The following is a 144,179-nucleotide window of genomic DNA, read 5'->3' as shown; positions in this document are numbered from 1 at the left end:
AATCAGCAATTGGAAAAATGCTGAACAAAACAATTGGACACGGAGATCGAAATACCATGCAATTGACGTATTCACTGGAATACGTGAGGCTTTTGTTCTTGCATGATGGAAACAAATATAAATTAACAATGATTGCACAAAGATTTGTGATATCATCACACCGATTTTTTTTTTCCTGGAAACATAAAAGTGGGTTAACTTGCACAAACAAAATGAAATCAAATTTAAAATTTCTTTTCCCTTAATTTTATGAAATTATTCATGGCTCCTTGCGCTGGGCATGGTGGCGCATTTTGCTGAACTTCCAGAAGAAAATCAGTTCGCAAGCATCCGCCTAGGCAAATGTTTATCCTTCAAATGGATTTTTATTTTCCCATATCCTCATCGTCCTGAGATGGCACTTTGAATCCGATGGAGCTTTTACTCGTCAATCCATTTATTCCGTCGATCAAACGTTTATCGGTTTTCAGCAAACGATTTACAGGGATGTTGCTAGGTGCATCTGATGCGGGAATGAATATGATTAAATGTGAAACAATCAAGAATGTATTATTCCGTTTTAATTTTGTTTGAATTTCTTTCCTGTTCTATTTCAAATCCATTCCAGATAGCTCCATTAACCCGTATCGGCCTGAGTCAGCGCAAATGAACTAAAAATCTCGCCGTTTAGCGAATACTCAACGGATTTGAGTATTTTTATCTTTCTCGTACACCAAGTGTACTGGAAAGGCTCCAAAAATGACTTTTTGATTGAAGGTCCGAAGAGTCGAGTCACACACCAATCGACTCAGCTCGACGAATTGAGGTGATGTATGTGTGTGTACAAAATAAACTCACATCACTTTTAGGCAGTAAACCTCAACCGATTGCAACGACCGATGGTTTATTCCACGCGAAATCTGGTCCCATTGTTTCCTATTGAAAATGGTTCGGATCGGTCAAGCCGTTCCGGAGTTATTGCCATTTAGGTGTTCCGGACTGGTACCCCTGGAAAGGTCCAGGTATGAAAATGCTACAAACCCATGCACGCGACACATCAATCCTGATGAACGGTAAGCAGAAAAATAGTCCCAGACCATATCTGAACCGGCGGTATTCCGGAACCGGTTCCGGGTGTCCCGCCGGAAGTGGCCAAATATAAAAGTGAACCAAACCTATGCATGCGACGCATCCAACCGCGGCATTTTCGAAAATCTGATGAACGATAAGCAGGAAAATATTATCAGACAATATCTGAACCGGTTGTGATCCGGAACCGGTTCCGGCTGTTCCACCGAGGGTGACCAAATATAAATGTGAACCAAACTCGTGTTTGCGACACATCAAATCACGCCTGTTTAATAACCTTAGCAAGAAAATAGGCTCAAACCATACTTGGGAAACCCAGTAGTGTTTCGGAATCAGTTCCGGGTGTCCCACTGGAAATGGTCAAATAAAAGGGAACCAAACGCATGTATGTGGCACAACAAATAGCGGCCTCTTCGATAACATATAGAACGGACAGCATCAAAATGGTATCAGACCACATCTAAGACTACCGGTAGTGTTCCGAATCCAGGTCTGGGTGTTTCGCTGGAAGTGGTCAAATATAAAAGTTAACCAAACCCATGCAGACCACATTAGGGACAATCGGCACAGTTCCGAAACTGGTTCTGGGTGTCCCGCCGGTAGTAGTATAATTAAAAATTGAACCAAACCCATGCATGCGGTATCGTGAAACGCCGCCAATTCGACACTGATTGCTGTCGAATTACCGGTGTAAACTTTTAATTCGACAAACTGGCCACCCTACACAATCTTGTTCATTGCAATTTGGAAATTCTTTTTTAATGTTTGTTTTGATTGTCGGATTTGTTATTGAATACAAATCCTACCGATATTGTGATGGTACGAATAATTAAGTAGTTGATTGTTGGATTCCGGAGTTCCAGGCGGAACAGGTGTTGGATAGTACCAAATTTTAACTTCTGGAGTGGAACTAGTAGCTGCATGAGGAGCTGCCGCATGTGTGAGTATCAGCACATTATCGAATCATTCACATTTACAGTGTGAATCGCTGTGACATTTGAACATTTTTTAATTCGACAAATGTTGAATGAGCGGGCTACGAATTAAAAAGAATGTCGAATAAGCGGGGTAAGATGGTACATGAAATAGCAGCTTTTTTCGATAACCTGTTCGTAAGAAAATATTCTCGAACCACATTTGAGACAACCGGTAGTGTCCTGGAAATGATTCCGGGTGTCCCGCCTGAAGTTATCAAATATATATAGCAACAATACATAAAACCACGGTTTTTTTTAAACCTGAAAAACGGTTAGCAAGAAAAAAGGCTCAGACCATATTAGAGACTACCGGTAGGGTTGCAGAACCAGCGTTTTGTGTTTCGCCGGCACTTAGAATGTGAACAAAATCGATGCAAGCGATAAATATGTGTTAGAGATTAAAATCTTGAATAAATTGAAGCCGCATACAAACAGACCTCTCACTCTACTTATTACCTATTATTTATGTTTTCAACGGTTGATTCAAATATTGATCAGTTCGCGAACTGGATGCTTAGGCGCTCGCACTGTTCTTGCTCCTGTTTGACGTTTACTCACTAGCTTCATCCAGCCAGTGGTTTGCGGAATGCAGCCTGGTTAGCATTGGGCGACTATGTTTCGTGACGACGAATTGCTTTTCTAAATGGAGTATTCTTAGAATTCAGGAACATTTCGGCTTACGTCGACGGAAAGATCATGAGAACATATTTCACGAAAAAGGCACTATCATCACTAGGTGGATTAATTTAGCTTTTTTTCATTCATTCTCCTTGATAAACACGAGGCGAGGAAGTGTAAGATGGAAATAGGAGTAAGTCCTGTCTCTCGTGTTTGTTCAGGAGAGTGAGATGGTAAAAAAAAAATATTGCATCCGTACGTGATTCCAAGTCTGGAAAACCTATCGTTTGGAAAACCATCATACCAAACTCGATATAATTTCTGCTGAAAATGTACTCAGGAATCTCTCAGAATTTCCCTAGAAAATTCTTTTAAACACTCCTACAGGTGTATAACTTTAAATTCTGCTAGTAATTATTTTTGTAATTCGTCAGGACTTTTTAACACAAATTGCAAAAATGTTAACAGCTTCAGGAGGGTGTCATTCGCCGCACGATGCTGGTGATCAGTGTATCGGTCTCGTTTTACCCCACTTTCTCTTTTTTCCACTTTGATGGGAAAACCCTGGAGTGCAAAATAAATTATTTGTTTAATTCTTGTTTGTGTAAAAACTTTAAAATTATCGAATGGAGCTGGTTTGACTCACCGCACGGTCTTAAAAATGTATATATCTTCAAATAACTCTGATATCTCCTATTCCTAGAAACTTTCACATGCATCTCCGCCCGGAGAGGAACGCAATTAAGAAGAGCAGGACCAACCTTATGTCAAATTGCCGATACTTTGGAAGTGTTTACACAAATACAAGTCTAATAAGTCATTTATTTTGCAAGCCAGTCGGGAATAGATGAGGATTTTCTCAAAAATATTAGAGAGAGAGGATAAAACGAGCTCAATACACTGATTTCCAGCATCGTGGGGCGAATGACACTCTTCTTATCTGAAACTATAAGATTTTGCAGTTTGTGTCGAAAAATCATTTGAATCCATGCAACGTTCCGATGACCCTGGAGGGATCGGTTCTGCTTAGGCCTCACACTGAGCGGAAACATAACAATTCATACTGTAAATAAGATCATCTCTTTTGATTGCCGGCATTCAAAAGATTAAATTACAACCAAATAAACAACAAATGACATGGGTCTATCGCCAGCATTTCAGGCGAATCCTTGACCTAATACCTCTCCCAACCCCCCCTCCGTAGTATTTATGGGAGTGTCGCTGAGTCGGAGGCCTCTTAAATAAGTACTACATCAACATCTCCTCCCCACATCCCAAGTTACGGTAAAGATGGGCGTGGCCGGGAATAGCGACATTCATGCTTTTGGTATTTTTGTTTTAGACTGGAGCGTGGTTAATTCCCCAGCCTAGTTCCGAAAAGCAGTCTGGGCATGATTATCAAAAGGAACATGAATGTCGTTAGTATCCAATCTACGAAGTATACCGTAACTACGCTAACGCTAACGCTAACGCTAACGCTAACGCTAACGCTAAAAATCATTTGAATCCATCCGCTGCGAGTAGATATTGAATTTATTCGCGTTTTATTCATTTTTTCACTTTGCCCTGTTTAAGTATGTTATAAAGTTACAAAGTGTGCCACAGAACAGTCACGAGAGTGCAGGTTTTTGGTTGTACATGAGCTACATTTATGTGATTCTAACTCAATGCTAGAAAAACTTGACATTGACTCGTGTACATGCAACCAAAATCCTGTACTGCCCTGACTGTTTGTAACAAGGGAAGGATTGATTTGTTCATTTTAATTTTGATGGACATCTTTTCTAGGGAGTTATAGTTGTTAAGTTGTGGTTAAGCTCATTTTTTACCACGGTCAACACATTTTGATGCATTTAATCTGTTAAGCGAATAGGAAATTTTAATTAAGCCATTCAAAATACTTTGACTTACCAAATGCTAAATGAAATTGCCAAAATTAGATAGTTAGGAACTGAATCCAGCATTGTATTTTCAGTGCCAAGCTATTGTTCAAATGAAGGATACATTAAACTAGTTAGAAAAAACGTTTCTACAGGGTACGTAGCGAAATTTCGCGGAATGCGTTTTGCAATTTTTTCAGTACAGTTTCGGGATGCCATAAGCTTGTTACCTATAAATAAAAAAGTAACTCGCTAGATATAAAGAAAACAGAACAGAAATTTAAACTTTAGCAATGACATTCTACTACGATGCATCAATCATTTAAAAGAAAAGTCTTATTACTTAAATTTGCTGTTATGTACTGTTACGGTTTGGCTTCGCAGTCTTAAGGGGAATGGAAAACACTAGTTTTTGATTATTCCCGACGTAATGGTGGAAGATCGCAAAGATAGAACCCGAATTCCAAACCGCTGGATAAAAAACAGTTTGTCCACATCACGATGGTCCATACTCGATCGGACCAAAACTAAACCGAAACGAACGTATGACTTTTCGAGTTTAGCAAAACTATTTTTGACCAGAAAACCTTAAAGATTGAACCTTTGAAAAAGGTCCCAAACGGACCGAAATGTCGGGAATAATCAAAAACTAGTGTTTTCCATTCCCCTTAAGACTGCGAAGCCAAACCGTAACAGTACATAACCTCAGTCGTATCCAAAAAGAATTTGCTGTTATGCACTCCCATAAGCTACAGCAAACTCTCTCTCTCTCTCTCTCTCTCTTCTTGGCGTAACGTCCTCACTGGGACAAAGCCTGCTTCTCAGCTTAGTGTTCTATGAGCACTTCCACAGTTATTAACTGAGAGCTTCCTCTGCCAATGACCATTTTGCATGTGTATATCGTGTGGCAGGCACGAAGATACTCTATGCCCAAGGAAGTCAAGGAAATTTCCTTTACGAAAAGATCCTGGACCGACCGGGAATCGAACCCGTCACCCTCAGCATGGACATGCTGAATACCCGTGCGTTTACCGCCTCGGCTATATGGGCCCCAGCAAACATTATAGCTGAATATATAAGGTATAAGGTGATGCTCAACTAGCCCGAAGTTCATATGGAAAACCTGGTGCAAATATGTATGTGCTGGAACGGCACAGTTTCAGTTTTCTGCCGCTAGGTGGCGCTGTAAGCTTTCAAAAACACCTTTTTCAGTACAGTTGTACACAACAGCTTTTAATTCCATATTCCATGACAATTCAATAGTTTCGCCAATCCCTTAAATTTTTGTTTTCTAATTGGCGATCATCAGCCTAGTATAACTGATTTCTGATTGAAACTAAATCCCAGTCCAGTTACATTTCGGTTCAACTCCCAGTATTACTTGAGTTACAATTATTATATTTGACTGACCAGATTACACTTCACGTTTCTCCCTCATTTTTGTTTTCATCCTCCGATGCATAGGAAAGCGCCAACAAGCAGAATTCAGTGTCGGGGAATCCCCAATCAATAATAACCATATGCAAGCCATAAATCTCACGGTCAGTCAATTAATCAATCAACCAATCAAAAGATGCAACGAGAAACAAATAAAATCGAAAAAAGCTCGTTGCCACCTGTTACGCCGTCGCACCCATTTGAGCATTTCATTGGGCTTTTCCTGCCAACAATGAGCATTTAATTTTGCGTGCACTGGATAATGGCCTTTGTTGTATTGCTGGCCTCACGCGTCGACGATGGTGGTTGATATCCATTGCCCAAAATTGGTGCCCAAGTGCCCAAGAATCCCAAATTGCTTAACAATTCGAGGGACAGAGCCTTGGTCAATCAAGTGTTGAGGTTGTCACAATTGGACCAGAAAATTAAATTTTATAAAAAGAATAGGTTAGTAAACTCCGCAAAACGGAGAACCATTCAGTTCAGTATTGGCTTGGCCCTCCTCATTGAAAGTTTTAACAAATATTATGCGAGTTTTCTATTAAACGGGAGAATATTTATCTTTATTCATTATTCGCACTTTGGAATGCGTCTACTTGTTCAATAAATATAAAACAAGCAACTCATGAATGTACACAAGCGTCACTAAGAAAACAATGTTACTGATGGCTGTGGTATATTGTTTTCTGTCTGTTCTGAATCTACTCTTGTTTTCATCATATTCTTTATGATGCATAAATCAAAAAAATTGCAATAAGTGAAGGAGGAAGCAGTTATAGATTCGCATCCATCGGTCATCACTTCACCCAATAGCTCTATTCTATGCGTAGTTAGCAATCCGATCATCGTTATGCTATGCATAGCGCCACCGCTTAGAAGCAATCAAGCGAAGTGGAAAGGAAAACCAAAACAAACGTACTTATGGAAATAAAAGTGCAATGAACTGACCGAATGGGTGGCGCAAGCGCTGCTCTGCGTGCCCAGCAACCGTCCAGTGTGCTGCTGTGCAGAGAATCTGTGGGGAATTTGATCGATTTTGTATTGATTGCTCGGTGGCGGTACGATGGCGGAATATGACGAGCAATGTTTGCAATGGGCTGCGCAGTGGCTGCAAGATGATCAAAAGGTTGTGTATGATCAAGGCATGAGAAACGTTTTTACAATTGATTTGAAAATTGGATTGAATTTATTGTATCTTAGGGCAGGATTGGGGTATCTCCATCCACTACTGCAAAATTGAATCTCGTCCCAGAAATTCATCGAAATCCATTCTTAAACCTCCTTTGGCATTAGGGTAATTTTTGACAATGCGTCAGCGAGCTGTTGACAATGTGATACAAAATGAAGGTTAAATTAAGGTGGCATGTAGGATAAGTGTGCCGATCGTTGTGGTAATAAGTAAATTAATTCAAAAACATATGATCGTATAATCTAATGAAGAGCTTCAAAACGTTAGTCAGTAGTTTTCTATTCAAATTTGCTTGGAAAAATATGAAAACTCGACAATGATTTATCATAAGGGCTTAACTGACTTGATCGATTTCTCTTCGTCGACTCTCTTTTGCTAATAACTTGATCAAAACATACAAAATCATTATTCTTTTTGTTTCTATAGCAACATGTAGTCGTCTTCTTCGCATTTCAACCAAAAAATCTTTGGAAAACTCAATACACACTCTGTGATAACACAAAGAGAGAATCGATGAAGAGAACTCAAAAATGTCAGTTAGGCCCAGATGAAAAATAGTGTCGAACTATCAATTCTCTCTGTTTTCGATCATTAATCGCTTTCCACAACATTAAGCACACTGTTCCTATTATGGAGGTAAAATTTAAGTTCGGTTCCTAATGTTGCGGTATCCCATTGAAATCATACGGGATACCGCAACAATAGGAACACAGCAGCCGAAATATTTAGGAAAATTTGTTTTAAAATAGGTTTTTGAGCAAATCTTATGCACACAAAAAGTGCAATCTCATAATTTAAGCATAATACATCTATTGAAAATGCCTTTTGGTAACATTTCAGTCGAAAAAGTGCTCAATTGCCATTACCGCAACATTAAGTACTACCACAACGAATGGAACAATTACCCTAACAATATTTGGAAAAGTTTGGGTTGTTTTTGTTTGGGCTGGTAGGTAAGTAAGGCCGGAACAAATCTCATTTTCTTCTTTTGTCACTTTACTCGTTGACTCGTCAAGGGGGAGGATGATAAATAATAAGTGCATTTGATGCAAAATTACCCAAACAATTAGGCAAAATCGTCAAACTCATCGGATTTGTTAAGAAATTTTCTCGACGACTCTAATTTCACTTTAAAAAGTTTAAATTTCTTGAATAATTTATTTGTGGCCCCCCTCAAAATGTCGGATTCCGACCAAAATTTTCCGAGGGGGCGGTGACATTAGAGAAAATCGAAATTTGTGTCAGCCTAATAAGGAATAATTTTAAATTAATTTTATATACACCGTGTCCAATAAGTTCTCATACACAATTCAAATTAAGATAATATACATTTATTTCACATCTGTGAATCATATTTTCTTAATAAATACATGTAATGAAGGGCCACATAGTACTGATTAAATAAAGCATACGGTTTAGAATAAAGTTATTTTGTATTTGTTTTCATAAGCCTAGGAATACACTTCCGTTTTCTGAAATCCGTTTGCTCCAGCGCGCAAGAAAAATGTTCGAAACGTTTTTTGCTCTACGGTAGCTAAACAGACTCCATAAGGTTTGATTTTGAGTTTTATCCCAGGTATAGTACCAAATGGATAAAATAAGCTAAAACAATAAAATTTTCGTGATCATATGGTAAGAAATTTGCAAGTAAGCTCAAGTTGGGCTGATTTCCTTGAAAATGACCGTTATATTAAAGATACGTACGTAAATTTTGGACAGAATTTACCACGATCCCAGCATGATTGAGAAGTTAGAATGATGTGAATCAACATGATAAGAATGCAGTCATGCTTCTTTAAAGCGACAAATTTTATTCAAATAGGTAACTGAACATTTTTGTTTAATTCACGTTTAACTTTGTACAAAATAAAACGGCTTCGTATTTCACCAATACAGATCTACGTCCGAGTGCCAGGGAAGGACTCTAAGCTCAACTGTGCACTATGGTCCTCCGGAAAGTAGGGGGTTGGTGTCAGGCCCTACGAGCCAGCCGTAAAAAAACATTGTAACGGAAAATCAGCAACAGAATAATACGAACCGAGACCAACGGCAACGACCCCAGCGAACAAAAAGGACTTGCGATTGGAAACTCGGTACGTGGAACTGCCGATCTCTCAACTTCATTGGGAGCACCCGCATACTCGCCGATCTACTGAAGGACCGCGGGTTCGGCATCGTAGCGCTGCAGGAGGTGTGTTGGACAGGATCCATGGTGCGATCGTTTAGAGGTAATCATACCATCTACCAGAGCTGCGGCAACATACGCGAGCTGGGAACAGCTTTCGTCGTGATGGGTGATATGCAGAGGCGCGTGATCGGTTGGTGGCCGATCGACGAAAGAATGTGCAGGTTGAGGATCAAGGGCCGATTCTTGAACTTCAGCATAATAAACGTGCACAGCCCACACTCCGGAAGTACTGATGATGACAAGGACGCATTTTACGCGCAGCTCGAACGCGAGTACGATCGCTGCCCAAGCCACGACGTCAAGATCATCATAGGAGATTTGAACGCTCATGTAGGCCAGGAGGAGGAATTCAGACCGACGATTGGTAAGTTCAGCGCCCACCAGCAGACGAACGAAAACGGCCTACGACTCATTGATTTCGCCGCCTCCAAAACTGAGAGCGGTAATGCTGCAGCAAGGGACTCAACAGAACGTGGAACGTTACAAACAGAAGCGGAAACAGCAGACCTGCCTCTTTCGGGAGAAAAAGCGCCGCCTGGAAGAAGCGGAGTGTGAAGAAATGGAACTGCTGTGCCGTTCCCAAGAAACACGGAAGTTCTATCAGAAGCTCAACGCATCCCGCAACGGCTTCGTGCCGCGAGCCGAAATATGCAGGGATAAAGACGGAGGCCTCTTGACGGACGGACGTGAGGTGATCGAAAGGTGGAAGCAGAACTTCGATCAGCACCTGAACAGCGTGGAGAACGTAGGCACGGGAGCCCACGGCAACGGAAGAAACGACGACGCCAGTGCAGCGGAGGACGGAAATGAACCAACTTCCACGCTGAGGGAAGTTAAGGATGCCATTCACCAGCTCTAAACCAACAAAGCAGCTGGTAGGATGGTATCGCAGCTAAACTCATCAAGATGGGCCCAGAAAAGTTGGCCACCTGTTTGCATCGGCTGATAGTCAGGATCTGGGAAACCGAACAGCTACCGGAGGAGTGGAAGGAAGGGGTAATCTGCCCCATTCACATGAAAGGCGACCATTTGGAATGTGAGAACTTCAGGGCGTTCACTATTTTGAATGCTGCCTACAAAGTGCTATCCCAGATCATCTTCCGTCGTCTGTCACCTAAAACAAATGAGTTCGTGGGAAGTTATCAAGCCGGCTTCATCGACGGCTGGTCGACAACGGACCAGATCTTTACCGTACGGCAAATCCTCCAGAAATGCCGTGAATACCAGGTCCCAACGCATCACCTATTCATCGACTTCAAAGCGGCATACGACAGTATCGACCGTGCAGAGCTATGGAGAATCATGGACGAAAACGGCTTTCCTGGGAAGCTGACTAGACTGATTAAAGCAACGATGGACGGTGTGTAAAACTGCGTAAGGGTTTTGGGTGAACTATCCAGCTCATTCGAATCTCGCCGGGGACTGCGACAAGGTGACGGACTCTCATGTCTACTCTTCAACATCGCTCTGGAAGGTGTGATGCGACGAGCCGGGCTCAACAGCCGGGGAACAATTTTCACAAAATCCGGTCAATTTGTGTGCTTTGCGGACGACATGGACATTATAGCTAGAACATTTGGAACGGTGGCAGAACTGTACACCCGCCTGAAACGCGAAGCAGCAAAAGTCGGACTGGTGGTGAATGCCTCAAAAACAAAATACATGCTGGTAGGCGGAACCGAAAACGACTGGATCCGTCTGGGTAGGAATGTTACGATAGACGGGGATACTTTCGAGGTGGTGGAGGAATTCGTCTACCTCGGATCCTTACTGACGGCTGACAACAACGTGAGCCGTGAAATTCGGAGGCGCATCATCAGCGGAAGTCGGGCCTACTACGGGCTCCAGAAGAAACTGTGGTCGAAAAAGATTCACCCACGCACCAAATGCAACATGTACGGGCACGAGACATGGACCATGCTCGAGGAGGACCTACAAGCACTCGGAGCTTTCGAGCGACGCGTGCTAAGAACGATCTTCGGCGGTGTGCATGAGAACGGTGTGTGGCGGAGAAGCATGAACCACGAGCTCGCTGCACTTTACGGCGAACCCAGCATCCAGAAGGTGGCCAAAGCCGGAAGGATACGGTGGGCAGGGCGTGTTGCAAAAATTCCGGACAACAACCCTGCAAAGCTGGTGTTTGCAACTGATCCGGTAGGCACAAGAAGGCGTGGAGCGCAGAGAGCACGATGGGCGGACCAGGTGGAGCGTTACTTGGCGAGCATCGGGCGCGATCGAGGATGGAGAGCGTCAGCCACGAACCGAGTATTGTGGCGTACTATTGTTGATTACGTCTTGTCTTAATCGTGTTGAACAAATAAATGTATGTAATGTATGTATATATGGGGCATAAGTTAACCTGTTGATAGTAATAAACAAATACAGTCGGGTCTCCTATTAGACGCTGCCACCCATTTTACGCCCACCGCGTTTTCCAGGCTGTCTTCTAACCAATAAAGTTCATTTTTTGTATGTGATGAATCTTCAGTAAGTACATACATCACTAAAAAAATCAGCTGGATTGGATTCAAGATAGCTGAGAAATTGCGGTGGGCGAGAAGTGGGTGGCAGCGTCTAATAGGAGACTCGATTGTAAACAAATGTAAAAAAAAATCATAGTAGAATTTCTCACAAGGAATCCTGGAAACTGCACTTACAAACGATATGGTAGTGTCATGTTTCGTAAGATGGCGTTCTAACGTGAGCACAAACCCAAGAGTTTCCTAAAGGAATCTCGATATTGACTCCTGAAGCATGTTGGGAAACAACTTCAAAAAGTATCGGTGTAGAAATTCCTGGTCATCTCAGAAGAAAATTATGGAGGAATACCAGAACGAACTATGGGAGGAACTCGCGAGAAAACTCTTTAAAGAATCTAGAAGGAGGTCTTGGAAAAATCTCAGAAGGCATCAATGGAGAAATCATGGTAGATGTTTCATATTAACATATCTTGTAAGAGAAATCTTCAAAAGGTTTCCTTTAGAAATTTAAGAAAAATCTAGAATCCTAAAAGTAGGAATCTCAGAAGGAGCTCCTGAATGAATCTCAGAAGGAACACGTCGATTAGCCACTGAACGATCTTCTAAAAGACACTACACCGTCTTCAGCCAGAGGCTGCACAGACTGAACATTACACTAACACGAGACAACGGACAACACACATAACACCCAGTGGCCCAATGGAGAATTTTCCGTTTGACGAAAAGTTTTCCCCGACTGGAGTGGAAATCGAACCCGCACTCCGAGGTTTACGAAACGCCTAGACGACTGACGCCGCTAACCGCACGGCCACGAAGCCCACGGCACGAATCTAAGGTAGAATTCCTGGAGAAATTTAAGAAGCAACTCTCAGTTAGACTTAGAAAACCAAATTCCAGGACACATCGGTGAATAAACTTCTAAAGGAAAATTAGAAAGTGTTCCTGGAAGAATCTCAGAGAAAGGAAGCTACAAAATAAGAAATCTACGAAGCAACTCCTTGATAAATCGAAGAATGAACTCGTGGAGGAACCCTCAAGGAAGCCGTTGGTAAATCTGGGGAACCTCAAGAGGCACTGAGAATCTGAAAAGGAGGAATCCCTGAAGCAATCCCACCAGAGAGTTCTAAAATTATCATAGAAGGAACGGCTTTAGGACAGAAGGTCGAAGGACAAATGGTCGAAGGACAAAAGGTCGAAGGACAAAAGGTCGAATGGACAAAAGGTCGAATGGACAAAAGGTCGAATGGGACAGAAGGTCGAATGGACATAAGGTCGAATGGACAAAAGGTCGAATAGAACAAAAGGTATAATTGACAGTAGACAATGTGGAAGACATGATATAGTGGTCAGTATTTGACAGAAAAACGACAATTAGCTTATATGCAGCTATTTACTACCGCATTGCAATTCGAAATAGATGGCGGGACAGCTCTTAATACCTGTGCTAATACTCGCTAATAAATATTAGATTCCTAATCCTCATCCAAAATTGGAACGAAATTTTTGTAGTGTGTCATGACCTAGGTCATGACTTTTTCCATCTGCAAAATCCAATTGACAGTCATAAATGTAGGCTTTTGGGGTAGGTAGTTGAATCACCAGTGAAACAAGTGTTAGTTACTTTTCGACTTATTGTTTCGCATTTCTATAGTACAGAAACTCTATAAAGGATCTGTACGGGCTCAGAGAAGTGCCATACAGTGAGTGTACTGAAGCTCGGAGCCCTTATCTTGCTACTATAGACAAGCCTTCTACAATAGGTGCATTTCACAACCTACACCTGATCCAGAAGCTCAAAGAATGACTTCTGTACTAGTGCCAGATTTCTGTAAAACAATATGAATGTGTATAGCTTCACCTGGTTACAATGATTTCTTGAAAACCATTGAGTGGGTCGGAAACTAAATCTTGATCCACACGTGAAAAGTGCTGTGCAAGCACTCCAAATATTAGCACCTCCCGTCCCTCCCACGCGCACCCCCATTCACTCATGCAAAATTGTTCTAGTAACATTTAGTAGAAGACTAGAGGGTAGTCAACTCAATCTGTGGGTAGGAAAAGATTACAATAATAACTGGTCGGGGTTCTGCTAAACCGAACCAAAGACCATTTTTTGAAAAATTGAGTTTTCTTAACCATTAAGTGAAGAAAATGATGATCTTTCTTCCATGTAAAAATCCAGTAATTCTGACAGCTTTTCGTGGAGTAAATGCAAAATTTCTGTTTGGCGGAACATACAAAACATCATATTGCATCCAACCAGAGTGAACTGTAAACCATTCGATAGAATCAGCGAAATATTTTAGTTTTGGTCCAGGTGATGAACATTTCAAGTTTTCCTCATCGCCGTCAGATATCTAACTTCTAACCGACTCATAGAAACAATCTGTGAGAGAAATGAACACGTTATTAGAAATACGGGTGTGGGAGGAACCAATGATGCTTCGATGGCGCTGGTTGCCATTTTTCCAAATCACATTCAGCCAGACCGAACCAAGTCCACAGCATTTTAGAATCAATTTATTCTCAACAATACAAAATCCAACTGGTTTTTAATACCAGCGTTATGTCGATACACCTCAAACTGGTAATTTAACACAGGAGCCGTCATTGAACAACAAGCCTAATTATATTAATAAAGCTTGAAAAAAATCAAACACTTGGTTCGCTTTGGCTGATCGAAAAATGGCGTTTTCACGAAAACCATCCTTGAGAAGAATGTTTAGAACTTGATTCAGACTTAACGACTGACCTTCAGCAAGGTAATATGACCTAGAGGTAACGCGCTTGGTTATCACTCAGATGATCCAAGTTCGAATCTCTTTCATATTTTTGAAAACTTTTTTGTACTTAGTGCACTTTGGCAGAACATTTTCATGGTTTTCTTCGACCGACATAAATTTGAAGTACACAAATTGCTTCACATTCACATCTCAGGACCTCAGGGTATGCAAGGACATCGTTTGACATAATCACTATTGCTCTGTGCCTCCACATGCACCGCTTATGAAGAAAAAGCATGGGTGGGAAAAGCTGAGCTGGGAGGGCTTCCGCCGTTCATATCTCAAGCTATTTTGAGACCTTCGTGCTACCATACTATACGCGTCCCTTTTGATTCATGTAAAGGATTGTGAGTGATATCGATTTCAACTTGATAGACGATGAAAAATCGAGATTTTTTTTTCACTGTCCAACTGGTTTTACCTGAAACAAAAAAACACATTCAGCCAAACTGAACTATAAACCATTTTCTAATGTTTTTGATCAGCCAGAGTGAACTGAGTGCGAAGTACCAAGAAGTAATATGTAATTATATCAATGATTCCAAATAATTTATATGTATTCTTAATTTCTGATGATTAATGAAGACTTGTAAGTTACATGTGAGCGGAAAAGTTTCAAATAATCTCCGCTATTGTTTATTTGTGAGTGGTTGAACTTTAAGCTTAATTATCTCGGAATTATCTTTTTGGCGCTTAGTTCGGTTTAGCAGAACCCCGGCCAACTGTAAACATGCCCAGAAAGGACGGAAGTGGCCGAAGGCTAAAACCACCGCAACGTTCTCTCGACATGGCGGTCTAGAAATGTCCAGTTCAGCATAGTCATCCACACAATAGTTTGCTATTAATTCACAATTTATTGCATCACATTACGATATTTCTGCCATCTATTTGCGATTAGGATGCTTGACAGTTTTCTGTTGTACTCATTGTACAGCACATGTCAGAGTTTTGTTTTTATCATGGCATGCTTGTTGAAAATTTTCTCAAAGGCGGTATATTTCGGGATTAGTATTTCCTAATACCGCTAATACTACTAATTTTTATCGAAGCTGTCCCGCCCCTAGCCTAGGGTACTCCAGAAAGAAAATCTTGGAGGAATACTAAGAAGTACTCCTGGAGAAATCACAGAAGAAATTTCTGGAAAAAGCCAAAAGAATCACCTTATGCCACAAAAGTTCAGCCTATTGGACGCAGTGGCTTAATTTCCCCAACAGGGAAGGAAAAAAAAAGAATCACCTGGATAAATCGTACGAAGAATTCCTGCAGAAATCCCCGAAAAGAAATTCCTCGAGGAATTTTCGATCAAATTCCTAGCAGAATATGTCGGAAGAAAATTTTGAAGGGAAACTGTGCAGGAATTTCGTTTGAGAAGGTTTGTTTTGGTTGCATAAATGATTTTAGGACTCTAGAAAACTCTAAAGGGTTTGTTTTTGAAAATTTTGGGGGAGCTTTCAGCATGGATTGAAGTAAACCTCGCAGTGAAGTTTGTAAATCCCGTGAATTTTTTTTTCTAATTCTTCTTAAAATAATTATTAGACCTGTTCAGTTTGAATTTTTTTTTCTCCAACTCTCCGTGACACATCAAATTCTTAATCCATATGCAAAACAAGTTTTCAGTCCAAAAATAAGGCAAATTAATGAAGATATAAAGGTGTATCGAATCCACTTTGTGGTATGGTTAGAGCAGCTCTCTACAACTTTGCCGAATACAATACGGTGTTTGTATTGTGTATTTCAAAGTTCTTTAACAAGTTTCGTTCAAATATCTCGAAACAAACACAACACTTTTTCGATTTTACGTATGTAAGTAATGTAATTTTACATTATTTTACGTGACTTACATACATAATTTTTGTGTAGGGATTTGTTTTCATTGACTAATTATCAAGAGTTTGATACTAAATTTCACACAGAGTTGCCAGCACAAATTTCAACAAAGTTACACAAGTATCAAAGTTGCAGAATGTAGAGTATTGTTCTAACTATGTTTAACGATATTTCCGACACATTCGTTTTCGGGGGAATTTTGTGGGTTTCGGAGTAAATTTCTGTAGAAATGCTTTTAAAAACCATGTAAATTTACATGACTTTTATATAAAAAGTTGTAAAAATATTGTTTATTTTTCGTGATCTTTTTGAAGAAAACTTTTGAATAACTTTCAATGAGAAACATCAGAGAATACAAATATGGCTGCCACAATGACCGATTTGTTCCCCTACTTAAGTTTTCAAGATGCATCAATCTTGAAAATCCGTAAACAAATGCTCTCAAATTGGAAAAGCGGCCTCTTTTTGCAAGTGAGCGAAGCAAAGCAAAGATAACCGTACACATCGTAGTTGCTACTCCGTGATTGACCAGAACAATTGAAGTTCACATAGATCCAATAAATGGTGCTTGGGACTAGCTACACACTCTCAATGGGCACAATTCGAGAGTTCAATATTTTAAAGTCAATAACGGCACCGGCCACGTCCTTACGGTCATCGGGAAAAAGGAAAGGCTAAGGAATGTTAGTTCGACAACCTTTATTACTAGAAACCGTCGAATCCACAGTTGTCTCGGGAAGGAGTATTTGTTAGTAGGGTAGAGTAAGGTATGGATCTTGGAGCCACCTTTGGTAGGTGATATGATCCACTAGTTATATGAAAATACACGACACGGTCTTCATTCCGATTATGATTGATTTGGTCGCGATAGTAATGGTAATGCACATACGTCAACGATCGTTCTATATTAAACGCGTCACCGCATTGATCGTTTACCCTACAGTGAAAACCGACTTTCCCACGAGAGTTATCGAGCGCTTCTGATTTCGCATTCAATACTCGCGTCCCCATCTCCCTACCGAGAAAACCGACCGACTCACGGAAATAGTCGCGCGTTTCCCACAGTATTGAACGTAGAGTATACGGAGAATAATCTTTCAAGCTTAGATAGCTATTTGTGAATTATGTACATATTTTACTAAGAGTAGTCCCATGTGTTACCTGTGATCATCAGCCGTTGGGGTAAATAAGCCAATTTTTTTAAATTTGCTCAATGAAAGTTGTGAACTACAATCACTTTCTTCTAACATGTTATCGCTTCAATATTAGGCCTGCACCAGAGGAACAAGATTAAGTTGCAGATATTACAGCCTCCAGAAGTCCTCATGAAAACGCATTGGCGAAATTACCTTAACTTCTTCTAGTATGTTAAGAAAAAAAAAACTCGGAATGATCTCACCCAGTTCCATGTCGTCAGATGACCGTTACCATTCCTTAACTCCTTCAATTTCCTGCAATACTGTTTGCCACCAAGTGTGAATCCATTTTTATTACTTCGAAAAATGCCACCCAATCGCGATCCCCATCGCAATTGCCCCAAACAAGCGTTATTTTTCACTTTTTCCTTCGAATAATGTCTTTTTGTAAGTGAGCAAAGCCAGGATAAACAAGAGCGGCTTGGTTCGATGCTTTGTTCGTCAGATTTGTGCCTCTAAAGTTTGTATACAAAATTGCAAAGGGATTTCTTGATGCTTCACCTTAAATACGCAATTTAAACACCGTAGCATCTTCGGCAAAGTTGTAGATTATTGTTCTAACTATATTTTAAAAGTAATGGAATACATTTTCACAAAAATATTCGAATAAGAACAAAATTGATTTGACACACTTCTAAACCTTTGTCAATTTGACTTATTTTTGACTTAAGACTTGTTTTTGCATGTGAATTCAGAAATTAATGTGACACGGATGGGTAAAAATATTGAAAAGGTCTAATAAGCAGAACTTTCATGAGCAGAGATTCCAGATAAGGCTGCAACAACAGGGCTTCATGATTGCGGTATTTTGCTCTTTTTTATTCTGTACTTGAGTATTTTCACTCGTGGTAGCGTATAGGGAAGGTACTCATTCTCACAAGCCAGCGCTTGAGACGAATGGCCTGTCAGCATAAATAGAGTAGTATGTGGATGCTTGGGGATGAAACATAGTTGGGTCGCTCACGAATTGAGCTCCCGGACTCTGTCGGTTCTCACATCGAGGAGCAGAAAACGACCACCTCAATCTAGGCCGCAATAATTCATTTTCGGCTGAAAACAGACACTGAAACTGATTACTTAGCAGTCCTGATGCCAGATATTCTGTATTATTACAGATATTTGTAGGTCAATACAGATAGGGCATTAGTATGGGACACGCTTGTATGGAAAAAATAAATCCTCGCTCCAGTCGACTTTTTAGATCCCATTTAGGTCCCATATGAACTGTGTAAAATTTCAACGCAATGGGTGAAACTATAATTTAGCACAAGGGGTTCAAAGTTTTCATACGATTTACTATTGTAAAAGTTACACTTTCAATCAAAAAATCCCAGAGGTCGCCTTTTGCCTCCTTAATTCAAATCGATCAACGTTTCTTGTATAAAAATCATTTGTGAAACTTTCCTTCGAAGACCGCAAAACGATTGGATGCTTGTGGAAAAAGTTATTGATTTATTATCGATTAGTGATCCAACGGACAGCTTTTTGTTTTGTTTTATCAGCAGCACTGCTGCTGCCGTTGTTGCATGGGGTGGCGGGAGGCATCACCACCCCCAGAAACAGCAGCAGCCAACACTGAAAGGCGGCTTGCAGTAATGACAAGCATAAAAATGTTTTTAAATTTACCATGGCAAAACATGATCATCGACCCACCAACGCTTCTTGTGTGCGTTTTGTTTCTCCTCACATCAACCGGTTCGATAGCTGAGTGTAGCATGCGAGCCTGGTGATGTCAAGGTTCTTGGTTCGAAACCGGTTGCCAACAGAAACTTTTTTCAATTGAAAATCTAGTCCATGGTAAAATTGAAAACACAATTCTGTTGAATTGAAACGAAACTCAGTCTGCACAAATTTAGTGGCGTTGTGTATTTAAATTGACCTGACCCTCAGAATAGTAATTTTCACCGCAAGCCGCCGTTCAGTGAAGGCAGCAGCTACAGTGCTGCTAATAAAACAAAACAAAAAGCCGTTCGTTGGATCACTAATCGATAATAAATCAATAACTTTTTCCACAAGCATCCAATCGTTTTGCGGTCTTCGAAGGAAAGTTTCACAAATGATTTTTCTACAAGAAATGTTGATCGATTTGAATTAAGGAGACGAAGGGCGACCTCTGGGATTTTTTGATTGAAAGTGTAAATCCTATGAAAACTTTGAACCGCTTGCGCTAAATTATAGTTTCACCGATTGCGCTGAAATTTTACACAGTTCATATGAAACCTAAATGGAATCAAAAAAGTCGACTGGAGCGAGGATTTGATGTTTGTCCCATACTAATAGGGCATAGAGTATAGAAAAAAAATACAAATTTTATGATAGAGGTTTTTTTTCTCCACAGAAGTTTTTTTCTTAGTAAAATCGCTTAAGTTAAAAAAAAATAAAAATTGCGAGGAGTACCAACGCATTCATTTATCCATGTTTTTCACATTTGGGCTCATTTTTCAACCAATTGGAATCTTTTGGAATAATTTTCTTCCAAATTTATGAAACACTAAAGGCCCTTAAAATGTAATAAACAAGCAAAAGTGCAATTTTAATTATATGTTTTTTAACATTTAAACTTAATTTTAGAATACCACTTCTCGAACTCACAGTATGTTTTAAATGTAATTTTGTTTTCTAAAATAATGGAACAAATTGCTTCTTTTCGAAATCTTTTTGATATTTTTATTTGCCAATAACAGCCAAAAATATCAAATTTTCAGTTTTAAGGTGCAAGGAAACTTTTATTATTTTTTTGCAACTCGGAACTATAAACTCTTATTTTACACTTGCCGTGTTGGCTCCGAAACGGTCTACTTTTTTGTACTATATCAAACAGTTGCATTATGGTTCATAATGCAACTCATTTCGGTTGCATTATGAACCATAATGCAATTGTTTGATCAACAATCTGATTTTCCACCTTGGTTGTCACCGTTTCCACGGTAAGACTGTGCAAAACTGTGACGGTTATAGCACAGCTTGCTTGATCCAAACTTCGGGTCTAGTATGTTGGAGCACGTGGTCGTTCCCACTGAACTACCGCGAGACATGATGGTACTGGCGGAAATGATCATATTCTAGTGACTAATTTTGGTCGTTGCAAAAAATGTTGTATGCAACTCGTTGCAAAACTCGATTTTTACAGCACTCTTCGTATTTATCCAACTCGGCAAGCCTCGTTGGATAAATGTACGACTCGTGCTGTAAAAATCATCATTTTGCAACTCGTTGCATAAATAACTATTACGGACCTCAAACTTAAAGTTAAATTTCTGATTTCCACTTTGTATCTTTATTCACATATGAAGTCACTCAGTAGCGAACGGTGTTGTTGAAATCTATATATATAAAAATGGATTTCCGTCTGTCTGTCTGTCTGTCTGTCTGTCTGTCGGTCTGTCTGTCTGTCTGTCTGTCTGTCTGTCTGTCTGACCGCTATGCATTCGGAAACTACTGAACCGATCGGTGTGAAATTTTGTATGTAAGTGCGTTTGGGGCCGGGGAAGGTTCTTAGCTTGGTCCGAGACCCCTCCCCCCTCTGGAAAGGGGGGCTCCCATACAAATGAAACAGAAATGAACTGAGAGAAAAGCTCAAAAATCAAAAGTAACAAAACCAATCTAGCGTGCGGTGCTCCAGTGACCTCAATAATTGTCAAATTTGAATTACAAGTTGAATGTTTGCCTTTGAAAACAACGGTGGGGCAAACACGGTGGTGGCTGATCAGGTGGGCCGGGGGCTTCTGACCAACCGGCGGGCAAAAACATCTTCGTCCCGAAGAAGTAAGCCCGGTATGTCCGGACGCGGCAGTGTGGGTGGTGAAAAACGCCGGGAAGACAACGGCGAGGCGACAACGGTGGTGGCTGGCAAGCTTGGCGTCGATAGCCACCGAGGAAAGGCCGTGGTTTATAACTCCCGTGGTTTGCCGACTTCTTCCCGAGGAAACAGGACTGGGAGCTGGGCAACTGGCTTGAGAGGGCTGCCACCAACCGAATTCCACCAGGAAATACACCAGGAGTTCATGCAGATATTAAATAAGGAATTTCTTCAGAATTTACCTCAGAAGTTCTGGATTTCATCCAGGCATTTCCTCTAAAATTGCCACCAAGAATATTTTCAGGAATTACCCCGAGAATTGATCCAGGAATTGATCCAGAAAATCATCCAGGGATACCTTTTTGAAATTATTTTAAGAATTTCTTCAGTAATTACTCTAGAAGTTTTTCCAGGGATTCCTCCGGGAACATGCTCGGAAGGACTGGGGGCTGGGAAACTGGCTTGAGAGGACTGCCACCAACCGGCAGGTTTCTGAGAATACTACGACCCGGAAAAACCGGATGATTTTTTTTCTGGAGGGGGGCCAGGGGACCTGACTTGAAATTACTTTTAAGCAGCATAGTCGCCCGATAAGTGAATATGCAAATCTGGATTGCATTTTTGAAGAATCAAAATGACTGGATTCTCCCAGAGATTCCTTCAAGAATGCATCTAGGGATTACACCAAACATTTCTTTGGGGATTTGTCCTACAGAGGGCACTTAGATATCTTTAGATTCAAAAAATTCTTAAAAATTATGTTAAAAAAACCTTTAGGAGTCCCATTCAATAATTGTTCCTCCAATAATTCGTCTAGAAATTATTGCAGACATGGATTTCTTCAGATTTTTTTCTCCAGCGATTTCTACAGAAATTTTTCCAGGAATTCCTTCTATGATTTTTTCAGGAACAAATTTCGGAAGTATTTTAAAAATGAATTCAAGCACTTTTCTTGGGATTCTTTCAGAAATTCCTTCAGGAGTTGTACCAGGATTCCTCTGTGAATTCCTTCAGGGATTCGTCTAAAAACTACTACAGGGTTTCGTCCAGGAATGCCTCTATAAAGTCCGCTAGAGATTCCTCTAGAAATTACTTCAGATATTCCTCTAGATATACCTCAAGCAATTCCTCTAGAGATTCCACCAGGGTTTCATCCAGGAACTCCTCCAGGAAATCTTTCAGGGATTTGTCCAAGAATTCCTCCAGGGATTGTACCTGAAAGTTCTCCAGTGATTCTTCAAGAAAATTTTACAAAAATTCCTCTAGGGATTGCTCTAGAGATCCCTCCAGGAGTTCCTTAGAAGATAGCTCAAGGAATTTCTCTAGAGATTTCCCCAGAAATTCTCTCAGGTATGTCTACTGGAATTCATTCAGAAGCTCCCCAGAACATTCCTTCGGGAGTTTCTCTAGGAATTGCTCTAGGAATTCTTCCACGAATTATTTAAGGAATTTCTCCAGGAATTCTTTTGGAATTACCTCCAGGGATTTTTGTAGGGATTCCTCCAGGGACTCCTCCAGGAATACCTTTAAGAATTCCACCACGAATTCCTGCAAAATTTACCTCAGGAATTCTGAATTTCATCCAGGCATTTCCTCCAGGATTGCCACCAAGAACACCTCTAAGAATTACCCCAAGAATTGTTCCACAAAATCCTCCAGGGATTCCTTTTTGAAATTATTTCAAGAATTTCCTCTTGAAATTCTTTCAAGAATTTCCTATGAAGTTTTCTCAAGTATTTTTTCTAGATATTCCTCCAGGAATTCGCACAAGCATGTCTCCAGGCATTCCTTCAGGAGCTTCTCTAGGGAATCCTCTAAGGATCGCTCTAGGAATTCCTCAAGGAATTCTTTTGGGAATACCTTCGGGCATTCCTCCAGGAGTTCCTCCAGGAATTTTCATAGCGATTCCTCCAGGGATTCATCCAGGTATTTCTTCAGAATTTGATTCTTGGACTCCTCCAGGAATTTCTTTAAGAACTCCACCAGGAATTATCCCAGGATCTCCTGCAAAAATTTCCTCAGGAATTCTTGCAGAAATTAATCCAGTAATTCGTTCAGGAATTGCAACGGCAATTTATACAGGAATTTCTCTAGGAAATCGTCCTCAAGAAAATTATACACGCATTATTCCATGAATACATGGATTCCACCAAGGGTTCATCCAGTAATTCCACCAGGATTTACCAGTAATTTACCAGCAATTCCTCGAGGAATTTAACAGGAATACTAACACGCATGTTCTGATAGAAGTTTGAACTTATTCTTAGTCAAAATGTGGAGGTTGGTGAAGACCAGAAATGTTTCTATGGTGGCACGTAAAGGTAAAGGCTGTCTTACAGATAAAACATGACTCATAACTAAAAAAATAATCAAGCAAATAGAACAAATTTTATATGTGGGCGATTTTGAAGATAAGGAACGTTTCAAAAGTTGAGGGTCTGCGACCCCTCCTTTATCTGGGAGCAGCACCTCACCACCCTAATGAAACAAAATTGTCTGCATTATATGTGCAAAACGAACTAAATTTGGCATGTGGACATTTTTGAAGGCATGAAATGTCTGTGATATTGTAAGTCCTTCCAGAGGGTGGAGGAGGTTCTCATACAAATGAAATATAATTTTTTGCATAACTAGGAAAAAGTGTACGGCCGACGGTTATTAGGCCGAAGTTCATAGAGTCGAATGAAAAATAGCTCGAATGGACATCAGGCCGAATGTTCATTGAATCCACAGGTATAATTATCACCATGCCATCTTTGTCACACAGGTTGGACTTCCTGCTGCTTATAATGCTCACTCCATCACAGGTTTTTCCTTCTTTTAGTAATAGGCTGTTCTTTCAAGTCCCGCTTTCTTTACGGACCAACTGCTAAAATTTACTGCATATTCAAATGTTTCCTTCTTTTTATCGAAGGTTTTTCTTTCGAGTGGCACTGTTGAGTAAGTTTATGACAGTTGAATTGTTACGGTCATATACGATTTGTACCTTTAAGTCACATTGATAAAGAATTGATTAGCAATCAAACCACCAAACGGCATTCTTATTCTGAGATTTTTTCCTTTTTTTAAAATAGGGTATCGCGCCACTTGGGCGGTGGCTTCTATATTCGTCTGTTTGCAACTATAACTCAGTCAATTTTGAACCAATTGACTTGAAATGTTGTACACGGGTAGATACTATACCTATCTCACTGCATTCCAAAAATTGTGTCAATTGGTTCAAATTTGACTGAGTTATAGTGGCAAACAGACGAATATAGAAGCCACCGCCCAAGTGGCGCGATTCCCTAGACAATCCTTTTGAACTGTTATAAAAGAATGGGCCTTCACATAAAAAATCAGCTACAACGGATGGGGAAAAATGTAGCAAATGGAAGATAACGTGCCTCTTGGGCCGGCATTCCAATGTATATAGAAATTAATTCACATACCTTTTGATACCATACAACTAATTCATGGATGAAATGATCAACACGATTTTTGAATAATTCAATTTGTCCTCATGGTGTCTATGTTCATATGTAGAGAAAGTAAGGAAATTAACAAAAAACTGAGACGTAGTGCATGAGCAACAATTAAAATGGGCAATACAAGGTTTGCCGGGTCAGCTAGTCTATATATATAAAAATGGATTTCCGTCTGTCTGTCTGTCTGTCTGTCTGTCTGTCTGTCTGTCTGTCTGTCTGACCGCTATGCATTCGGAAACTACTGAACCGATCGGAGTGAAATTTTGTATGAGAGTGCTTTAAGGACCGGGGAAGGTTCTTAGCTTGGTGCGGGACCTCTCCGGTCTCTGGAACGGGGTGCTCCCATACAGATGACTTTGCGGGGGACGTCCCTATGGAGCTGCATGTCAAAAAACACAGTAGGCAGGCAGTACGACGTTTGCCGGGACAACTATGTACAATCAAAATTTCAAAAGTGTGTACTGCTGCTGCAGACTACCGCCTCATTCCTTTGGCCCACACAGCTGCTCCGGCACTACCGTGTGGCCGGAATTTCGCCGCCGGGGCAACTCGGGAATGGAATGGCGCGTTTGTCGGGTTAGTGCTCAACCGACGGGGACCAGCGGGCGTTGCTGCATGGATTCGGGCATCAGGCGTCTTGCTTCTTTGACGTAATTGGCACGGCCCAGGACGATACCGGAACGACCGTGCGAGAAGGGCCCTCCTTTACGGTTAAGGCCAATGGCCTGAGGCAATCGTCTTGAAGTGGAAGATAGTGGGTATTTTGGTATTAGACTCGGGTGCCATCTTGACTCCCGAGCCGCCGTGTGTGACCGTTTTATAACGGATACGAGGTCCTAAAGTGGATAACAATTTTCCGTCATTTTCCGTCAGGGCCAATGGATTTGAGGTTGTTGCAGATTTGCAGATTTACCTAAACGGAGGTAGTCCGGAGAGGAGGGGGTTAACACAAACTCTATGGGCATCAGGCTCACATGGACGCCTGGTTACATTTGGCTTCTTTACGTTTAGGGCCTTCGGGACGAGCTATTAGTCCTCCTATAAGAACTCATGGTCATTTACGGTTAGCCACAGGAACTGTTCCCGGTTCCGCATACAAAGCCGTCTGCTTTACGGTATTGGACCACATCTTAAAAACAGTCCCTTTATAAGGCCGACAAAACTAAACGAGGTGTCAACGCATACCTGCTATTATGGAAATGATCATATGCATGATTTAATGTACAGAACTATTTTTGTTTAAAAGAAACAAAAAAAAAATAGGTGGCAATATTATTACAAATGCCCGTATGGGGTACTTTTCTTCTTAAGGCTCAAGCATCCGTCATCATTTTTCGGAAAATAAAAAGCAGTTTTCTCGCCGCAAATCAAATCTAGGATCATGAAAATATATTCACTGCATTATATTCCTCATGTGGAGTACAGTGAATATATTTTCATAGCAAAAACTTTTGTTTTGAACGAAAAAACTGCTTTCAAATGTTTGATGATGACGATGATTTCAATGACGAAAAGTTCAACGTTAAGACTGCCTGATTTCGAAGTGGAAAAGGCTAAACTCATACACTTCATAATTCAGCTCAAGTAAACCTGTAATTTGATTATTTCTTAAAATATTTACAAAATCATCTGTAAGATTTTGCGCTTATTTTTTTTTAAAGAAGTCAAATTTTACCAATTTCCAGTCTACAAACAGCTCCCAGATTGTGATTGAAGCTTAGCAGGGTACGAAAAACGGATCACGCCGAAAAACAAACGCTTTGTCCTAAGCGGTGCATGTTGGTAACAAAGGCGCTCCGCAACAAACGCATGTCAGGCGATGAGAGCAATAAAACAAACATCGCTTGCCGTGCGTGTGCTGATATTCCGGCTTTTCTGCTGAAATTTTCGACACACATTATCGAATTCATGAGCATTTGGACGAAATAAGACTGTTGCAAACCTCAGAGTTGAGTTTCAGTTGTAAAACAATGCGAAAATCACGATGTGAATATAACGAGACAAATATTCCTACCGTTTTTGTTGTGAACAAACTCGGGAGCGATTTTGTCATTATCTGCTAACAAAAAAACAAAGCGTTGTTGCCGTGCCTTCTTTGTTGCCTATTTTTCGCTTGCGGTGGCATATTCTGCGTACACTGAAGCTTAGTTCAGTACTGAAAACATACCCAGCGTTATAAGTAATCCCACGTATGAGTGAACCAAAGAAGAAAAACGATATAAGTTGTTATCGAGCAGAAAAAAAGTTTGGGTGACAATATAAATACCACTGCCTTATGGGATAAAACATGCACATCACACGGACGTCGTTAGCAATGGCTGCTGATTTAAGGCGGTGGCCGCTAAAATTCTAATTTTCTCCTTTTCCTGTCATTTGCTATTTCGTTGCCGCTCATTTCTACAGCCATGTTACATAATTGGTTGCGACAAAACAGTTACAGCGGTACTTTACCATTTCACTTCTATATTTTCCTAATGTTTATACACAAAAAAGTGAATGGTCCGATACTCAACATAAAATACAAAACAAAAACCAACAATTTGTAACCCAACGGCTACAAAGCATAGTGGAAAAGCAAAGGGAACTACATTTGGCATATGGAGGTTTTTGAACCCTTCCCTTCTATCTATGAAAAGGGAAAAGACCATTAGGCCGAACGTCATGCAGTCGAATGAACAATATCCAGAAGGGAGATTAGGCAGAATGGTCATTGACCAAAATGCCACCAGGCAGAATGATCATCATTATCGCATTGTAACACAGGTTGTACTTCTTGATACTTATGCTGCTCACTCTATCTGTGATTTTTCCTTCTTTTAAAAATAGATATTTTTTTCGAAATTACACTGTAATGAAGGAGTGGGCATTCTAGAAAAAAAAATCGACATAATTTATTCAGACAATTATGTGTTTTTCAGTTAAAAAGCAAATAATAATAGAAGTTTGAACTTCTTCTTAGTAAAAAATGTAAAGGTATGTAAAGACCAGAAAAGTTTATATGATGGTAGGTAAAGGTAAAGGCTATCATACTGATAAAGCATGACTCATAACTTAGAAATTGATCAAGCAAATAAAACAAAATTTGGCATGTAGAGGGTGTTGAAGACAAGGAACGTTTCAAAAGTTGAGAGTCTAATACTCCTCTTTAATCTGGGCGAAACACCCCGCCACTCTAATTAAACAGAATACAGAGAATGTTTGCATAATATGTGCAAAACGAACTAAATTTGGCATGTAGACATTTTTGAAGGCATGAAATGTCTATGATATTGTGAGTCCTTCCAGAGGGTGGAGGGGGTTCTCATACAAATGAATTTGAAATTTTTGCATAACTAGGAAAAAGTGTACGACCGCCGGTTATTAGGCCGAATGAAAAATAGCCCGAATGTTCATTGAATCCTCAGGCAGAATGATTACCATGCCCTCTTCGTCACATAGGTTATACTTCCTGCTGCTAATAATGCTCACTCCATCAAAGATGTTTCCTTCTTTTTGCAATAGGCTGTTCTTTCAAGTCACACTGTTACATTCTCTTAATGGACAAACAACTAAAATTTACAACATACCTAAGTATTTCCTTCTTTTTATAGAAGGTTTTACTTTCGAGTGGCACTGTTGTGTAGTTTATGGCAGTTGAACTGTTAACTCTAACCCTTTAAGTTACATAGATAAATAGTTGGTTAGCAACCGAACCACCAAACAGCATTCTTCATCTGAGATTTTCCCTTTTTTTTTTAAATAGGTTGTTCTTTTGCAGTAGCATTTATGGTATTTTTGCATATTTCAACAATTGGGTTCTATGCAATTGGGTTCTATGCAAAATAAATCATTGTACTTCTGCTGATATTGGACTTAAAAATTAACTAAACCACTTTAAAATGATGAAAATATCAAAAATCATGCAAATAATATGGTCTGATGTAAAACAGAGTCAACCATAATTAAGGTCAATTCATCTATTATTCGCAAATATCCATATATGTGATATCATAATCCAATAATTTACTCCTAAAAGAAAATATTTAGTGAAAAAAATATGTTTTGTTTTTAATAAAAATTTTAGAAGTAACTTTAAAACAAACAGAGCTTGGGGGTAAAATGAACAGTTGGTTGAAACTTTATATAATTTTTATAAGATTTTGTTCAAACTCGATATACTGAAATCTCTAACGCATTGCGTTAGATAACTAGAGTAAAAAGTTAAGAAATAAGAAAACATATTGTACTTCAACAGAATAAAATTGTTATTAGAAAAACCGCCTGTTTTAGTACATTTTTTCAAAAAAATATTTCAATACACTGTAATCTTCATATAAGAAGTTTTAAAATCGTTGCACATACAATTTACATCAAATTTACTGACAAGCAGTTATAAATATCTAATTTACACGATTTAATGAACTTTTAAATATGTGTTCATTTTACCCACATCGATTGTTCATTTTACCCTCACTGTTTTTCGCAACTCGGTTTTCTTGCATTTTTTACAATCGAAAAAAATTAAAGAAAACTGTATAGTTTTGAGCATTTTTTAGGGTGTTAATTTACCCCTATTCCCCCACAACTAATTAATGAATTTTTGAACGGTTCAGGTTGTCCTCATGGTGGCTATGTTCCTGTTCATATGTAGAACAAGTTAAGAAAATTAACAAAAACATTTGAAAAACTATGTCGTAGTGCAAAATCCACAATAAAAATGGGCAATACAAGGTTTGCCGGGTCAGCTAGTAAAATATAAAAATAATTAAAAAAGTGGAATTTGAAAAAATAAATCTCATCCTCAGTGAAACCGCTCACCGTCGAGTTTCGTTCAACTTTTGTAGAGACATCGACCACTGCGCACCGAAGATGCGCCCGCGTGATCCATTATAAAACTACTGGATGCCGGCCAGTGGGACACCATTTGCCAGCAGTCGTCTCACCGGTCACACTCTCTGCACCGCTATTCGTTCAGGCACGCAGCGTCAAATATGAAGGTAAGAATCAAGATCGTTCTTTACTGCTCAGTGATGTGATCAAGCCATTCAAATAATCCACCAAATTTTCGATCTTCTTCTCAGGCGTTCGTAGTGCTGTGTATGGTATTGGCTGTGGTTTCTTGTGTGGTTGTAGGTGATTCCAACAGAAAGAGAAGGCGAGGTCCTTTGAGTAAACTATACGGAGACGAATCATCAAGTGAAAGTGAAGAATACGAACGTCGTCCTGTTAGTCCGAAGAAAAGATACCAGCGAAAAACGCCCAGCTTCAGTGGAGGACCCAGCTACGGCACTGTCAGCTTCAGCCATGGACTACAAAAAGGATATTCCAACTTGAGTGGGGGCTACGGGAAAAGTTCTGGCAGCTTCGATGAAGAGCATGAAGAGAGTTTTCAGTCGTCTAGTGTAAGCAAGGGATTCGGTCATGACTCTGGTGATGATGGGCATGAAGAAGAAGGTTCCAGCCTAAGTGGAGGGTACGGGAAGAGTTCCGGAGGCTTCGGTGGCGGATTTGGGAAGAGTTCTGGTGGCGGTGGAGGGCATAAAGAAAGTTCTGGAAGCTTTGGCGGAGGACATGAACTGAGTTTTGGCGGCTTTGGAGGAGGACACGGAAAAGGCTCTGGCAGTTCTGGTGGAGGACATGGACAGAGCTTCGGCGGCTTTGACGAGGGACATCAGCAAAGCTCTGGTGGGGGATTCAAAAAGGGTTCTGACTCCGATGAAGACGATGGGCTGAGTTTTGGCAGCTTCGATCATGGTCATGAGCAGAGTTCCGGCGGATTTGGTGGAAAACAAAAGCAGAGTTCTGGCAGTTTTGGTGGAGGACACCAAAGTTTTGGAGGTTTCGGAGGTGGAAAGAGCTCTAGCAGCATTGGCGGAGGCCATGGGAAGAGTTCTGCCAGTTCTGGAGGAGGACATGGTTCCTCCAGCTTCAGCTACCAAAACATTAAGCACGTTGCCGATCCTTTTCCAGTTAAAGTTCAAAAGGACGTTCCAGTTCCAGTGAAGGTGCCATATCCAGTCAAAGTAGAGAAGAGTTCCCCGCTAGTTGTAGAGAAAGAAATTCCGTTTGTGGTGGAGAAAAAAGTGCCATATGAAGTCGATCGTCCTGTCCCATATCCAGTAGAAGAGAAGGTCCCAGTAGTTCAGAAGAAATACATCAAAGTCCCAAAGCCGTATCCAGTTAAGATTGTGAAACCTGTTCCAGAGTATATCGAAAAACCAATTTATATCACAAAGTATGTGCCTGTAACATTCCATATCAAGAAGAAAAAACACTGAAAAGTCGTTGTCAGCTAAAATAAGTAAAATAAATTCGTAAAACAACTGAATTTGGGTTAATTCATCCAAATCATATCACATCTTCGACCATTACTAAAATCTGATAAATTCATCTGAAACAGATACAAGCTCACCCTATCTACGCCGCTGATGCTCCTCAGCCCTTAGCATCTCGTCACAGTTCCGATGCGACACTTTCCTGAAATGATATTCCTCGGGAAAGGCATCATCAGCACCCGATTGAGCCGAGGCGCGTGACGGAACGATTGAATCGATTGATGACTGTTTGCGGAACACTCAAGTCGGGTTCTAGCACATGCAGCGAGCTCAGAAGTTCCGTCATAAAAATCTCACAAAGAACATGTCGAGGCATTTTTTGGCTAAGCAAACGCGGCTCGCTGCACGTTTCGCAGCAAAGTTGGAAAAAGCGTGTGAGATGAAAACCTCCCACTTCCTCCCGAGACAACATCATTCGACTGCTACAGTGAGCTTCTGTTCGGTGTTTATGAATAATTAAATTAGAACATCACATCCGAAGCGAGAAATTGGTCCGGAACATGTCGCAAAGCATCAACTTTTATGAAGTTCTACTGTTTTGAAAGTGACATGACCGACTGGCCAAGAGTTGAGATATTAAATAATTTATTGGTGAAAATCATAGCCCACGACCAGCATGATAATGTGCGGAAGGCAAATACGGTTTTGCCTCGGAAAATGCGGAAAAGGATAGCATAGCATAACATAGCATAGCATGAATACTTGCACAAATCTTGGATGGAGTTGCAAAGTTGAATATTTCCATTGACATTGCAGATGTCGCTACTATCTACAATGTCATAGATTCACTCAGCTCCACACACCTGGCCAAGTCCTTGCAAGCATTTATAAATCCCTTCATCAACTTAGAAAGAGCCCAGAACTGAAGCATCTTCCAATAGATGAAAGGATGTTGAAAATAGCGAATTTTCAACTTATATGCAGTTATACAGTAAATATACTGAAGTAAAGTTATTTATAAATAAATAATATTGGAAAGATCTCACCAATTGTTGTGGGGTTTTTGTGGTACATTGCCGATCATCTAATTGTCTTGATTAATGTTCTTCTCTGTAAAGAACAACACAATACTGAACACTAAACACCCGCGCCGCCTCGGAAAATGCGGAAAAGGATGGTAAAAAAATATGATTTGACCGTAGTTAAGTATTCGAAAAGTCCGTCCAATCCCTCGCAATCCAAATCAAATCATGTGTTCAAAGTACTATTGAGCAGAAAGCTATTAAATTAAGATAGATGTAGCTTTAGAATAACGTCATACGCAAAACGAGAAAAACCGTGAAGTCGTAAGTAAAACTGAAACGTGATTTTTTGCGTTATTATGTACCTGATTTCTAGTTATATCACCTATGGGAGCATCCATTTTGTATGTCACGCTGAAATTGGGAATTTTTGCCCACCCCCTCCCGCTTTCGTACTGTTTTTCCTATAGGATCGTGACGTACTTAATGGATGACCCCTATAGTTTATTGATAGTCTACATCTTTTTGATTCCATTTAATGAGTTTGCTCACTACCGCCACCTAGTGGTGGTCCGGCCAAATACAATACGATTAGCATTGGGCGTTTGCTTTTCTGTAACGATGTTTTAATGAAATTTGTTTTAAGTGTTGCGTCTGTTTCTCTGTGATGAAAACAAATAGGTTAAAAATCATGTTGAAAACATATGAACAGTTTCTATTACATGAGGATTATTTTCGAATTCGCACAATTGAAGCAAACACTTCCAGGTGACCCGAGAGGTCTCTGCTGCGGTGTACTGTTTCATTTTGATGATGCTGAACTCTGGAGCGATATTTTGCACGTATGTACTGTGATGCTCACTTTTCAGCTGCTCACTACCTGGCGGCTGCCTATCATGATGCGGAGAGATATGAGTTCATTCGAACGTTCCAACCGTGTTCCGTATCAACGCTATCTTCCCATTTTGTAGGGCAGAGGGTAGGCCCTGGACCCGTTTCGGACACGACCGAGACCGACATGCATGCAAAAGAAAGGGCACTTTGTGCTTATGCTTATCGAACATTGTCTCATTAAAATTCATCGACTATGAGAGAAGAGGGCCCGAGTTGGCGATACGGTCTAATGAATCAATTTAGGCGATGACACGTCGTCCTACGATGGGCACACGGTGTGAATAGAAAACTGGGCTACACCTATCCACAGGTTTGTCCCAACTCACGCACGGAGTGGTAATGTCCTCCTGCGCTGGATGAAGTTCGGGTGTTGTATCCCTACGGGAAGAATGGTGCAATGATCTGAACTTAATTTGAAATTTTGATAGGGTCATGTGGAAGTTTGTCTCGTATCGGTGTTATCTCGGTTGAATGTAAATTACTTGAGTGGCGCATAGTGACGACGATGTTGTCATTTGGTTTGAATCTATAATGGGCGAAATAGGGGAAGCTTCTACGTATTCTTTTGCAGAATACGTTAAAGCTTAAGGTGAAACATCAATAAATCCCATTGCAATTTTGCATACAAACTTTAGAGGCACAAATCTGACGAACGAAGCATCGAACCAAGCCGCACTTGATTATCCTGGCTTTGCTCACTTGCAAAAAGAGGCAGCTTTTCCAAATCAAGCACATTTGTTTACGAATTTTTAAGATTTGTGCTCTTGAAAACGTGAGTAGGGTTCCAAGTCGGCCATTATGACAGCCATATTGGTATTCTTTGAAGTTTCTCCTTAACTTGGTGTTATAAACATCGAACTATCGAAACTGAAACAAAGCTTTAGTAGGACTAAATTCCTGTAAAACTACAACGTATTCTTTCTTCGTGTTTCGATCAACAATGATTGTCATCTTGTCCTTATGTAATTTATTGGGTTATCTTTTTTTCGTCGGCCAATAATTTTCTTGTTTTTACGTATTGATGTTGTGGTTTTTTTATACTAACCTATTTAATTAAGCTATTAAACTTATTTCTATTAAGTTCATGTTGTGCTTTCCTTGCCCTCTGGTCATCTATACTGTTGGTTTTGTGACTGGCTTTTCTACTTTTCATCATAGTGTTTTTTTTTTGTCTTTTCGTACTTTTTTGATTTGTTATATTTTTTGCATAATTATTTCTAAAAATCATTCATGGATCCTTCAAAAATGTGTTCAGCTATACCTCCAGAACATCAAAAATTGAGAATTACTCCAAGGTTTCTCCAATGATTGATTTTAATCTTCCACAAACTCCTTTAGAAATTCTCTATGAGATTCCTCCACAAATTAGTCCAAAGGATCCTCAACGAAATCTGCTAAGCATTCTTTCTAAAATTCCTCCAAGGATTCCTTAAAAAAATACTCCAGTAATTCAGTCTTATAATCTACCAAGGTTTCTTTCAGGAACTCCTGCATCTGATTCTTCAGAAATTCTTCAGGGATTTTTTAGGAAATTTCTCCGTGCTTCCTTCAGATTTTCCTTCAAGAATTTCCCTAGATTTTTTTTGCTAGAATTCTTTTGAGTAGATCTCCATGGGTTCTTTCTAAATCTTTCCCAGAAATTCTTCTGCGGGTCCGTTTGGAAAACTCTTAGAAAATTTCTCCAGAGATTCCTTAGAAAATTCTTACAAAGCGTTTTTTATACTTTTTAGTGGTTTCTTCGGGATTTTTTTTTTTTATCAAAGAGTCCTTCAGAAATTCGTACAGGTTTTATCAAGTCCACCAGAGATTTGTTCAGGAATTGCTCTAGGGATTCCATTGAAAATTCCTCCGGGAATTTCCTTAGGGATCGGTTCACAAAATACTGCGGTGGTTGCTCCAGAGATACTTCCATCATGACTTTATGAGATTCTGGCAAGATTTTTTCAGTGATTCCTGCAGAAGCTCACGTAAAGATTCCTTAAGGATATCCACCACATATTCCTCTATGTATTTCCCCAGAAAACTCTACCGCATTACCTCTAAGGATTACTGAAACAGTTTCTTCATGGATTTATTAACGAATATATTCAGAAATGATGATTTACTTTAGAAATATCCCAGGAGTTTTCTTAGGAATCATTATAGAGACCTTCTACAGAAGCTTCTTCAGAAATACTTCAACAAATTGCACAAGAAATACTTTCAGAAAATCCTCAAATATATTATTAAAGAGATTTTCCAAGAAGTTTTCTAAAAATTCCTAATAACACTTTTCTGGGAATTCTACCATAGGTTTGCCCAAATATTTCTCCAGGAAGTTTTTCTTAGAGATTCATTCAAGGGTGCTTCCTAAGACCTCTACAGGGATTCAACGAAGATTTCTTCAGAAATCCCTACAGGAATTCTTTCCGCAATTCCTGCTCATTTCGATCACCACCGAAAATGCTGACAATTTGACAGCACCAAGGATTGTAATGAACATATGGGAGCGTTGATTTTAAGCATGTTTATAATCTGAACAGTCCAAATAACCAGCTATGATTTTTACATGACAGCACTGTATAATGATGCTTAAAATTGTTCAAAACCTTTTCTTTTCTCTGACGCTTTTCGTGAATTTAAGAGGGTTCAATCTAATAGCCAACCCCGCATTTAGACGGGGTATAGTTTGTGCATTTTTGTAATTTTTGTTTCGTGGAAAATCAAAATTTTTATATTTTTGGCTGATATTTAGGACGGTTTTGTATATTTCAAAAATTTTTTTGATGTATTTTAAAGCGTATCTACATTTTTCAAAAATCATTGAAAAATTGAAATGACCTTTTAGAAGTCATTGTTTATTTTATATTGAGTCGCTACAATTAACATATTTTAAAATTTTCCCAAATCATTCTATCCCAGTTTAATATTTATGGGAATCGAATACACTATAAAATTATTTTGCTTAAAATTACACGGAAAATAAAATTTTCTATGAAAATAATTTTAAATAAAAATATTTCAACAATAATCATGCATTCTTAGAATGTACCCCAAATTGGCTTCCAAAAAAAATATATGTTCAAAAGGAAAAATTAGAAAAATCAGAAACGGAGATTCACCAAATCGAGAATTAAAAAGATTCATCTTCCAAAACATGTTTAAATCGATTTTAGATGACGAAAAATGATATTTAGATCAAAATAAAAAATTTGGGTATTAGAGGCATAATTAAAAGAAATAGCCAATTGTGGAGCGGACGTGGTGTGATGGTTAGAACACTTGACTATCACGCTGCGGACCTGGGATCGAATCCCGCTCCCGACAAACTCGCAAAATTTGAGTTCTTCCTTCGGAAGGGAAGTAAAGCGTGGGTTCCGAAATGAACTAGCCTAGGGCCAAAAATTTCGTAAATACAGATAAAAAAAAAGAAATAGCCTATTAGTCTGTAGTGTTCAATAAATCATCTGTACATAATGCCTGTTGCTAACCCTCCTTAGATGTTACGCTAGGTGAACCACGATGACGTACAGGGTGCGGCAGGAAAAAATGCGAAAATTTCAAGGCACTATTACGTGCTAAATATGGGATACTAGCTGTCCCCAGCAAACTTTGTCTTGCCTACTGCGTTTTTTGACGTTTCAAGTCCCTAGCCAAGTCCCCGTTTAAAATGTATGAAAACCCGATTTTCAAAAACACTCAATTTTCCCATGTTTGAGGTCTCATAAACCTTCCTTGGGTGAAAACTAACAGAACAAGACTTGGACGACCCAAATCGGACCATCCGTTCGCAAGTTATGCGCGGTCCCACGTATGCCACTGCATTTTTATATATACAGATGTATGACTATTTTTTCATGACAGTGTATCATTCAATATCTATATTCTAGCACTACAAAATAAAAATTAATATATTTGATGTTTAACATGAGGTATTGTAAGCCTAAAAAGTGGGTGTCAATAAACTGCGCGCCCAATGGTCATAAAACCAATGGGCTAAAACAGTAAAAATAGCTTTAATTCAATGAAAACCCAGACCATACTGATACAGAACCATGTATTTTGACATGCTAGATGAAGTAAGTACATATATATAATGATATTGTAGAGAAAATTAAAACTTTTGTTTTATCAGATATGAAATTTAGCGACCTGTGTACATTTCTGTGGATTAAAAATTCTGATAGTCTTCAGCTTCAGGGCCGTCCTGTAAAGGTTAGTGACCAAAATGGAAAAAAAATACCTTTTCAGAAAACTAGCCTGTTAGAGATCATGGAACGTTGAAACATATATTGGTTAACGTCTAAAGGACGCCACACTGGGGCAAGATTGAAAATACATGGAAAAATCCTCTAGCTCGTCGAGATGTCGAGAACCTCATTTGGTGTCTTCAGAGAAAATATTTCTATGGACATGGTCGATATTCTGAGCGGTAGTCAATTTTTCTTACGTTATTCGCATAAAAGTCTTATAAGTCATTTTGGCCAAATTACATTTTAGCGATATGGTGTCTTCGGCAAAGTTGTTCGGCTATTTATGCTGACAAAGTTTGCTGAAGACGTCAAATTTCCAAAGCCTACTATTCTTGAGATATTAACCGATTTATAAAATACCTACCTAAAATCGATCTATTCCATTAAAATACGTTTTTAAACTAATTTAATGTCCGTTTTCGAGTTATAATAATGAAAAATTCTAAAATAAAATATATATATCGAAAAAATTTGTTGGAAGAAATAAAATATGCATTGATTTTATATAGAAAGTTCCCGAAAATCATGCAAAATGTATAAAGGACGTTCTTGCAGTCGGGCAAGTTCGGGCAAGCGTTTTCATTGGAAATCAGCTGAAAAATACATTAGCTTTCATGTAAAAAATTTTCACAGACATGATAATCAATGATTTTTTTCTAAATTGAGTTCAAAGTTTACTGTTTTGGGTAAATTAATACAAAATTTATGTTCATAAAATACTACGTTTTAAGATGCCAATCTAGTCATAGATTTAGTTGTTTCTAATTTCCAAACAAATTCTAAAACACAAAAAAGTCCCAAACGCCAGTGAAAGCATGCTTTGGTTTTATAATTCGTCAATGCGTTACACAGTCATATATTGTGAATATTTTTTAATTGTATGATTATTATCTTATTTAATAGAGATATTAAAAAAAAATGTGGAGAGTTATAAGCATAAATAAATGTATTCAATGATCTAAAAACTCAAAAGCATGTGGGTAAAAATGCAGAAAAGCTTTTCAATTATTTTAACCTAGTCGTACGTACTAAATATTTTAATATTTGCGTACTAAGCAAAATTAATAACAATTCATCAGAAATATACCAGTAAATAACTATTCTTTATTGTTATTTGGTTCCTGTATTATTTAGCTGTCTTTCAAATTAGTGACCATCACAGGAAGCAACCATATTTCTAGATCTCTACAAAAAATCTCTTGAATCATCTTAAAACGTAGTATTTTGTAAATATAAATTTTGTACTAATTTAACCAAAACAGTAAACTTTGAACTCAATTTAGATTAGGTGATTCCCAATGAAAGTTGAAAAACAGTTCAGGTCAAACATTTCAATAGGTACTATCTGCATTTGAGATGCTCTCTTTGTTAACTTTCTCTTTCAATTATTGCAATGTAATGGTACACTTTTCAACTATTTTTGCAGTACAAATCAAAAGACGATTGTTTTGACCATCGTGCAATGCAAGGAGACAATCATAATACAAATAAACAGCTGAGATAATAACGAAAGAGAGGTAAACCAAAAAGAGCCTCTCTTCTGCAGATAGGACCTTTAGACATGTTTGGCCTGAGTTTCGCATTTTTTCCTGCCGCATACTATAGTGCACGTTCAGCGAGCCTGTCTGGGTCATATTGAACCCAATATCCTACTAGGGTCTAAGTGTCTAAGCCGTTGTAATTTCAGCAATTTCACATAAATACACGAAAAAAATGGTAACAACATAGCAAGGTAGGTACCGTATTCAGATGCCGGAAACGTTTTCGCTTGGTTAGTACGCGTGATCAGCCCCATTCAGTTGCAATTACAGGGCAACTGTTTTGAAACGCATTTAAAATAAATCTTGATAAGATTTGCATTTTCTTTTCACGTTCCTATGTCTATGGTGCTAATCTGAGCCCAATGTATGTGGAACATGACTGCATACTGCATAGTTTAGCCTTTGGCTATTGAACATTCTCAAATGAGCAGCGATTTACGACTTTTGTTTGCGTTAGTTTTTACCTTGAAAGACTTTGTAGAAATATAAAGTTGAACTTAACAGCAAAGTGAAAAAGTTGTGAAATTCTAACGCTTACTCTGCCATTCCTGTGCTGTGATTTTATTTTCTCCTAGCAGTAAAATGGAAGGATAAGCACTAGTTCTTTTTTTCTGTAAAACTAGTTGTTTTATACATGAGTTTACCTGGAATCAGATTTTTTTTTAAATCATGAACTTGAGTGTTATTGAAACCCTATTTTTCCTTTTCTCTGATCGGAAAAGCTAATCCCAAAGAAAAGAACTCTTATAGTGCGATGAATTTCAAATATCATCTTCCCAGAGTCAAATTTGCATCCAAAGCACATTTTAAATATGTTTTATATTGGATCCACTGCCATTCTAAATCGACCATATCCAAAAAAGTGAAACGATTCCTGCATGCATATATCGACATCACCATCAAACTATATGACGAATATTCGGTGTCCCCAACTGTAGCTTACAACCAGCAAGCAGCATCTTCTTTGCCGGCAAGATGGCACGAACCGCGCCTAGTAAACCGGAAATTTAATTTCCCGCTCTTTTGAATTTTCGACGGCAACAAGAAGTATGTAGGTACAACGGTGCTTACATTGCTGCTGCTGCTTACAACCCAAGAATTGCCTCTTTATGCTTATACCGAGCGTATCCACCGCGGCGGCTATATGGGCCGTTTTTGGCTGTGGTTCATCCATCGTCGTCGGCGTGCCGGAGAGGGCATCTTCCCATACCGACCGAAGCGGAGTGCCATCATATCAAACTGCCTTCATTGCAGGAAATTCGAGCTGATCGCTATCTATCTTCTCCCACCCCCGGCAGGTTTGTCGTGCGATGTGCGGCTCAACCCGCAGACATGCAGGAAAATGTTGATACAAATTCAAGAATCAAGAACCTAGGCGTGCTGACTTCGAAGACGATGATTTCGACTATGAGGGCAACTCTTAAGGCGAAACGATGTTGGACAGGGCTGCTCTTTTGCAGCCAACAACAGCTTCAATTTCTTACATGTCGGTCGATTCTTGTCGGCTGGTTCGTGTGCAGATGTTGAAAAATTGTGGCTACGGTTGAAAGAGCATACTGAGAGCACGGGAAGTGCAGATTGTGTCCGAGGTGTACCCAAAATAACCAAAATTGGTATTTTATAATATTTCGCTTCCTGAGGGGGCGGTCTAGAATGTCGAATTGTTTAAAAATCCATATTCACTCAAACTGATGTGGTCAGGGCGTTAACAGTGTGCACCCAAAATAACCAAAATTGGTATTTTATAATATTTCGCTTCCTGAGGGGGCGGTCCAGAATGTCGAATTGTTTAAAAATCCATATTCACTCAAACTGATGTGGTCAGGGCGTTAACAGTGTGTACCCAAAATAACCAAAATTGGTATTTTATAATATTTCGCTTCCTGAGGGGGCGGTCCAGAATGTCGAATTGTTTAAAAATCCATATTCACTCAAACTGATGTGGTCAGGGCGTTAACAGTGTGTACCCAAAATAACCAAAATTGGTATTTTATAATATTTCGCTTCCTGAGGGGGCGGTCCAGAATGTCGAATTGTTTAAAAATCCATATTCACTCAAACTGATGTGGTCAGGGCGTTAACAGTGTGCACCCAAAATAACCAAAATTGGTATTTTATAATATTTCGCTTCCTGAGGGGGCGGTCCAGAATGTCGAATTGTTTAAAAATCCATATTCACTCAAACTGATGTGGTCAGGGCGTTAACAGTGTGTACCCAAAATAACCAAAATTGGTATTTTATTATATTTTGCATCCTGAAAAAAAAATTTTTTTTTTTTGAACTGAAGAGCTGGTTACTCAGTGAGTAACTTGGAGTAACCACGATGACACCACTGCCCGAGGTGTACCCAAAATAACCAAAATTGGTATTTTATAATATTTCGCTTCCTGAGGGGGCGGTCTAGAATGTCGAATTGTTTAAAAATCCATATTCACTAAAACTGATGTGGTCAGGGCGTTAACAGTGTGCACCCAGAATAACCAAAATTGGTATTTTATAATATTTCGCTTCCTGAGGGGGCGGTCCAGAATGTCGAATTGTTTAAAAATCCATATTCACTCAAACTGATGTGGTCAGGGCGTTAACAGTGTGTACCCAAAATAACCAAAATTGGTATTTTATTATATTTTGCATCCTGAAAAAAAAAATTTTTTTTTTTGAACTGAAGAGCTGGTTACTCAGTGAGTAACTTGGAGTAACCACGATGACACCACTGCCCGAGGTGTACCCAAAATAACCAAAATTGGTATTTTATAATATTTCGCTTCCTGAGGGGGCGGTCTAGAATGTCGAATTGTTTAAAAATCCATATTCACTAAAACTGATGTGGTCAGGGCGTTAACAGTGTGCACCCAAAATAACCAAAATTGGTATTTTATAATATTTCGCTTCCTGAGGGGGCGGTCCAGAATGTCGAATTGTTTAAAAATCCATATTCACTAAAACTGATGTGGTCAGGGCGTTAACAGTGTGCACCCAAAATAACCAAAATTGGTATTTTATAATATTTCGCTTCCTGAGGGGGCGGTCTAGAATGTCGAATTGTTTAAAAATCCATATTCACTAAAACTGATGTGGTCAGGGCGTTAACAGTGTGCACCCAAAATAACCAAAATTGGTATTTTATAATATTTCGCTTCCTGAGGGGGCGGTCCAGAATGTCGAATTGTTTAAAAATCCATATTCACTCAAACTGATGTGGTCAGGGCGTTAACAGTGTGTACCCAAAATAACCAAAATTGGTATTTTATTATATTTTGCATCCTGAAAAAAAAATTTTTTTTTTTTTTGAACTGAAGAGCTGGTTACTCAGTGAGTAACTTGGAGTAACCACGATGACACCACTGATTGTGTCACGACGTGTTGAGAAGGATTCAGAATAGTGCCTACCGATGAGGAGGCACCTCCGTCGTCGTAACAAGCAACAAACCCAACAGGAAAACGACACTTCCTGAATTGGTATGATAGCAGTCAGTGAAGTTACAGATGAATTTTGCTGTCACATTGGTAGGTGTGCTGTTGGGCGTCATGGTGAAACATGTTTTCTTCGGAATACCATCTGACTTCAACAAAATCTTGAAATACAAGTTGTTTGTTTTCATTTTAAACAATACTAAATACTGTTGACAAATGTACGAGTTTTAGATGTCGTTAATGTCAAAATGCTGTGCATTGCAGTTCTAGTGGTCACGCAGTTTGAGAACGGAAAAAAAGTTTCTAAACCCTCTAATACCCAAATTTTTTATATTGAACTAAATATCATTTTTCGTTAAGGGTATGCGGTACATATACCGAAAAGTTTCACCAAATGCACCTCGAAACGAAATTCCACGGAATTCCACGGAATTCAACCAGGCAAAATTTATGATTTTGAATTTCGTTTCGTTTCGTCAAATTCTAAAAAATTCGCCTTCAAAAATTATATTTTGACGAAATTAACCGGAATTCCGCGGAATGTCTACAAATTTTTTTGTCAATTTGAATTGCCCAAAATGCTCTCAAATAACGTTTTATTAAATTTTGCTTCCTGAGGGGGTGGTCGTGGGTACCGACTTTTGCCAAAACCCATTAACACTGAATCTGGTATGGTCAGGGCGTTAACACTGAACACCAAAAATGGTCAAAAATAACGTTTTATTAAATTTTGCTTCCTGAGGGGGTGGTCGTGGGTACCGACTTTTGCCAAAACTCATTTACACTCAATCTGGTATGGTCAGGGCGTCAACAGTGTACAACCAAAATGGTCAAAAATAACGTTTTATTAAATTTTGCCTCCTGAGGGGGTGGTCCTGAAGTGAAGTGAAGTGATTTTTTTTAGAAAATGTGCACCACGTGGGTGGTGATAATAATCACACTAACCATTTTACATGGTTAGTTTGAAAAAATCTTTTTTGGCTTAAAAATAAAGCTCTTTAGTCGTCGACTAACCGTGACTAAGGAGGACGACAGGGCTGCTAATAAATTTCGAAAACAAGTTCATTGTGTAAATGCCTTTTTTGAAAGAGTTTAATTTTTAGTGGAACTCTTGAAAGGGATTTACCATTACATCTGTATGACCAGGGCTGGATGTACGAGTGGGATGGGGGTGGCCGGGGTGGTTATTCGGGCTCGGGGCCCCCACATTTTAGGCCCCCCTACAAAGATCTTTTTTGATTATTACACATCAACTTTATGTTTCATATTGCTCAAATACTGTTTGGAAATAAAGAAATTTTTGTATGCTCATCATCAAGGGATCTTCGCTTCCGCTCGTGCCGCGGGCAATCCTTGATCCGGGCCTGTGTATGACGAAACGCTATTCACGGTTAAGCTCCTATTCCTTCCGTTAATAAGAAATCCCGTAGAATTTTCTGGCCAAATTATACATGTACGATTCATAAAGCTATAACCCTAGGCTAGTACCGAATCAAATGACCTGAAGGTAGAACACACTTTTTATTTATTTTTTTTTTTTGGGAGTGGTTTTTTGATCCCAGGTCCTCGGTGAGAAGGGCATGCACATCAACCGCTTAACATGTAGAATCTTGAGTCCAGTTTTATCTGGTAGAATTGTTGGCCTAATATCTAGAGATGATTGTATTTATATTTTTAGAATTTGCGGATTGCGGATCGAGTTTGCGGATGCTTCAATGATTACCGAATGTATTTCGTAAGCATTCTCTGTAAGTTTTACAGGGTATTTTCTGATAAATTCAATCATCTATCATTTCTTTGAAGGTTGTAGATTTCAAGCTTTCTTTAGCTTGATTGGTCAACATCTAGTAGTTGAAGTTTCCACATCATATGCTTCATGTTTCTGATAAACAATCGATATTAGAGCATCTTACAGTATTAGAGGTGTGCGCCGATTTGAAATCTGTCGGCGGCGGCGTTTGGCGCTTTTTAATTCGGCGGCGACGTAATCGACGTGACGCCGAGAACACTTTCGGCGGCGTCGGCGTGAATCGGCGTGGCCATAGTTTTGACTTCTTTATCAATTTGATCTTCGCAAATCAATACTAGTTTTTTATTTTTTATTAACTTACCTCAATCGTTGAGATTCAACATAATTTTTATAATTAATGTTTAAATTTATTTAGATTTTCCACTGTCTTTTTAAACTTATCTTAACCCATTCCTTCCCACGACTTTGAACGGCTATTCCTATGCCAAGAAAGCGTTTCCGAAAAAAGTGTTTGAACAAAAGTTATTGCAAATTGGCCAATTTTTTTCAAAATCAACGAAAAATAGTTGTAAATCAATAGTACTTGATTGTTTATCAGCAGTTACACTTTTGAAACAAGTAGTTAGGATTTGGCTTTACCTAATGAGATTACAATCATATTCTAAAAAGTATTGCTGTTCGCAACGGTACAAGACCCCTCGTTATCGGCTACCACTACCGATTCAACCGATCCAGAAATCGTTCTAACAACCTCGGCGAGAAATGTCAAAGGGAACTAAAAACAGAATACCAATTGTTAGAAAGCCACAACAAGTTTGGATTCGTTGAGTAAAAATTGATTATCCTAATTGTTATCCTAAAATTTATTATTCTAAAGTTGTTGTACTACATCAATTCTAAAATTTGTTAGTAAGTATTCTATAATCTATCAACATTATTTGATCTTAATATAATACTTAATCACTAAAGGAACGTACACGACAACTATACTTTGTTACAAGTAGACGGACAATAAGCGTAGAAGACAACAAATGTAAGTGACTTAAAACAAAAACATTCAACATAAAGTTAAATAAAATGTTTTTCAGCTTAAAGCCTACTCAAACAAACAAACGCTCTTAAGAATCTAATACGTGACCGTCTTCGTAACAAACTTTAAGATTTGTTGATACCGTTTCGGCGTGGAAAACATAACCATGTCCAACGGCGAAGCAGCTGCCGACTCACGTGAGATACGTGACGCAACACAACACCAAATGCATTCTATGCAATCAACCGAACCACGCTGATCGTAAAATGGTCCAGTGTGACGTATGCGATCGCTGGTACCATTTTAGATGCGTTGGAGTGAACGATAGCATCGAAGACCCGGAACGTAGTTTCCGATGTACGTCATGCGCTCGCTATTGCCGATCCTCCGGGCTCGACAGTATCGACGTCTGCTAGCATTCGTGAAGCACGAATCCAGCTCGAAGTACAGCGCCTAGCGGTGGAGAAGAGGCTACGGGAGAAAATACAAGCGGAAAGGGAGAAACATGAGCGAGATCTGCAAGAGATGACCTTGCGCCTTGAAAGAGAGCGGATGGACAAGGTAGTGAAGGAAAAGTTTGCCTTGGAGAAGGAATACCTACAAAAGAAATACGACCTTCTACACACAATTGGATGACGATGACGCAGGTAGTGTTCGCAGCCGTTGCAATCGTGGAGCGGAAGATGTTGTGGATTGGATATCCCGTAATCCGGCTGAGACCATGAGTGCCAACCCTGGGAATATCCCCACTGGACTCACATCACAACTGGAACCAATCTCAAATTTCGATCAACAGACGTCGGCAGCGGCGAATACTGAAGCGTACTCATCTCATCCAAATCCTCAATTCACATCCAGTGTTCAACCGATTTCGTCAAGTTTTGCTGCTGTGGCTATGAATCCTTTATTTTGCACTTCGATAGCATCGATCTCGCAGACCACGCATCCTCTATTGCCAAATATTAGTTTCGTCACTCATAGTAGCTACGGTAGAGCTATAGCTACTCCGGCGAACCATGTGCAACGATGTACCACCTGTGACGGAAGATATGAATAATATGTTTGTTCATATCATACCTAATTAATAACATTAATTCAGTTTTCTGTTCAGGATTTGGCGGAAAACCTATTTTAAATAATTATTTTCCTTAACTTTTTTGCTCCTTTGCACCTATAGTGGTGGTAGTGTTCCTATAGTGGTGGGTCCCATAAGAACTCAATGGGATGCGCCACTATAGGAACCAATGTTAAATTTTACCTCCATAATAGGAACCATGTACCTATAGTTGATGCAAGTGATTTATTAGCAAAAACTGAAATAAACAATGGTTTTTACATTTTTCTTAGCAAATTTAAGTAAAAAAAACTATCGATTAACGTTTTCAGACTTTTTATTTTGTGGTATTATAAATTTTATTCAATTATTTTAGTACAAGGAGCTACTAATAGCACCACTATTGGTACATTTACCCTACTGGCTACGAGGGGCTAATCATATTCCGTTGCAAGCAGTACCACAGCTAGATAATATATCTGGTTATTACCCAGGGTCACATATCGGTGCGTATACAGGTCATATAGGGCATCAGGGCATACAAATCAATCAAACTTTTGGCCGTGCTTCCCAATATGTTCCGCGAGGTTCCCAATTGACTTCAGTTCACGATGGAGGTTCAAATGTGACTTCTTTGCCAGTGTCGACAGTTCCAGTATGTCCACCAGCTTCACTAGATCATGGACCTAATGCACAGCAGATTGCCGCTCGACAGGTAGTACCAAGAGAGATTCCAACATTTGATGGAAATCCGGCACTGGCCACTGTTTTGGAGCAGCTACAGCACTTCAACACAGATGTGTGGCTATACGGGAGCTGAAAATCTGCTGCGATTGCAGCGCTGCTTGAAGGGTGAGGCGAAAGCAGCAGTTAGCAGTTTTCTGCTTCATCCATCTAATGTGGATGATATTTTGTCCACCTTATGTACACTGTTTGGTCGACCGGATGCCATCATCAACACTTTGCTGAATGACGTCAGAAGTACTCCAACTCCAAAACCAGAAAAGCTGGAAATTCTTGTGAGTTTTGGATTGGTGGTGCGCAACCTTTGTGCCCATTTAGTCTCGGCAGGACAAGAAATAAACCTGGCTAACCCAATTTTGCTGCAGGAACTTGTTGAGAAGTTGCCGGCCAACGTTAAACTCGGTTGGGCAATGCACAAGCAGACGGTAGCAGTTGCAGATCTTCGTACGTTTGCCGAGTACATGAACGTAATCATTAACGCAGCGAGCAGTGTGACTAGCCGCCACTCGGAAGGTTCAAAACCCGAGCGGCTAAAGGGAAAAGCATTTGTGAATTCGGTTCGCTCGGAAAACAACATTGAGAGTGATCAGTATGGGTACCAAAAAAGCGATTGCTGTAGAAAATCGTGCGGAGAATCGACGATATCAGAAGCTCCGGAAGTGCGTCCATGTGCGGTCAGGTACATGGCCATAAACCGAAGGATTGTCATGCCTTCAACGACAAAAGCCTCATTGAACGGTGGAAAATCGTACAGAAGGCGCATCTATGTAAGCGCTGCTTGTATCCACATGGGAAGTGGCCTTGTAAGGCACCGCCTTGTGGGACAGATGGTTGTCAGGACAACCACCACAAGTTCCTCCATTCAGGAAACCCGAGTAACGATGGGAAAAACTCCGAAACCTCAGTACTAGCTTCGACTTCTGGAGTAGTCACGGTTCATCAATGTCAACACCACAAAATTTTGTTTCGTGTCATACCGGTCAGCCTACACGCCAACGGGAAATCAGTAAACACGTTTGCCTTTTTGGACAGCGGCTCGGATTCTACGTTGTTGGAGAGTTCTATTGCCAAGAAGCTTGGAGTAACTGGTGCAGACTTTCCTCTCTGTATGCAATGGACCAATGGTATAAGGCGGACAGTGCATACTGTTTCCAGCCTGGATTTACCGCATCAAACCATTAATCACGAAGAGTTCCAAGAGAAATTACCATACTTGAAGGGACTTCCCATTGCAAGCTATGTTGATGCTATTCCCGGAATATTGATCGGTTTGGACAATGGCATGTTGAGTTCAACTTTAAAGCTCCGCGAGGGCAGCGCAGAGCAACCAATTGCGGCAAAGACGCGTCTGGGATGGATGCTGTATGGAAGATCTGGAGATTTGGATTCTACATTGCTGCGACGAGTTTCTCACCAGCGCCGCAGAGCAGAACGGTCGGTCGAAGAAATAATTGACGAAATTGAACTACTTCACAATGACGAGATGGCCAGCATGAGGGAAGCTCAGCAAGGAGAGGACGATAAGGGCGATTCAGAACTAAAAAACAAAACGGACAAATATCGATACCAGATAGAGAATGATATTGTGAACAAAATTAGAAAGAGATGCGGAAAGCAAGGCGTCCTTCTGAATGTGTATTCTAATTGGGATGGCCGGAACAGGAGAGTGGACGTTAGAACGGGAGCGGGTGAATATTACCAGCCGCTAACTAAGAAGGTGGACTTGGACGTGCTGGAGAAGTCTGGTATGGCTGAAGGCACAACTTCAAGCAATACGGGGCGGAGTATGTTCGCAACGGTACAAGACCCCTCGTTATCGGCTACCACTACCGATTCAACCGATCCAGAAATCGTTCTGACAACCTCGGCGAGAAATGTCAAAGGGAACTAAAAACAGAATACCTATTGTTAGAAAGCCACAACAAGTTTGGATTCGTTGAGTAAAAATTGATTATCCTAAATTGTTATCCTAAAATTTATTATTCTAAAGTTGTTGTACTACATCAATTCTAAAATTTGTTAGTAAGTATTCTATAATCTATCAACATTATTTGATCTTAATATAATACTTAATCACTAAAGGAACGTACACGACAACTATACTTTGTTACAAGTAGACGGACAAGAAATGTAAGTGACTTAAAACAAAAACATTCAACATAAAGTTAAATAAAATGTTTTTCAGCTTAAAGCCTACTCAAACAAACAAACGGGTTTGCTCTTAAGAATCTAATACGTGACCGTCTTCGTAACAATTGCATCATATTTATCTAACTCCGCTTGTCTGGAGTTCGTCGAAAATCGATGGTGCTCTAGAGCAATCGTGGGAAGTAGAGAAGTAATAATCATCAGCTGTTGCACGAGAAATGAATCCAATTTTTTTTAAATATTTTTTTGTATTTAAAATATTGTTAGAGTTTAGATACCCAAGATATCTTTCCTAGTATTTATCTCCAAACTCCATTAGAACTTTAACTTCAAATTCCCACTATATTCTACTTAGATTCCGTTAGCAAGTTGCTCCAAATCTGGAATACTCATTGAAAAAGAAACATCTGTACAAATGACTTTATTTTTTTACGCAGTGAGATGTGCAAAACTCCAAGTAAATTGCTACAATATTGGCTGACTTACAGCTCAAAGTGGTCAGAATCGGACCAGGGCCCAAATGGTCCTCCACCCTTGTTAGGCAAAGTTGGGTACTTATCTGAAATGTTTAGACATATATGTATTATACGAATCAAAATAAAATCTACTTTCGCGACTACTTTTACCCGCAGTCAGAGATACGCGCGAGACAGTCGCCTAAGAAAACAGACCTGTTTTTAAATTTTCCATCATAGCGCTCTTTGATAATTCTTGAAAAAAGGTCGCCATATGGCCGGATGACTGCTGCAACTGCACGTGGCATTTGCACTGCGATTGAATTTTATTCATCATTGAAGGCCTTGGAAAGTAGTCACCATAATTGTGTTTTGCTTGCAACGCACAATATCAAATTATATTTGAACACCCCTAGTCATTCATTCTGCATAAAATGCATGCGAATAGGAATTCAATTGGGTTTCTAAATTTTGAAAATTGTATTGATTTTTCGTTTTTATACGAAAGAGCATATTTTTCTGAGCCAGCATGATTTTTTTCTGATTTTTAGAACTTATGTGTGATACCTAAAATCAATTTCAAAGAAAATTTTCGAAATCACCTTTTGACAGCTGGGCAACTGCTTGACAGCTCCGCCCAGTACAAAATGCGACCAGGGGTGATTCGACAAATCGCTCCCATACAAACTTCAAATTTATTTTAAAATAGGTTCCCGAGCTCCAAAATTCATGAAAATTTGGATTTCGGCTCAGTTTGGCATGTAGATTCCCGTATTCTGGAATATCTCAACACCACTAAAGAAGCCAATTGTAAGCTTTGTGAGGAGGTGTTTCCAAATTAAATCACCGAATTTGTGAGTAGTTCTATTTTTGATGTGTATCTTTGTTCTAATAAATGTATTATTTTAGCATTTTAGCTTACCGAAGACAAATCCAATGTCGGGTTTGATCTGAGAAACGGTAGAAAAACGGCAGCCCCAGCAACAAACCTAAAAATGGAACTGTAGCAAATTAAGTCTTGAAGATGAGACTAAACTGAAACACCGTCACGCCAACGCTACACGCAGAAAAATAAATTGTAAACACAATTAAAATCTAGTTCAAATCAACCGATTTTTCAGTTTACTATAGCGACAAGGTGATTTCTAGTTTAAACTGAATTGTTCTATTGTTTGATGATACAAATATTTTCATTTGTCGAAATTTTGGACAGTTTGTTAAAACAAACAGAGATATGGTATTTTCAACATGAAATAATGGATTGATTCAAACGACTGCACTTTTGTCACTAACAAACCCGGAATGTGATTGTGTTGGTGACGGCAGCAACTGCGGCAGCTCGGAAATCTATTTTTAGACCGTCGGTAAGCGGATGGGGAAGAGAACGACTAAAAAAAGACAAAAAAGCGAAACCGATCAACTTTTTGTGGATGCTGTCGTGAGTACCTGCGCGTTATCCATCACGGCCAAAGCTGCACTTGAAAGTCGGCGTGATGGATTTACTGCACCTTCTTCGTTGTGGCGATGTTGGGGTAAGCATTTTATAGATGTGTGAGTGCTTTCGGACCATGTTTATGGTTTTTATTTTGTTGAAACAAATGAAATTTTTGACATTATATGAAATGATGTTAATCGGTTGTTATTATCGATAAATTCTAAATGAAAACAATTAAATATAACTTTGGAATAAGTAAATTCTCAGTTTGAAAATCAACCATGCGTTTTATTGTTTCAAACAAGCACCATTTTTCTGCGTGTAGAAAAAAAAAATTCAAGCACGCAGCATCTATTTCCTGATCAATTTGATATAACTGCAAAATTCCGCGGAACTTTTTCGAAAATTTCGTTTCGTTTCGAAAAATACCGAGTGAATTCGGATTTCGTATCGATCTCACGAAACATTTTAGAATTTCGTTTCGTTTCGTACCGCATTGCGTCAGAAATATCTCATATCGTTTGGTTTCGTTTCGCTTTGAAAAAATGCCATACCGCATTAGCGTGTTTCAAAAAATCGTTTTTGCTCCACACCGCTTATTCGATTCGTAACCATATTCTATGCCTTCTCACAAAATTTGAGTTGATTTGGTTGAAAATTGAGACTGCACAAGCCCTTCAAAGTTTGTATGGCAATTACTATGGAAAAACGACGTTTTTCATTCAATCGACCGTAGTATTTCCCCAAATGCCCTAGAGCGTTAGTTGATCCTTGGTACTTCTATGTTACTCTATCAGCTACAACTTTGCCGAAGACCGCATTCAAATTGCATGCCTCCTTAATTAGTTGCCGATTTTTATTCAGAATCGAAATCTTTACTCATGATGGCTAAACTAATCGGTGGGCATCACTGCATTTTGCAGCGAAACATAGTAGCCACGATTTCAGTGTGCTATCTTTGGCGCCATATGCAGCAATGTTGCCTGCTGGGAAGCTGGAGGATCATTGCTAAAGATTGTCCAGTTGGATACAAATCGATAACTAATTAATGAGGCGTTCGATTTGAATGCGGTCTTCGGCAAAGTTGTAGCTGATAGAGCAATCTAGGAGTACCAAGGGTCAACTAATCCTGTAGGGCACTCTGGGAAATGCTATGATCGATTGAATGAAAAACATCGTTTTCCCATAGTAATTCCCATACAAACTTTGAAGGGCTTGTGCAGTCTCAATTTTCAACCAAATAAGCTCAAATTTTGTGAGAAGTCATAAAATCTGGTTACGAATCGAATAAGCGGTGTGGAGCAAAAACGATTTTTTGAACCATGATAATACCGCATACCCTTATTTTTCGTCATCTAAAATCGATTTAAACATGTTTTGGAAGATGATTCTTTTTAATTCTCGATTTCATGAATTTCAGTTTTTGATTTTTCTATTTTTTTTTTTTTGATCATCCCCACACTTTTATATTTTTCCTGGGAGCGATTTTTTTGAGATGAATACATTTTGAGATTTTATGATTATTGTTGAAATATTTTTATTTTTATTTTTTTTCATCGGAAATTTTATTTTCCGTGTAATTTTAAGGAAAATAATTTCAGAGTGTATTCGATTCCTTTAAACTATTAAACTACAATAGAATGAATTGGAAAAAAATTAAAATATGTTAATTGTAGCGATTCAATACAAAATAAACATTAATTTCTAAAAGGTGACTAAAACATCAATTTTTCAATGATTTTTATAAAAATGTAAATACACTTCAAAATACACCAAAAACCATTTTGAGATATACAAAACAGTCCTAAATATCAGCCAAAAATTACAAAAATTCTCAAACTATACCCCGTCTAAAGGCGGGGTTGGGTATTAGAGGGTTAATTTTAGACACATGCCACTGTGACCCTGGATGGGTCGAAAGTAGAAAATTAAAGTTTCTGTTGGATGGTTACGCATAGAAACATCCCAGGCTGATCTATCCATTGCAGTTTCCATCAGGCTTTCCAGAGCTCTATATCAAACGTCAAACGATCTACTAGGCTTGACATCAGCGTTTGACGGCAATTTCTAAGGAAGCAGATTCTCACATTCTTCAAGTTGGATAGGAAGTACGCCAATATCTAGACAGAAGTGACGAGATGAACGACTTCACCCGCCCACACCAGTAGGCACACCGCCACTGAAGGATTTATATTTGTATAAAATTATCTTCGTCTGGAGTTTTCGAATGTGTGTCTGTCGCATACCGCTCTGGGATACGATGAACGAGCTTTGACATATCCTGGGAAGATTATCTCGTGCTGAAGGTGTGAAAATTGTTTTTTGGACCCCGCTCCTTCACATTGGAGACACAATCAAGCCTACCGAGCGAAAAACGTTTGACTGACAGGAGAATTGTCTCCAAAGAGTACTTCTCTACCCACCATACCAATGCGTTGCACACATCTTGCGTTCGAAGGCCAGAAGCAGCCGATATTCTCGAACGTTTTCGAAAAGACAAAGATTCGGCGAAATTTAATTTCGGAACATGACTTCTAACGTCACATACCACCTACCTAACGTGCCGTGTTCTTTCCTTTGTGCATATCACACGACACGCACTGCCACTGACTGCCGGGTTTCGGGGAAATGGAAATTCCACGCGCGGAAAATTGTCTTAGTTTTCGCGTCACGCACGTCTTGGGAAAGCATTTTTCGTTCGTCTGCATTTGACTGCGGGGCCGAGATGCGTGCGTGTTCGTGCGGATCCAATAGGTACGTGAACATTAACAATCGAATCAAGCTGATTCATCGCGTACGCAAGTCATGTGAGGGAAGTTTCTGCTTGGTACGTACCTCTAGTTTGCAGAATCATTTATATGAAAATAGTTAGCATCTATGCTCTTGTTCTTGTAAGAATTAAGCATGTCATTGTCATGAAAAGAATCAATGGAAAGCTGGACATAGGAATAAGGAACTTAATCCTCATTCCAATAATCCAATGTAATGACTTGTGAGCCATTACGGAAAGCTACATTGCAAGATCATGACTCCATTGTCTATCAAGATCCAATGAATATATCGTTGGTTTCCAATGACATTGAGAAATGTGTGTCTATCACAGCGAAGTTTTTTTTTTTTTAAATATGCCTTGGAATTAAACTCTGCAAATGACCCGTTAACGCCCATGGTGTCTCACAATTTGAATCTTCATTGAATTTTTATACTAACAGTTATGCACCAATAAAATAAACATGATTTCACGAACAAATTGAATGTCTATGGTGTAGTTCCAAAAAAATCTTCAATGTAGGTCCTCAACATCTGATAGTCTGTCGCTAAAATTTCTCTTGTTTTTCGGAGGAATTTGGCACTGTCAGTCTTGAAAATCATACGATTCATTTTATTCTGCACGACTTCTTTTTTCAAGGGAAAAATTGGTCTATCGTCGGGCCGAATAAAATAAATCGTTTGATTTTCAAGACTGAGAGTGACAAATTCCTGCGATCATGTGCCTAGCTGGTAGTGTAGCCTGGGCACTGTTGTCCTTCTGACTTCAGCTAGATTGCCGAGGTATGACCCGAGCGTCTGTTTACCAAGGAAGTGCGGCTCAAACAGCATTTTATCTGGATCCAGCTAGATCCAAGGTGGTAGCCCCATCAGCGTGGTCGTCCCAGTGTTGGTTAGGACGTTAAACAGAACTGGCACGACAGCCCTTCGGCGAGACAGGAGTGTTGGCGTAAGCTCAATACGCCACCCGTAAAAATTCCCATTGCGATTAACATAGGAAAAAATACGACTCGACACAATCGGCAAAGACTCACGCGGCAAAACAGGACTACGATTGGAAACTTGGAATGTGGAATTTTCAGTCACTTGATTTCGCCGGATGTGCCAGGATAATCTAGGGCAGTGGTCACCAAACTGCGGCCCGCGGGCCGCATGCGGCCCTCCAGAAGGTTTAGTGCGGCCCGCGATCTGATTTTGAAATATTTTAGAAATAATGCAAAATCCAAAAGCAAACATTTTTATCAAAGTCCTTTTAAGAAGTAAAAAATTAATGCCCAAGCAGAAGATAAAAATAAACAAAAAGCTATGTTTAATCAGTAGTATAGTTAACATAAAATATCATTTTTATCTGCAAAATGCTTATGCCCAAAAATCAATGTTTTTTTTTTAATTAGACTCTGAAACATTATTCTGTACAATATAAATGATGGCTTATAAGTTAAATCCTGAACTCTGTTAAAATTTGATCAATATAAATTCTTAAACGCCTTGCGGCCCGCAGCCTTCTTGTTAAATTTAATTGTGGCCCGCGTAAGCAGTAAGCCTGAGGACCACTGATCTAGGGTGAACTACACCCCCGAAACTTCGACATCATGGTGTTGCAGGAACTTTGTTGAACTGGACAGAAAGTGTGGAAAAGCGGGCATCGAGCGGCTACCTTCTACTAAAGCTGTGGCACTACCAATGAACTGGGAACAGGATTTATAGTGTTGGGCAAGATGCGACAACGTGTGATCGGGTGGCAGCCAATCAACGCAAGGATGTGCATGTTGATAGTTAAGGGCTATTTCTTCAACTACAGCATCATCAACGTCCACTGCCCACACGAAGGGAGACCCGATGACGAGAAAGAAGCGTTCTACGCGCAGTTAGAGCAAACATATGATGCACTCTTAGAAAAAAAATCATGTAATATTAAGTTCACTTGGATGCACATAAAAGGAGCGGCCTGTTTGACACAAATTTACGTCTTTTATCACAAATAAAGTCGAGCTAGCAATCGCTAGAGCCGAAGTGAGAAATAAAACATATGTAAGAAAAATGATGAACTGGATGCGAACTCTGGTCCGCTGATTGAGAGGCACGTACTATATCTTTCGGCTGTATCACCGAGTTGTGCGACAAACGATAAATGTAAAACTGGTTCTACCTATCTGGTCAAACAGGTTTGTTGACATCTAGTGCAACCAACTCGAACTTACATGATGGATGTAAAATTGAGTCAAATTTGCCATTCAGTCATGAAATGTTTACGTACGCTGATGGTTTACGTCACGTGTAAATTCCTAATTTTTTAAGAGTGTGGTTGCTCGCCGCGTGACGTGAAAATCATTGTTGGCGACATGAACGCGCAGGTAGGAAGGGAGGAAATGTACCGACCGGTAATCGGGCGAAACAGCCTGCACGCCGTATCGAATGATTACGGCCAGCGATGCGTAAACTTTGCAGCCTCCCGTGGTATGGTAGTCCAAAGCACCTTCCCCCACCGCAAATATATCAACAAAGCCACCTGGAGATCACCCGACCACCAAACAGAAATCCAAATCGACCACGTTCTAATCGACGGTAAATTGACATACCGCAGTGCGAATATAGATTCAGATCACTACTTAGTCGCTGTATGCATGCGCTCAATACTTTCGACAGTTATCACCACGAGTCGAAGTCAAACGCCGCGGCTCAACATCGGGTAGCTGCGTAACGTAGAAGTGGCTCAAGACTACGCGCAGCAGTTAGCAGTGGCCCTACCAACGGAAGAGCAGCTTGGCGCAGCTACACTTGAAGATGGCTGGAGGGACAACCGATCCGCCAAAGGTAGAACCTCGGCTACAGCACTAGGCTTCGCGACTCCGAATCACAGAAACGACTGGTACGACGGCGAATGGGAATAGTTGAAAAACGAGAAGAATGGGTGAGAATGCTGCAACACCGTACGAGGGCTAATAAGGCACGTTACAGACAAGCACGGAACAGGCAGTACTCAGCCTCCCGAAGGAATAAGAGCCAGCAGGAAGAACGAGATCGCGAAGCGATAGAAGAGTTGTATCACACTAAGGACACACGGAAATTCTATGGAAAACTGAACCGCTCACGCATAGGCTTTGTGCCACAAGCCGACACATGCCGAGACAATCACAGGAATCTTCTCACGAGCGACCGTGAGGTGGTGGAAAGGTGGTAGCAGCGCAGCATTTCGATGAGCACCTCAATGGCGACGTTGTAAGCACCGAAGGTGGCGTGGTAACAGATCTACCCGAGCAGGAGAAAATAGCTGAAGAATACCAAACTCAGGTATGGAAAACCGAATACCTACAACCTGAATGAGGTATTAAGTAGCCCTGCATAAGAGGTAAAATACCTAAAATAATAACTGTTGTGCTTCCTGTGCATAACACGCGAATAATGACTTCAGGTATGGCAATACCTAAATAATAATCGATGATTTTTCCATACAAATAGTGATTTTTCCATAATTGAATAATACCTCAATCAGTCCTCAAAACCAAAATAATAACTCGTTGAGGTATTCTATCAATACCTACAAAATACCAAAATAAGTTCTTTTCAATACCTGGACAACCGACCAATACCTGGTTTTGGTATGATACCTGACTTTGGTATGCTCCAGTTATGTGTCAGTTATTCATTCCTGCTCGGGTAGGAGTACGTGCGCAGGACCAAAGATTACCAGCACCTAACCTCCAAGAGATAGAGGAGGAGGTTAGCCGGATGAAAAACAACAAACCCTCTGGAGCAGATCAACTACCAAGCGAGTTACTTAAATACGGTGGACAACATCTTCCGTTCGAAAACTCCAAGAGCGCGTTGGTCCTCTGTGTTGTACTGTACTGACTATGAACGCACTCCTGATCGTACATTCAGATGAGTGAAGTATGAGTAACCAGTCGCATACTCTATCGAAATAAATTAGACAGTTGATCTACGTCTGCAAACCAGACAACATGTGTTTTGTTTTAGATCACACTACTCCGTTTCCCATTGTCCACATTGCGCCTTTGCTCGTTATTACAGTGGCGAACGAGGATAAAGATTCCTTAATTTTTGTTATGTGGTAAACTTTATTTATTTTATTTTTACGCGTGCAACAAGTGAAATTGGTAGCAGTTATTTATTTTTGTGGACTACATATTTTGTGCATTCGCTTCGCATGGCTATATGTTTTTTTATGTGTGTCGCACTGTTGTGCTTTACATTTTGTTTTGAACAATAGCCTTTTTATAGTGACGAAGTTTTGAAGAAGATGGTGTGCAACTGATAGTTTTATACAGAATCCTCAATTTTACAAACATTTGCGATGCCCTTGGGCAGTTTTTTCTTGTTTGTGGATTTATGTTTTTTGTAACTATTTTGCAATTAACACACCTGAGCACACTATTTTGCGGAAATCAGTTTTTTTGTGTTGGAAAGGAGGACCTCTACTGTTCCTGCTATGGAGGTTTTCAATAGCGAAGGTTTGCGGTCCCGGATAACAGGCAACGAATTGATTAAAATTTGCGAGAAAATTGATATGTGAAAATAGAAAGCTTTTAAAAGTTACATATGAAGTATCGTGTTTTGTAAGAAGTGAATATTTATCAAAATTGTATTTATATATTGTTTAAAAAAAAAAGTTATGCATAGTTTTAGTACCATAGACAGGCTATTATGATACGCTACTTTTGTTGATGTGTTAAGATATCAAATGAAGAATAACATACATTTTCTGTTAAAAATAGAATTCCGAAATCATTAATATTAAGCTATATGTATAGACATGTTGAATTCAAGTGTATATGTATACAAGATCGTGTCGTATGTACCAGTTCATCAAAGACCTATACCATTTGGATGTGAAAATGGTACCGTCAAACGGGGTTACTTGCAACAGTGGTGTAACTTGCAACACGATGACATACATTAAATGTGAACTATTTTTTCATAATAATGAAAGCTAGTATGCTCCACCATTTCGGTTAACAAAATTATGTGTACCAAAGATCGTTTTGATGAAAAAATCAGTATTGTTTCTTTGTTTATTGTTTAACTACACTGTTAAAACGGTTTGCTCATTTTATGCCATAAAAACAAGTATGAAAATCGTGCTTTACCTCTCTGTTATGGTAAGTGCGATAAGTCTGATGACCTTGCTTGCAGTTAGGGTACCTAATAGTAAGCTTAGCTGAACGATTAAAGTTTGATAAACTTATAGACTGGGTAATGTAAAAAATCATAATCATATTCGACAACCACTATGGGGTAACTTGCAACAGTTGAAGTTAATAAAACTTTCTAATTTTTTTTTTCGTTTCACAATATTTTGGATAGAAATAATCGAAATAAATCATTTATTCATTACGTGACGTATTATTTTCAAATGTCAACTCAATTTTCAAACATTGTTAAAGACATCCATATTATGAAACTTCATTCATGTTTCACCTTGATGAAAGTTTAATTCAGTTAATGAACGTTCTAAAACAATCACCAACGTTCATTCTGAACCTAGAACTATTTCAATAGAATGCCCAAATTGTCGGCTTTAAACTTTGTAAATAGATGAATGGGTATTTCAATCATGTTATTTTAGCTGAAGTAGCCAAACACCACTACATACTGAAAATTACCTAAAGATGACTGGCTCACTTTACCTTTCCAACAAATTACATTAAACATTATTGAAATTTTGTAACTAGTACTGAGTCATGAGTCCATAAATATTTTATATGGAGGGACGTAAGACCTACGGTGAAACGATATACTCTCGCTTATAATAAATACCAACCTTATCATGATAAATCATATTTCAATTGGTTAGTGTACATCTTTTCAAAGCATATTTCATGCGTTACATCAAAAACTTTTATTATAACCAAGAACTGGAATGTTAGTGCAGCTTAATAGTAGCTAACTTAGCTTCATGTCATGTGTTGCAAGTTACCCCACAGATGGGGTAACTTGCAACAAGCATGTATTTCACACCTCCTGTTTTGGTGGCAACGTTTTTTGGTAAATGAAGTTCTGCATAGTATTCTACTCGTGGTAATTAGTGTACATGACGCTTTACATTATGTTCGAAATGTTTAGATTTTCAATAATATTGCTTCAAAGTCAAAAAGTGTTTCAAGTTACCCCATTTGACGGTACCAAGAATGGTGCCTAAGCTCACGAAAAACGCCATCATGCTAAATACATTCACAAAAATGAATGTGAAGTTGGCTACACGAACTTTAAGTACATCGACGGCCAAAGGAATGAAGGCCTACGTCAATTTGGGCATGATCAGCGAGGAAGCTGAGCCAACTGCAGATCTAATAGAAATGATGGACAAATTCTTCGACGCGTTCAATTCTCGTTTTCGGAGTGACAAAATAAAGGTAAGTTTTCAAAATTTTCGGCAAATTATTACGCAAAGATCTCTCTCTATTTACAAAAAATGTTATAAGTACCGTGTCGGTAAAAACGTGTTAATTCTTAAAAAAAAAACAGGAAATTCTGAAAATATTCTCATTAATCCTCACCTTCAAATATCTGAGGATTGTTATATAGTTCAAGCAGAAGTGTAGTGTAGCAAGGGTGGGCGCTAGGGGTTAGCAGGGAGGATGACAAGGGATGGTTGGTTTCAAAGAGGGTTTCAGAGGAAGTGTTTTGGTTGTGCAAAAAAATGACCCTTATACACAAGCAGAGTTAATGTCGAAAAAAGGAAAAACTCTCGCAAAGTAAATCTTTGGGCATCCAAAAATAACAAAATTCAAATCGCTGTATGGATTTCACAGCAATATTACTATTTCAAAAGGTTATGCAATCAACTAACTGTTAACTCATTCGTATCGCTTCAGCCTTACCGTCGTGCGCTCACGAATGATAGTGAACATTGGGAATTTTTGGACGAGATGAAAGTTGTATTCCAAAATATGACGTTTGTTCCATCGACCAGCTTTGATCCGGCGACGGTAAGTACGATGAAACAATAAAGAATTCCAAATATAAATCCGAACCGACGTGTTTCCTTAAAAATACCGTTGAATTAAAGCTGATTAATAACGATAAATGAAAGCTGATAAGCTTGTTTGGCATACCGTGATTTCGGGTGAAATTGATCACTTTTCACAGTTTTTGACTTCTATTTTTTGAATAGTTATCGATATGGTCAAACTCAATGCTTTAAAACAAGTACGACCACGAGTTTCATCACTCAACGAGGTTGAAACTTTTACTGCAAATCATTTTATTGCAATAAATATCATATAAAATAAAAAGTCAGAAATTTTAGTTTCGGGGTGAAATTGATCAGTCAGTGAAATGTCTTTGTAAGTGCTGAAAATCAATTTTCCGTCTGAATTAACCATTCCAGAATGCGAAAAACTTTGTAAAACTTCTACAAGTTTAGTAAATTCTTAATTATTTAAGTTAAAAGTTTAATAAATCTAAAGAAAACGCCTAAAAGTATGCAATTTCCATACTAATCAAGCAGTATTTTCGATGACGAAATCGGGTTTAGCGAACACTTGGCATCTAGAAGCAGTCATTCGAATATTAATTCCATGTGCGATACAGCTGCGGTAAAAAAGTTTGAAAGTATCCTTGAAATTCGCCAAACACGCAGTTTCGGAAAATATTAAATTTAATACAGAAATGTGTGACTAATTAGTTGTAAAACATGTTATCTCATCATTCAATAACCCTTGAGCCAGCTGATGGTCATTTTCCGAAAATTATTTTAAGTTCGAAGCTTTATTTTTGACAAATAAAAATTGTCCTCACGTCGATCAATTTCACCCCACTGATCAATTTCACCCGAAATCACGGTAGCCTTTTGGTACACCTTGGTGTACGAGAAAGGCAAAAATTTGAAATGCCACTTTGGGGCGAAATTGGTCAGTATACAATTAAGCATCGGTTGGAAAGGAAAATTTACTTCTCCGCTTAATTTTGCTTTTCTTAAACCGAAGAACGCGTTTAAAATCTTACAACTAGTGAATTTAATACTTTAAATGCAAGATTAAATTTTGAAATTTCCCCCTTAAACGCCTAAAGGTAGGCAATTTACTTTGAAATAAGTGATTTCTATCGCAATAAGTGACTATTTCATCATAAAATGAACTTTTTAAAAAAATATTTCATGTTCTGATTAGATACATAACTTCTTAACCAAGGTTCCACAAAAATGTTAAAACAGAGAATTCACGGGAAGTCCCATTAGCAATCGATTGTTTAGTAGCAATGATTTCAGCTAAATGAGAAATACATTGCAAATTCCTTTAAAAAATAAGGCAAAACTAACTTTTTTCTGAAGAATTAAAAGTCTAAACTCATCTCTAGACAGCTGCGAAGCAGGTGACATAAAAAGTTTATGATCATTACGACGCTTTCCTAGTATGGAGACGGGCTTGGTGGTCTAGTGGCTACCGCTTCTGATTCGTATGCAGAAGGTCATGGGTTCAATCCCTGGCTCGTCCTTTTCATCCTACTTTGTATCTTTCTATCCACTTTCTTTCACTCTCTCTTCTCTACATATACAACTCATGTATATTCATATGTTCATAGCCATCGCTAAAACCAGAAACGAATTGAAAAAAGTCGTTTCCCTCCCTTCCAACTTCCACTCACAGCACAGTGTATATATTACGCCTATAAGTTATGCAACCAAAGCGTACTGTGCCGCTTGACCTTATTCACCACACAATCTGTCACGAACACTATAAAAAAAAAAACCCCTATCCATGGATCGCATCACCGACCCAACGGTGACTCCCAGATCTCCCATCCTTTCCGTCTAACAAATACCCCAGTCCGTGCGGGTTGTGGGGACGCAGAGTGCTCTCGGTCTCTTGTAGCAACAACCAGTACACTCTAACATTCCTTTCCCTTCCCAGCTGACTATAAGGACGTGGCCGGCGCCGTTATTGATCCACAATGTATGAGCTGCTAGAATTGCACTTTGAGAATAAGTGGAGTGTCCCAGCCCTTATTCATTTGGATCTCAGTGCAATTGGTACCAGCTCAGATCAATCACGGAGTAGCAACTATTGACATGTATAGTCAGATTTGATCGTTTTGATCGTTGATCGATTACGACGCTTTCCTAGTATGGAATTACAATGAAGTACCCGAATGATCAATTTCACCCCGCTGATCAATTTGACCCCGGTTTACGGTACAAGAAAACGTGGTGCGCAGCGAGCTAGGTAGGTCGATCAAGTGGAAGACGATCTGCGGACCCTTCGCAGACTACGGAACTGGAGACAAACAACCATGGACCGAGTAGAATGGAGACGGCTACTATGTACTGCAGAGGTCACTCAGGCCTTAGTCTGACCGCTTCTTCTTCAGCTTACTCGTAACTTCGATCGGCGGACACCACCTGTGGTAAGCCTCAACGGTCGCTTTTCAGACCTTGTAAAATCCATCGACAAGAAACAGGTAGGTAAGCCCCATAATGAATCAACAAAAAAAACTTTTATGCAATTCAGTATCATAATTTATATTTTATCTAACTCATTTTGGTATCATAATGGCCAACTTTTCCGAACTGGTTCATTATGCAACTGAAATGAGTTGCATAATGAAAAATAGTTGTATAAAGTTCATAATGCAACTCATTTGAGTTGCATTATGAACATTATGCAACTCAAATGAGTTGCATTATGAAAAAATCATTGCATAAAATTGTGTATGGAACTCGTTGCAAAACTCGATTTTTTCAGCACTCTTCGTATTTATCCAACTCGGCAAGCCTCGTTGGATAAATGTACGACTCGTGCTGAAAAAATCAACTTTTTGCAACTCATTACATAAATAACTATTACATAACATGATTCGTGAGCGGTACTGTGCGCCATACATATTCGGTAGAAACGTCTAGTGTCGAACCATTTCCAGGCGACTTTGCCAGCCAACACGGTTGGTGTGAACGTAATGAGTGCAAATACAACACTCTTGGATATGGTGGAAGACGTTCAAATGTGCAGTTCTCGTGTCGCATGTGATTCCAAAATGCACATAATCTCTCAACGGGAACAGTTGAATAATCAAGTGGAGCATTTAGCCGCCGCCGCAGCCACCACCACCGCCAACCGTCAGAGCCCAAGACCTGAACCGGAAAGGATTGTGTCGGTACGGTAATGCATGACTTCCACACGTCCACTGTTGTGCGGGCGCGGAGAACGTCTTGGCTGTTTGCATTCTACAGCTACTTAATTTTCTACTAATGGATATCGTCGTCTAGAGAAAACGCAACTTCAGAATTATATCAAAGCTAGCGGAAGGAGCAAAATAGCACTTTTGGAGTGGATAAAACAGCACAAGTGGTTAATCAAGGATCCATGCAATGGCAAAGAAAAGATGAAAGGCCCGCTCGAGAAGATGTTGTGTTATTCTTCTCCCGACGAGCAAGCGGCAGTGTGGTTTGCCAGCTACTGTTTGTGAGTTATGATGCAAAACCGCAATGAAAGATTCCGTCCCACGGGGCAAAGGTTCTGAAAGAAGTTGTTTCTTTAATTAATGCAGCGCTGATGATGGGTACTTTGATACCGCAGTGATGAAATTGTAAAGATTGCATCCTTTGATTCCAACTTGGACTACTGAAGGCAATGAATAACATTGTAGCTGATTCTTCTGATTTATGATATGAAAATGTGGTGCAAGAGCTTGGCCACAGGATTTGTCTATTCAAAAATGCACAGATTAAAACGAAGATATTCTGTTAGAATGGAGAATATTAGAACAAAATTAAGTTTTGTTTTAGAGACTTCAATGATTCTTGGAAAATTGTTCTGGTTGATTGGCAAGTATCTAGGCAAGTATCTAGTTCCCAGAACCAAGAGAGTTTGTCTGGGTTATCCGCCATAAAAAAAACGTGAGTTAAGGAGTACCAGGGCCAGTCCTATCTTCGGGAACGCGACCGGAAATTCATCCGAACACGGTGCAAACCATGCAGTTGCCTTTTGTTTTCATCTCTTGAGCAGCTCCATGTAATATTCTACTTGTCCAACGCGTTGAATAGAAAACGTTTGTGGCTGCTAAGACGTAACCAAGCTGATAAACCGACCACCTGGAATCCTCGCTAACTAGCGTAAATTATGTATTTTTGACGGGCTGACGACAACGTTGGAAAAATTTGTCCCTTCAATTCCTTAGAAACCAATTAAATATTTGGCAAAGTTACTAATACGCTTATAATATGACGGTTCTTTACGTTCATGGTCACAAAAACCTTAACGAAAGCATTTCAAGCTAAGTAAATCAAAATTTCAAATCACCTGTTAGAGTTGCATTTTGCACACCGAATATGTTTTGAACACCATCAGGTATATATAACTTGAACGGGGCGATTATCTCAATTTTTGCCATGAATACTGTTAAATTATACTTACCTTACCGATCAGGCTAAGGCCGGGATGGCCTCTGCTGTACATAGTAGCCGTCTCCATTCCACTCGGTCCATGGCTGTTTGTTTCCAGTTCCGCACTCTGCGTAGGATCCGCAGATCGTCCTCCACTTGGTCAACCCACCTAGCTCGCTGCGCTCCACGTCTTCTTGTACCGGTCGGATGACTCTCGAGAACCATTTTAGTCGGGTTGCTATCCGACATCCTGATGACGTGACCCGCCCACCGTAGCCTCCCGATTTTCGCGGTATGGACGATGGTTGGTTCTCTCAGCAGCTGATGCAGCTCGTGGTTCATTCGCCTTCTTCAAGTCCCGTCTTCCAACTGCACATCGCCGTAGATGGTACGCAGCACCTTCCATTCGAAAACTCCGAAAGCGCGTTGGTCCTCTGCACGTAGGGTCCATGTTTCATGCCACTCGTGTTTGTCTTCGCTCTTCTTATTACACCTTATAACGCAATGTTGAACAGCAAGCACGAAAGACCATCACCTTGCCGTAACCCTCTGCCAGATTCGAAGGGACTCGAGAGTGTCACTGATACTCGAAAAACGCACATCACTCGATCTATCGTCGCCTTGATTAATCGTATAAGTTTATCCGGGAATCCGTATTCGTGCATAATCTGCCATAGCTGTTCTCGATCGATTTGAAATCTATGAATAAGTGATGTGTGGACACGTTGTATTTGCGGCATTTCTGCAACACCTGGCGGATGGCGATCATCTGATCCATTGTAGCGCGTTCACCCATGAATCCAGCCTGATATTGCCCCACGAACTCTCTTGCAATCGGTGATAGACGGCGGCATTACATTTGGGAGAGTACCCTGTAGGCAGCGCTCAGTAGTGTGATCGCGCGATAGTTCCCGCAATCCAACTTGTCGCTCTTTTTGTGGATGCGACACACGGTACCTTCCATCCACTACTTCGGTCATACTTCCTTCTCCCAAATCTTGGTAATGACCCAGTGTAGTGCTCTCAACAGTGCTTCTCCACCGTGTTTTAGTAACTCGCTGGGTAGTTGATCTGCTCAAGCGACTTCGTTGATTTCAACCGGCTAACCTCCTCTTCAATCTCTTGAAGGTTAGGGGCTGGAAATCTTAGGTCCTGCTCTCGTACTCCTAGACGTGTTACCACGCCACCTTCGGTGCTTGCAACGTCGCCATTCAGGTGCTCATCGTAATGCTGCCGCCACCTCTCGACTACCTCACGCTCGCTCGTGAGAATGTTCCCGTGATTATCTCGGCACATGTCGGCTTGTGGCACAAAGCCTCTGCGCGAGCGGTTCAGCTTCACGTAGAACTTTCGTGTGTCCTTAGCGCGGACAACTCTTCCATCGCTTCGCGATCTCGTTCTTCCTGCTGGCGCTTCTTCATCCGGGAGACTGAGTTCTGCCTGTTCCGCGCCTGTTTGTAACGTGCCTCATTCGCTCTCGTACGGTGTTGCAACATTCTCGCCCATGCTGCATTTTTCTCGTTTTTCAACTGTTCACATTCGCCGTCGTACCAGTCGTTTCTGTGATTCGGAGTCGCGAAGAGTGCTGTAGCCGATGTACTACCTATGGCGGATCGGAAGTCCCTTCAGCCATCTTCAAGTGTAGCTGCGCTGAGCTGCTCTTCCGTTGGTAGGGCCACTGCTAACTGCTGCGCGTAGTCTTGAGCCACATCTACGTTACGCAGCTGCTCGATGTAGAGCCGCGGCGTTCGACTGTCGAAAGTTTTGAGCGCATGCATACAGCGACTAAGTAGTGATCCGAATCTATATTCGCACTGCGGTATGTGAATTTACCGTCGATTAGAACATGGTCGGTTTGGTTTTCTGTTTAATGGTCGGGTGATCTCCAGGTAGCTTTGTGGATATCTTTGCGGGGGAAGAAGGTGCTTCGGACTACCATACCACGGGAGGCTGCAAAGTTTACGCATCGCTGGCCGTTATCATTCGATACGGCGTGCAGGCTGTTCCGCTAGATTACCGATCTGTACATTTCCTCCCTTCCTACCTGCGCGTTCATGACTCCGACAACGATATTCACGTCATGCGGCGAGCAACCATCGTATATTTGCTCTAACTGCGCGTAGAACGCTTCTTTCTCGTCATCAGGTCTCCCTTCGTGTAGGCAGTTGACGTTGATGATGCTATTGTTGAAGAAACGGTTCTTAACTCTCATCATGCACATCCTTGCGTTGATGGGCTGCCACCCGATCACACGTTGGTAGAAGGTAGCCGCTCGATGCCCGCTTTTCCACACTTTCTGTCCAGTCCAACAAAGTTCCTGCAACGCCACGATGTCGAAGTTGCGGGGATGTAGTTCGTCGTAAATTATCCTGTCACATCCTGCGAAACCTGACTTTTTTTAGGGCCCATATAGCCGAGGCGGTAAACGCACGGGTATTCAGCATGACCATGCTGAGGGTGACGGGTTCGATTCCCGGTCGGTCCAGAATCTTTTCGTAAAGGAAATTTCCTTGACTTCCTTGGGCATAGAGTATCTTCGTGCCTGCCACACGATATACACATGCAAAATGGTCATTGGCAGAGGAAGTTCTCAGTTAATAACTGTGGAAGTGCTCATAGAACACTAAACTGAGAAGCAGGCTTTGTCCCAGTGAGGACGTTACGCCAAGAAGAGGAGAGAGAGATCCTGCGAAACCTAGTGACTTGCAATTCCATGTTCCAAGTTTCCAATCGTAGTCCTTATTTCGTCGCGTGGGTCTTTGCCGATTGTATCGAGTCGTATTTTTTCCTATGTTATTCACAATGGGGATTTTTACGGGTGGCTTATTTGGCCTACCCCAACACTCCTGTCTCGCCGGAGGGCCATCGTGCCAGTTCTGTTTAACGTCCCAACCAACACTGAGACGACCACGCTGATGGGGCTACCACCTTGGATCTAGCTGGGCGTGGTGCAGCGTTTCTTACTCAGCCGCTGGATGCCAGAACAGACGCTGTTTGAGCCGCACCTCCTTGGTGAACAGACGCTCGGGACGTACCTCCTCAATCTAGCTGAAGTCAGAAGGACAACAGTGCCCAGGCAGCATTACCAGCTAAGCACACAACTCTTAGCTGGCCGTCTTTGTCATCGCTTGACCAGTAGAAGCATGAGGTAGGAACTTGTGAGGACCAGAGCACCGCACGGTGTCAAAATTTCGATTATTATCGAACTTTCATGTACCTCGGATTTTTCTTCATAGAATGTCAGAACTTTGGCTAAAATGTATAAATGGAAAGTTTGAAAATATTCCATCGGGGAAATTTTGATTTAGCTGAGATTTTGGCCTTTTTCCATACTAAAATTCAATAAATACTGTTTCAGTCTTAAACATGTCCCATACAAAATGTATGGAACATTTTTCGCCGATGAAATATTTTCTAGTCTTTCGATTATGAATATATAGGCCAAATATTGATCATTTCTGAAGAAAAATACGAGGTACATGAAAGTTCGATAATAATCGAGATTTTAACACCGTGCACCGTTTTGCAGCCCAAGCATGGAAACTGAGCAATTATTTAATATATTACCGACACAGACTTTTATTTTTGTAGAAATGGTTTTCCTTAGGTATAGTGCCATAACTTGTATAAGCACCGTATTCCATTTCAAAGCATTTTCAAGCATAAATACCACCACACCATCAATATGCTTCAGCTCTGAAATACAACGAGAAGAAACCAGACCCCAAATCATTTTCCGATAGCTACTTGCATCAAATGATTCGGAATAATTATTGTCTTCTGTTTACCCCACCCACACTACGCCGCTGCACTTGAATTTATAATCCCTCCACGGACAGACAATCGAGTGGCAAAAGATCACGCCGAAGCACAATCGGATTCTCCGTCTGGGAATGAAAGAAAAACGTAGCAATTTTATCCGCAGACAGTCTGGAGCAGTCAACCCCTGGGCCCAAGAAACGGTCCCTCCGCATCCATTCGGATTTTCCTATCATCCCGAGATCGGAAAAGACAAATGCAACGTCACAAATCGATTCTCCCCCTTCGTATACATATATTTACATAATCCTCTCGAAATCGACTCAAAGGTTGCACACGGTTCGTGACTTAAAGCGATCCCCCAACCATCTGCAATCATGTAGTTATCTACCGTGCTTCTTTTCCCTGGATGCTTTTCCCTGCATCGGTTTTGCACTCGAGCCAAACATTGAAGATTGGATGATTTAAGAAAATTTCGTCTTCATCCTTGCTCAAACATTGCATACCTAGAGCTGCTAGTGGCGTTTTCCAAGGAAGCGCCTCACGGTTTTACTTTGTTTTCTCTCAGAAAAAAACCGGATAAGTGCATTTCTCATCTTTTCAGGTGCTTGTCCACGGGGGAGTGGCAGCAACACAGCTCTGTCATCTTTTTTGTTAAGTCGAATAGTTTGCTTTTTGTTACGGAGGGTATGTGGTGTGGGGCCAACAACCGTGGGAAAGAGGCCAAATTTTGCTCCGGAGATGGTGTGTTTCCAATTTTCCTGCTCAAATTCACGTGTGCTGTGCAAACAGTTTTTCTAGTTCAAAGTACACACATATTTGATCCCACTTGCGATGCATCTTCTTTGTCGGCGTCGCCATCGTCGTCGATCGGCCATCGAGTGCCAAGTTGGGGAATTGATGCACGTGCATACGGCGCAACGGTGGCGGATTGGCGATTTGATATGCTCGGTGGATCTTCTTGAAATGAAGGGTTTCCCATGGCAGCTGAGAGTGCAGTGTTACAGAATAATCGAAAGGGAAAATTGGCATTCTGGGCAAGCGGGAGGAGACACAATTTGGATTATCAGTTACTGCGCTGCGACAAAGTAATTCGGGGTATCGTTTTAAGTGCTTGGCAGTTTTGGGAGTACGTGCCGTGAATTGGGTTGAGACAATGATGTGGTGCTGCGGTGATTTTTTTTTTTTTCATTTCTACTGAATTGGGTAAGGTTCGAACTTCAGGGGTTCCATTGAACTCCCAACAAGCAATTCAGTTGATAATATAGAAAAACGGTGGGACAATGAGATTTCTTCATTTTTTTCTACTGCTCTATGTTTCAACTGAAACTTGAACTGAACTGCCTCTCTCTTCAACTTAGAGTTCATTTTAGCACTTCCACAAGCGTTATTGATTAAAAGGTTTTCTTTGCCTGCCACTCCATAAACTTGTATATTGAGAGGCAAGCACAATGTTATCCTCAGGAAGTAGAGAAAAATGTCATAAATCGAACCCACCGTCTCCGGATTGACGCCAATGCATTATCTACTAGACTAACAAATGTTTATCCGGGATTTCATCTTTCATTTACTGTAAGAATGTAATTTTGGTTCTATTCCGCAACTCCTGCTAGGGATTCCACTTTGTGTATCTGCTGTGGATTGCTTCAGATTCCTTTACAAGATTATGAGAAGAATTTCTCTAGGAAATACTTCAGGAATTACCCTAGGGCTTGTAGGATTTTAGTCTGTTAGGAATCAATTTCTTCAAATATAGGAGTTTAGTTTCGGATCCAGGAATTTGATTCAGGAATTTCTCTAGAATCTCCAGGAATTTCCTACAGCAATCCTACAAAGAACTCATGGGGAAATATTTGGATGAGTCGCAGAAGGATTTTCTGGATAAATTCCAGAAGAAACTTTGAAAAATCCCTCAAAGAAGTTCTGATGAAATCCTACAAAAAAATTTGAAGGAATTCAGGAAGAAATTCTGGGAAAACCTTATGAAAAACTCATGGGGGAATATCAGAAAGAATTTACAGAGTGATTTCAACAAACAATTTTGGAAAAATTCCTGTAGGAAATTTGGAAGTATCGGAAAACTCATGTAAGAATTTCGGATGGAAAATCTGTGTGAATCGCAAAAGCAACTCTTGGGTGAATTTGAGATGATGTCTTGGTTAATACCCAGAATTATTCCCCTAATTAAGGACAAACGTCTTGAACTCCCGGTTCAACAGCAAGCTTCAAACAACAATGCATTTTATTATTCTGTTCTTGCTCACTTTAAATAAGCTTAAAATAAGAAGCTTAGGTGCGCTGGTTTTGTGTACGAAGAGATTTGTGCCCTCAAAATCGTAAAAAGGTGCCAAAGACGGCCATTTCATTTTTCATTTATTTAGTATTACATCAAATTCAAGATAAAACTGAATCAACAATATTCCTCCATAATACACGGTTCGTGGCTGCCGCTCTCCATCCTCGGTCGCGCCCGATGCTCGCCAAGTCACGCTCCACTTGGTCCGCCCATCGTGCTCTCTGCACTCCACGCCTTCTTCTGCCAACAGGATCAGTTGCAAACACCAGCTTTGCAGGGTTGTTGTTCGGCATTCTTGCAACATGCCCTGCCCACCGTATCCTTCCGGCTTTGGCCACCTTCTGGATGCTGGGTTCGCCGTAAAGTGCAGCGAGCTCGTGGTTCATTCTTTTCCGCCACACACCGTTCTCCTGCACACCGCGAAGATCGTCCTTAGCACGCGTCGCTCAAAAACTCCGAGTGCCCGTAGAGGATCACCGGTCTTATCAGCGTCTTATCAGTGTACATGGTGCATTTGGTGCGTGGGTGAATCTTTTTCGACCGCAGTTTCTTCTGGATCCCGTAGTAGGCCCGACTTCCGCTGATGGTGCGCCTCCGAATTTCACGGCTCCGAATTTGCGGCTCAATTTCACGGTAGACGAATTCCTCCACCACCTCGAAAGTATCCCCGTCCATCGTAACATTACTACCCAGACGGATCCGGTCGTGTTCGGTTCCGCCTACCAGCATGTACTTTATTTTTGAGGCATTCACCACCAGTCCGACCTTTGCTGCTTCGCGTTTCAGGCGGGTGAACAGTTCTACCACCGTTCCAAATGTTCTAGCGATAATGTCCATGTCGTCCGCAAAGCACACAAATTGTCCGGATTTTGTGAAAATCGTACCCCGGCTGTTGAGCCTGGCTCGTCGCATCACACCTTCCAGAGCGATGTTGAAGAGTAGGCATGAGAGTCCATCACCTTGTCGCAGTCCCCGGCGAGATTCGAATGAACTAGATAGTTCACCCGAAACCCTTACGCAGTTTTGCACACCGTCCATCGTTGCTTTAATCAGTCTAGTCAGCTTCCCAGGAAAGCCGTTTTCGTTCATGATTCTCCATAGCTCTGCGCGGTCGATACTGTCGTATGCCGCTTTGAAGTCGATGAGCAGGTGATGCGGTGGGACCTGGTATTCACGGCATTTCTGGAGGATTTGCCGTACGGTAAAGCTCTGGTCCGTTGTCGATCGGCCGTCGATGAAGCCGGCTTGATAACTTCCCACGAACTCATTCGTTTTAGGTGACAGACGACGGAAGATGATCTGGGATAGCACTTTGTAGGCAGCATTCAAAATAGTGATCGCCCTGAAGTTCTCACATTCCAAATGGTCGCCTTACTTGTGAATGAGGCAGATTACCCCTTCCTTCCACTACTCCGGTAGCTGTTCGGTTTCCTAGAGCATGACTATCAGCCAATGCAGACAGGTGACCAACTTTTCTGGGCCCATCTTGATGAGTTCAGCTGCGATACCATCCTTACCAGCTGCTTTGTTGGTTTTGAGCTGGTGAATGGCATCCTTAACTTCCCTCAGCGTGGAAGTTGGTTCATTTCCGTCCTCCGCTGCACTGGCGTCGTCGTTTCCTCCGTTGACATGGGCTCCCGTGCCTACGTTCTCCACGCCGTTCAGGTGCTGATCGAAGTGCTGCTTCCACCTTTCGATCACCTCACGTCCGTCCGTCAAGAGGCCTCCGTCTTTATCCCTGCATATTTCGGCTCGCGGCACGAAGCCGTTGCGGGATGCGTTTAGCTTCTGATAGAACTTCCGTGGTTCTTGGGAACGGCACAGCAGTTCCATTTCTTCACACTCCGCTTCTTCCTGGCGGCGCTTTTTCTCCCGAAAGAGGTGGGTCTGCTGTTTCCGCTTCTGTTCATTACGTTCCACGTTCTGTCGAGTCCCTTGCTGCAGCATTACCGCCCTCGCTGTGTTCTTCTCCTCCAAAACCGTTCTGCACTCTTCGTCGAACCATTCGTTCCGTTGATTCCGTTCCACGTACCCGATGGTGCTCTCGGCTGCGTCGTTGATAGCTGCTTTCACTACTGTACTCCAGCAGTCCTCTAGAGGGGCCTCGTCGAGCTCGCCCTCGTCTTTTTTTTTTTTCCTTCTAAACCATAGGGGGATAAATCTGCTCATCAGACACCCTAACAGGAAGGTTAGGGTAGTGTGGGGATGAGGCCGTCTTCTACAATGCCGGTAGAAGCCAGGACTACTCTCTCCTCGACCCACTAAAACACATTCCTATGGTCGCCAAACCCTACGTCTCTCCGGAACCACCAAGAAGGTATTGCTTCAGAGAGGGGCTAGTGCATATCGCACCCTCAAGGTTAGCTGCCGTAGCCTAGCAGCAACGAACATCGATGACTCGCACTGGAGAGTCCATCACGATAGCATGCTGGCGCTTAGCCAGTTTCCCGAGTGGTCCTCGCCACTCCCTTTATCCTCGGAAGGCGGGCAGGGTCAACCCCGCCCGCGCCCTACTGCTGAGCGGACATCAAGAACTGATGCCCACATGCAACCCGATCTGACCTGCTGAAGGCAAGGGTATCACTACCCTTCAGGCCTTATCAGCTGCATCCGTAGGTTGCAGACAGCAGGGTCTCACCTACCCCGACCCTTGCCGGGGACCCCTTTCCAACCGCGGGCTCAGATCCAACCCAGTAGACTGACGCCACGACAGCACCGCTACCGGGACTTCCTCTCCGCGGCCACTTAATCGCTGTGAGGGTCGATCTCGACCGCAGGGCACCGGTATGACCTACGAAGCCGACTTCGAACCCCTGGACCACCTCTTGTACTGCATCTGGACTAGCCATTCTCCGAGTCCACGCGCCACCTCCTTTGTAGCTCCCAGACGATATGGGTGATAGCCGTTGAAACGGCATTCCAGCTAACCTCATCCTTACACATTCTCTGGACCAAGTTGTCCGGAGTTGTGTCCTCCCCGCATGTGGCAAGCATGCGGTCACGCATTGTGCGAAAACGCGGGCACACGAACAAAACGTGTTCCGCCGTTTCCTCTAAACCATTGCACACTGGGCATTCGGGAGAATCCGCATGCCCGAAACGGTGTAGATACTGTCGGAAGCAACCATGACCTGTAAGGACCTGTGTCAGGTGGAATGAAACTTCCCCATGGCGCCTATTAATCCAACTATCTACCCTCGGTATCAACCTATGGGTCCACCTTCCTTTGGTGGAACTGTCCCACGCGCGCTGCCATTTGACCATAGAGGCCATCCTGACAGTCTTGCGTATGCCTCTTGTGCCGCGCATTTCGAAGCACTCCATATCCTCACTGATAAGAATGCTGATGGGCACCATACCAGTAATGACACAGAGAGCGTCGTGTGACACGGTACGGTACGCGCTTGCAACCCTCAGACACATAAGCCTGTAAGTACTTTCCAGCTTCCGTCGGTAGCATTCAGTACTTAGCGCGGTACCCCACGCCGGGCCGCCATACCTAAGTATGGACGTAGCAACACTAGCCAGAAGCTTGCGCTTACTGGCGTACACCGCTGAGCTATTGGACATCATCCGGGACAGTGCCGCAATAGCTGTGGAGGCTCTTTTACAGGCATAATCGACGTGGCTACCGAAGGTAAGCTTATCGTCGATCATCACGCCCAAGTGCTTGACAGAGCGCTTCGACAGGATAGTGCATTCTCCTACACTGATCTCCGTCTGCTGCGCCGACTGCATGTTGTTAACAACCGTCACCTCTGTCTTGTGGTGAGCCAGCTCCAGTTTTCTGGACCGCATCCACGCCTCCACAACCTTGATCGAGTGGTCGGTAGTCAACTTCACCTCCTCGATCGTTTCACCGTAGACTTCGAGCGTAATATCGTCGGCAAATCCGACAATCACCACTCCCACTGGGTACTCTAACCTCAACACCTCGTCGTACATGACATTCCATAACACCGGACCCAGGATGGAACCTTGCGGGACTCCTGAGGTTATGTGAAAGCACTTCCGACCCACCTCCGTGTCGTATACTAGTACGCGATTCTGGAAGTAGCTTCCGAGAATCTTGTAAAAGTACTCCGGTATCCCCAGATGCAAGAGCGCATCAGCAATAGCAGCCCAACTGGCGCTATTAAATGCATTCCTTACATCCAGAGTCACTACCCCGCAAAAGCGAATTCCCCTCCTCTTAGGCTCGAGTGCTTTCTCGGCGGTTTTTGTAACCGACAAGATAGCGTCTACGGTGGACCTCCCCTTCCGGAAGCCATACTGGTTGCTCGAGAGACCATTAACGCCCTCAGTGAACTTCAACATTCTATTGAGGATGATCTTTTCGAGCACCTTCCCCGCCGTGTCAATCAAGCATATTGGTCTATATGCCGACGGGTCTCCGGGTGGTTTCCCCGCCTTTGGCAATAGTACCAGGCTCTGCCTCTTCCACGCTTCTGGGAAAACTCCCTCGTCCAGGCATTTCTGCATAGCAGACCTGAACATCTCGGGAGCTTCTGCAATAGCTACTTTTAAGGCCAGGTTCGGAACTCCGTCCGGACCTGGGGCCTTACCTACGCTAAGGGACTTAGCTATCCCCGCAAGTTCCACATCGGTGACCATTTCCTCATCGCCAGCCCCAGTCCCCGGCTGTCCTACGAAAGGAGGCCAAGGACTAGGATCATGACGCGGAAAAAGTCCTCCAATGATCCCCTCCAACATCTCTGGAGATTGCTCTGTAGGAGCCATCACACCTCTCGTCTTGGCCATAACGATCCTGTAGGCATCACCCCACGGGTTCGTATTGGCACTCTGACAGAGACCCTCAAAGCAGGCCTTTTTGCTTGCTCTTATCTCGGTCTTGAGCGCGGCTTTTGCAGCGGCGAACACCACCCGCCGTTCGTTTCGCTCTTCCTCTGATCGTGCTCGCTGCATCCGCCGCCTAGCCCGTAGGCAGGCGCGGCGCAGGTCCGCAATCGCGTCGGTCCACCAGTAAGCCGGTGGCCTCCCATTTCTAGGGTGGACTCGCCTAGGCATGGTCGCATCACACGCACGTGAGAGCACCGCTACCAGCTCGTCGCCGTCTAAACCGAGTAAGTTTCGCTCACGGCGGAGCGCTTCCCTAAATACCTCTTCGTCGAAGTATGATGTCTTCCACCTACGAGGGCTTGGCCTTGGCCTAGCCGCCTCTTCTTCTATCCGCTGTCTGCTGTTGTTGTAGTCGATACTGTAGCGAACCGCCAGGTGGTCGCTGTGAGTGTAGCCATCGTCTACTCTCCAGTTCGAACTACTTGTTAGGCCAGGACTACAAAAGGTCACGTCAATAATTGACTCCGCTCCGTTTCGACTATAGGTACTCTTGGTACCGACATTAGCCAAGTCGACATCTAAGATGGCCAGTGTTTCTAGCAGGATCTGACCCCGCTGGTTCGTGAAACGGCTTCCCCATTCCACAGCCCAGGCATTAAAGTCACCCGCTATTACCACCGGCCTTCGCCCTGTTAGCACGGTCGTTAAGCGGTCCAGCATTTGCGTGAACCGCTCGATCGGCCACCGCGGAGGCGCATAACAGCTACAGAAGAAGACCCCGTTTACTTTGGCGACCACGAAGCCCTCATAGGTAGTAGACACCAACTCCTGCACGGGGTATTTACCCGTCGTCCATATCGCCGCCATTTTTCTGGTCCCATCCGAGGCCCAGTTGCCGTTGCCGGCGGGTACTCGGTATGGGTCCGATATGATGGCGATATCCGTCTCCCACTCAGAAACTGCCTGACAAAGCAGTTGCTGAGCCGCATCACAGTGGTTCAGGTTCAGCTGCGTTACCTGCACTGTGATTTGTTGCTCACTGCGGCTTTCTTAAAGGCCGGGCACCCTGGACCACCCATCGCATGTCTGTTTTTCGAGGTTTTCCCGGTACAGATCATGCAGATGGGCGGACTCGTGCAGCTTTGGGCCTTATGACCTTCAGCGCCGCATCGCCTACACAGTTTACGCCTGTCGGGGCCTTTGCAGTCCCACGACTTGTGTCCTGGTTCCAGACACCTGAAGCAAACCTCAGGTGGCTCGTGGAATGTCAGGTGACAAACACACCAGCCCACCTTTATACTCCCTACTTTAACGGACTTTTTAACATCCGCCACAGGTAGCTGAACCAGAGCTATCTGTGTCCCTGCTGGCCCCTTCCGCAGCCTGACGGCTGTGGCGGCCACCTGAACATCGCACTGTTGCCGCAGTGCCGTGACGAGCTCTTCCGCTTCGGTGATCTCGTCTAGGTCTTTGACCTTCAGAGTCGCCTCATGCGTAAGAGCCCTCACCTCCACTCCATCTCCAAGGACCTCTTCTGCCAGCCTCTTGTAGGCGGCGCCCTTGTGATCCTTCTGGCGCTTAAGCTCCAGGATCATTTCGCCCGTACGAGTACGTCTGATACTGCGTACGTCGGCTCCCAGACCCTCGAGCTTGGCGTCGCACCTCATCGCCTTCAAGACGTCCGAGTATTTCGACTGTTCGGTCTTGATGACGATAGCGTCACCTTTTTCGCGCCTGGCACCTGCCTTCCTACGCCTTGGCTTGGCGACCTGCACTTCTACCTGCGGATTCCCCTTCTTCTTCCTCTTCCGCTCTACCTTTGTCCAAGGAGGGTCCTCTCCTTGGATCGCCCTGCTCTGCGGCTGCTGAGGGCCCACCATTGGTCGCAACCCCTTGTTCCCATCATTCCGGGACGGGCCGGCCTTTTCAGGCCCACCCTTCCCAGCTTTCCGGGAACCCTGGCTGGGGTCCGACTTTCCAGCGTTACCACCGGCTTTCGGGGTTATTATACGCCTGGCCTTGCGGGCGCCGCCAGACAGCTCCTCACCTGACGGCTGCCTCGCCCGCTTCTGCAAATGCTTGTCGCGAGCATTCGCTTCCACTCTCTTCGGACTACCCGCGAAGGAGAAGGCCTCCGTTTGCGTAAACTTAGACGCTTTCTCCTTTGCGGGTTCCGCCGCTGCTGCAGCCAGCAACGCAACCGCGTGCTCCTGCTTGGCATTATCGACAGACGCCCTAAGCCGAAGCAAGGCCGTTTTCAGGTCCTTGCTTACATTCGACTTAGTTGTCGCAAAGTCGATAATTTTGCCGAGCTGCTGCTCAGCCACCTCAAATGCGGGCCGTCCTTTTTCTGCAACTTGGCTGATGGCCCTCAGCAACCATGCTCCGTCCATGACCTCCGCCGGCTGGCTTGCCGTGGAGTGGACAGGAGCTCCCACGCTTGAGCTGCGTAAGCAGCTTCCAGCACCTGACTCCTCGCTTCTCCTAGTAGGAGACCTCATCAACCCGCTTCTTGCGAAGGGGTTGATCGCACCGCTACTTCCACCTGTATTTGGATTTTTAAGATTTTTACTCATATTTGATTCCCACGAGTTGCACGAGAAATAATGTCCACCACGCCAGAGCTCTGCATTAACGCGGTAAGGGACAGCATACTGTGGGGGGTGCCCAGGTACCCCACAGGCTCCGTTAAAGATCGAGCATCTTTTTCACCCTCTCGATCACTCATTCCTCGGCACGGGTCGCTTGACACCTTGAATTGGGGTTAGTAGTCCTATTCTTAGCCGGCAACTCGTCTGGAAACGCGGCCTCGAGATTCTGCGCATATGCTGAGGCGACATCCGGTTGCTTCAGTCGTTCTAGGTTGTACCGTGGCGGTCGTCGGTACCGTACATTGTTGATGACGGAGAGTTTTGGGCGCAGTTTGAATATCACCAGATAGTGGTCGGAGTCTATGTTGGCGCCACGATAGGTCCTGACGTCGATAATGTCGGAGAAGTGCCGTCCGTCAATCAGAACGTGGTCGATTTGAGATTCCGTCTGCTGTGGTGATCTCCAGGTGTAACGACAAGGGAGGCTGTGTTGGAAAAAGGTGCTACGTATGGCCATATTTTTGGAGGCGGCGAAATCAATGAGTCGTAAGCCGTTTTCGTTCGTCTGCTGGTGGGCGCTGAACTTACCAATCGTCGGTCTGAATTCCTCTTCCTGGCCTACCTGAGCGTTCAAATCACCTATGATGATCTTGACGTCGTGGCTTGGATCGTACTCGCGTTCGAGCTGCGCATAAAATGCGTCCTTGTCATCATCAGTACTTCCGGAGTGTGGGCTGTGCACGTTTATTATGCTGAAGTTGAAGAATCGGCCTTTGATCCTCAACCTGCACATTCTTTCGTCGATCGGCCACCAACCAATCACGCGCTTCTGCATATCACCCATCACGATGAAAGCTGTTCCCAGCTCGCGTGTGTTGCCGCAGCTCTGGTAGATGGTATGATTACCTCTAAACGTTCGCACCATGGATCCTGTCCAACACAGCTCCTGCAGCGCTCCGATGCCGAACCCGCGGTCCTTCAGTAGATCGGCGAGTATGTGGGTGCTCCCAATGAAGTTGAGAGATCGGCAGTTCCACGTACCGAGTTTCCAATTGCAAGTCCTTTTTGTTCGCTGGGGTCGTTGCCGTTGGTCTCGGTTCGTATTATTCTGTTGCTGATTTTCCGTTACAATGGTTTTTTACGGCTGGCTCGTAGGGCCTGACACCAACCCCCTACTTTCCGGAGGGCCATAGTGCACAGTTGAGCTTAGAGTCCTTCCCTGGCACTCGGACGTAGATCAGCCGCCCCTAACATAGGGATCAGACGCTGTTGTGAGCCGCTTCTCCTGGAGAACAGAAGCTCAGGTTTGCCGAAGCAAACCCCCCTTCCCTGTCAGCCTACGACCAAAGTTCCCACCGGGGTTGGTTACCCGATCTTCCCTAAGGTTGCTCATAGTTTCCGGCTGGTACCGCGTGGAGGTAGGCAGTTGCTAGGCAAAAAGTCGGCCATTATGGCTGCCGTATTGGGATTCTAACAAGTCTGTCCTTAATTTCGATTCCTGTTGGAATTCATGAAAGAATCCCTAAAGTTCAAAAGAAGTTCATAAACGGACATCTGAGTTAATCCGAGATGGAAACTCTTTCCTCGTAAAATACAGAGATAACCTAGAGGAATCCCAAACAGTTTCTGTCATGGAAAAATCAGACCTGATTACTCAATGTTTCCATATTTCAGCATCTTTTACGCTCTAATGGTACGTTTCAAGAAAAACACTTGAGGAATTTCACGGAGTCATGTCAGTCGATCCTGAGCGACCATTTCAAAAATATCTGAAACTTTGCACAGTTTTTCAATTTCATCTAAAACGCCATTTTTCGATATCAAACCTTCATATTCACTCACGACTAACTTTTCAAAAGGGTGTATGCGAAAATAGTTCAAAAATATTCTAAAAGCTGTACAGCAAAAACGGATTGTTCGATTGTTATGAATTTTTCGGCAAAGTTAGATAACTAAATGATGATTCCTTAGAAAATATACACTGTAAAAAATTTCATTTTTTACTTTAAAAAAATACGATCTTTGTCACAAAAACTCAAATATCTCAAAACCCTATCTTTTTACCAACGTCAATTTTTTAGGGAAAAAGGCCCATTTAATCAGCTATCTACCATAAAATTTTGGTGATGGTAAACTGATAAACAAAAAAGTTATGACATTTCAAACATTTCACAATTTTTACATTTAGTAACAAAAAAAATTTTTTTTCTGTGTAAATTATTTCGAGAATTATATTTTGATGCTGATTTTATTGTAAAGGCTACCGCCTGAATTAAACAAGTTGTTTTCATGATATTTTTGTTTGATTATTCATAATTACTATAGTATTTATTTGAAACTTAGACGCGATCCAGTGTTGTGATCAAAAATATTGAGAGTGTCATACTTTTTATTGTACATGACTGGTGAAAAAATCCCTTGATAGTGTTGAAAAATGGAATTAAACTTATTTTTAAGACGAAAGCTGCATAATAAAAGTTTTATATATACGCGTATACGTCTAGTTGATCTGCAAAAAAAATTACCTCTTAGAGAACAGACTTTATGATCGGAAGAATGCGAGTAACTTCAACAACAACAAATACATGAGAGGTACATACCACAGACAAACAGACGAAACGCCTAGAACAATTTTCGTGAAAATCCATCGCCCAGTTCACACTACCACCACCTGGTGGAAATGTTTCATGAAACACTGCGTTGTGCAATATCGTCATCAGAAGGCGCTAGTGTAAAACGTCAAACGCAAAGAAAAACGATGGGCACTCTTCTGGTTATGAAAGCCACGACCAAGATTCAAAATGATCGTTAAAGGCGTGGTCAATGAAAATTTCGTCAGTGTTACGTTTGTTTGTCTGTATACATACCATGACAATGCACACGCAAAAGCAAAAAAAATACTACCACTATGGATATTTAAAACTTTATTGTAATTTTTTTCTTCAGCCAAGCAAACAACACCAAACTAGTCAGTTAAAACTTATAAGTGATTTTGTTTATTATAATCTAACGTACAACATGAACAGTCGCTTTCTCAAAGGTCTTCAACTCAACGCTCTCTTGTAGACCATTTGATGAAAAAAAAATGTTCAAAAGAGTTACGAAATCTCACCGAAAGCACCATAGATAAACTGAAAGAGACTGGTTATGCCCAAATTGAATACAAATTTACGCATTTGAACGTCCTGCCGTCTAGACTTTGACAAACGAGCCATCTGTATATCATCGGTAAAGCAGGGCGCAGGAAGTTCGAAAACGACAACAACTGAGAAATTGCCAGAAGTGCTAAGTGCAGAGAGTCATGCCACCGTACCATCAGGGACATCTGTTTAAACAATTTAATCACGCCCCTTTTCAAAAATGCTTTGAAATATACTTCAACATCTATACCCATTTCAATATTTTAACGTTGCAAAACACGCTTTCAACATTCATCTTGAAGAAGAGGGAAAACACTTGTCCTCAAATGTAACAGCAAATTAATGAATAAACGACTAATGCGCGGAGGGCGTGATAAAATCGGAACATTACTGTACATATAATATACATAATACATAATAAAAACAGCTTGTTTTACTCACGTAAGGCCATTCACAAATCAGCATCAAACTGCGATTTCCGGCCGAAATAATCCACACTAAAAAATATTACTAAATGTGAAAATTGTGAAATGTTTGAAATGTTATAACTTTTTTGTTTAGTAGTTTATCATCACCAAATTTTTATGGTAGATTGCTAATACAATGGACCGTTTTCCCTAAATAAATTACGTTGGTAAAAAGATAGGGTTTTGAGATATTTGAGTTTTTGTGACAAAAATAATATTTTTTAATGTTAAAAAAAGTTTTTTTTCACAGTGTATATTTTCTTAGGAATCACCATTAAGGCTTTTTACGGCATCATCAGCACCGGCAGCCATGTTGGATATGTGGCTCGAAATTTCAAAGTGATAATTCTCTGCCACCAAAGCAAATTTCCGTGTGAAAAAGTATCATCCTATATGCTCACTCGCAATGATTACGATGATACTTTTTCTGCTGCGTTGCTGCAGGATTGACAGTTTTTTATCACTTCAAAAACGCGAGGCAAACAATCATTGAAAAGCAAAAAGTCAATGATTCGTTTAAAAGCTGAGTGACGCATCAAGACACCTTAAGTTATCTAACTTTGCTGAACAATAAAATCAGCATCAAACTGCGATTTCTGATCGAAATAATTTACACAGAAAAAAAAAATTACCAAATGTGAAAATTGTGAAATGTTTGAAATGTTATAACTTTTTTATTTATTAGTTTACCATCACCAAATTTTTATAATAGATTGCTAATACAATGGACCGTTTTCCCTAAATAAATTACGTTGGTAAAAAGATAGGGTTTTGAGATATTTGAGTTTTTGTGACAAAAATTATATTTTTTAATGTTAAAAAAGATGTTTTTTCACAGTGTGTATTTTCTTAGGAATCACCATTTAGTTATCTAACTTTGCTGAAAAATTCATAGCAATCGAACGAACCGTTTTGGCTGTGCAGATTTTTGAATATTTTTGAACCATTTTCACATACACCCTTTTGAAAAGTTAGTCGTGATTCAAAATAATAATTTGATATCGGAAAATGGCGATTTAGATGGAACTGAAAAACTGTGCAAAGTTTCAGTTCAATAGAAAATCATGAATTAAAAAAAATCCTTAATTTTGATGCTGTTGCTTGGAATCGCTCACTTAAATATTACACCGAATTATAAATTATTCCTAAGAAACCCCTTCAAGAATTATTTGTTCACGAATTTCTTGAAACTATCACGGAAAGGACAATCTTGCAGAAATTTCTTTTACTAGTTCAGCTCGAATTCTTATAAAGGTTTCTCAAAAGAATCTTTTAGAATGTTTCGTCTAATTGGCATTTTATAGAATTTTCTACACGATAACCTCTCAATCCAATGTTAGAAACTGTGTTTGTTTTTTTTTTTGAATGGATAAAAAAAAATCCGGTTTTTTTTAAACAAGATTTTTGCAGAATTTTCTAGAATGATTCCAGTAAAAATTTCTTTTAAGACTCCCAAAGGTATCCCTTTATATTTCTTTGGAAATTTCTGTATGTTTTTTTCTTTGGTCTTCTTCAAAAGTATCTTAAGAAATTTCTCGAAAGATTCAACTTGAAGCTAGTCCACTTCTTTTTCCTCCCCTGTTGGTGAAACTAAGCCACTGCGTCCAATAAGCTGAACTTTTGTGACATACCCAAGCAACCAAAAGTTCGGATTCCACTTGAAGAACGAACTCAGAAGTTCCGGTTTGGTTCAATTCCGGTTTCGTTGAACTTAATTCTCCAAAAAGTTACACATGAACTTGGAAGTACATGTACAAGCTTTTGACTTCTCTTTAAAACGACATTAAAGTCAAAAATAACTTTAGAGCAAAGTTCAATCAAAATTTAGCCGAACTTATGTTGAACTTTTGCGTGCCTCTAAAGCTCAAATCAAGTTCAGTTGGACATATTCCAATAACTTGAAAAGTTCCGTTTCGAACTTGTTTCGTACTTGTTTTGAACTTACTACTCAAAGTTCAGTTAAATATTAACCTTACCAAAAGTGAACTTCACTTGAACTTCGGCGACAGCGGGACCGGCGAGAAGTTCTCATTCAATTAAATCACTCGGAAATCGAGCGCAGCAGCCACAGCTTGTGTTAATTTCACAAGTACACTTTGTTTCACTATAATATTTCAACATGCTTACTTGCAATCAACGCAAACCACCCGTATTGTGTGGCTCAAAGCTTGCCCCCGCAGCGGACAACTGTTCCACCCAGGATTCCGCCGGAGTTTTTTCGGTTGCGCATAAAAAAATTCCAGCTTTGCTGTATGTTTTCAACCCCGTCTCACTTGTCGCACCAGCGCACCGGTAATTAATCGACGCGATCGTAGTCACTGGAAACCGAGCTGGAAATGTATAGTCTTTTATGAAAGTCGATACACTGGCACTAATTTATTGCTTTGCACTACGAACCACAACAAACTGAAAATATTAAACTGTGTAAGTTCACAAGAAGTTCCTCGTAAACTTCTTTCGAACTTTCGATTTCAAAAAGTAGGGTATATGGATCATTCCTTGGCCTGATTTGCAAACCGCCTTGACAATTTTGACCATAACTCATGAATTAATAGCACTAGAAATAATATGTTGACCCTATTACGCACTCTAGGCAATGCATGTTTCACCAATTGGAAGTAAACTAACGTAAATATTCAAGAATTTACTTAACTAAGTTGAAAAGATTCGATGTGATGGTATGCAACGTTGGTCTCTGGTACATAAATTGGCCTATTAGTGGATACAACGTTGGCCTATTGCTTTCCATGCACTAGAACCACTTATTATCTCATTTTTTCAATATTTCTGCTGAGGTATTATCTCTGTTTGTTCACCAATCATACTTTCAAATTTCATTTTCGGAGCCAAATTAAAAAAAAAACTATAAATAAATCACTTAAACTAAAGTTCTTTCTTTTTTAGTAAAGAAAACAATGCAACCCGATTATTGTGTTATATTTTTACAGTCACCGCACACAAAATCTATCTTTCTGTTCGTTCTTTCTGGTTCTTACGCAAGCAATGTTGTTGGCGTCACTTTATCGGTATTTTTGACGTCACTTTACTGATGGGCCAAGATTTGGGTACATAGTGAAAAAAATGTCCTCAATATTCGGCCCACATGTAATTTGTAAAATAGTTATTATTCGTTAAAAACAAACATACAAATTCATAATAGCATCTTTGACCGTCGCATCAAATGTTCAATTATTGAAAAGGCAATTCGAAATGTTCCAGAACCATGCCATTTATGATCATATGTATAGACTACCCACTAAGCCGAAGAATCATGGCGTCTACAAAAGCTAAACAAAGTGACATTTTCATACAATTTTAATACTCCAAAGTGCTAAAATTGAAACGAAATGTTACAGGTGCAAAGCTTTTCCGATATCCAGTTCGGCGTGTTTGTTTGAGTTTTTGGTTAACGTTAAGATAGGCCGAACGAGGGAACTATGCCAACGAAGCATCCCGATACCCTATTCCAAGTTCAGATAAAGTTCACAAACGAACCTGATTGAGCTCTAATAAATGATATCAGCACATTGAGTAACATCCCTCAGTGCTTAACAAAGCAAACATGAAGTAGTGGTTAGACACCAGCTTTCAACGAGGAGAACCCAAGTTCAAGTCTCAGTAAGTAAAAATCATCAAAAATGTATTTCAAGGCATTAGACAATTAGGATTCCACCTGTACTAATGTCTGTTAAAAATAAATTACTTTTAAGGACTAAGCACCTTTTTTTCATTTAATCGAAGCTTAACTTCAAGCTGAATAGCGTTCTTTTCAGCGGCAAAAGTATACTTTTTGTGAACTCAAGTTCGGTTAATTACTTAAAAAGTGAGCTGTATAGAACGCTTTTCATCTTCCTTCGAATAGCTGATTAAGCCCAAACATGCTGTTTTATCCGAACTTTTGGTTGCTTGGGATAACCTAGTCTAGTACACTAGTCCAGAAATTCCTTCATGAATTCTTAAGGAAATTACTTGAACGGTTGCTGAGATGTGCAAGTATTTCTTCAAGCATTTTTGAAGGAATTCTTCCAGGAATATTATTCAATTTCTTCCAGGATTTTTTCTTTGGAATTTCTTCAGGAATTATTCTTAAAATAAGGAATTTTTTCTCCAGGAACAAATTCAAAAGAATCTTAAAAGATTCAAAGATTTATTTTTTTTTAATCCTTCAGAAATTTGCCTGATATTTCTTCAGAAATTTCAATAATGATTCTCTTAACAATTCTTGCAGAATAGCTCCAAAATCTATTGCATGGAATTTTTCAAGGAAATGCTCCTGTAAAGGAATTGTATAACCTTAGAATTCCTTCAAATTTAAGGTTCCTTTAGAAATTCCTCTGTGGATTTTTACTACAAATACCTCCGAAACTTTGTAACTTCAAGAGTATTCCCACATGTTGTTTTTTTAGAAATTAAGGGTCTTGAAAAGTTTCTCCAGGTATTCTCCCAGGCCTTCATACAGAAATTCCACCAGAGATAACTTTGAAATAGCATCACTACGGAAAACTAGATCTATAGAGCTACTAACTCGGCACTGCAGTCTTGGGGAATTAGTAGCTCTAGACATCACTAAGAGTTTTTAAGGGATTCCTTTAAACTAACCTCCAGGGAATTCTTTAGAAATTCCTTCAGGGGTTCTTTTAAGAATTCTTCCAGTAATGTTTTGTGCAGTTCCAGCAGAGCTTCCGAGAAATACCTATAACAATTTCTGCAGAAATCTCTGAAAGTATCTCGGGAGATATTTGTGACGAAAACTCAGGATCCAGGTGGGAATCTGTGCAACCATTCCTGACGTAATTTCTCTAAGAATTTCCGAAGAAACCCTTGGAATAACTTTTGAAGGAACCTGTGGGATTTTTGAAGAATTTTCACAGCAATTTCAGCAGATCAATGGAAAAACTTTTGAAGAAATCCTTTACTAAAATTTCTAAAAAAATCCTTAAAACTAGTTATTTTTAATGAATCTCTGAAGAAATTTTAAAACAGAATCCAGGCAGGGATTCATCAAAGAAATTTTGAAGGAGTTTCAGGAGAAATCTACGGAAGAATACCTGCAGAAATCTTAGGAAGTACTCTTGAATGAGTTTCTAAAGAAAAATCTGAGGAATTCTCACGGAAATTTTCTAAAGAATCCCAGGAGAAATTTCTGATTAGTGTGCTGGAAAAAGGCATTGGAAAACTCCAAAAAAAAAACCCTAGGATTCCTAAAAAGTTCATTGGTGAATTTTTAGTGAAAGTCCTGCAAAAACTGTTATATTATTGGAGAATAATCTGAAAGTATTCCTGGAACAATCTGTCAACGTATTTATGGAAGAATGCATTACTGGGGAAATACGTGAAAGAATATCTAGAACAAATCCTGAAGTAATGATCTCTGGAGAAACTTCTGCCCGAGCCACTACAAGCAATAATCACTAGAGCAACTGATGGACAAATCTCTGATGGAATAATGCAAGAATCACTGTTGGAATGACTGCAGTATTTTCTGAATGAAACCCTGTAGAAATGCACACGTTCATGTGAAAATCTTCAATGAAATTTCTAGTGCAATTCCCGAACAAACCTCTGATGAACCTCTCAAATACCTGTACAAATTTCTAAAATAATCTCTGTACAAGAATCTCTCGATAATTTTCCGAATGATTTTGGATTCGTCAAACGCATCCTTCACATCATCGCTTTTGTCGTTGGTCGGCACGTAGACATTGATCTGGTAATTGAATAATTTGACTCGTATTCTCACTACGCAGGTCCGCTCGTTGACCGGCTTCCACCTCATGACTCGCTTAATCTGTTTTCCCATCACTATGGAACTGACCCCATGTTCTGCCTTATCGCTGCGCTGTAGTATTTGAATGATGTGTTGGCGACGGAATCCTTACTTACCTTACCAATCAGACGAAGGCCTGGGTGGCCTCTACTGTACATTGTAGTCGTTTCAATTCCACTCGATCCATGACTATGTGTCTCCAGTTCCGCACTCTGCGTAGGGTCTGCAGATCGTCGACCCACCTAGCTCGCTGCGCACCACGTCTTCTTGTACCGGTCGGATGACTGTCGAGAACCATTTTAGTCGGGTTGCTATCCGACATCCTGATGACGTGACCTGTCTACCGTCACTTCCCGATTTTCGCGGTGTGGACGTTGGTTGGGTTTCTCAGCAGCTGATGCAACTCGTGGTTCATTCGCCTTCTCCAAGTCCCGTCTTCCATCTGCACTCCGCCGTAGATGGTACGCAACACCTTCTGTTCGAAAACTCCAAGGGCGCGTTGGTCCTCTGCACGTAGGGTCCATGTTTCATGCCCAAAGAGGACAACCGGTCTAATCCCCGTTTTGTAGATAGTTAACTTCGTGTTACGGCGAACTTTGTTCGATCGTAGAGTTCTGCGGAGTCCAAAGTAAGCACGATTTCCTGCCACAATGCGCCTCTGAATTTCTCTGCTGGTGTCGTTGTCGACGGTCATCATTGAGCCCAAGTACACGAATACTTCAACCGCCTCGATTTCATCATCGTCGATATGAATTCGGGGTGGCGGGCGCGGTTATTCCTTCCTGAAGCCCTTCGCCATCAATTAATTTGTCTTCGACACATTAAAGACTAATCCGATTCGCCTGGCATCACTTTTTAGTCGGATGTACGTTTCCGCTATCGTCTTAAATTTACCAGCTATAATATCAATATCATCAGCGAAACCAAGCAGCTGAACAGACTTGAAAATCGTTATCCCCGCTCTCCTAATTACACCCTCTAACGCAATGTTAAACAGCTAGCACGAAAGACCATCACCTTGCCGTAACCCCCAGCGAGTTTCGAAGGGACTCGAGAGTGTCCCTGATACTCGAACTACGCACATTACTCGATCCATCGTCACCTTGATCAATCGTATTAGTTTATCCGGGAATCCGTATTCGTGCATAATCTGCTGTAGGTGTTCTAGGTCGATTGCATCATACCTACGCCGATTTGAAATCGATGAACATGTGATGTGTGATTACGTTGTATTCGCGACATTTCTGCAACACCTGGCAAATGGCGAACATCTTATGTTGTAGCGCGTTCACCCATGAATCCAGCCTGATATTGCCCCACGAACTCTCTTGCAATCGGTGATAGACGGCGGCATAAAACTTGAGAGAGTGTCTTGTAGGCAGCGCTCAGTAGTGTGATCACGCGATAGTTCCAGCAATCCAACTTGTCACCCTTTTTACATGATACCTTCCATCCACTCCGACGGGATCCATCGCCCTGAATTCACGTTCACCGGATTTGGGCGACCACACTTCCTGTGTAGCAGCTATGAACGCACCTAATTTCTGAAATTCACAAGCCGAAATGCTCACTCGACCAGGTTCATTTAAGGTGAAACATCAAGAAATCCCATTGCAATTTCTCATACAAACTTTAGAGGCACAAATCTGACGAACAAAGCATCGAGCCAAGCCGCACTTGGTTTTCCTGGCTTTGCTCACTTCCAAAAAGAGGCAGCTTTTACAAATCGAGAGCATTTGTTTACAAATTTTTAAGATTGGTGCTCTTAAAATCGTGAGTAGGGGACCAAGTCGGCCATTGTGGCAGCCATGTTTGTATTCTCTGAAGTTTCTCCTTAAGGTCATGACGTTCTAGGTACCGAGTTTCCAATCGTAGTCCTTATTCCGTTGCCGGATCGGTTTCCAAGAGTATCGTTCACATTTTCTTCTTTTATTTTCATTTCTCATGGAGGTGTAAGGTTTCCATAGGCTACCTTAGCGAGGTCGCGCTGCCTACTTCGCGTTGGTGGGGCTACCACCTAAGGTGTAGCTGATGCGAAAAAGCGTTGCTTTTACAGCCGCTGTATTGCTAGAACAGACGCAGTTTGAGCCGGTCCGCCTTGATAAACAGACACTTAGAAGGACAACAGTACCCAGGCTACCATACCAGATGAGCATACAACTCTTCCCAAGTAACAATTTCATTGCTGATTGGTTTTCTTTGATTTTTATTAGGGTTTTATTACAGCAATGATTAAAACTCACAGTTTTATGACTGCTTTTATGAAAACCATTGATAAAATGTTTTAAAGTATACTTGAAGATATCCATAAAGACAGATTTTAAGAGTAAACAAAACCCTTCCGATATGTAAACCTTCTGGCAATCATTATTACCACAATAAAACTGTTAAAACTCTCAACAGATGGCGATCCGTTCGATTAGTAACGACATCTGTTGGTGGAAAAGCAGAACTACGACACTGCTAGGTTTATTGCGGTCATCATAAAAGTAAACTTGCTTTCGTTTTATTTTCGCTGATTATGGTTGTCGCCATATTGAAGAATTAGCTAGCGTGAATGGAAAATAGTTAATTTTGCTCAAATTAGCAATGAATTGATAGTTTGCAACCATTTCCATAACATGCTCACATAAATATACTCTCTCTGCTGAGGTTTCTTGTAATTCGAAACAGTTTTACTAAATAAACAAATTGATTTATTTCATTCCAAGATGATAATATTCACTATTTTTAAAGCGCATTAATTTTATAATTCTGCAATCCCAATACTCACGGTAAAATTGAATGCGCATAAGCCTACCGATACAATAACTACTAAAATATTACTTTGAAATTACTATGACTTCTACTTACGAATGATGTATCGTCCTGAACTTTACGTGCCATCAAAGAAGTTTCTCTGCATCTCAGCTGTCAAAATTTTTGTTGAAAAAAAAAAAACAACAACAATCGAGAATGGGCAATTTTTTAACTAGGTTTTAAAACGGTTTTATTGCTACTCTTAATGCGGGTTGCATAAGCTCCCCGAGAGTGGTCCACTTAGCCGGAAGATGCTCTTAAAGAGGTTATCAAGAGGTTTTGATGTATAAATCAGTTTTATTGCAAGTTTTGAAAAATTGGTCATGAAGATCTCTTGTAGAGCCGAACAAAACTTAAAATGTTATCTGGGTTAGCTGGCGGTTCACGTCCCAAGCGTAAAATGCCTTCTGCGCAGGGATGAGAAATGTACTGGAAAAAACGGTTACCGACTGTACATTTGACATTTTTCCACACGAACATCACAAGCCCAGCCAAACTCAAACTGTTCGAAAAATAAATGTCATAACATTTTTTTTCCTGCAGCCTTCTTCCTCGGAACGGTTTTCAAGCGCGAGAGCGCCAGTACTCGAGCACAACGACGACAAAAATTTCTGTCTCTCCCATTTTCGCATTTTTCTGCGTTTCAAACCGCTTCTAGACAAACTTCTTTACATGCATCACAAAGCTAGGAGTGTGCTCTAGCTATTTATGCAAATAGATTTAAATTATTTATTAAAACAAGTGAGTTATTAGCAGTTGAAAATATTTGACATTTTTCGCAATCACCCGCCTCAGCATGACTGCTCATAAATATTTTCGTGGGGAAGCGAAAACCATCAAGCGTCTGCTTGACTGCCGTCGGCGCGGCGTCTGATGGTATTGGTGCTGCCGTTGTTTTGTTTTTATTGTACTGCCAGTATCGTTGAACGGTAAACAGAAAAAAGTCTCATTCTCATGCCTGCTTCTGCGTATATGGCAATTTCATTATTTCCTTCGAATTAACATTTACATACACGTCTGTCAACACCGCCTCGTCTAATTCACACTTTAAACCAGCATTTGCCGTTTGTCACATTTGTGACAGTTCATTACGCGCATATAGTACATTTTAATCTAGCTATCGTAAATATTTACCCACGAGCTGTAATTTCCATCTATAACTTGCACTCGTTGAACAGCATCCGAACCGCTTGCCATCTCCCTGTATCCAGACCAGATGAGCCCCGAACGTCGCTAAATTTAATTCAATAATTCATACACGCCATGTAAATTGCAATCTATGGTAATATACTCATCCCACTATATGCTTATGCTTGTTCATTTAGTTGCGTTGCTTCCTTCGGTGGGGCGAGTGAGATCCGTGCCTGATTGACTTTGAAATCCAACAACCATGCCCTCTCGTCGCGCCAAACACGTGCACATTCCTTCCGCGAACATATTTTCAAATTTTCGTCTCTCCACAATCCCTTCTCCTTTGAAGTTGGCGCCCCAAATGATGCCCGGTGGGACATCCTCTGTATCTGTAGGGTAGAAGAAAGACGGAAACCATCCATCGTAGTTGCCGTCAACGGTGGTTCGTAGGTACCTTTGCGCTGATTCTCCTCTGCCCTGGTCCTGGATGGAGCCATTTGGCATAGAGCTCCCGGGAAACAATGGTAACGGTAATGATAATGCAATTTGACGGGATTTTATGTCGCGGTTGAGAGATGGAATTCCAGCTTTTTGGCCCCAGATCCCTGCTCCCCCATCATCATCATCGTCATAACTAGTCACGGGAAAAATGAACCCATATTCTACCTTCCCGGCGCGCGCGTCCCTCATTCGCGAAGATCCATTAGGCAATGCCGAAAATGTGTCATTTTATGTTAATGTTTCCGCATTTGGGCTTGGAAATCTCCGACAATTGCTCCGTCTGGATTTTCGTGGTTTGAATGGGTAGTCGCGCGCGGTCGTGCAGTTATGCCAAAATGAGATTCAGACACATAATTGATAGTAAAACGTTGCGCTCCATTGCGGAGAACTTTGGTAATTATGGTTTTATTAAGTTTCTGATGGATGGAATAAATTTTGTGTTTTGAACTTAGTAGGATTATATTGGATTGCGGGATGGCAATGCATTTTTTATGATAATCATTCCATTAGGAATATCATGTTTGGTTAACTAACTTTCATAATACAAAATGTTAAAATCGTAGTGCAAACTTTTTAAATGTTGCTCCCAAGGTCACTGGAATCACAAAAACTATAGATAGTAGAGTAAACAGAGATCCGCGATGATGAATCCGTTGTATCCAAACGAACTGCCATTGATTAGTTTAAATTTTCACTTATATGGTTTATTCTGTGCATCCTCGCCTTTAGCGCATTCAAATCAATACCGAACTGGTTTTATTGTTGCTGTTCTTTTTTGTGCTGAGATTGTTAAGAGTTCAATCTTGCCTAGTGTGGGTAATGGCTACGGTTAGGATAGCTCAGATAAATCTTCAGCACAAAAGAACAGCAACGATCAATCTTTGCAGACTTATGCAAAATGGTACAGCCCAAGTGGCGTTAGTCGAGGAACCTTACTTTCGTAAGGGGAATTTCTATCTAGGAAACCTTGCGAATCCGGTGTTTGCTATTTATAGTAAAAATGAAATGGCAAACTCACGTGTCATGCCTCGAGCATGTGCGCTTGTCAACAACGCAATCGTTGCTACACTCATCTCTGAACTAACTACTAGTGATGTATGTGCTATCACAATCGATGTATTTGTTGGAAACCTCAACAGGAAATACGTTTATTGTTCGGTTTATCTACCGCATGATGAACCATCCCCTACGGATGCTTTCATGCAAGTCATCGCATACTGCACTTCGAAAGGCCTTTCGCTAATTGTTGGCAGTGATGCTAATACTCACCATATAAGCTGGGGCAGCTCAGACATCAATTAGAGAGACTCCTGTTTGATGGGATGTAGTACAGATCTTGGATTACTTAACATAGGCAACCGTCCAACCTTCATGGTGTCTGCTAGAGAGGAAGTGTTAGATATTACGCTTTTCTCTAGTAAAATTAATCACGAGCTGATCAATTGGCATGTGTCAGATGAAGAATCTTTATCTGATCATCGCTACATCTTTTTTGAACATTTAAATATTACTTCGCAAACATTGCGTTTCTGGGATTTTTTCACTGATTTGGTTGCGGCCATATTTCATGAATACTCACCATCCATTGACACTCCAAGTGATTTAGATGATGCCGTTGATACTCCAACGACCTTCATCATGGAAGCTTTTGAAAAAGCTTGTCCTCTGTAGTCTGTGAACACCACAAGAGGAACCCCTTGATGGAGCTCTGATCTGGCGAAGCTCAGGAAACAATGTAAAAAGAGTTGGAACATATGACGTTCGGCTGGATCGGAGGCTTTCAGGTCGGCTCGCAAGGCCTACCAGAAAGCTCTTTGTACAAATGTTTCCAGTTTTAGTGAAGACAGTCGGTTGAACAAAATTCTTGAAAAATCTAAGGATTTTCAAGTGAACGTACTTCGTTTGCCAAATTATGATTTTATTTCCTCTGATGAGGAAGTTTTGCAATGTTTATTCAGTACACACTTCCCCGGATGTGTGGATATTACATTTTCGGATGAACCTGATGTCCTTTCTTGTAGTTATGATTCTTTAGCTTTAGCTCGGAGTATTATAACTTTAGAACAAGGTTGCGATCATTCATTTGCAAAGATTTACATTCATTTGCTATTATCTCAGTTCAGAAGCATGCCCAAGTAACAATTATACTTTTGTGGCAATCCTGAAGTAATTTCTAAGATTGAATAATAAAACTTAGCAATAAAGCTCTTTGTTCTGCAAATCCGAGATAAAAAAGGTATAAACTATCCAAAAGACTAATCTGGCCCACTCTTCAGGAGATCTTCAAGACTGGTTTTGAAGACTGCTTTGAAACTAGTTGTATTTATGTACTAACACTGATGATTGGTTATAAGAACTTCATAAAACTTTAACAAGAATAGCTTGAAGCGTGTTGATCTTTTAGCTGTCTTTCTCAAAAATGCTAATAGTGCATGATAAATGAAATCTTTTACCTCAGCATTATGCAGATGCGAACTAGTTTTGTTTCATGGATGAAATGTTAATTGAATTGCGAATTAATTTTCATCAAATTGAAATGGCTAATGCATCAAAATTGCCTGACAGATCATTGATGACAGGGAATCAAAATTTTCCGTGCCATACCCACTTTGTCGTTGATATGCCACCCAAAACATACAAAAATAACAAAGCGCCTCAAAAATAATATCATTCATTAATGTACGAAGACATAAGTTTCCTGTAAAAACAAAAGGCTACGCCACTTTTTCAATTCTTTCTAAACATGGCTGCCGTTCGAAGCGAACAAAACTCATGCAGCCGCCATCAATTGTTATTACCTTTAATCCAAACCACCTCAAAACAATGATGGAACCAAGTCACCTTGCATGAAATCAACAGCATTTATTGAAGATTGTTTTTACTAGTGATGATCTTAAGGCAGATTTGTTTGTCTTAAATGAAACTTATTCGTTTTATTCAAGAGTAACAGCCTTTGACAATTGTTTGTTTACCTTTTTGGAGCTAGAAAGTTGTTTCTGTACATTTCGCTTCAGAAAGTGCCAATTCTATTATAGTTTCGTCTATTTAATAAGTGCATTTCTAAAAATAACTAGTAGGTATTACACTATTTAGCATAAGCACGAGAAGAGTCACAGTAAGTACCCATTTCATTTTCGATTCAAGCTGCGCTGTGGCCTGTGTGAGTAACTGACTGAAGGTTGGACGACCTCAGCAAGCTACTCGCATTTTTGATTGGCTATAACACAGAGAACAGACATCCAGGCTAGAACAAATTTCATTCGGAAAGTTGTGTAAGGATTTGAATCTTTACTTGAGTAAGGTTGCAAACCAATACACGATGACAACACTAACGCCACCAAACACCATATTGCCACAGTCAGTGGTGAATTGAAACATTTGAAGTGGTGAATTAAATTAGTATGGGAAGTTAACCGATTGCAGCGCCACGCTATTGCCACTTGTGTTGCCGATTTCAAATGGCCGTTAAATTCCTTACACAGTTTCGGAACTGGACTTGGATGTCTGTTCTCTGTGGCTATAAAATGAATATTTCGTCGATATGATTACTTTTGAGCACCAAAACGGCAAAATTAACAGTGAGCAAAAATGTTTGAGTGTTTATATTTGCATAAAAAAGCCAATTTATTGCATAATGTATTATTTGAATTAATAAGATTTTATTATTCCGCTTAGTTCTTATTACAGACTAGTGGCTCTAGCTCAAGAATTGAAAGCTTTAAGAAGTTTTTAAAGGAGAATAACTCAGATGAAGTGTACTTGAGTAAACGAAGCATAAACTTTTAATAAAGTTTGTTGATGTTATGTGTTGAAAATAACTTCAAATACGTCTTAAAACTTATAATAAGATCAAATGCCTTAGGGAATCAAGTTGTTTTATGCGGAGGTTTCAAAATAAACTTGAAGAAAACTTAAAAACCGCATACGAACGGATATTATTTTCTCTTGATATAGCGCATTTAGTTCACCACTGGACTATCGCACTAGTTTTCACGAGTGCGAAAACGCAAATAAAAGTGCGCGATGGCATCAAATCAACTCGGTGTCTTCAGAGCACTTATTCAGCATAGATTGAAGAAATAGTGCGCTGAAGACATCAACTTGATTTGATGCTATCGCGCACTTTTATTTACATTTTCGCACTTATGAAGACTGAGTGCGCAGTCCAGTGGTGAACAAAATGCGGTATAAAAACAACTATAAATGTTTCATGAATTCTTCCTTCATGCTATGATAAAGCTTCCATAAAAATAAACAAATCTAAAAGGAATTTAAATTGTTACTTGGGATGCTATCGAAAAACAATGTATGGATGAATTTAACCTTGTAGTTTTATCTAAAAGTTTGCCGAATAACATTGGGGTCGCAAACGTATACCAAAGTCGTGAGCGAGCTGTGAAGGCAACTCTCCACGCGGTGAATGTAAATTTCATTCACGCTGTGGAAAGTTGCCTTCACAGCTCGCTCACGACTTTGGAATGCGTGTGCGACCCCAATGTTATTCGGCAAACTTTCAGATAAAACTACAAGGTTAAATTCATCCATACATTGTTTTTCAATAGCATGCTTCTGAACTGAGATAATAGCAAATGAATGGTTGCAACCTTCCTTTAGAATCGATTTAATGGGCACTAAATAGCTTTGCTCCTTTCAAATCTCCTGGGGCAGATGTGATTTATCCTATTTTGCTTCAGAATGGATTTGATTATTTCAAGCATGTTTTGAAAAAAATACTTGTTTGTAGTTTTGCGACAGGGCATATTCCCAAATTCTGGCGGGATATTACTGTAAAGTTTATTCCGAAAGTGGGTCGTGTGTCGTGTGAAGAATCAAAGAGTTTCAGACCTATCAGTTTGACCTCTTTTCTTCTGAAATGCTTAGAAATGCTTGGATCAACACATCCGTGATGTTCATCGGGCCAACGTGCCTCTTCATGTGAACCAACATGCCTACCAATCTGGTAAGTCCACTGTGACTCTTTTACACAAGGTTGTTTACGATATCGAGAAAGCATTCGCTCAAAAGCAATCTTGTTTGGGTGTTTTCTTAGATATCGAGGGTGCCTTTGACAATGTGCCTTTCGATGCCATATTGGAAGCCGCACGGAGTCATGTTATATCTCCAATGATTTCCAATTGGATTCATCAAATGCTCAAAAACCGACATCTCTTCTCGACATTGCGTCTAGCAGGGATGAGGAAATTGAGTGTTTGTGGATGGCCCCAAAGGGGGAGTCTTGTCACCACTTTTGTGGAATCTCGTAGCAGATATTACGCTATTGAGGCAACTCAATAATAGCGGTTTTCCTACTTATGGTTTTGCCAACAACTACGTCGCATTGATAGTTGGTGTGTGGTTCACTACCCTTTTCGACCTGATGCAAAGCGCCCTTCAGGTAGTTGAGGATTGGTGTCGCCAATATGGCCTTTCGGGTAATCCGATTATAAAATCTATTATTCATTTTACAGATACGCGTAAGGCGAAACCGTAATGGTGTTCGACCTTTGCGTCTTTTTGATTCTGAAATCGATGTGACTGAACAAACAGGTAAAGTACGTTGGAGTCATTCTTGATTCCAAGCTTTCCTGGACACCTCATATTGAGTTTAGAATCAAGAAAGCTTGTATGGCCTTCGGGCAATGCCTGCGAACCTTTGGTACAACTGAGGGTCTAATACTCAAGTATATCAGATGAATTAACACAACTGTTGTTCGTCCAATATTGTCCTATGGATGTCTTGTGTGGTGGCAAAAGGGCGAAGTGAAAACGGTCCAATCAAAATTAGGCCATCTCCAAAGGATGTGCTTAATGGCGATGTCTGGAGCATTCTCTTCAACTCCTACGGCTGCGCTCGAAGTTCTCTTTGACGTTGCCCCACTACACATTCATCTCAAACAAGAAGCGCTTTCCTGCACTTACCGTCTATGGGTGCTCGGTTCACTAGAGGAAACTCCTGTGAACCGCAGTTTAACACACACCTCGTTGTTTCCACTTTTGGTGAATTAGCACAAAGTTGTCCTTGCTCGAAGTGATCTTACCATTGCTTGTTATTTTCCATATAGAACATTTTCCACGAAATTCCCTTCCTGGGAAGAGTGGACATCTGGATATCTTGAGCGACGCATTTCAGACGGCATCGTATGTTACACTGATGGCTCCCTTCTCGAAACCCGAGCAAGTGCTGGTGTTTATTCTCGTGAGCTAAGGCTGCATCAGTCTTATTCACTTGGTAGACACTGCGCCGTTTTTCAGGCTAAAATCTTTGCTTTTATGTTCGGAGTTCAATCAGCACTTCAGCAACAAGTAATGGGCAAAGTCTTCTGTTCAGACAGCCAGGCTGCTATTTAACCTTCGCGTACCCAACGTCTATTTCGGATGATTTTCGAATCTTGAATCAGTTATGAAAAAGGCATTTCCGAACCGATTTTTTTGAAGTTAATTGCATTCGCTCCAGGTTTGTCCAAATTGTCAAGGACTACCATACGGAACCGGTTCACCCATTCGTTCCGGAGTTATTCCAGATTCCGTTGGGGTCATGACCGGCCGGAAAATTACACATTAATGCATTTGACTCTGAATCTATAGTTATTTTGGAAATTTGCACATATTATACGCCAGGAATACAGAAACTATATAACTGCAAGGAACCATTGACTTGAAATGGCACAATCAAGCAGTCTCATGAACCGGATATGTCCCGGGTGCCCTCAGGGATGTGGCCAAAGTGGCCATTCTAGCAACATTGTCAGAATCATTCATGCGGCACCTCGAACTTCATGATTTGTCGAGACATGAAGGGAAATAGTCCTTCCATGCTCCTAAGACCCCTCGGGAACGGCCTGGCCATACCCGGAATGTTCCGTGTGCCCCCTGGGATGTGACAAAAGTGGCCATTTCCACAATGTTATCGTAATCAACCGTGCGACACCTCTAACTTCATGATTTGTTGAAACCTAAAGGAAAATAGCCCTTCTAGGCCCTTATGGCCATTTGGGACCGGTCTGGCCATACCCGGAATGTTCCGGATGCCCTCAGTGAAGTGGTCATTTCTCAAACATAGTCAAAATCAGCCGTGTGACACCTCAAACTTCATGATTTGTCGAAACATGAAGGATAATAGTCCTTTTAGGCTCCCATGACCCCTTAGAGTGGTTCTGGCCACACCCGAAATATTCCGGATGTCCCCAGAAGAGTGGCCAAATTGGCCATTTCCTCAACGTTGGATAAATTAATCGTGCGGCACCTCAAACTTGATGATTTGTCAAAATGTGAAAGAAAATAGTCCTTCCAAGCTCTTGTGACCCCTCGGAAACGACCTGGCCATATCCGGAATGTTCCGGGTGCCCCCAGGGCTGTGACAAAAGTGGCCATTTCCGCATTGTTATCAAAATCAGCCGTGCGACACCTCTAACTTCATGATTTGTTGAAACCTAAAGGAAAATAGCCCTTCTAGGCCCTTATGGCCACTTGGGATCGGTCTGGCCATACCCGGAATGTTCCGGATGCCCTCAGGAAAGTGGTCATTTCTCAAACATTGTCAAAATCAGCCTTATAACACCTCAAACTTCATGATTTGTCGAAACATGAAGGATATCAGTCCATTTAGGTTCCCATGACTCCTTAGAGTGGTTTTGGCCACACCAGAAATGTTCCGGATGCCTCCAGGAAAGTGGTCAAAATGGCCATTTCCACAACGTTGGTGAAATTAATCGTGCGGCACCTCAAACTTCATGATTTGTCCACACATGGAGGGTCCTTCTAGGCTCTTATGACCCCTCGGGAACGGCCTGGCCATACCCAGAATGTTCCGGGTGCCCCAGGAATGTGACAAAAGTGGCAATTTCCACAACATTGTCAAGTTCAACCATGCCACACCTCAAACTTCATGATGTTTAAGCATAAAAAATAGTCATTCTAGGTCCTTATGGCCCCTTGGTATCGGTCTGGCCATACCCGGAATGTTCCGGATGCCCCCAGGCAGGGAAGTGGTCAAAATGACCATTTCTACAAAGTTGGTCAAATCAATCGTGAGCACCTATAACTTCATGATTTGTTGAAACATGAAGGAAAATATTCCATCTTTTCCCTTATGGCCCCTTGGGATCGGTCTGGCCACACCCGAACTATTCCGGAAGGCCGCGGGGAAGCGGTCATTTCTGAAACATTGTCAAAATCAGCCGTACGACACCTGAAATTTCATGATGTCCTGGATACACTCGAAATGTTTCGGATGTCCTCGCTCCCTCAACTTTGGTCAAATCAATCGTACTACACCTCAAACTTCAATATTTTCCGAAACGTGAAGGAAAATAGTACTTCCAGGCTCCCATGCTCCGCCATATCAACAATGTTATCAAAATCAACCGTGCGATTTCTAACTTCATAATTCGATGAAGCGATGAAGTCATTCTAGAGAACTTCAAGCATTTGAAACTTAACCCGAAATGTTCAAGATGCCATCTTTACAGTGCTGTAGTTTTTTTTTCGAAAAATAAAATAGAATAAAGAAGATTGAAAGCAATGAGTATTTGGGATCAATCTGGTTGCATAAAATATGGTTCGAAGAATTCACAAAAATGGTGATGATTACAATGTTGAGAGCATCAATCGTGAAATTGAGATATAAGATTTTTGAGACATGAATAGAATGTTGTATTTAAATTCAGGATGCCGGGTAAATTACATAACTTCAAAAATAACGTTAATTGTTAAACTTTTAAATTTTCATATTTCAACCGTTTGTAACATTCATTTTTCTTCGCTAGCCTAGCATTTGCAACAAAATTTTTGCATAATTCCGCTTGTATCATGTTCTCTACAAATTGCCTTGAGACATGAGGAACATTTAGTATGAATTTTCACATCCTTAGATCGGCATCAGTAAAAATCCTTTTTTTTTCGAACGGATACGCATCTGAAATCAGGATGCGAAACCCTCTCCTGTAAACGCTTATAAAGTTAGCACAACATCAAATTAGTAGTATAAGAATGGTTTTTGCATGCAATGTTTGAACACTTATACCGCATTCAGTTCACCACTGGACTGCGTACTCAGTCTTTATAAGTAAACATAAACAAAAATGTGCGTTTGCATCAAATCAATTTGATGTCTTCGGCGCACTATTTCTACGATCTATGCTGTATAAGTGCTCTGAAGACACCGAGTTGATTTGTTGCAATCGTGTACTTTTATTTGCGCTTTCACACTTGTGAAAACTAGTGCGATAGTCCAGTGGTGAACTTGCGCTATATAACAATTGGACAAATTTTCGTTACTCGAACACATTTTTTTTAATTCCTGTTCGGGTTTGTCACTGCGACCAGTTTTTAGATCTATTGTGACATTACCCGTATCCTTAGTGTAGTGCATGTCGCATTACTCAATTGCCATTGAGGGGCAATAAAGTATCGAGATTTTGATACAGTTTGAAGAAAACAAAACAAGAGTACTGATATTGGCCATGCATCGGAAACCTAGCATCACCCTTGTTTTACTGCTAAATTCTCCCCAGTAGGACCCGGGTTTTAACATTAGCAGCAATATCATTCCAATAAGGGGCTGTCCATAAACCACGTGGTCATTTTTTTTTTTTGGACTTTTCAACCCCCAACACCCCCCCCCCCCCGTGGTCATTTGTCCATACAAAAATTTTAATTTGTCCATACAAAATTGTCATTGGCCGAACCCCCCCAATGACCACGTGGTTTATGGATAGCCCCTAATGGAACGAGTGTTCAGCAATAAGAATTCTAGTATGTTCCTTGCGTACTAGCACTTTCCAGTCTTCAAAGAGTTAGTACATGCATGGATCCCTAAGGGGCGATTTCTTCACCCTGGCTTAACGTTAAGCCAGGTTTAACTGTATGGGTAAGCCTGGCTTACCGGTTAAGCCGAGGTGAAGAAATTGGCCCTAACCCAATTTGATTTCCTTTGCATTGAGTTTAGCCTCAGATGGTGAGGTTTTTAACTATATGCAAAGTAAAGTTGGTAAACTCAGTTTTATTCAAAAACTGGAAGTCACCAACACTAGTAGTAAGGACTAAATACTATAATTCCTTGAATTACCAGAACACATATTCCATAATTGAAAAATAGGACGACACTAGATTTCGGTTTGGTAGATCTAACACCGCAACGCAACCCAAAAAGGCGATCTTCCCACGCTACGGGCTCCGTTAAAGATCGAGCATCTTTTAAACCTCAGCACGGGTCGCCTGACACCTTGGGTTGGGGTTACCTGTTTGGTGGACTTTTACCCCCGGAACAGGTGGTTCGTAGTGCTATTCTAAGCCGGCAGCTACTCGAACACATAAAAAAGTATTTGTCAACGGAAGATCGTTACCATCAATTTCCTCATAACTTTTCAGATAAGCGGAAATTTCATCGATTACATTGCTTGACAAACCGAAAGGTTTCGTTGTTTTGCCTGTTCAAGGGTCAACTCCAGTCCAGAAATTTACGTTTTGTGGTTTTATCGTTGAGGTAGTAATTAGGGTTGGCTGCTGTGAACAGAAAGTATGCATTCGACTCTGCGTTTACATGCGCACCACCTTTCAACTTATTACAAACCAGAACCACATTCGGCTTTGGCGTCAATAGTCTAAGCGTCAAATAGTCTAAGGTCTTTAGGATGATTATTCTCATAGCATCATGCACTTTGAGATGTCGCAAGATTGATTTCGACACGTTGTGGTAAGGCGCTGTCCATAAACTACGTAGACTCAATTTTGGCAATCTCAGATCCCCCCTCCCCATCGTAGACTTCCGTCCATACAAAATTTTCGAAATTTGTATGGACTGTAGACTTTGACCACGCCCCCCCTCCAAGTCTATGGAGTTTATGGATAGGCCCTAATACCTAAGGTAATGATATCCTCGACCATTTCCTCAAGGGGCATACAGGACATTTCTAACAATCGAGGGATCAAGACTTACTATGTTCTTTTATGTTTTGACAAATCGTGAAGTTCGAGGTATCACACTATTGGTTTCCACAACCTTCCGGGGGACATCTGGGACATATCCAGTGTGGCGAGGTTGTTTCCAAGGGACCTTGGGAACCTAGAATAGCTATTTTCCTTCATGTTTCGACAAATCATTAAGTTTGAGGTGTCGCACGGTTGCTTTGATCATCTTTGTGGAAATGGCCATTTTAACTACTTTCCATGAGGCATCCGGAATATTTCGGGTCTGGCCATAATCACTCTAAGGGGTCATGGGAACCTAAAGGGACTGTTATCCTTCATCTTTCGACAAATCATGAAGTTTGAGGTGTCATACGGTTGATTTTGACTATGTTTGAGAAATGACCACTTCCCTGAGGTCATCCGGAACATTCCGGGTATGGTCAGACCGATCCTTAGTGGCCATAAGGGCCTAGAAGTACTATTTTCATTTATGTTTCAACAAATCATGAAGTAAGAGATGTCGCACGGTTGATTTTAACAACGTTGTGGAAATGGTGATTTTTTTCACATCCCTGGGCACCTGGAACATTCCGGATATGGCCAGGTCGTTCCCGAAGGGTCATAAGAGCTTAGAAGGACTATTTTCCTTCACGTTTTGACAAATCATGAAGTTTGAGGTGCCGCACGATTGATTTGACCAACGTTGCGGAAATGGGCAATTCGGTCACTCTCCTGGGGACATCCGGAATATTTCGGGTGTGGCCAGAACCACTCTGAGGCGTCATGGGAGCCTAAAAGGACTATTATCCTTCATGTGTCGACAAATCATGAAGTTTGAGGTGACACACGGCTGATTTTGACTGTTTGAGAAATGACACTTCCCTGAGGGCATCCGGAACATTCCGGGTATGGCCAGACCGGTCCCAAATGGCCATAAGGGCCTAGAAGGGCTATTTTCCTTTAGGTTTCAACAAATCATGAAGCTAGAGGTGTCGCACGATTGATTTCGAAAACATTGTGGAAATGGCCACTTTTGTCACATCCCAGGGGGCACTCGGAACATTCCGGGTATGGCCAGGCCGTTCCCGAGGGGTCTTAGGAGCATGGAAGGACTATTTTCCTTCATGTTTCGACAAATCATGAAGTTCGAGGTGCCGCATGAATGATTCTGACAATGTTGCTAGAATGGCCACTTTGGCCACATCCCTGGGGGCACCCGGGACATATCCGGTTCATGAGACTGCTTGATTCTGCCATTTCAAGTCAATGGTTCCTTGCAGTTATATAGTTTCTGTATTCCTGGCGTATAATATGTGCAAATTTCCAAAATAACTATAGATTCAGAGTCAAATGCATTAATGTGTCATTTTCCGGCCGGTCATGACCCCAACGGAATCTGGAATAACTCCGGAACGGATGGGTGAACCGGCTCCGTATGGTAGTCCTTGACAATTTGGACTAACCTGGAGCGAATGCAATTGACTTCAAAAAAATCGGTTCGGAAATGCCTTTTTCATAGCTGATTCAAGATTCGAAAATCATCCGAAATAGACGTTGGGTACGCGAAGGTTAAGCGCTTGTTTCGGTCAACTCTAGGTCAAAGTTAGTTATCGTTTGTCGAACTTCAATCGAGTAGCTGAGTTCAGCTGACGCTGTTCGTTCACCTTGTATGGGTATCTGGCCATTCTTCGATTGCTGGAAATGAATTGACTAATCAGCTAGCTCACACTAAAGCATCACATACCTTCATTGGATCTGAAACAGCTCTCCCGGAATCGAAGTTTTGGGTAAAGCTTCAGATTGACTTGGTTGCCTGGGTTGGTAAATAAATAAAATCTGTCCAAGCAGAATTGCAGCATGCTGCCTACTCAGCTATCTCACGGCGAATATTCAGCAAGCTGATTCATTTGCATGTGATAGCTATGTATTTGATTTTGGAACTGCGTATCATTCGATATGTAGCTGTTCAGTTTTTGGGCAACTGCATTTCCGAGTACTCGGTAAACACGTAAAATGAAACTGATTGCAGAAACACGAATCTTCAGGACGTTCTATTGGTCTTGACCCACTGTGATAAAAAGCTATAGGCTCTCTTTACGCTTCATGCGTTAGGCATGGTACACAACTTACGTAACGCGAAAATTTTGAATGCAAACCTAAAAACATTTTGTATTGATCGTAACGCTAAGCTAGCCCCCCTCCCCCCGTCCCCCCCCTCGCCCCCCGTCCCCCTTTACCGACCCGTAATTTGAGTACAATGAGGAATATTGAGAAACATAAAATCTGAGGAGCAGACTTTATTCAAGTTAGGCCGTAACACCTAGAAGATTAGGAAGAAGAAAACGAAGAGAAGAAGATGCCGCATCAGTACCATTGATGGATATTTTATATATTCGTGCAATTTGATTTATATAGTTGTGACGCTATTTTATAATCAAATCATTAGGCTATCTTCTACAGCAACTCGTGAACTGCTCTTCCCAAGCTTCTGCTGACAGTTACCATTGCTTACGCTTTGGAGCCTCGAAAATCCCTTCCAATTTCACAATTTGTCTGTCGGTTGTTCCAACCGACCTTCTCCGTTTTCAACAAAGACACTTTGTTGAACATCATTCCTTCTAATTGCTCGTTTAACCTTAAACGCTTCCACAGCATGCCCAGCCCATTCGCCAAGCCAACCGGTCCATTTCGTTGCACTTGGAGACTATTGTTTGGTTAGGACCTTTTGCACTCCCCACAAGGCCAGTCTGGTACAGTCGGCCACACAAACACATGCACACCCACCAGCAGGCCAGGCCAGGGAATGTGCTGCATCCCAGCACTGCGAGCAGTCCATGAACGGCAGGCATGCTGAGCGAAAAGAAAAGATCTCATTTTAATGGGTCCTCCCCTCATCACGTCGCTTCCTGTCGGGCGGTGGAACTCCACGGACCATTCCGTTCGTTCGGTCGGACAATTCAACGGAATAATGGCTATAGGAGTGCGATTCACATTTCCACTTCAATTTTAACCTTGCACAATTCGGCACTGTCGCTGGGATACAGCCTGCAACAGAGCCGGTCTGCGTCGGATCTTCCCCCACTTGGTTTCAAGTTTATGCTTCATGGCCATAGGTGCAGTCGTCGTCGGTGACTTCAACCTACCATCTCTGGTGGCGGCAGTTACAGTAGCAAACCGGCGGGGTAGCGTAATGAAAATGAAATAATTAAATTAAACGTTCAAAGGGCACACGTAACTTTCGATGTCTATGACGCTGACTGAAGAGAATAGGACAGCCGACGTGGCAATGGGGGAGTATGATCTTTTGCCATTTTTGACACGAGAGAAGATTTGGCTCGTGGAAAGTTTTCTTTGTTGAAATGGTATGGAGGGTATGTATATGAGGAATTTAACATTGCATTTAATTATATCTCTATTTAATTGACGGCAGGTACTCTTAGCTTAAGCATTTCACTACAAATAACGAAGATTAATTACACGCATTGCATCCTACACGAGAAGGGTAGATAAAATCTAGTGCAGGAAAATCAAATCGATTACAATGAATGTGACATTTGCATGCATTCCCCTCAATCCGTAAAGTGTGAATTCATTTTCAGTGTACAAAATCCTAACCCTTTCCGAATAAATTGTTTGGCTTCAAAGGCATTAACATTGGTGTGCTAATTTAAATTTCCAATCTCTTCGCCAAAATACTTTGTAGGCCATCATTCGAAACAACCAGTTTCATTTATGTTTGTGACATACCGGTCTTGTTCATCCAGATATGTTGCTTTTATAAAAAAGGTACATTCCCTTCATAGAGAGGCCCTTGCATTCATTCACGGTGGAATGTCCGATGGGGATTGAACATGCAGAAAATTTATTAAAATTAAATAGAGGAAATAACATACCATCATGGCTATCCCTAATGAACGATCTGACATTGAAGGGAGATGCCACCCCAGTACTGCAGAATCGCAGAGGGTTAAATAACAAAATGTTTGATTTCACGGGGGAATCCTACACTTTTCAAGGTTAGAATGTAAACCAGGGTGTGTACAAGTAACAAATTATTTACATCTTGCAGAAAAGGTATTCTTCAAATAACCATTATATGAAGCATCTAGAAATGCCAAAACCAATATTAAAAAAATATAAAATAATAAATCTGTTGTGTGATTATTTTAAGGTGTAATTCAGCTTGAGTATGTGTTACTGTGCTTCAGTGATGACTCTAATGTGTATTAGTTATGGATTGGAGACACTAATACGTCATATACCTAGTTCAAGATGTATTTGGATGTTTGGGAAGTATTGTAATCGTCCAAAATATTTATCTTATTTCTAAATATATGATTTTGTCATAATTCTACTGTAATTCCACTAAATGTTTAGTATTCGAATTGTTTCCTCTATTTACATTATTAACATCATTGATCTCGTTCCAAATACACTATTCACATTTCTCAATTTATATTCACTAATTCCTAATGATTCATATTACTCATACTATATACTTAATTTATACTATATGCAAATTTTATATGATTTCAGTAGTGGTGGTGTTCATGGGTAGTGGACGCTAGTGCGATGGTGCATTTAATATTATGTAATTTAATGTGCTATCGCTTTTTAACAGTGCCTGGGGCGACTGATTTAGTGATATTGTGTCACAATCTTTACGGGGGAAGTGAAATTCAATGCCACATTCCGTAAATTGTGTTTAGAAATATTGTGAAATATATTTCTAATTCAAAAGACATGTCTGCCATCGACTTGATGTTAGATTTTCTACACACGTGTATGATATGTATGTAAGTGCTATTGTGTATGTGTTTTTCATCTCCTTTTGTGGTGTGGTGAGTATTAACTCAGAAAGTCTCTTCATGAGAATCTGAGAATTCTGCGATCTGTTTCCACCCTGCGGTAGGTAATTAGACGATTAGTTCGGCTATGCTTGTTGCATGTTGTTCCTCTGGAAACATTCTTGTGCATAGGTACCCGATCACGCATTTATACTGCGTTAATTATTGAAAAATAATAATAGGAATGCTGTTGTTTTTCAATATTTGCTTACAGTTGCAGTTCTTGTACTAGTTATAAGAGCAAAACGATATCGTGAAGTACTAGATTACTGCAAGTTCTGTGGTGCTCTCGTTTCATTCTGTGGAGTATCTCCTCTTCAATTAGCTTGAGTCAGTATGCTCATAGTGAGAGAATTTTTCGACGTATTCTGTACGACTATGTCAAAAGTTAGCTCGCTATCCGAAATGTGTACTGGTGATAAGTGTAAAATACTATCAAGACGAAATTGCGTGTGCTTTTTATAAACGTATGCAATGGACATTTTGAAGAACAGTGTTTCGCAAACTTATGTTTGCGGTAACCTAATTAAACAGTAGCTCGCTTTATCTTTATTGGATTTAGTGTGCTATTGTTAAACTAGTGAACCGCAAAATCTGGGTTTTGGGAAACGCGGAATCTTATGGTACAAGCTTTTCTATGTTTGTATTAATTATAACACCTATTTGTGTGTGTACCGAAACGTGAAATGCACTTTGTTTGAAAAATGTTAGTATACGTTAGAATCTTTCCTTGAATCTTTCAGATGCACAAACTCGGTGTATTGGGGGTTCCATGTATACCGCATTGAATAAATGATTTGTGTTTGACGCTCTTAACTTACATCTACGTTTTCAAACTCTCAATTTGTATTAGTGAGCAAACAATCTGACTTGGGATTTGAAGGGTACTTTGATTTCAGATTATCATTCTTTTCCTTTTTGTCGCCTCCGACTACCGGTCGTTCTTGATAAACCGCATCGTCATAATGGCTGAGCTAGTGGGTAATACTGTCGCTGGTCCAGGACTGCAAACTGAAGGTTCTTCAAAAGCATTTACTGGACGTGCACTTGGAGATATGCAGTATGCTGGAAATGAACCAGTAAACGTAAAATCGTCTACTTTTGCTAATGGTGACAGTACAAGATTTAACGTAAGGGGTGAAAATTACTCTAAGAATCAGAGAAAGAACCACAACCGAAAGGTGGCTTCATCTGGTAAAAAACTTCCCTTAGAAGGAGAGGTGAGTGATCGTCGTGCTTCATTGCGTTTTCAAATAAAGTTAATCAAAGGTTAATTTGATAACGCATTGAAGGATGAGTTGTTAACGTGCAACGCTACGTAAATCTGTTTTGATCATCAATCATTAAACTCAGCTGTATGGGTAAATCGGGAGGACATCAGTTTGAGAGTATATGTGAACAAATGAAGTCGAAAAACACGTGTATTACCTTTCGCAAAAATGTTACTTTGTGAGAAGTATTGAAATCTGATATCTAATTATTATTAGTTTTCAGATTTCCATTTGTCTTCAAATACAACCATTAAATGATATACATTAGGCGCCATCAAGAAATTACGCAGCGCTCTAGTTGGAGGCTGAAGTATGTCCTAGCGTTACGATCTATGTACAAATTTTAAAATTTCCACTTTATACGGGAGGGGAGTGGTAGTTCGAGGGCTGTCAACCTTAGGATTACGCAGTAATTGGACGCGACGCCTGGAAATTCGATAAATCCCAGCGCCAACTACGCAACTGTAAAGCATTTTAGCGAGACGAGGCATGGAGCAAAGAGAGTCGGTATTCGAACCAAATGGAGCGCGATCTGGCGATCGTTGGGCGTAACCGAAATTGGAGAGCTAGGTACAACCGTAACAAATCAATAAACTTACAGGGTTTGTCATAATTCGAGGAATAACGAAATCAATTAATCATTATAACAAAAAAAAACTTTATTGCTGTTAATCATTCGGTGATCAATTTTTGACATTTACATTGTCTAATGACTTCTCTGATAAAAATGTTTTTGAAGAAAACATTTAATTTATTGCCCAGCTTATCCTCAAAATATTGAGGATCGTATGCTGTTTCGTGCGTAACGAAGTCGTTCAAATTATTGGCATTAACGCAAACCAATAGCGATTTTGATGCACCAGAAATATGCATGGCTATCTGCATCTCGTTAAAGGTTTTTGCATCCAGTTTCACTTGCCCGTTCTTAAATCTGCATCCAAGTCCCAATTTGTTCGCCTGAACTAGTTCAGTAATCGATCCCTGCACAACTTTTTTACGAATTGTCAGAATAATATTGGCATCATCAGTGATAGCTGAAAAAGTAACCTATTTAAATATTTGAAGTTAAGTAATCATCTTACACCAACCATCAGGAATGCAACATAGATAACTATGACACTCATCAATAAAAATACTCGCTGGCTGAAAATTATAGCCTTCTGTATCCTTGATGTGTTGTAGGAGTGCTCCGACAATATGTTTGTTCTGTCGGATGTGATTCCAGGTGGTAGTCGTCAGGAGAATCATATTGCATTTTTTCAATAATGTCTTTTCCGTTGAGCCTATTACCTCTGCAGCGAACTTGGGAAGAATTCTGCATTTAGCAAATTCTTCCATGTCGGCAGTCGTGAGAAGAGTTTTTATTTTTTTCTTGGATGTTTCGGAAATCTGTAAATATTTAATCGATAAATGCATATAAACTACAATTACAAATAAATATGACCCTTACAGTATAGCTTTGCATTTTAACTGGAATATCTTTCTCAATGTCGATCGATGTTTCATTCAAAGCCAATGCTACCTCTCCATAGTCTCGCTCCTCAACTACATGCTTTGTTGACCTCCTGCAGTAATTTGGTCGAAGCTTGGATTTTTCAGATGCTGCTTTCATTCTTTCGCGTTCATTGACAAATTTTTCCAACGCAAGGCCAGGGCCACAACCAGCAAACAAACGCATATATTTTTCATGCCAGTCATATCCTTCATTATGCTGAAGGGCAGTTATCCAAACTCGGCGCTGATACGACCCTCGACTCATTAAGTTTAGTCGTTTTCCAACGTTATATTTGCACAGTACAGAAAATATATTTTCAGCCCTGAAAAGAACTCAAATAAGCATAGAATACGTTATGATGATGTGCCCCTTAATGCTTACAAGTTGTTGGTTTTGTTGTATTTCAATGAATCGGCTTTTGCAGCTACAGCATCGACAATATTCTGAATTTTAGTCCAGACTCCATATTTCTTCAGCAGTTCTACATGGGATTCCTCGTTTGAATCTTTCTTGGTACAAAAATATGACCGACAGCCGCTGTGATCTCCGAATACATGTGAAGGGGCATTCCTAATGTCCAGATACAATCCTGCAACGTCCAAGCCGTTCGTATCCTCAGCGCAATGCTTGATTGCACTTCGAATCCCTAGGGTTAGACGCTCAATATTGTTGGCTAGCAAACTGCCAACTTCCTTCGGGCACTTTATCTAAAATAGTATAATTAATATTAAAAAAACACACACACCAAAGAAACCGTGGAAAACATTTAAAATATTACCTCTCTGAGTTTCTTGCCGCAGTTTTTAACAACGTGATTGCAGCATAGTTGATGCTCGATAGAAGGACCGTATTTTATTGCATTCTTCACTTTCGCCACCGTGGTTGAATCTCCATCCGTAGTTATGGTTGTTAGCCATAGATTTTCCGCAAGAAGTGCTTGGAAACCCTCTATTATAATTTCTGGCTCCATGCCTCCAGAAGCACCAGAATAGTTGCGGTAGCACTTATGGTTACTTGCGGCCCCCACGTTATCGCCTTGGTTCTCACGATTGCAAATGGAGCAACGTTTATTGCGGCACCCAATGTATAATATTTTTCGCGTATTCTCGGCTACAATCGCTCCACAACCTGATGCTGATGTGTACCTCGATCCATAGCTGCGTGCTGCCCAACTTCCATCCAACGACACCTTGGTTTTTACTGGCTCATTAATTTCAACGCTTCCTCCTGCTTCACGAATTTCAGCCAAGCATGCCTTTTTTTCCTCCTCAACAGCTTTAGCAAGGGATTCGTCTTTCGCAGCTTCCAAAACAGTGTCCATTGCCATTTCTTCTGTCGCAAACGTTTTCTGGGACATGAACGGTACATCACAAAATGCCAATAGCTCTTTGCTATGCGTGTAGGTTCCACCAGAACAGAGTGTGCCCCATACCATTGCTTTTTTAGCATGTATTTGGGAGAGGGTTTCTCCGATGTAACTTTGAACATGTCGTTACATTCGTTGCATTTGAACCACAGAGTCGAAAACAGCGCCTTGTAATTCTCTGCATGCACAGCAATCCTCGGCAAGTTAATGCATGATGGGCTTGAGCTTGAAGGAGACATTTGCAAACATAGTTCAGGTCAACTATTCTTCGACCCTCAATATCTTTCCAATCTGGAACTGATGTTTCCGAATATTTGTGGGTGCTATGTGCGTTGTTTTGCTTTTTATGCTTGACTTGTTTTGGAAAATTAACGTCGTTATCTTGTACGTGCGAATCGTTTTGTGAAGCGTATGCAACCTTTGCAACGTCTAGGTCATTTTGTGAATTGGCTGCGAGACCAGCATTTCCAACGCCACTTTCAAGAAAGATGTCGACAGAAGTTACATTCATTGCCAGTGGGCTTGTCATTTCTTCAGATGTAAGCTCTGGTTCACATACATGCTGGAAATTTGGAATACAATTCTTGAACTTAATAAACCTCAAATTACAAAGCTATTAGTAACACACGGAGCTACAGTTTGGTCTAATTGGATAATAGGCTGGCTAATTTGACCGTAACGGTTTTAAAAATTTGGCGCAAAATCTTGTTTTATAACTCTTTAAATCAGCTTGAAAACCAAATTTTGTTTTTTTAAAAAATGTTATATTACTTAACATGTTACTAGGGTTCTTATTTAAATTAAAAAAGTGACTGAAATCAATCACACATACATTTTGTGTGTATATTAAAAATGCACAGTTATGGCTACTTAGTGGTATAACTGATATTTAAAATTAAATGTCAAATCTAAGAAATATAAAATATAGCTATAAAAAACCGTTGGCTTCGTTTCGCTGCAATATTTTGGTTGACGAATCATTTTTCATATTTGGGCAAAAATATAAAATATCAGTGTTTACCGAAAATGCATGCCATATTTTGGCCCTGCGCGGCATAACTGAAAACTTCAACTATAAAATTAAATTTGGTTAAGGTAAAAGAACGCAATGTATCGTATATATTAGCAAAAAGTATCCAAAATTACAATAGAAAGTAAGGTTAGGCATCAAAATGTATCGAACTGGTATATAAATATTTGGAAAGAAATATGCCAAAACATTGAAACCTATTTTCCTATATTTCGGACACCAAATCGAAGGTATTAGAAACAAGCCAGTGATAAAGCATGTACATGTCGCTGTTTTATGTTTAACTTAGACGTTAACCTTGAAGCAAAGCTTCAGTTCATTCAAATTTGTTCATGTTAGACAAAGTTATTGTGCGGGTATTCCCCTATCGAATACGACGGTTCGAAACGTTCGTGCCACGAACAGTCGTTAAAATCGTCCGTTTTTGCCATCACACTGGCTTCACAGTCAAATGTGTCAAAAGTGACAGAGTGGCACGTGTTTTTTTTGTCTGGCTCACATTTCATTTTCGCTCTCTTTCGTTTGCAACGTGACAGAAAGAAGGTCGCATAAAAAACGAGGTAGTTTGTGCAAAACTGAAAGCAAGGAGACTCAAATTGGCGAGGTTCGTCGAAAAGGGCATTTGAAATAGGGTGTCGAATCGAATCCAGTGGCCAATGAAACTCACTCAAATATAGGAAAGTGCAGTTCTCTTTCATCAAAAATAAACTGTATTGCTTCACAAACTATCCCTGTGGTTTTATTTTGACGTACTGGTCCTGAAGAATTACTTACGAGATAGAAAATGTTTGTATTTGAAACCAGTAGCAGGATTTCCAATATTTTTCGCACAATAACAAAAAAAATTTTTTTTTTCGCATGCCATGTGAACAGGAGATGGAACGGCAAGAATACGAATCTCAAGGGCCGAAAATTGCCACTTTAATGAAGCTTCAGCATTCCTGAAACGAAATATGTGCATGTTTTGATATATCGCTGTGAATTGTCAAAAATGTATCGATTTCCGTAGATCTATTCTGGAATTAGTGAAAAAGTACAAATTTCATAAATTTTGAATTGAGCATAATTAAGGCTAAAATTGATGATGAGGAAATCATTCGATTCGAACCAAAAGTATATGTTATGAGAAACATTCAAGAACGAAACACATTGTCGAAAACACATCACTGTCGTGGGAATAAGCTTGTGAAAATGGAAAATAGGACCCTAAAATTTGAGATTTTAAGTAGATCACTTGAATGTATCTATTATAGCCATAAATTTACTATGTTATGTTTATTTTTCTAATTTTCTACGACCCCAACGTCATGTTTGAGTTGTATTTTGTTTGAAGTTTTCAACATCATTTTCAAGATTGTGAAGTTTTTTGGTGTATGAAATTTAACGTGGACAGGCTTTATTCTCCGTGTCAAGACACTTGTTTTCCATTACCAATATTGTCGTATCATGCTAATAATCCTGAAAACAATTAATCAATAGTGATGAGCGATACAAAAATCTATATTGGTTAGAAGATCCATACTTGTGTTCAAAGATTTTTTCATGGTCCTTATTATATATCACTGTTGAAACTTTATATTTTAGTATTTGGAACCCTGAATCAAGCAAAAATTTGTCAAATAGATTAAAATACCTCAACCATGTATGAGCGAATTTTGTATCAAAATGGATGGATTTCTAACATTTTCAGAGTTTACCAATGTAGTAGTATGAAATTTGTCTGTTTTCTGGAAGTTGTGCGGAGACAATTCTATCCTTTCATAAAAACGCCATTACCGAACCATAACCGTGCATGAACAATATAATAAAATTTATGAGTGCAAGCTAAATATTTGAGGATATCCTTAATATCAGACATGCTATTTCATTGCAGCTTTTCTAATTACATATATCAATATGATTATTATCTAAATAAAAACTTACATTTGATGAACTCAATGCTGATGTTGTGGGTTTGTCTTCAATCGAGGGATCCTCTGTACAGATCGGGATTTCAACTTGAACCGTTTGGAAACCTTGTTTTAAACAATATGTTTAATAACCATGGAAACTAATCATATACATACACAAATAAAGGGGTACCCACCTGCGGCCAGTAGTGGAACGTTCGAAAGGTCCGAAATCCACTGTTCTTCAAGAAACTGAGTCGTTTGGTGGTGGTTAATGGTGGATTCCGCGACCGGCAGTCCATGCTCATGGATGGTTCCCGCTGACAAATCCGACGGCACTACACCGTCACTCCAATCGAGACAAGTACTCCACTCATCACCCATAAAATCACTATCAATGTCAAGAAGAAAAGTAATCGAAATTCAGTTCACTGCAATCCTCAGACGAGGACGATATACAGTCCACTATGTCATCTTCATATTCACAACACGTATCATTTTCGCAGCCTATTTGCCACAGATCCACTTCCGGAGAATCGATCACTTCATCACTGGGTAAAATTTCATCCACAACACTCGTTTCGGACACTTCTCGTGCAATCCGTTTCGATTCCTCACGATTCCTAGCCGCTTGTTGGGCTTTACGCTTCCGAGGCATTTTTATTTTGCTGAAATTTCACTCACCGGCAACAAGTCACGCTAAATATTCACGCTGATTTTGTTTACATTTTGATGGGAGGGAATGGGGAGGAACAAGGATAACAGCTGATGAGCAATGTTGCCAGGACGGAGGACGCACATAATTTATAATTGAAATAGTTATTCTCTAAACATTGTAAATAAAGGATTTTTCACTCACGGTAGAGTCAATCATTATAAATAAGAGTTTAGCAAATATGTTTGCCCAACATTTTGAAAGTTTTTCACATTTTGTTGGTTGCTATCTAAACTTCAGGCAAAAAAAATATTAATGAAGTTGGCAACTGCCGAATGATGATGCTGTCCAATGAGAGTCTAATGAAGGTGTGGAAGAGACACTTAGTGTGCGTGAGATCCGTGTTTGGTGCAAAACATGTCACTACTACAAGCAAAGCGAGCTCCCATAAAAACGCGTGTCAAATAGTGACGTCACTATTTGTGTTTACATTTTTCTTTGCTTACTAATACATAGCCATCTCTTCTTCTTCCCCACCTGTAATATACTCTCATTGGATGCTGTCCACGCTCATGTGTTATATAGTGTGTGTTCGGCTAGGTGTCTGGATTTTATTATCTCAACATCTCGAAATTGAAATGCGATGCGCTCGTCTGGGACGTTTTACTTGTTGCGCGTTAGTTTTTGGGAGTTGCGAAGTTTACCGCGTTCACAATACAACGTTCCAATTTGTTTCGGTGGTTCAAGTTTTGTAAACCAGTTTGCTGAACAACGAAAGTGGTAGAGTGAAAAAAGTGAATGCAGATTTGAAGAAATATGTGAGAATTAGGTGCTGAATTGTTTTAAAGGTGCCAAAAGCTAGAAAATAGCTGAAAAGGTCGTTTGGAAAGCATCGTGTGCTGATCTTGTGTAAATGTGTTCGTCTGAGCAAGTGCTCGTGTGAAGAGTATTAGTGGCTATGTGTCCGAACAAGTGATCGGTAGAAAACCAGAATAAAGTCATGTTTCGCTGTTTTTTGGGTACTACAATACTTCATCATACGCGGGATTCTTTTCATAATCCTGTGAATACCATTAATTTGAGGTAAGTTGTACTTCTGAACAGAATACGCTTGAAAAAGTGATTTTTCAATGAACTCACTACCACTAATAAAAACTGTCATCGATTCCGCAATGGTTCATTACGAATCCTACACCGTTAAGGGACTTGAATGTTCTTCTTTATCAGATGTCGCCAGATTCGTTCATTCCATCATTCTTTGGCTTCGGACTCAGATTTGGCAAGATCTGGTTTTCACCTGAAAACCAGGAAAGCCATGACTGGTTGAGGCAAAAGCTGATGGTAATCAACGAGACAGCGAAGGATAATTTCAAGTTCGTTATAGAATCTTTTAATCTTCATCAGAACAGCATTTGCATGAACATACCTTGCAATGCGAATGAAGATTTAACATTCTGAATAGATTGAATTTTCAAAATCCTACTATGCAGGTGAACTCCTGGAGGGTTAACAAAAGCAATCCAATTGAGAAGGGTCACCGACTGCTATTCTGTAGCGTCAGTGATGTTTCGCTCAATCTTCTGAAGCAGCAAAATTTTGCGGTAAACTACGGCTTCCAAAAGATTTCCGCTCGCTTTTCATCAAAGAAATGAGCTCATGTGTTCATTTCTTCTATTTTGCTCAACGTCTTCAGGAACGATCGTCTAGTTTTAGGATGCTCGATTCCATAGCAGATGTTGAGATGTAGTTGTACTTCTGGCGTTTGATTTGAATATTTCGTTTGTTCTGTGATTCCCATGAACATTCGACCTATTTAAATTGAATGCCAGGCTTATTTATTTCCAGTATCCTTTCGGGGGTGCAGGAGATAATGCTTCATATTAGTATCCCACTAAGGGTGTTTATATGAAATAAATCTTCTTTTACCCTCTTCTATGTTTCCTCTCCTCCAAAATCCTTCTCCCTTCCCTACTTCCAGTTTTCCTTTCGGGTAAGTGATGATTGGCTATGAAGTGCGAGGCACAAATCTCCCGTTCGGTGGAGAACGTGCCGCCTGAGCCGTATATCTGATACCTGATACTTAATTTATACTATATGCAAATTTTATATGATTTACATAATTTATACTATCAACAGAATTAGTTCTATGCGCACTTAATTGCTACATCACTACATTGCTATGATTTATACTTTACTTCATTGATATCGTTTATGCTGTTTACGTTATGCATATATTTATTTGTTCATATTCCATGTTTTCTCAAGACATATTTAGTGTTTAAAACATACGTTAAAAATATCATTAAAACAATACCCAAATTAAACAATATTATGACTTGAACACTTCATATTCGTTTTATCTTAACATTTAATAAAAGTGTCATTTTCAACAACTTTCCGAGACTAAAACAAATCGAAAAATTCATTGATTTTTCTCTCTACCTTTTTTGTAAAATATGATTCGTCTTTAATCACTTCCTAATGAAATGATCTTGAGGATTATTTGGATTAAGAAATACGCATACGGCTTTTTCTCGCTTACAAACATGCAATGACGCTTCAACCTCACACAGCGTTTTTTCTATCCAAAACTATTACTTCTTCTTTAATTGAACATCCAATTCCAGCTTTACAGGCATACTCCCTTATCAATCCCTGTACTGCTTTCTTCTAGCTCAAAATAATTTCACCAGAAGAACTCCGAAACGGCTTGTAAAATATAACAGATAAATTATTTTTAGTTACGTATTTATATCATATGAGTTGTAGTTCATACCATCTGGAATGCAACACAAGAAGCTGTGGCAATTATCAATGAAAATCCGACTGCCGCCCATTGGTAACGAAATACAATGACTCACTCAAAGTGCAAATTTTCGGTAATACCAATCCGTGTGGTCAATTATGAATTTCAAAAAACTCAACGTACATATGTACAGATGGGTAAATTATTGGTTAAATTGGGAAAAATCCACAGCTCAGGTGAGATTTGAACTCACGACCCTTATTCGCTAGACAAGTGCTTTACCAACTAAGCTACCGAGCCAATTAACAATGACGAGAACTATTGCAACAGTGGCCAAGGGGTGTTAATAGGAGAGAGCAAAGGAAGGTCACAGGTACGTTTTTGGGTGTTCCCGAAGGTCTCATCCTCATGTGCGTTACATGGGGTCCTAGTGGGTCTTAAGAGGCCTTTGGAGTCATTCCAGGAGGCCACAGAGCATTTTATCAGAAGCGTTGCGGAGGCGTTTGAAGGGGTTTTTGCTTAGGGAGATTTTTGGAGGCAATTCAGGATGTTTCAGACCATTTTCGGCGTGATTCAGAGGCGTTACGGAAGCGTTACGGGGGAGTTTTCGGGGGTTTCGGAGCTTCCCAGGTGCGTGACATGGGGTCCGAGGGGGCTTAAGGGGGATTTTGGAGGCATTTCCGGACGATTCAGACTATTTTCGGCGTGATTCAGAGGCGTTACTTATGCGTTACGAGGAGTTTTTTGGGGGTTCGGTGCTTCTCAGGTGCGTTACAAGGGGTCCGAGGGGGTTTAAGGGGGATTTTGGAGGCATTTCCGGACATTTTAGAGCATTTTCAGCGTGATTCAGAGGCGTTACGGAAGCGTTACGGAGAACGGGAAAACTGGCATCCCTGCTCTGTGAATAAGCTGTTGTGCTTTGTGCTCTTCATTTTACCAAATATTTTGCTGTGATATCCTGAATCATCACTAATGTACGTACTGTGACTCGAAACGTCGACTGCTGCTGCGTCTTGTGATATAATTCACTAATCGATGTGAGTAGAATCTCTTGAGAATTCCTCCATCGAATTTCGCTGCTGTGGCTGCCCGCCCACAAGATTCCCTCCACTACCACCAAATACTCGCCACCACCGTCGCCATTCCCGCCACCACCACCGCCACCGCCACCGAAAACCGCCACCACCACCGCCACCGTCATCAAACACCCGTTACAAACATTACAAAATACTGCTGCTGTTGCTGAACTCGCTGGCTGGTTTGTAATCAAAAACGAAAGCCCCCAGTAAGATTGCTGCCGATACCCAACATTAGCCCAATTCAAACCATTTGTGAAGTGCCGAAATCCACTGCTAATTGTCATTTGCTGCAATAAACGGACATTCTGCTGCTTGTTTTATTTCATCCCACCACCGATTGACCACCCGTTCCCGCTGCATCTACTCCCTTGCCGCTAGTATCTATCGCTGCCCTATCGATAAAACCGCCGATTCAGCGCATCCATACATCGATCATCGAGCTACATCTACCATTACGACCAGAACTGATGCACCGGCTTGCAGCGACCGCATACCTGACCACGAACTGTTAAAGTGTGAGTAGGAATAGTCCGATAGAGAACGTTTTTAGTGTGTGGAACATTGCTAGGTTTGACAGCACTACCTCACGTTCAATCATTCTCACACAGCGCCATCTATTGGTTCTTACTAAAACTATGAGTTTGTCATCTCACGTTAGCATGGCAGAGTTGCCAAATCTTATATCTAAAGCTCTTACAGAACAAGCAAATAGGCTTTACATGAGCATTGAGCATAGTCAACAATTTTTGTCAGACAAGTTGGATGACTTTGGTGAGCAGATTTTGAAGCTTAAAACTGAGGTAGTTAAACTTAGGGCTGAGAATGACTACTTGAAAAAATCTGTTGCGGCACTTTCGACGAAAGCTGATACAGTAACCAAGGCTGTTCATAAACAGGAAACTGAGCTAGATATGCAGAGACGATCTGAATTATCTTGCAATGCGGTTGTGCTAGGTATACCCCGGTTACCGAACGAGGACACCAAATCGCTAGTTAACATTACATGTCAAACTATTGGATTCCACGGTGCAGCTGATTCTATTGTCTCATGTACAAGATTACCATCAACCAAGGCAGAAAATAATCCAATTAGGATAACATTTGGCAATGCTAATGCCAAAGAAAACCTAATTGTAAGGAAGAAGAATTTTGGTCCCTTAACTGTATCCATGATTAATGGTGTTCGTTGGCCGTATGGTTGGACAAACAAAGTTTTCATCAGAGACGAATTATCCCCCCTAACCATGGAGATTTTTCGAGAATTGAAACTGCAAAAACCATTGCTGAAATACCGTTATGCTTGGCCCGGTCGGAACGGTGTTATTTTTGTCAAATATGCTGAAAACTCTCAACCGATCATCGTTAGATCACGATGTGATTTGCACAAGCTGGTTTTAAAGGCACAGAATTAATGCTGAAATCCGCCACGCTGTTGAACTCGATCACTAGTACTATGTATCCAATTAATCTTGCAAACAACCATCGTCAAGTTTCTTTCTGCAACACCAACGACTCTTCCGGCCTTATTTTGATGCAGATTAATATCCGAGGAATGAATCAGATTGAGAAGTTAGATTCCCTTTGCATTTTTCTGCAAAATCTTCCCATTGCTGTTGATGTACTTGTTGTCGGCGAAACGTGGATTAAGGAAGACAGATCAAGGTACTACAACATCCCTGGATTCCAGAGTACCTATTCCTGTAGAATAACTTCATCCGGTGGTCTTGCGGTATTTATTAGAGAAGGACTGAACTTTGAAGTCAAAAAAGTTACAACCGATAGTGGGTTTCACCACATAGCGATTGACTTACAACTTCGTACGTCTCACGTAATGGTCCATGCCGTCTACCGTCCGCCAGGATACGATGTCAATCAGTTTTTATCTTTTTTGGAAAACAACATATCATCAATGGATACCAGAGTACCTTACTTCCTTCTTGGAGACACGAATCTCGCTATCAACAACAGGGAACTGCGTGTTGCTCAGAGATACGTAGAACTACTAGCGTCGTATAACATGATCGTATCGAACACCTACATTACCCGTCCCGTGAGCAATAATATCCTAGATCATGTTGTGTGCCGTGCAGACATCTCCGATCGCATTACGAACTACACTTTGGATTGTGATCTTAGCGATCATTGCATTGTCCTGACCCACTTCAAGACTACGATGGAGAAAATCAGTAGAACTCTGCTTAAAACATGGGTGAATTACCGGCTAGTTAACGCACATTTCCAATCATTTCTTGAATGCTACGATTTTACATCACTTACGCCTAACGAGCGACTGTTAGCAATCACACAACGCTATGTGGAACTTTCCGAGGATTTTAAGAAAACGTATAGAGTCCAGGTAAAATTGAAGGCGAACTACTGTCCCTGGTTCAATTTTGATATTTGGAAGCTGGGAAAAATCTCGAATAGTTTATTTCAATCGTGGAAACGGAATCGTCATAACCAACACATCAAAAACCTTCTGACCCATGCCAACAAAAAGCTTGCCGAAGCCAAAAGACATGCCAAATCTGTTTACTATCAACGATTTTTTTCGGCAAGTAATCCCAAACAACTGTGGAGTAGGATAAATGATCTAATGGGAAAACGAGCTGGACAGGAAAAACAATGTAAACTTGTAGTTGATGGAGTTCAAATCAACAGAGCTGATGAAGTAGGAAATGTCTTCAACAGCTTCTTTTCTTCTATTGGTGAAAATATCGCAAACAACCTCAATTCTGACGGCGATATAAATAAGTTTGGTACTATGGAGATTTCAGCCAGATCTATCTTCCTTCGACCTGCGAATCACTCGGAAGTGTTCGACGTTATCCACTCGTTAGACAGCTCAAAAGCAACTGGTGTGGACGGTTTCCCAGTACGTGCGCTGAAACAACACGGCGTAGCCCTCTCAAACATTATCTGTTCCTGCTTCAACGACAGTATTAGCACAGGAATCTATCCAGAGTGTTTGAAAAAGGCGCTGGTACATCCAATCTTCAAAGGAGGCGATCCTACAAATCCGACCAACTACAGACCTATATCTGTGCTACCAGCAATAAACAAAGTGTTTGAGAAACTCTTATACACTCGTTTATTTATCTTCTTGGAGAGTAGGGGAGGAAGGGGTAACCCCGTCACCTTAAGCATTTGGATTTTTCAAAATAAATGTAAGACAAAAATTGATATTTTCAGTACGCAGAATATTTGATTCATTAGTTTTTTATAAGACTTGTGCATTAGAATTGTCGAATTATGTTAATTCTGGCGAACAATGCACATAACACAACCATAATAAATATTGATGTTTTTAATTCAGTGCGGGTAAGACCGTCACCCCTATGGGGTAAGTCCGTCATATATATTTTTATATTGATACATTTGAAGATTTCAAATTTAAAATATTTTCATTACATTTCTGAAGTGCAGTGATTGTTTACCAATCATTCTACAGTCGATACTCTTGTAAAATCACTGGTCGGGGGGCGCAATTGGAATCCGCTTAATCGGAGACTAAGCTTTTGGGATTTGGGCTTTTTGGGGGTATGGCTAATTATCCCAGGTGTGTTAAGAGATAGCGCAATACTTTCTTCGGCAAAGTTTTAGGGTTTGAAAAGATCTACCATTTAGAACTTTGGTTCATATGATTAGTTGATGACTTGGTCGCCAGAGGCGCCACCAACAGTTTGATGTTAAATTTCACTACAGGAACCATATTAGGTTGTCAAGCAAACGTTACAATATGCAACAGCTCAAGACCCTGATAATTGGAAATACATAGTGTCTTCGGAAAAATTATTGGATACGCAAATAACTTTCAGATAATGAGTTACGAAGTTCGAAATTCCTCCAGTGGGCGGCGCTAGTGAACATGTAAAATTTTCAAACCTCATATCTCAGAATCCAATGATTTGGTGTCTTCGTCAAAGTTGATCTGTATGACATAGACTTACATAAAACGGGACATGTGTTTCGGAATTCTGCCACTAGGCGGCGCTAGTGAATTTGCATCGCTGAAAAAATAATCCACAAATTATGCCCTTAGAAGGTCCAGAAGGAACAGGAAAAGTTCAAGCAGGAACTCCTGGAGAAATCCTAGTAGATTTAGTTGGATAAACCGTAGGAAATACTGAAAGAAGCCTTAGAAAAAAAATCCCGCAGGATTCCGAGGAGAAACCATATGGGGTCGTCCATAAATGACGTAGCATTTTTTTGACGATTTTTGACACCCCTTCCACCCCTCGTAGTCTATTTTCCAATACGTAATACATAGCTCGTAGCATAATTCGAGACTCCAACTCACCCGCCCCCCATAAAATGTTACGTCATTTATGGGCGACCCCTATAGAAATTTCCCTGGTTGGTCATCAATTTGTAGTTGCGTGGCATCTAATAGAAATGCCAAGCCAGTTCAACAAACATCCGGTGATCCGAAGAGCATGACGGTGTTACCCCCGCCGAAGAGTGACGGGCTTACCCGAAAAGGCCACTTTTCTTAAATTACACCGTAATTTCTGAATAATTGTTGAAACTGACCATTCAATGAATCTTGGCACTAAAGAATAGTACAGATGAGAATACATAATTGATGAAAGTTAGTTTTTGCACTTCTTTTGTATTCCAGAAGCTAAATTCTACCGACGATATATTACATCCGGCGTTGGTACAATGACGTGTGCGTTTGTTTTGTTTATTTTCTTCGTGTTTGACAGATCAATTTTGGTATCATTTGTCTCTAAAGAGTAAAAATGGTAAAAACAAATAAGGCATGTGGCCGAAAAGCTACTGAATAACTGTTTTCTGGTAAAACCATTGGGGTGACGGGCTTACCCACCCTGACGGTGTTACCCGCTTTTCCCCTACTGATCAACTGTATCAACGGCAATTCGGATTTCGGCAAGGGTCATCAACTGAAATGGCGGTGTTGGAGCTAGTGGATGATGTGTCACATTCTGTAGATCAAAAACTTGTTGCCGGAGTTTTGTTTTTGGACCTGTCCAAGGCTTTTGATACCATCAATCATGCACTTTTGCTAAAGAAGCTTGACGCCTATGGAATTCGTGGTATCGCCAATGAACTTCTGAGAAGCTATTTAGCAGGAAGACAGCAAAAAGTTGTAATTTCAGGATCCAGCAGCGAATATCGCACCATCAAATGTGGCGTTCCTCAAGGCAGCAACCTTGGTCCTTTGCTCTTTTTGATCTACGTTAATGATATCGCAAAACTCCAAATGATAGGTCAACCAAGATTGTTCGCTGACGATACTGCCATCTCCTATAAATGTCGTTCTGTTTATGACCTGTACAGAATTATGTCAAATGATCTGCAGTTAGTTATGACGTATCTTGAGAATAACCTGCTATCGTTAAACCTTAAAAAAACGAAAATTATGGTTTTCGGTGCAAAAGACAACCAAGTTTCTCCGTATCCGGTTCTGTCTGTAAATGGTGAAACGATCGAGGAAGTATCCAGTTTCAAATACCTGGGCGTACATATCGACGAAAAGTTGCGATGGGATGTCCATATACGAGAATTGGTAACAAATTGTTCATCACTATGCGGAGTGCTTTGGAAACTGTCTAAATACGTGCCAAAACACGTGTTACTTAAAATATATTTTGCTTTCGTGCACAGCCGATACCAATACGGGATTGCGGTCTGGGGTACGTCATATAACATATATCTAAGAGAGGTTCAGATTCAACAGAATCGTTGTATGAAAGCCATTTTCAGATTGCCTCTCCTGTATCCCACTAACGAGCTATACAACACATCGGATCACAATGTTCTGCCAATAGGGTGCCTTTTTACTCTCCGAATATGTATCACCATGTACAAAATACTGAACAATTTGAACCTTCACCACAACTGGTCATTCAACGCAGCAGAACATCACCACCACACCCGATACGCTCATCTGTTACAACAAATTTTCTTCCGAACAGAGATTGGAAGAAGAAGATTCTCAAACACAGGGCCCAATATATTCAATCAACTTCCTGAAAACATTAAAAATGCCCAATCCATTAATAGTTTCAAGCGTAGTCTGGTAGACCATATGAAGAGTAGTATTGACAGTTACATTATACGTTAGTGATGTAGATTTCTTGAATTTTGAAAATCAGGTAAACATTTAGTGTATGTATATCTAAATTCCATAATTAGTTAACTATTAGCTAGTAATCCCGAGCAACCCTTTCAAAGAACAAAGGTTCATTAGGGTTTGTAATTGTATATTCATTTTGTTTTAAGCGATTATTGATAATAAATTGAAATTGAATTGAATTAAAAAAAAAGTTTTCGGGGGGTTCGGAGCTTCTCAGGTGCGTTATATGTGGTCCGAGGGGATATAAGGGGGACTTTGGAGGTATTTCCGCACATTTCAGAGCATTTTTGGCCTGTGGTTGAGTCCCCATTTGTTGTTATGGTAGTCAACCAAACTTCATCCATCATCAGTTTTTGGAAACCGTCAATCATTATATTTGATTCCATGCCACCAGAGGATCCCACATAGTATGCTATGTGGCTGCACGACTGCATACGGAAAAACTGCGTAAGCCATGATTTTCTGTTATTTGAAACTTTTCATGAAGTTGCGAATGAAACAATCAAAGATTGCCTTGATGATCACGACATTTAATTAGAATAAACTTTAATAAGCGGTTAACACTGTTAAGTGAGTCCCGCTACAAGCATTACACCCATAATAAAACTGAATCAACAATTCTTCGCCACAACGTCGCCAGATCGTTCTTTATCTCGCCCGCCTACCTTGTACACCGCCCTCCAGGTCTTCTTGTACTATCCGGCTCTCTTGCAAATACCAGCTTTGCAGGGTTATAGTCCGGCATTCTCACAAGATACCCCGCCCATCGTTTTCTTCCAGGTTTAGCCACCTTCTAGCAATCCGGTTCGCCGGAAAGTGCAGCGAGCTCGTGGTTCAATCTTCGCCGCCACACACCGTTCTCCTGCACACCGCCAAAGTTGGCCCACCGCTCGAACATTTCGAGTGCTTGCTTGTCCTCCTCGAGCATAGTCTCGTGCCCGTAGAGAACCACCGGTTTTATAGCGTTTTGTGCATGGTACATTTGGTGCGAGGGTGAATCTTTTTCGACCGTAGATTCTTGTAGAGCCCGACTTCCGCTGATGATGCGCCTTCAAATTTCGCGACTGACGTTGTTGTCTACCGTTAAAGAGGGGCCGAAGTAGATGAAATCGTCCACCAACTCTAAAGTGTCCCCACCTATCGTAACACTGCTGTATAGGCTTGCCCTGTCATTCGTGGTTTCGCCTGCCAGCATGTACTTCGTTTTCGACGCGTTCACCATGAGGCTGACCTTTGCTGCTCCTCGTTTAATGGGTAGTACGCTGATCGGAAGAAATTTCTTGGCCTACCTCGATGCGTGGAAAATTCAGGCAAGGAATCGATCAAGAAATAATAAAGCGTCACTTTATTCCAGATCCTAGCACGGAGCTGAAACGAAATGTCAAATCAAATGGGGCTTGCTGTGTTAAATTTCTTGACCATTCCGGTCACGGAAAAATAATGCACTGAACGAAAATTACTTGAGCGATTCCGTTTGAAGTGCATACCTCGCATAAGGCGGGTGCACAGTTCTGCCACCGTTTCGGCTGTGAGGCCCGGCTCGTCGCATAACACTTTCCAGGGCAATGTTGCACAGCAGGTAAGAGAGTCCATTACCTTGTCGTAGTTCCCGGCGAGATTCGAACCAATGCTGAATGAAACGCGGTAAGTGGAAAGCCTCTGATTGCCACCGCAATTTCTTGATTTCTTCGTTACGATGAGTTGACACAACAGTTTCCCTATCTTAGTGGATTGCCGGTGAACAGCTACAATGTAGATGATTGGTTCTCTCAGCAGCTGATGTAGCTCGTGGTTCATTCGCCATCTCCAAATCCCGTCTTCCATTTGCAACTTCCGTTCGAAAACTCCAAGGGCGCGTTGATTTTCTGCACGTAGGGTCCATGCTTCGTGCCCATAGAGAACTACAGGTCTAATCAGCGTTTTGTAGATAGTTCACTTCGTTTTTTCGGCGAACTTTGTTCGATCGTAGAGTTCTGCGGAGTCCAAACTACCGCCTCGATTTCATCACCGTCGATAGAAATTCGGGGTGGCGGGCGCGATGGTTCCTTCCTGGAGCCCTTTGCCATCGTGTATTTTGTCTTCGACACATTATTGAATAATCCAATTCGCCTGGCTTCACTCTTTAGTCGGATGTACGTTTCCGCCATCGCATCGTCTCAAATTTACGAGCTATAATATCAATATCGTCAGCGAAACCAAGCAGCTGAACGGACTTCGTGAAAACGGTTCCACTCGTGTTTATCCCCGCTCTCCTAATTACACCCTCTAACGCAATGTTAAACAGCAAGCACGAAAGACCATCACCTTTCCGTAACCCTCTGCGAGATTCAAAGGGACTAGAGAGTGTCCCTGATACTCGAACTACGCACATCACTCGATCCATTGTCGCTTTCGTATCAGTTTAACCTAGGAATCCGTATTCGTGCATAATCTGCCATAGCTGTTCTCGATCGATTGTATCATACGCCGATTTAAAATTGATGAACAAGTGATGTAAGGGCATGCTGTATTCGCGGCATTTCTGCAACACCTGCCGGATGGCGAACATCTGATCCGTTGTAGCGCGTTCACCCATGAATCCAGCCTGATATTGCCCCAGGAACTCTCTTGCAGTCGGTGATAGACGGCAGCATAAAATTTGAGAGAGTATCTTGTAGGCAGCGCTCAGTAGTGTGATCGCGCGATAGTTCTTGCAATCCAACTTGTCACCCTTGTTGTAGATGGGACACACGATACCTTCCATCGGTAACATTTCTTCCTCCCAAATCTTGATTATGACCCTCACCAGTGCTTCTCCGTCGTTTTTAGAAACTTACTTGGTAGTTGATCTGCTCCAGCGGCTTTGTTGTTTTCAACTGGTGAACCTCCAATCAATCTTTTGGAAGTTAGGGGCCGGGAGTCTTTCGTCCTGCGCTCGTACTCCTAGATCTTTTACCACGCCACCTTCGGTGCTTGCAGCATCGTCGCCACTGAGGTGGTCATCGTAATGCTGCCGCCACCTTTCGACCACCTCACGCTCGCTCATGAGAAAATTCCCGTGATTGTCCCGGCACATGTCAGTTTGTGGCATAAAGCCACTGCGCGAGTTGTTCAGCTTCTCGTAGATTGTTTCCAATCTCGTTCTTCCTGCTGGCGCTTCTTCTCCCGGAAGACTGAGTTTTGCCTGTTCCGCGTCTGTTTATAACGTGCCTCATCCACCCTCGTACCACAGACAAACAGACGTAACACTTGCAAAGATTCCATCGACCACGCTTTTAACGATCATTTTAAATTTTCATAGTTGTGGCTTTCACAACCAGAGGCGCGCGCATTGTTTTTCTATGTGTTTGACGTTTCATACTAGCGCCTTCTGTTGACGATATTGCACAACACAGTGATTCGTGCAATTTTTCCACCAGGTGATGGTAGTGTGAACTGGGCGATGGATTTCCATGAAAATCGTTCAAGGTGTTACGTCTGTCTGTCTGTGCTCGTACGGTCTTGCAACATTCTCGCCTATGCTGTATTCTTCAGCTGTTTTCAGCTGTTCACATTCGCCGTCGTACCAGTCGTTTATGTGATTCGGAGTCGCGAAGCCTAGTGCTACAGCCAAGGCACTATCTATGGCAGATCGGATGTCCCTTCAGCCATCTTCAAGTGTAGCTGCGTCAAGTTTCTCTTCCGTTGGTATGGCCACTGCTAGCTGCTGTACGTAGTCTTGAGCCACTTGTACGTTACGCAGTCGCTCGATGTTCAGCCGCGGCGTTTAACTTCGACGCATAATAATAAGAACCGTCGAAAGTTTTGCGCGCATGCATACAGCAACTAGGCAGTGATCCTACCAGTGATCCGAGTCTATTCCCACTGCGGTGTGTGCGGACATTGGTTATATCCGAGAAGACTTCACCGGTGATTAGAACGTGGTCGATTTGGTTTTCTGTTTGATGGTCGGGTGATCTCCAGGTGGATATCCTTGCTCAACACTTAAATCCTGTTCCCAGTTAATTGGTGTTGTCACAACTTTGGTAGAAGGTAGCCGCTCGATGCCCGCTTTTCTACAGGTTGCGGGGATGTGATTCGTCGTAGATAATCCTGTCATATTCTGCGAAACCAAGTGATTGACAATTCCATGGCACGTGTATTCCATTTTTCGTCGCGTGGGTCTTTGCCGGTTGTATCAAAATCACGTGCATCAGCGTCGACTCGTTCCTGATTTTAAATATTTCGAAATTGTTCCTTCAAAGCATCGGTCGCTATATTTTGGTGCATCTGCTCCAATTTTTGAGGTCAAATAGCTGTTTAGACTGATTTTAACGGTTGATGTGGTTGGCACAACGGGAGTCGTGCTCGTAGTAGTTAGCGCACTTGTAGAAGGCACTGCTTTCGGTTGTAGGGTGATTAGGGGCATAATGGACAACCGGGGCGAAGTGGACACCCCTGTTTTTTTTTCGAAACCGTTGACATTTGTATTAAACTTTTAATGCATAAGTGTGAAGGAACAAGTCATGGTTCTATTTTTCAAAAGAATTATTTATATTGCCCCAAAATAACCAAAATATCATTGAAATTGAAATATGTTTTTCATATGGTGAAATTCTTATAATTTCGAAGCAGCAGGAGGTGTTACGAGTGTTGGAGTGTGTCCACCATAAAAACAAGTGAATTGTTAACTTATCTACATGTATACGGAGATTAAGCAATGGAAGAAGTATTTTATTTTTGATCAGAATTTACTTAAAATAGCAATTTTAATGTTGTAGTCGATTCGGGGCGAAATGAACACCGGCAATTACGAATGGATATACGCGCATTGCATACTGTTAGGCGTTTTAGAGAGTTTGGAAAAAATCAATCCGATTATTTAGCCTAAAGTTTATTTAATTAACTTTGATGTTATGTAAACTCGTCTAAGATGGAGTATTATATCTGTGGGATTGATCTTCGTAGGCAGATTACTTAACTGAACGAGGTAAGCAAAGAATTAGCATAAAATATGCAGGGGTGTCCATTTCGCCCCGTACCTTTCCCACCAAGCCTAAAAAACACACGATTAAAAATTCTTTATTTCTTCACAATAAAGACATTCTACCTGCTGTAAATGATTGAAATACGTAGGAAACAAGCTAAAGTTGTAAGCCAACTGATAATATGTTAAGTTTTTCTTCGTTATACAGGTCTAATGTACTTATTTGCTTAGGGTGTCCATTATGCCCCTAATCCCCCTACTACTCTTTGTGTACGGATAACTTTGTCCTATAATAAGAATTAAATTTGAAAATCATACGTTTTCTTAGATTACCAAATAAAGGTTACCAGTACATATACGGTCCTTCTGCTGTAATGAGAATAATGTAGAGCCTCTGAAGGAAAATCTGGAGTCCATAAAAATGATTGCTTGAAAAGCATAGTTGTTGAAAAGAGCAGCTTCTCTTTGCCTGGATAATTGCATATTGTTGTCCAATCATGATACGCGGCCAAAAGCAGTCATCCAATGACAATAAAAGACGGAGAGAGTGCAACTCACCTTTTGAATTGCAACCGTGCAGTCATTTAACGGTTTGAAGCAGAGCGTTAATGATTAATCATAAATTTAATCATGATTAATGATTAATGATTAAGATTAATCAAAAATCATTAATCATAATCACAAAAAAATCTCATTTAATCATTAATCATTAATCTTAATCACACTGATTTCACAATTTAATCATTAATCAGTAATCATAATCATAAGAAAAAACATTAATCAATCATTAATCATTCATCACCATAAATGATTCACCATAAAAAAACATGATCCAATTTGAATTGGTTCAAATGCTGTTCCAAATAATATATTATATGATTCTTTTCATAAAAATCTCCCAGACAGAGTTACCTTTTACTTTTGGAACTTCAAAAATATTTTAAACAACAATTATATTTTAATCATTTCCAGTTTTTTGTGATTGATTAATCATGATTAATCATGATTTTTAATCAATGAGCCATTTTTAATCATTAATCATAATCAATAATCACAGTTAAAATTAGTTTTAATCATTAATCATAATCATTAATCATCCCAAAAATCAAATTAATCATTAATCATAATCAATAATCACCAAAATTGGAATTTTAATCATCAATGATTAATCATGATTAAATTTTTTATTAGAGCGGTTTGAAGGACTCAACGCAAGAATCGATGAAGTCCCAATATTGATCTAAATCTTTAAAAAATGTATGAATAGTGACTTGTACCTATATATATATATATATAGGTACAAGTCACTATTCATACATTTTTTAAAGATTTAGATCAATATTGGGACTTCATCGATTCTTGCGTTGAGTCCTTCAAACCAGAGCGTTCATGATTAATAAAAAATTTAATCATGATTAATCATTGATGATTAAAATTCCAATTTTGGTGATTATTGATTATGATTAATGATTAATTTGATTTTTGGGATGATTAATGATTATGATTAATGATTAAAACTAATTTTAACTGTGATTATTGATTATGATTAATGATTAAAAATGGCTCATTGATTAAAAATCATGATTAATCATGATTAATCAATCACAAAAAACTGGAAATGATTAAAATATAATTGTTGTTTAAAATATTTTTGAAGTTCCAAAAGTAAAAGGTAACTCTGTCTGGGAGATTTTTATGAAAAGAATCATATAATATATTATTTGGAACAGCATTTGAACCAATTCAAATTGGATCATGTATTTTATATGGTGAATCATTTATGGTGATGAATGATTAATGATTGATTAATGTTTTTTCTTATGATTATGATTACTGATTAATGATTAAATTGTGAAATCAGTGTGATTAAGATTAATGATTAATGATTAAATGAGATTTTTTTGTGATTATGATTAATGATTTTTGATTAATCTTAATCATTAATCATTAATCATGATTAAATTTATGATTAATCATTAACGCTCTGCTTCAAACCGTTAAATGACTGCACGGTTGCAATTCAAAAGGTGAGTTGCACTCTCTCCGTCTTTTATTGTCATTGGATGACTGCTTTTGGCCGCGTATCATGATTGGACAACAATATGCAATTATCCAGGCAAAGAGAAGCTGCTCTTTTCAACAACTATGCTTTTCAAGCAATCATTTTTATGGACTCCAGATTTTCCTTCAGAGGCTCTACATTATTCTCATTACAGCAGAAGGACCGTATATGTACTGGTAACCTTTATTTGGTAATCTAAGAAAACGTATGATTTTCAAATTTAATTCTTATTATAGGACAAAGTTATCCGTACACAAAGAGTAGTAGGGGGATTAGGGGCATAATGGACACCCTAAGCAAATAAGTACATTAGACCTGTATAACGAAGAAAAACTTAACATATTATCAGTTGGCTTACAACTTTAGCTTGTTTCCTACGTATTTCAATCATTTACAGCAGGTAGAATGTCTTTATTGTGAAGAAATAAAGAATTTTTAATCGTGTGTTTTTTAGGCTTGGTGGGAAAGGTACGGGGCGAAATGGACACCCCTGCATATTTTATGCTAATTCTTTGCTTACCTCGTTCAGTTAAGTAATCTGCCTACGAAGATCAATCCCACAGATATAATACTCCATCTTAGACGAGTTTACATAACATCAAAGTTAATTAAATAAACTTTAGGCTAAATAATCGGATTGATTTTTTCCAAACTCTCTAAAACGCCTAACAGTATGCAATGCGCGTATATCCATTCGTAATTGCCGGTGTTCATTTCGCCCCGAATCGACTACAACATTAAAATTGCTATTTTAAGTAAATTCTGATCAAAAATAAAATACTTCTTCCATTGCTTAATCTCCGTATACATGTAGATAAGTTAACAATTCACTTGTTTTTATGGTGGACACACTCCAACACTCGTAACACCTCCTGCTGCTTCGAAATTATAAGAATTTCACCATATGAAAAACATATTTCAATTTCAATGATATTTTGGTTATTTTGGGGCAATATAAATAATTCTTTTGAAAAATAGAACCATGACTTGTTCCTTCACACTTATGCATTAAAAGTTTAATACAAATGTCAACGGTTTCGAAAAAAAAACAGGGGTGTCCACTTCGCCCCGGTTGTCCATTATGCCCCTAATCACCCTACAACCGAAAGCAGTGCCTTCTACAAGTGCGCTAACTACTACGAGCACGACTCCCGTTGTGCCAACCACATCAACCGTTAAAATCAGTCTAAACAGCTATTTGACCTCAAAAATTGGAGCAGATGCACCAAAATATAGCGACCGATGCTTTGAAGGAACAATTTCGAAATATTTAAAATCAGGAACGAGTCGACGCTGATGCACGTGATTTTGATACAACCGGCAAAGACCCACGCGACGAAAAATGGAATACACGTGCCATGGAATTGTCAATCACTTGGTTTCGCAGAATATGACAGGATTATCTACGACGAATCACATCCCCGCAACCTGTAGAAAAGCGGGCATCGAGCGGCTACCTTCTACCAAAGTTGTGACAACACCAATTAACTGGGAACAGGATTTAAGTGTTGAGCAAGGATATCCACCTGGAGATCACCCGACCATCAAACAGAAAACCAAATCGACCACGTTCTAATCACCGGTGAAGTCTTCTCGGATATAACCAATGTCCGCACACACCGCAGTGGGAATAGACTCGGATCACTGGTAGGATCACTGCCTAGTTGCTGTATGCATGCGCGCAAAACTTTCGACGGTTCTTATTATTATGCGTCGAAGTTAAACGCCGCGGCTGAACATCGAGCGACTGCGTAACGTACAAGTGGCTCAAGACTACGTACAGCAGCTAGCAGTGGCCATACCAACGGAAGAGAAACTTGACGCAGCTACACTTGAAGATGGCTGAAGGGACATCCGATCTGCCATAGATAGTGCCTTGGCTGTAGCACTAGGCTTCGCGACTCCGAATCACATAAACGACTGGTACGACGGCGAATGTGAACAGCTGAAAACAGCTGAAGAATACAGCATAGGCGAGAATGTTGCAAGACCGTACGAGCACAGACAGACAGACGTAACACCTTGAACGATTTTCATGGAAATCCATCGCCCAGTTCACACTACCATCACCTGGTGGAAAAATTGCACGAATCACTGTGTTGTGCAATATCGTCAACAGAAGGCGCTAGTATGAAACGTCAAACACATAGAAAAACAATGCGCGCGCCTCTGGTTGTGAAAGCCACAACTATGAAAATTTAAAATGATCGTTAAAAGCGTGGTCGATGGAATCTTTGCAAGTGTTACGTCTGTTTGTCTGTGGTACGAGGGTGGATGAGGCACGTTATAAACAGACGCGGAACAGGCAAAACTCAGTCTTCCGGGAGAAGAAGCGCCAGCAGGAAGAACGAGATTGGAAACAATCTACGAGAAGCTGAACAACTCGCGCAGTGGCTTTATGCCACAAACTGACATGTGCCGGGACAATCACGGGAATTTTCTCATGAGCGAGCGTGAGGTGGTCGAAAGGTGGCGGCAGCATTACGATGACCACCTCAGTGGCGACGATGCTGCAAGCACCGAAGGTGGCGTGGTAAAAGATCTAGGAGTACGAGCGCAGGACGAAAGACTCCCGGCCCCTAACTTCCAAAAGATTGATTGGAGGTTCACCAGTTGAAAACAACAAAGCCGCTGGAGCAGATCAACTACCAAGTAAGTTTCTAAAAACGACGGAGAAGCACTGGTGAGGGTCATAATCAAGATTTGGGAGGAAGAAATGTTACCGATGGAAGGTATCGTGTGTCCCATCTACAACAAGGGTGACAAGTTGGATTGCAAGAACTATCGCGCGATCACACTACTGAGCGCTGCCTACAAGATACTCTCTCAAATTTTATGCTGCCGTCTATCACCGACTGCAAGAGAGTTCCTGGGGCAATATCAGGCTGGATTCATGGGTGAACGCGCTACAACGGATCAGATGTTCGCCATCCGGCAGGTGTTGCAGAAATGCCGCGAATACAGCATGCCCTTACATCACTTGTTCATCAATTTTAAATCGGCGTATGATACAATCGATCGAGAACAGCTATGGCAGATTATGCACGAATACGGATTCCTAGGTTAAACTGATACGAAAGCGACAATGGATCGAGTGATGTGCGTAGTTCGAGTATCAGGGACACTCTCTAGTCCCTTTGAATCTCGCAGAGGGTTACGGAAAGGTGATGGTCTTTCGTGCTTGCTGTTTAACATTGCGTTAGAGGGTGTAATTAGGAGAGCGGGGATAAACACGAGTGGAACCGTTTTCACGAAGTCCGTTCAGCTGCTTGGTTTCGCTGACGATATTGATGTATATATATATATATATATATATATATATATATATATATATATATATATATATATATATATATATATATATATATATATATATATATATATATAGGGGGATTAGGGGCATAATGGACACCCGGGGCGAAATGGACACCCCTGTTTTTGCCGAAACCGTTGACTTTTATGTAAAACTTTTAATACATAAGTGTAAAGGAACAAGCCATTGTTCTATTTTTCAAAAGTATCATTTATATCCCTTCAAAATAACCAAAATATCATTGAAATTGAAGTATGTTTTTTATATGGTGGATTTCTTATAATTTCTAAGCAGCAGCAAATAAGGTATTACGAGTGATTGAGTGTGTCCACCATACAAACAAGTAAATTGTTAGCGTAGATAAGCTGTATACGTAGATTTAGCAATGGATGAAATATTATATTTTTGATCAGAACTTGCTGAAAATAGCAATTTCAATGTTGTAGTCTATTCGGGGCGAAATGAACACTGGAAATTATGAATGGATGTACGCGCGTTGCATACTGTTAGGCGTTTTAGAGTGTTTGAAAAAAAATCAATCCAATTATTTTAGCCTAAAATTTATTTAATTGACAATGAAGTTATGTAAACTCGTCTAAGATGGAGTATTATATCTGTGGTATTGATCTCCGTTGGCAAATTACTTAATTGGTAGATATTCTCAAAGATACAGCATAAAATATGCAGGGGTGTCCATTATGCCCCGATGGGTGTCCATTTCGCCCCGTAGCTTTCCTGCCAGTCCCAAAAAACACACGGTTTTCAATTCATTATTTCTTCACAATAATGACATTTAACTAGTTGTAAATGATTGAAATACGTAGGAAACAAGTTAAAGTTGTAAGCCAACTGATAATATGTTAAGTTTTTGTCTGTTATACAGGCCTAACATACTAATTTGCTTAGGGTGTCAATTATGCCCCTAATCCCCCTAATCCCCTGTATATATATATATATATATATATATATGTATATATATATATATATATATATATATATATATATATATATATATATATATATATATATATATATATATATATATATATATATATATATATATATATATATATATATATATATATATATATATATATATATATATATATATATATATATATATATATATATATATATATATATATATATATATATATATATATATATATATATATATATATACAGGGTGTTAGGTTCCTGAGTGCAAACTTTTTAAAGGGTGATAGAGGACCATAAATGGAGAAAAAATTGTTCTACGCATATGGTCAAATCTCAATCGTTACGTAGTTATTGAACTTCCCATGTGTTTATGACTCTTATTGCCTTAACTGGCAATAACTTGAAAACAGTCAAACTTATCGAAGTTTTTTTACCCTTATTCGAAAGATTATTGAATTTTCTAACAAATGGCATCTTTGAATCGATTGGTTTGGTTAAATAACTAAGTTTTCTAGAGCAAAATAGCTAAAAACAGTGTATTTTTATTGGTTTTTGTCAATTATCTTTGAAACATGCGTAATAAATTAAAATTCTTTCTTTGGCAAAGTTGTGGCCCCCATTACACTCTACAATTCGTTCTTTGACACCAAACTTCTATCTCTTATCGTTTTGTTGCAATTTCGATTTTAACATCGCATTTCAGATCATAAATTTGCAACTGTCATGGAAAGCACTTTTTTGCGCATTGTGCCGCACATTTAAATCAAAATTGCAAGAAAACGATAAGAGTTAGAAGTTTGGCGTCAAAGAACGAATTGTAAAGTGGAACAGGGGCCACAACTTTGCCAAAGAAAGAATTTTTATTTATTACGCATGTTTCAAAGATAATTGACAACAACCAATAAAAATACACTATTTTTAGTCATTTTGCTCTAGAAAACTTAGTTATTTAACTAAACCAATCGGTTCAAAGATGCCATTTGTTGTAAAATTCAATAATCTTTCGAATAAGGGTAAAAAAACTTCGATAAGTTTGACCATTTTCAAGTTATTGTCAGTTAAGGCAATAAGAGTCATAAACATGGGAAGTTCAATAACTACGTAACGGTTGAGATTTGACCATATGCGTAGAACAATTTTTTTCTCCATTTATGGTCCTCTATCACGCTTTAAAAAGTTTGCACTCGGGAACCTAACACCCTGTATATATATATATATATATATATATATATATATATATATATATATATATATATATATACATATATATATATATATATATATATATATATATATATATATATATACATATATATATATATATATATATATATATATATATATATATATATATATATATATATATATATATATATATATATATATATATATATATATATATATATATATATATATATATATATATGAATCATAGATATTGGCCGGTAAGCAAACACACCTTTAATTCCTCACATCTTCAACAAGTTTGATGAAAATGTCTTTCTGATTGAAAAGACTTTTCATCATATTGTAGACGTTATTCCAACGGGTTCGAGCTGGTACAGGGGGTTTCTTCGCTCCTGATAATTCAAAAAAGTTATCGAACCTCCTGTTCTGCATTGTGTTGACGTCATTTGTGTGCGCCCCACAATGAATTGCTACAGATCGGTGTCCTGCCTGTTCTATCCGATGTCCTGCAGGTCATCTAGCAGTGCTTCCACTATATCGTCCTCTATTTCATCTTCACAACTCTGAGAGTCTTCGTGGTCCACCTCTATGAATTCTTCTTCGAGTGTATCCTTTTCTACCAGTTGAGTCATCTTGACCATATTTCGTCCATTGTCGATGGTGATACTGTAGATCTAATTCAAATCCATTCCATGCTCGGTAAGATCACTATACAGCTCATCACTCAGGCTGATAGCGAAGTGCCTGTTATGCAACTCAACCATAGATTAGAAAGGGACAATATGAAATATAGAAAATAAAGGCAAACACATCGATTTATTTTATTGTATCGAATAACAGTAAATAATCTCGCGGCAATAGGTTGTTTACTTACCAATGGTACGTTTGGTGAACGTTCCGTCTGTTGCTATCTTCTGGTAATTAATATTAATCGGTTTTGATTGAAATCAGACCTTCTTCACCTGCACGGATTCATGGAAAACGCTTCTTTTCGACATTACATATTTCGTAATGTTCCTGCTGTTTATTTTGACATGTAAAGATTTGGCATATCCTTCAATCAGCTCCCAAAAAATGGTGCTAAATGGCAAACCATGTTTCGTCGCAAATTTAACAGCGGTTCCTACCAGCCGTGGTGTTGTAATTCGAACTGGTATCAGCTTTTCTTTCTTCTCCGAAGTAGTGTTTGGTTCAATTTTACCTAGATTCAGGTAGACATACAGATATGGTCGTTGGATGTGGCGTTTGAAGTTTCTTGAGACAAAATGGCGCTGCGTGTACACAGTTAAAAATGTCCTGTAAATTTGTCTTTATTTCAATGAAGTTGTTATAAATCATGAAAAATCGCGGAACAAAACAGACAACAAGTGTGTCTTCCGGTGCTCGAGACGCCATTTGTATCGATTGTTAACGAGTGTTGCTGTGAAATTACAAGCCAATTGAAATTTATAGTTTCTTTAACAGAAAATCGAATGTTATTCAATTCATTTTTAAATTCAAACTTTGCCATGGAATTTAAGTTCATAAATGTGCAATATTGTATGTTTTTCAATGCTCTCAATATGTGCGTCAAACTTAACACAATTTTCAATCATGTTTTGATCAAAATTCGATTAAATTCACATCTTCTTCCATTTACATATTGTTTTAATTTGATTGTTTTTTTTTCTCTGTAGATACATTGCACTTAAAATCATCGTTGTCTAATCTTGTCGTAACTTCCAAAATTGTTCGGGTAACAGGACATTTTTTTTTTTGCAGCGTGTTGATTTTCCATTCTGGACACTATTATCTAACGCACTGTGCTTCACTATGCAGCAGTGACTTTTCACAGATGTTTTTACGGAGCAAACAATAACACCAGAGTGAAATGAACCGACGCACGAGTCCAATATTTTAACGTTTAGAGTTGCCGTGTTTACATATAATGAACTTGTTTCCATGGCTATTTAGATAACGTGGCACCGCTCAGACGTCAACCGGGTGAACACGCAGAATGGTCCATACAGTGGATACAATTTGTAAATGAGCGCTAGTAGAAGAGAGCATACTTTAATCACGCAAATGAACCGGATCCGGATGATATGGCGGTGCGATATTTCCTTGCTTCCGTGATTGAGGGATAAATTTAATGCCCGTATGTAATATAAGCTGCAAAACTTTGAACTTTGTACTTGAGATGGGTACAAAATCATCACGATCGCAATGAAACCAATCAAGAGTGCAGTGCTGCAATGGATTCAACATTTGTCAAACCAGCACAATTCGATAGGGAAAACATATAAAGTTAGCCGGGACAGTTATTTAAGAATGCAACTGCAACATGCTAGAAATACTTAACACTCATCATTCTAAATGAGAAACGTTAAGCACATATTGCATAAACCATGCCCGCAAACACTATAATTTGTGGTGATAACTCAACCACCGTTCTACTCTACAGTACGTTTGTTTCCGAGCAGCTAAAGAAGAAATAAATGAGCTAAATAAATTTTCACCTTTTCGGTAGAATTATTTAGAAACAATGACACCAATTTGGCTATCCAGGTTCAATGGAGGATTATTGCTGGCGTATATGATTATTCAGCTGCAAACAACTACCACCAATGAAATCAGTATTGAATTAAATGAGGTAAATTTTCAATTTGAAATGAAATCCCGCCTCTTAGTTTATTTTAAACGCTCCAGAATGGGGATGAAATCTACTGAAAAGTGAGATTCCATGAAATGCAAAAAGGTGTCACATCCTACATGATCTGCATAATCTTCTTTGTCTGTACGCCGTCAAGTATAATGCCCAGACAATCCGATTGCCGGGTTGTCTGATACTGCTCTGCTAATACAACCTAGCGGTCATCTCTTTCGTTGGAATGTCCACTCTCGTGAAGGGATTTGTCAGTAAGCAGAGTACAAATCTGTTGAAAGCTTGGGAAACATTCAGCTGTCTATCGAATGATGATGCTAGTACATTGGGTCTGGGCGATAAAAATAAACCATCATATGTTTAATCGCAGATCTTTTGAACGATATCTATTACTTTGATTGATGTTTCGTTCAACTGACATACATTCATCAAAGGCATCACAATGGACAGCATCGTCCTTCCCGGGCAATTTTCCTCGGAAGCAAAGTAGAACTAATCAAATTTAATATCGACTTGATTGGATTACCGGCTAAAGCCAAGCTTTTATCGGACGCCCAGACTATCGGCCCCGGAAAATGTTGCACAATGAAGAAGCATACCTACCGGTGCTAACGTCAAAGAGCCTGATATGACACATAATCGAACGGTAGCGGATCGAAAAATTGAATTAAAAATTGATTTGTTCGATTTGCTGATGAACGCTCCCCATTCGTACAACAACAGCATGCGCCGGTCAAATTGTATTGATTCCGGACCAAGGCCGGTTCGGGTCATCCGAAACTGCCTTCCCGGATTGGCTGATAAAAGATATCGCAATAACAGTTTTCTTTCACGATACCTTAACGGTCACGCTAGCTTTTTGCTTTCTCTCACTCACCACTATGGCTTCCATAACCGGGTGGATGATTTCGGCAGATTTGACCGCCCACAAAAAAGCACTACGCTTTGCAGCACAATTCAGTCAGCAATACGCTCGCTCTAGCTACACGTTTGGACTGGATCCTGTGTACGGTTCGGTGCTTTCAATAGGGAGGGTTGATTTTTGTGCTTCTTTTTTTATTTAGGAAGAATCACATCTGCTGGCTGGAATGGCGAAGGCGATATGATGTCTATGTTCAAGTTCCCGGTTAGCTTTCCGTGCCAAATTGAAAAGTTAATTGAATTATTGTCAATCGAGTGCACTTCCCGGCGCTGATTTAATCCAATAAATGCTACTGGAGCGAGGAATAATTGATGGTTTTAGTGGCGGCAATTCGCAATTCATACTCATATGCCCGAATTCTCCAGATTTGAAGCATCTCAAAACATGAATTTCGGGAACAATACGACATCTATCAAACTTTATGAATACTTTTCCGGCGGTCAACAAACAATTATGGGTCTCTTTATCGACCTCAATTACCGCATTGTACTTATTGTACTTAAGGTGTGGATTTTCATACATTCTTATTACTTTTACTTCATTAATGGCGATGTCTTCATTTTGATCTTTTTAAATCATAATGAAGTCATCGGAGGAACACTTCTCGCTCATGCCCTTCACTTTAAGTCTTGGCACCGATGAGGGAACAACAGCATTGTAATTTCCACCCAAATCGCTTTGAATGCCATCTTTCACAACATCAATATTGTCGCATGTTGTACATTCAGCAATAATAGAACCATCAAAACTTTGCGAGTATCCTCGCTACTCTGATTGGACTCTTTTGGCTTGATCACAATGACCGGACGAGCCTTACGAGTCACTTCATCGTTCGCAGTGCTTTTCTTTCTGTAATTTTTCTTCTTAATTTTAGTCCCAATATTACTTTTAACTACTTCCGCGAAACTAATACTTTCACAAAAAAAAAGAATATCCGACGTCGCGTCGTCTTCTTGAACCTTTCGCTTTTTGCCTCTGGGATTCAGGCTCGGCTCCGAAGCCGTTCTTGATGTACCTTGCTTACTATTCATCGTAGCTACTGTTTTAGACGGATTAAATTCGAAAAATGAACATTTCATACTTTCCAGCTCTTTGCTCACAGATTTACCAAGTTCAGAAACAGCCTTTTCCATAGCACTATTTATACTTCTCCCCAGTTCTTCCATCCCGGTGTTTAACGCGTCATTTACCTGAGCAGCAATTTGCTCTCGAACGCCACTGATCGAGTCAGAAATCGAAGAGATCTTCTTCATTTCTTCTTCGAATTTTTGGACGGTCGAGAGCGCCAAATTCTGCTCGCCACAACACTGGCCCGATTGGGGACTACGAAGGTGATGATTTTGTTTGCGGTTTTTGTGAGAAAGTGAAGGAAGGAAGATTTTTTGTTTTTTTTTTTCACTCATACTCCCATTAGAAACCCCGTAGGAAGAAAGAGTGTTTCCCGGCTCATCAAACTTCGTAGTCCGCAATAAACAATCACCTCATTTGAATTCCAGATTTTCGTTCTCACTGACTTGCTTTGCTATAGCTTTCGTCAGAGGAGTGCACTTGTAAAGGTACACTCTAGAACACCTCGAGCATGCAGTCGGTATGTCCGACGGTAGTATGGCACTACCGCAAACACACTCAGCCATCTCGTTTAGCTTTCCACATACACGATACTACAGACAAACACGCACGCAACGCTAACACAGATGAGACAACACATTAAATCAAAAATTTACCAGCCGCCAGCCATCGCTGGGGCAAAATTAAATGCACAATTAAACAAAAACAAGCACTCGAGACAATTTGCCTCCTACTAATCCTATTGATTATCATAGAGGATTCCTTAAAGTAATCCCGGTTGAGATCTTCGAAAGAAAGCTGGAAGAACCCCTGAAGGAATCCTAGAAGAAATTCCTTAAGAAATCATTGAAGGAATCCCTGGAGCAATTGAAAAAAAAATTGTAGGAATCGCGGGAGAAATCCCTTAAGAGATTTTGGAAGGAAACTCAGGAAAATGCTCGGGAGAAATCCGTGGAGAAGAAATTTCTTATATAAAAAAATCCGATGGAATCATCTTCTTCTTCTTCTAGGCGTAACGTCCTCACTGGGACAAAGCCTGCTTCTCAGCTTCCTTTCCTTTACGAAAAGATCCTGGACCGACCGGGAATCGAACCCGTCACCCTCAGCATGGTCATGCTGAATACCCGTGCGTTTATCGCCTCGGCTATATGGGCCCTATTATTATATGTTACGTATATTGAGTTCTCTTTTTGAGTTGCTTTAGAAATTTATATAACCAAATATTGGACACAACAGTTCTAACTACATGAAATTACAAGACATCCCGAGCAGAAGGGAATAGCAACAGCATAATAGAATGTGTTAATTTGGAAAAATAACTGAGTAACGGAAAGAGTTATTTTCATGTTATTTACATAACATATCCTGTTATAAACTTGTCTGTCATAAGCGGCAAAATAACAAAAATTATAACAAAAAAATGTTCCTGGAAGACCTGTTTAATAACATGTTTTGTTAGTTTCAA

The 144,179-nt window shown here is 40.4% G+C and overlaps 1 protein-coding gene across 1 annotated transcript; it reads left to right on the top strand.

The window, feature by feature from the left end:
- Positions 1-29,736: 29,736 nt before the first annotated feature.
- Positions 29,737-31,201, top strand: LOC115254606 (keratin, type I cytoskeletal 9-like). The gene is made up of 2 exons (XM_062848924.1): positions 29,737-29,885; positions 29,970-31,201. The coding sequence occupies exons 1-2, from the start codon at positions 29,880-29,882 to the stop codon at positions 31,164-31,166; spliced, it is 1,203 nt and encodes a 400-aa protein (XP_062704908.1). The 5' UTR covers positions 29,737-29,879; the 3' UTR covers positions 31,167-31,201.
- The last annotated feature ends 112,978 nt before the right edge of the window (positions 31,202-144,179 follow it).

The sequence above is a fragment of the Aedes albopictus genome, chromosome 2, assembly GCF_035046485.1.
Source record: "Aedes albopictus strain Foshan chromosome 2, AalbF5, whole genome shotgun sequence".
NCBI classification, from domain to species: Eukaryota; Metazoa; Arthropoda; class Insecta; order Diptera; family Culicidae; genus Aedes; species Aedes albopictus.
Note: the sequence above shows the minus strand (reverse complement) of the source record. Positions and strands in the feature narration are given on the sequence as shown.